This window comes from Dysidea avara, chromosome 6 (genome assembly GCF_963678975.1).
Source record: "Dysidea avara chromosome 6, odDysAvar1.4, whole genome shotgun sequence".
NCBI lineage: Eukaryota > Metazoa > Porifera > Demospongiae > Dictyoceratida > Dysideidae > Dysidea > Dysidea avara.
The window spans coordinates 13,281,163-13,425,341 of NC_089277.1; the positions used below are offsets into that span (position 1 = coordinate 13,281,163).

Consider the following 144,179-nt stretch of genomic DNA (forward strand, 5'->3'; position numbering starts at 1 on the left):
GATACAAGATGCTATACTACATTATGGAGATCTTAACAGAAATCATGAGATCAGCAAGTGGTCATGATATCAAGGCCGCATGAAATTGTGTGTCTCACAAGAGTTGAGACATTTGTTTCTCTCACCCTTTTTCTAAATCACAGGGTTAGTGGACTGAGGTGCAGCTAGGCTTATTCAGGGGATGACATGTCTTAACCATTTTGATGAATGGCACAAATATTGAAATATCAACATAATTAGTGTGTGAAGCAAACTAGCATGCCAATCTCGGGGAGGGGGGTCTATAGGGGCATATGCACCCCCTGAAAATTATTCCCTCTAAGGAGACTGATTTTAACAGTTTATCAGAATACCATATTAATAATTAGCTTGACTGTTGCATTAAAGTGACTGCTCTAAGAGTGTCTTGATCTTAAGACATTTATATTGGATCTATGTAGGGGTCTGCACCCTCGGCCTCCATCTAGAAAATTTAGATTCTTATGATAGTGATTTCAGCAGTCCCCTTTAATATACATATATATATTTTTAAAGAAAGAAGAACCAGCCCTGATGTGGCAAACCCATCTACCACTAAGCTAAGATGTTCTATTAAAAGGGTTTTGCATATGTCTACACCTACAGAACTAAAACAATGGAACCTTCCTTTTGACAGCCCAGTCTTGACAAAAACAATCACAGCAAAAATAGTGTTCCAATACTACCTATTCTAACCCCGTCTTTATTATTGATTGTTGTGCAGACCTCAAAAGAGTATGGTGCACAAAAAAGGGTAAAATTGCTACTGTCAATTACAAAAGAAAAAGAAACTTATATAATTATACAATATTTACTATACACAAGACCATATATACACATCGATAAATTATTAAACAGTTACTAGTCCAGCTAGGCTGCACTTGAATTAGTCAATCTCTGTTAAATCAATCACGTGTTGGGGTAAGGAATTCCAAATATTGATTGCAGAGGGGAAAAAAGAAAATTTATAACAGTCAATTCTAGTCATTGGGGTTAAAAATCTCTTATCATGGCCTCTGGTGTGATGTAGGTTAGGATTAGGAAAAAGGAAATCATCAGCATTAATATCGATTTGGTGAGATATAATTTTAAATAACATTGTAGCCTTCTGTTCATTCCTGCATCTGGCTAAGGTGGGCCAATTAAGGTTAGATAACTTTATTCAGTATTGGAACAACTATTTTTAAAAACTCCCTATAACGAGACAAAATGGACCTCAAATCTATAAATGCTAATGTTATTCACTATTGGGGGGCTGTGGTCTATTTTTGTTTGAGCCAAGGTAGAATTTTTGGACTATTAGTTCCAACACCTAAACGTAGACGGAATAAATATAGTCAGTATTAATTTTGTGTATGAATTATGCTGTGGATATTTAATAACTGTTGTATTGCTCTATTCGAGTATATTGTTCAGTGGAATCGCAGGTAGGCTAGCTACGAATAAACTACTTTTGATGATTGCAAATTATATATGCCTTGTGTATGGTCCATGTGAAGACACAGAACCTGGACCATTTCAATCTTTGTTAAATTTTATCAAATTATGGCTTCACAAACATATTTGTAACACATTAAATTTTGTTGAAGTCGTTGTCCAGCAGACTACTGTATATAGACAGGGTGAGGTTGATTTTAACAACATGTGAAGCCAAAACTTAACTCTGTGAACTGACATTCACATGATCAGAGAATAATACTAGAAAGTGATAAAATCCTACTGACCAACATTCACATAGATATAATGTTGGAAAGCATTAAAAAGGCACGTTCCATTTTTGGCAATAACAGGCTAACTGCATCATTTTATGCAATAGTCCAAAACTGTCTTACAGATTTAAAGTACATTACCTAATCTTTACTTATACCAAGTTGCAAAGTAATTGAAGTATCCAGTGATCAAAAATTTTATTTAAAAAAACAACTTAACAAAAGTTTATTAACAAGCAAAAATCAAAATTCTATCTTACAGATTTGTTGGGGGCATCAGTAACATTGCTCAGTAAATAATTAGTGAGATGCTAATACTCCTTAGTCAAAACTTTTTAAAAAAATGTGAAATTATGACCTTTCTAACAAAATTTTCAAAATTCTGTATAAATGATAGATTTTAATATCTGAAAATTACCAATGCATAGTGAGTGTGCATTTCAAATTTCAAGAGTCTAAGTAGAGCATGTAACATCAAAAAAGTTATGAACCAGGGAAGTCACAACATGATTGCGGGGATTTATGATGTCCCGCACTATATACGTACACATATTGTGGCATGCTGGCTTTTTTTACACCATGACAAGCTACAGGATTACTGTGTCCGTGAGCTAACAAAAGAGTATGGATGAGTATTTACAGCTAGGGTGATATAGCTGCAGATTTTTTAAATGTCCCTTGTCTATTGCATTTATAAACATGGTTGATTTGATAAATGTAATAATTATTATTGTTTCAGTTATCTCCAGCTGGCACAGCCTCTTCCAGTTTCTTAACAAACTTTACTCTTATTTCAGTGGCATCATCACCTTTCAATGTATCTTGTACAAACTTCACTTCAACCTCCAATTGTACCTAATATGGAAGAAACCAAACCTATGGATGTATTTTGAAACATCACCAATCAATACATGTATACACATAACTGCAAGATATACCCACAATCGACTTTTGCATGTTAGGCTATAAAAGAATCCGAGTCAATTGTGAAGCGTCTTTCCAGCTACTAGGTGAGGTGTTGTAGTGGTCTCGGCTGCCAGTACTGCAACCAGTGCATTATAAGCTATACTGCACTCACTGCGGCATTACAACTTATAATGCACTTGCTGCGGTCTGCTGCAGTGCCATATACAAATGGTGCCTTTGAACTGCCCACGCAGAGTCACACACACGCATGCACGCACATACGCACACACTGTGGTATTGCTCAAATGCAACGTTGTCTTGTGAGTGATTAAAAAACTTGCTAATTAAAGAGCATGGTACCCATTTTGAATATTCACAAATGAAACGGGTGCCACACATTTTTATTAGCGAGTTTTACGCACTCTTTGTGAGATGACGTGCATTTGAGCGGTACCGTATAAACCAGATTACTAAGTCCCACAATCAATTGTAATTATCATTCTGAGTGAGCTGACTCATGAGAAGGTTATTAGCGTGTCTACTGTGGTGAATTATGTGTAAGTTGCTTAATTACATTAGAATCAGTTATTTCTGCTTTGACCACTCAGATTATTCAACAACAGTATAATTTCGATGCAACTGTTTTTGCTGATCAATGTCAGGCTCATTGCTTTATGATGACAGCAGCTAGTCTCTCAGATAACTCCATTATTGCCAGCTAATCTTCAGCGGATACCTTGTCTAGTGAGAAAGGAGCTTCGTCCTGGCTTTCCTGTTCCCAACTGAAGGTATGGATTGTTAGTACATTACGCAGTGTGAGTTAATCTAGACATGTGGTACAGTATATGTTACATGAAGCACGTGTATTGCACCTATATGCACCTGATTCTGAAGTCATCGGAAGTGTACTGTTGATAAACCCTTGGCTACATATACATGTATATTACAGTTGTAACATGGGCACGAGTGATATGTATGCCCAAAGCCCGAGGGCTGCGGGAATACATATCAGGCAAATCATGAGTGCCCATGTTACTGCTAATATGTAACACTTCCATTCAGGTTGATACCCTTATGAGTGTAACCACTGGATTCGTTTTATATGCATACCTTAAAGATTTGATTATGGTTAGGCAGCAAGTAACGTTGTAGCTATGATTGTTCAAGTCCTACGGATATCACGGATAAGTTGAGTAGGGAAAATTTTGGGGAATTTACAAGTGTTTGTTTTAATGTTTTTGCATTGTTTAAAGACTAATCACAACTATACTAAAGACCTAAGCTTTGTTATAGAGTGGTTAACTTGTATCGTCTGTAATATGGGCATGTGTGCATTCAAAAACGTGCTGAAACGCTTGTGAATGTACTGTAAGACTAGCTCTCACCTTTAAGTAACATTTCCCAACTTGTAAAATGGCAAGGATACCAAAACTCCTTCATTTGAGTGTTTCTTGTGGCAACAATTCAATTTGTGGTAATCATCTCATGAGCATTAATTTATTCCTACAATCAATTTCGGTCTGAGCTTGTATAAAACAAACAGAGGGAGGTACCACACATCAAGGTCATGCTTACTTTGATGAAAGTGGCTTGCTCTTTTAGAAGTGCAACCGTTTTCCAGGGGTACATTTCAATGTACACTGGTATACATTTAAATGTCTCCCTGTAAAGAGGTATACATGGCAAATGTATCCTCTGGAATTCCTTTGATCTAAAGTGTCAAAGTGGTATTACATATATGAGTTAAAGCACTGCCAAGAGTGCTATATGTCAAATATAGCACGTGAGAGACACATGTAGCACGAGACAAAGCCAAGTGTTATATTTCGTCTTAAGACCACTCTTTGAGTGCTATACGTAACATATTTTACATGTAGCATGAGCTTTAGGCAGTGCTATAATTGGTATAGAGAACCGTCAACTTGTATTAGGCTATACATAACTTACTGGTATCAAAAGAAATGACCATAGCATTGTAGGCCTGTGCGATAATGGTAAAACCTATATCTCGATACTAGGTGACAAATTTATCTCGATAATGATTTTATCTCGATAATATATGTTAATACAATTTGTTCTTAACTGTACATAAAAACTGTTCAAAGTGTATAAAAACTTAATTGTTAATAACTGTACTAAGTGAAGTTCATTTTTATAGGTTGGTCAACTAGTCAAGATTGGCCGCAAGAAAAACAGGAGAGTTTACAGATTCAGGTAATAAACATGACCGTTTTTCATTTACAATGTATCCAGCTACACTAAAAGCCCTCTCTGAGGGGACAGAAGTTGCAGGGATACAGAGATATTTCTTAGCAATGCGAGACAGAATAGGAAAGTGTCGTCCATGGTCTAGCCACCACTGAAGTGGATTTTCAGATGACTTCACTTCGAGGCACAGGTAATTACTTATCTCCTTTTAATATCCTCTTTCTTTTGTGTAGAATCCGAAGCAGTGCTGTCACTGGGGACTGATTGAATGACATCTTCTAGTAAGGACATCAGACCCTTCTTCTTTTTTGCAGGTGGATCAACTAGTGGAGGCTGTACTTCTACATCAGCTTCAGGAGAGGGCTGTGGTGTCATTGCAATCTCCAAAGCCTCTTCTTCAACCATATTAATTATGTTATTTCTCACTACTTGTGGTAAAAAAGATAGTGCCTTGCAATGAGGATCCAACAAACATGCTTTGTTTTGTTTAGTAAATCTTCTTTAGAATCATAGCGATCTTTAAGATCAGTTAACATCACACGTTTCAGTGTTTTGGTAAGAGGCTTATCTGATGGATCGTCAATCAATTCCTTTGATAATAATTTATACAGAAGTGGCCTGATTGTTGAAATGGTAACTGATTTTTCACTGCCTATGGCCTCCGTGATTTCCACAACTGGCTTAAGAACTTCAGTGAATATTTCCATGGTAGATATCTCTGTATCACTTGGCATCAAGTCGGTTCTACGTACCTCAATAAGGGCAGCACATAGTGGCTGTTGCAGCTTAATAATATGTTCAACCATATAGTAGGATGAGTTCCAACGAGTGACAACATCCTGAGATAAACTCAGGTCATCAGAATGCAGATCTTGTTGTTTGTGTTTTAAAACATAAGTCGATTTGCTTGAGTGATGAAAATGGGTAACCAAATTGCGACAACGTCCAAAGCACGTCCAAGTGCTTTGGACACTTGTGCCACCTCCATGACTTTTTAAACCCCCAACTGCAATGTGTGGGCAAAGCATCCAAAATGTTGCCAACTGAGACTTTCTATTGCATTCACAATATTACGAGCATTATCAGAAGTGACTGCTACAAGCTGTTCATCAGAAGATCTTTCAGTAAACTGTCTTGAAGTTCAATAGCAAGATTTACAGCAGAGTGCTCTGTCACGATTTCACATGTGTCTAAGACATGACAACGAAGTTTCCAGTGTTCATCAATGTAATGCACTGTGTGGGTCACATAGCTGTGGTTAGCTCTGGATGTCCAAGCATCTGTTGTGAGTGAAAAATATGTGAGACCTCGTTGCATAGCTTCTGTCATCTTGCTCTTCACCTTCTCATGTATCTCAGGCATGTAATGATGGTAATGGTTTTCCTATCTGGCAACACATATCAAGGCTCAAATGTACGGAGCATTTTCTGGAAGCCAACATTAGACACTGTGCTAAAAGGCATCATATCTTTGGCGATGTAATGGCAAACTGATGTGGTAAGTGTTTTCCACCTCTGTGACAATGGCTGGGTTTTCTCGAAGGAATCCCCTATCATTGGCTGATCCGGATCTTTAGTCTTACCGTTAGTCGAAGCGCTCCGTTGGGTCACTTTAATCTTCAGAAATTCGGCACGGTGGCTGTACTCCAAGTGCACCATCATATTCGTCGTGCTTCCTTGATGGTGTAGTTTCCTTGGGCATAACTTACAATAAACTGTTGTCTGTTTCTTTTTGTCCTTTTCTTTAAATTTGCTATCTTGTGCAGGGAAACCAAAGTGTTTCCAGATGCTGCTATTCGCCTTCTCCAGTGGCAGCAATTCGAAGAGTTCTTTAATCGAGTCTCCACTCTCGCTGTCAATGCAGTCACTAAGAACAGTAGTAATGGACTCAGTATTATCGTCCAATAGGGTAACACTCGCACTAGAACTCGTACTCGAAGAAGCCAACATAATGCAGTGCTGGCATATTTAACCACAATAATCTATCACATGCATGATCACGTGTTAAGCTAAAGTAATCACGTGCACACGTATCGATAGTTCAAAACTTGTTATCGCACTACTGATAGGTAATTTTGTTATCGAGATAATCGTTTTATCGTTTTTATCGGCATGCTCCCTTTCTCCTCAAAGGATATGCTATTTCTGGTAACCTACAAGGCTTGTACTGTTGCTTTTTTGGTCATTAGAACATTTGTACAGCCTATTAGGAAAGCTGTTTACACATACCATATTGAGAAAACAGTGGCACCAGTATTCTGAATTGGCACAAAGCAAATAAGCATACTTGTTTGTAGGTTTGATGCAGAATCTTAGAGTGCCCACACTGCATAAAGCTTTTTTGCTGCACAAGTGTGGGCGTGGACATACATACATACATACATTTCATACATACATACATACATGCATATTACATATAGTTTTTGCCAAACTAATTTCAGGTGACCAGCACACCTACAGTACATCCCAGCTATGGGCACATGCCTAGCTAAAAAGGCTGAATAAATAATAGATTTTCTGAACACAGATAGGCTTACACATGATCTAGCAACAAAAAGTTCAAGCAGTTGATGTAACACTGTTATTCCTTCCCAGTGAACTACTGTGAAGTACTAGAGTCAGTGCAGGCAATTACTGTAATTTGCTATATTTTTGTGCAAATTAAAATATTTATGATAAAAAATTATTGTGTAAAAATATTTTTGCATGATTTACATGAACGACTGCTGTATTGGAGTATCTTAATCTTCTGTAAAAAATTTTCATGTAAGAAATTTCGTATACTTCTTGCATATGAAAATTACTTGACAACCAGAGAGAAAAAGCGAATTAAGGTAGTAACCCACAGGAGAGAAGTAGCGACATGCACATACATACATACATGTAGCACTTTCACACCTCATATCAAAGGAACCGCCCGGGCTACATTTCATATGCAGCCCAGCTAGCCGGGCTACATATGAAATGTAGCCGGGTTACAACTGAGCAATGATTATATAGACGTTACTGCCAAAACCGATTGTGGGAATCGGTTAATACTCACGTGATTAGGATGCATGACTTGGATTTTGCCATGAAAACCACTCAGACAGAGAGCATTATGTTATCCTCGCCATCCTACAAGTTGAAAAACGTTGGGTTAAGGTGATTACAAGTGCTATAGCTTATTCACTCATCGTTTCCGCATGTTTTCGAATACGGACATGCCCCATCACGAAGCTACCACTCTGCATGGAGTAACCACTTTACAAGTGATATCTCTAGGATATGTCCATTCATTGTAAGCGAATGTAACCAGAATGTATTAGCCACTGACCCATAATCAAAAATTTTAGGTATGCATATATAATACATCCAGTGGCTGCACTCATATTGGCTTGGGTGATTAATCGCCCTGTAAAGGCTATCAAACTAATAAGTGTTACATATTAGCTGTAACACGGGGCATTCAGGCTTTGCCTGATATGTATGCTCTCTGCCCTTGGGCATACATATCAGGCAAAGCCCTCATGCCCGTGTTACAACTATTACATAATTATGTACATGCATACACACATTACATACATACAAACATACATACATACATGCACGTATACATACATACATACATATGTACGTACATACATACATACATACATACATGCATGCATACACACATTACATACATACAAACACACACACATACATACATACAAACATACATACATACATACATACATACATGCACGCATACATATACACACATACATACATGCACACATGTATGCATGTAATGTACAGTACATACTGTAAATACATATAGACAAAACTAGTCCAATACCATTTCTAATGCTCCCCTGATCACTCCACACAAGATGTTGGAGTACCACAAGGTTCGATGATCATCTGGCAACTCCACAAAGTCAACAAGAGGATTATGATCAAGATACAAGGAAAACTCTCTGCCAGACACACTCCAGTTATCCACCTTGGGAACTACCCCTAGGTACATCTTGAAGGCCCCCTATAGAATAGTATTAGGAATGACACTTCTCTTATGAAAATTTGCACACATGCACATGCAAACACACACGTATATTTGCATGCAAATGCATGTAATCAAATGCATGTGTGTGCATGTTAGTATTTGGCCCGATTACACACATGCATTTCCAAAGCTGTTGCATGTAAACGCTTGCATGTAAACGCTTGCATGTGTGCTATTGCATGCGTGCAACTTGTGAGCAGTTTAGCAGTTGAGCGACTGCATGCATGCAGCTTGCAAACGTTGGCTATTTATTTCATATTTGTATTTCTTTTAAATTTGTAATTCACATCTACAAGAAATGCATGCAATACAATACAAAACTATAAGTCAGTTACAAGCCACAAACTGTCTGTTTGACCTCACTGCACACAATTTTTTCACAAAGATGATCTTTAGTTGAGCTTTGTCCAAAAGCAATGTAGAAATTGATACAGGTTCAAATACTCTCGATCCCATTTCTTGTCTGCTTTCAATTGTACATTTCTGTAGTCTTTAAATCAAAGGTTAAAAGTTACACTCCCTCACTTTGTTACAGAAAGTAAAGAACCATAATGAACAGTAGCGGTAGTATTTTAGAAATGTTTCTCCACCTGTGACGCACAACTTTCAAGGAGACTCAAGACGCCAACCTCAGCAACTCAAGGCGCCAACCTCAGCTGTACTTGTAATGTCATGTACTGCTACAACAAGTTTTCTTGTAGAACATCACATCCCACTAACAAAGACTACTTGTTTTCTTTGTACAGGTTGTCAATAGTAGCAAACAGTTTGGGCGCAAATTTTAAACATTTGTTTGTTTTCATCTGATTGGCTATTTCATACTGTATACTGCATGTAAGCAGAAAGAGAACAGACTGCATGTGTGTAATTTGTGAGCAAACTAACCCTCTATTACAGCTAAACTTATGAAAGCAAACTGCAAGCATGCAGTATGCAAGCAAAAAGAGCACAATGCATTGCTATTGTATGAGAACAAAATGCACACGTGCAATATACAAGTAAAAGGATAGCATGAATAATGCTATTGTAAGAAAGCAAATTGCATATGTGCAATATGATAGCAAAAGAACTCACTAGGTTATTGCTACTGAACTGTATGCATGCAGAGAATATGCAAAGTTGTGCTATTGTTTTGCAACCATCTTAAGAGCACTGCACGCGTGTAGTTGCAAACCGCATACAAGTTGCACACAAAATTTTCATAAGGGAATTATATTTACATGCCATAATAGTACAGATACAGCTGAAACATTTCTAATAGTACATATGCATATGTACAAACTATCTACCAGCAACTCTAATGCAACACTGACCACAAAGATTCCTTGCATATCCTCAAAGCCTACAAATGAACATAAATAAAAGCGAAGGGCTTTTATTTACTACATATGAGTAGTGTAAACTTCACTGTCAGAAAAGGAAGGGTAAAAAAAAACGACTGCCTCTATGCATAAAAACTATTCATCCTAGAGTATTACTAAAAGAACTAGATGTGTCACCTTGGCAATGACATCAGCTGTCTCTCTGAAATCATGACATTTTCCTTGACCAGATCTGGCCAGGAAATCTTCCACCAGTCTCACACCAATGTTGTAACCCCTAGAGAACAATGGGATATCATACATGTCATGGACATTCGCTTGTACGTAATTATATGCTCACACATACTGTAACTACAACTGTCAAAAGGTCACGGTACCATAGAAACTTTGGTGGACATTAAAAAAAAAAAACTAAGAACGTGCCTACAACTGGCTTGCAGCTGATTATTGGTGCATGCCTGATTTCCTGAAATTGCTTTGTAAAAACATGAGCATGCGCATGGTAACATGTCACTCAGGTGGTAGCAGCCCAGGCCCTGACTGTGTGGTGGGGACCAGGCAGTACTTTTGATCATGAGTTGGCCCTTGTAAGCCAACAACAGGGTTAACACCATGCATGCACTCCATACAATGCATCTAAGAAGAGACTCAGGTCCATCCACCCTCTTTTAGAGTCCATTCATTCATCTGGCCTAAATAAATTGCTTGCAATTAGGTTACCCACCATCACTTGGCTAGATGGGTGGGTGTCTCTCGTGGGGGACTGGATCAAAGAAGAATCTGGGACAGACAGTCAAGTGTGTGCGTGTGTGTGTGTGCACGTGCGTGTGTGTGTGTGATCTCTAATCTGAAGTGGTGTACCTTTCCTGTACAGCTGAATTATCTTTCCTAATTCAGCTGTACATTCAGAATTATATTGCAAATGTACATGTACACCTGTACAACAATTCAAAATGCAATAATATTATGCTAAGCATTGACTATGCCCTATACATCAATATGTATTCAAATACTTTCATGCCTTCAGGTCTGATAAAGTACATGGTATAGCACAGAAATGATTAACTACTCAACATCGATTGATCAAACAACTTATTTCTTAATCCAGACACATATCTAATTGCTATAAAAACTTTGAATACTAATAAGCCTAAAAATGTTCAGTGAAGTAGACAGTACACAAACTCTTTAACATACATCTTGTCCAATTGTTTATTCACTTCATCAGGAGTTTCATAGTCCCTCACTAGTTGAGCTACAGCAGCACCATATGTCAGTGTGAACAGTTCTGCACTCTGTAGGAAAATATCTCAAATGATGTGCCATATAATTGTATAGTGGCCATGTACATGGTGTATAGGCAGACTCTAAATGGTTATAGTAGTCCAAGCTTTAATCCAAAAATTTAAAAAGTTCTGCATGAAATCCTTCATACAATCAAAGCTTGGACTGTTGTTTTAAGAAAAAAGAAAGAAAAACATGGCAGGGCTACATGTAAACCTGCCATGTGGTATACACAATACAATCATATAGTATCCTAGCTACCACTGCATGCAATGTGTTACCCAATAACCAAGCACATACATGTTACTTTCAAAATGTTGATGTAATGATGTTGAAAAGGGTAGGATAAAGGTCTACGCTAGCTACTGTATTAGCCTCTAGTAAGGGAAAATATATACTCTAGTGAGTGCTGCAGTTAAAGCTGCTCTTGGCTCCTTCCCAAACTACTTGTGGTAACACTATACACTGCATCTCCTCCTCCTCCTCTCACATGCATAGGTGAGGTAGTCTGGCAGCACCCGCACCTTCGCATAGAGTAAGGGTCTCGTGACCGTACTTGTGCAACCAGAATGCAAATGTAGTTTCAACTTGTGCCTGAAGTCTATTCAGGCTGTTGTATAAACTAGTGGTGGGACAAATGTCCAAAAATTTGAACATTAGTTTTGTTAAGGAGACACTATTTTGACAAAATGTATTTTAACAACAAACATTCATTACTATGGTTACTATGGTATATAGGTATAGTGACATATTTAGAAAACAAATTTGATCGAGATACAGACACTGCTAAAGACTTATGCTGAGAAATACAGTACTGTATGAAATTTTGTGCTTACTTCACCAAGTTTATACTAGTGCTGGGATGAAAGTGCAAAACATATGAATGCATATTGCACTGAAATATTAGAAACAAACCTTCGAACATTCATTTGTCAAATTTACAGAACCTATGAATGTGTAAAATGCAGAAATGTGCTGTCGTCATTGAGATAGTGTATACACAATATAATCTGAATTCAACTGAGTCCTCGACTGAGTCACACATGGAGAGTATCAGCTACTTTCCAACTATAAATTTGGTCACCATGGTTATTATGTTATTCATGAAACAAACTACGTCACAAATACTTGGATACTGTGATTTGATTGGCTCTACCACTATAGTGGTAGACTGTAGTAGCACAAGTAGTCACCATACCTTCCTCTATAATGTGAAGGGGCAAGTGTTGCCAGACTACATAGATATAGAGTAATCAGCACCATCTATTATTTTATGCAAGTGTCATAGTCGAAAATCATGTCATTAGCCTTTTTGTCCAAGGAAACATAGCAATGATCTCAGAGAATCTATACCACTGAAAAATCTGCAAATCTACTATATAAAGATGAAAAGCTGTCTGTCTGTCCTTGATCCAGCTAACTCCCGAACCATGGCACCGATTGACCCTGGATTTGCTGCATATTAATCATCATCAAGCTGGCACCAAGGAGTTTATTAATAGAAGTTTCTAACATGTCCTGTTTGCTGTACAGCCCCATTGCCGCAATTTCGTAAACAAGTATTTTGAGCACAGCTACTTCCCACTACATGGAATGGCAATTGCAGTCCTAAGCTTGTTGATCTACATTATAATACACATCCTTTGGTGGTAGTTACATGGCAAGTTCTACCACTATGGAATAAAAGTCTTGATCATTTTCTGACACATGCCACGCCCACATTTCGTAGGTAATCAACTTCAAACTCTACAAGCTTACTCTTTACCCCAAATTGTTTATCCTATGGTGGAATTCATGCCTACAACTAATGAACTAACCTTACAATTCAGCAAGAAAGCAAACAGATATGAAAGTCGAAGTATAATATATAGTAATGACATCAGACGTGTGTGATGTGTTGAACAATTCTAAACAATGCGCAATAAAGGAAAGCGAGTTTCTGTGCTGCTGGAATGGACAGCAAAGTAGAAGAGTGACAGTGAGGCAACTCTGTCTGGAATAACGTCCACTTTACAAAATCCATGCCAAATAACAAACTTGCAACTGAAGAGGAGTGATATCTTTGGCCTCCTGGAATATGAACTCTGGAGTATGAACAGCGCAGGCCTGAACTGAATGGATAGGAATACAGCTTTGAGTGAGCCAAAGACAAATGGGAGTGGTCAAGGCTACGAGTGAGCCGAGAAACTGGAGTTGAACAATTCTAAACAATGTGCAATAAAGGAAAGCAAGTTTCTGTGCTTCTTGAATGATAAATAGGCGTATCACAGCAAAGTAGAAGAGTAACAGTGAGGTATCTCAGCCTGGAGTGATGTCTATTTTACAAAATCCAACTCTGGAGTACAAACAGCGCAGGCCTGAACTGAATGGAATAGGAATACAGCTTTGAGTAAGCCAAAGACAAACGGCAGTGGTCAAAGCTACGAGTGAGCTGAGAAATTGGAGTTACTGTGCATAATAAACTTCCAAGTGAGTAGGATGGAATTTATAGTTTGCACTTGGGCACAGCAGATGGATAACAGTGGTAAAGGTTATTTGCAGGCCCGCCTTTAGTCTAGCTTTAATGCCCTGAATCACATGATCAGCTGGCAACTTTAATTCAATTTCACTATGTATTCAACTGATCAATCACATGGATGCACAAACCAACTCCATATGTCACATATGTACACTTGCAGTTTGTTTTAATTGTACAACGTGTGTGTGTGAATGTCAGAAAGATTATACATAAACTTGAATGCCAGCTGCATCAATAATATTATTAGTGTTACAACTGGTGAGCTAAATGGATCACAGACATTTATGTACACTAGAGTGTATTTTGCTTCTGCAGCAATAAATATGGTTAAGTACAAACAATACAATATTCGAAGAGCAGGCACAATATTATATCAATCATTTAGCTCAACCTGCACGAAGGGCAGGTACCGCAGCTAGTCATTTATATTTATGAGATATACATGTATCTGTACATCTAGTAGTGAACTACCATCTACATTTTAGGGGGGTGTAACTACTCACTGGACTGGACTACTGGACTGGAATACTGGACTGACATATTTTTGGTTTTTACACATTCTGAGATTGGTTTTATTGAGTCTTGCTGGTTAAGGGCCTTCAGAAAACTTGCAGTCTGCTACTAAAATGATGAGTGTGAGGAGTGGAGTAAGCAAAAACTTCTCACTACTTGTTATGCTCTACAACATTTATACACTTCTTAGTATTGTGTTTTGGAGATTTCCTAAGACAATCTATTGTAGCTAAATTTGTTCCTACATGCAATATACAAACTCACTGCACAACTGCAGGATTTTTCTACTGTCATGATTAGTTCCTACATGTGCTGGTTGGCATCCTATAATATGTGAACAAATTTATTAGAAGCTTGCTACTATCTCCAAGACGTTATCGTTGGTTAACCATAACTAGAACATTCTCTACAGCATACTGATAAGGAGTATAGGTATATGTACTGTAGAAGAACATAATAAATAGAGGTGAAATCACTAGAAGTCACTCCTCACACTCATCATTTTAGTAGCACACTGCAAGTTTTCTGAAGGCCCTTGGCTAGCAAGACTCAATAAAACCAACCTCAGAATGTGTAAAAATATGTCAGTCCAGTAGTCCAGTCCAGTGATTAGTTACACCCATTTTAGGGTTGCCTTCTTTGGCGTACAATCTCCACATCGCCAAATGTACATTTCGAAGAAAGTTCTATTGTCTTAACAAACATATTCTACACTCCAGACATCTCACACATTGTGCAAACTGGGAACCCAATGAGGTCCCGAGGCCCGAGGTCCGAGGTCCCTTGTACCATAGATATTATATACGCTTGTACAAACTTGCTTATCACAGACTTAAGCTGGCTTAGTAACAATCTTACTGCACATTTATTTTATACAAACAGAACACTTACTACTTTCTTGGTGTCGCTTGTGCGAGCGCTCGGCTGGCGAGACATGATCAGATGATTAACAGTTTTTACAGTATGAAATAATCGATTGTGGTTTTCGTTATATTACCCAGGCAACCTTAGCAACAAACCGGTTGAATATGGTGGCAGTGGTTCAAAGGAAAGCGCGCTAGCGTTTTACGTTTTATATCTTTGCAGGTGGTTTAGCAAGTCTCTTTGAAGTGATTTTGCCAGGTAATTAATTAGTGCAAAGGATGCGCTAGTCTTGGCGCGTTTTTGTCTGACAAGCAAGTCACTCCGCAATGGCCAACCGGCTACCAATGGCCCGCATATAGCTTCAATGCACGTGTAATTTAGATGCATTGGCGTTGTTAAATTGTAAGCAAGCTGCAATCTATGTGTGTTTCTATATTCTTGCAGGATTGATGGATGATAGACATTGGTGGTTTGCTACTAAGCTTCAGGAAACCTTTCACTTTGGTGGCTATGACAGTCCCACTCTTTTAGAAGACTTCCTCTCAGAACCAGATGTGATTAAACAGATTAACAGCTTTCTTGGTCCTGGGGAGCCACTGAAATTGTTTTTCTACTGTGACTTTATTGACCAACAAGTGACCGGTGAATCTCGCAGTCTAAATGTAGTTACTGCTTTAAATAAAGACACTGCTTTTGAGGGTGGAGTGTGCCTTTATGCTTTAAGACGTGAGTTGTTTTTGGAAGTGGAGGCCATACAGTTGGAAAAAGAAGTTTGTTGTGGCGAATTAAAGTACTCTGTGTTGACAAGTTTTAGTATGCTGTTGACAGAAGGATTTGTGCCTTTGTTGAAGTTACAGGTACAGTGGAAAGATGCACCCAAGGAGACAGTGACACAATTTCTTCAGACGTTAGACAAATACACTCAGGTTGTGTTAGAACCAGTTTCACAGGCATACCAACCCCTACTAACCAAACCAACCATACCCATTAAGACGGAAATGATACAGTCAGCAAAGAGTGCCACTTTGCTTGAGTTTCAAGAAGATTGTGAAGAACTAGTTGGTGATTGGATAAGCACTATTGAGACATACCTGCTTGAAGGAATGGATGAAAAGTAAGGCATCCTTTTTAGTTTTGTGTTTAATATTAATAAAGGACACTATGTTCCTTGCAATTTTTTCAAGGGAATTGTGATAATATACTACACTATTTTCCATGAAAAATAAGCTGTTAAGAAAATTTGAACAATGAAGAAATGACTTCACCATTATTGTGCTTCATTAGGAGTATTATCTCTTTATCAAGTATCAGGCCTCACTTTGCACTGTGATAACCATTGTAGGTATTATCACTCGTTATCACTGGAAGCTAAGATGAATACATATGTAAAATATTATCCTGCAACACACTGCAATACCTGAGAATTTTTTATGCTGGAAGCATGAATGTGTAAGCATACATCTTCACCATTGTATGTACTATAGAAGCTATAGTTACAACAACACAGACAATAGCTTATAAGTATCCATGATTATTTCAGTGCACCCCAGAAAATCAGTGCATGCATTCAACTCACATGTGTACAAGGTGACTACTAACACCCATCATTACACTTAAGGGTCATTCCATGTCAAATCAACAAGGAATTTAGGGTCACCTCTCGGATTTTGACGAAACTTGGTGTGTTTGTAGTACCTATGGTGCTTATCACTCATGCAAATTTTTAGCTCCATACATTCCATAGTTTCTGATTTATGACCACAAATATTTTGAATATTTCATGAAAATTTGGTCCATCTCTAGTTACAAAATCAACTGCAACTTTGTACTGTGTAAATATTTTTAAACACACTTTTCAGTGATGGAAGACTGTTGATTGACCTTTCCAGTGATCCCTAAATTATGGGATATCTACTTAATTATGGTTCAAAAGTACTTCATTGAAAACTTTAATCCTTTATATTTTGAAAAATACTGTTTGAAATTTTTCGAATTCTTTTGTGAATAATGATTGAATCATAGTCTATGTTTGATAAACTTTTTGTGGTGGGACCACAATGGGCTCAAGAGATATAATGAATTATGTTGTGGTATGCGGTGGAATTTGCCATCTATTATTGCTGTATTGGAGTGTACACCTCCAATATCCACTCGCAACAAGGCCATGCCAAGTTTGTCTTACAGAGTGAAGGTGTCTAGGTATATTGCAACCTGTATTAGTGACCACCTGTATTGAAAGGCCATCTATGTGCTGCAGTTAAGTTATACTTCTTTAATGTATAGCACCAAAGCATCAACCCTTTCTAGCAAATCCAAAAATGATCCTTATTAGACAGGTTGACTATAAATGAGATTATCATGCGTCCATAAACACATTAATGTTGTACCATCTCTTCAGTTATACCTTATTTATTAAGTAAAATCTTGCCGTAGTGCACTCACATACATATCCCCACTCTACACTATTCAAGTTATGTACATGGCTGCATAGGTACAATAGACCTCCTCAAAAAGGATACCTGGGCACCTTAATAGCCTCATGATCTTACTTTATAATTGTACGTACATTTTGGGCCCAAGACAAGTCTGTGGTTTCTCAAAAATGAACACTTCATCAATGGTCCAGGGAATAGAATAGTTGCACTATATACAGTAGATGCATTACTTGTACCAAGAGTTTTTATATTATTAACACTTGCTTGCACCTCAATGTGTGATTTATAGTACTGTAATTACTAAAGTGGTTTTTCAAAGTATTTTGGGTTGACGCTTTGAAGATCAGTACAGGCAAATGTTAAGTATGTGGTCAGCATGTCATATGTGAGTATGTGCATGAGTTTATGACTTGATCTTCAAAGTGGTCATGAATGTAAAGTAATGTAGTAATTAATTTCACATATTGAGGTACAATTAATCCATGTATGATAAAACCCCTCCATTGCTAGGAACATAATAAAGTGCTCATATTACAGAAGCCACAGAAGTATCTTGGTCTAAATGTATGTGCACCACTAGAGTGGGAGTACAGTGTATAAACAGGTGTCCTGGTTATCAAGATATCCAGGTATCCCTTCTGAGAAGTTCTGTTGTATGTATCTATGTAGCCACATACGCAACTTAAATATGGCTAAGTCCACTACAGTGGTATTCAACTTATTAAAGAAGGTATTTGTGAAGAGATAGTACATTTACATGATGTTCATGGACACATGGTGGTCAGATCTGTAATTTATAGTCAACCTGTATAATTAGGACCATTTTTGGATTTGCTAGAAAGGGTTGATGCTTTGGTGCTATACATTAATGAAGTATAACTTAACTGCAGCACATAGATGGCCTTTCAATACAGGTGGTCATTAATACAGATTGCAATGCACCTAGACACCTTCACTCTGTAAGACAAACTTTGCATGGCCTTGTCGCGAGTGGTTATTGGAGGTGTACACTCCAATACAACAATAATAGATGGCAAATTCCACCGCATACCACAACATAATTCATTATATCTCTTGAGCCCATTGTGGTCCCACCACAAAAATTTTATCAAACATAGACTATGACCCAATCATTATTCACAAAAGAATTCGAAAAATTTCAAACAGCATTTTTCAAAATATATGGGAGTAAAGTTTTCAATGAAGTACTTTTGAACCATAATTAAGTAGATATCCCATAATTTAGGGATCACTGGAAAGGTCAATCAACAGTCTTCCACCACTGAAAATTGTGTTTACAAATATTTACACAGTGCAAGGTTACAATTGATTTTGTAACAAGAGATGGACCAAATTTTCATGAAATATTCAAAATATTTGTGGTCATAAATCAGAAACTATGGAATGTATGGAGCTAAAAATTTGCATGAGTGATAAGCACCATAGGTACTACAAACACACCAAGTTTCGTCAAAATCCGAGAGGTGACCCTAAATTCCTTGTTGATTTGACACGGAATGACCCTTAAGCAATTGAAGCAAACAACCTCACCGCCACTCAAGATCAAACTTCCATTGTGCGATTTAAATCAACTGATTTCTTGCCTGATTATCCATTGTAGTAAAAAGCTAATGACATTAAGAGGAGTCAGCGGCAAAAGGGGACAAGTGCCATTTGAAAAATAAGGTGACCATGTGATGGGCATTAAATAACATTATAATTGAATTGTAATTTTTCAAAGAAATAAATTTGAGACTGCCTTGGACTTTTAAATTCTGTTGTTTACTTAGTAACAACATTATATATTCACCTGCCTTAAATGATCCATTTCATTTTTAAGAGATGAAAAAATCTAAAATGGCATGTGTCCCCCTTTTCCACTGACCCCTTCAATTCCTAATGTGTATGGCTGCATTCTAGTACACAGTGCAATATCATGGTCAACCACCATTATAATTGTTGCTCATTACTACTAGTATATTAAAAATTATTAGTTGAAAAATGAAGAGGGATCCAAGCAGTAAAAAGTAGTGAAACAAAAGATGGATGATGGTATTACAGCATTGCTCGGTGGGAAAATCCCTACATTGGCAAGTTATATCAATGATTTTGTTCACTTCCAAAGTAGGGATTTTCCTGTCGAGCTATACTGTAATCCATCTCTTGTTTTATTGCTTGGATCCCTACTTCATTTCTAATTTAATATACTAGTTTGGGTTTTTTATTATAGCATACAGCAATATATGTGTGACTGTTCTATTAGGGTGACTGCTGTATTAGAGTATCTCAAGTCAGCCTTTCCTACCAGGGTGTGTGTCACTATTTCATTGTGCTAGCATACAGATAGGCCAATAATAACAGGGTGTGTCATCATTAAGAGGTATGGTCTCAACGCTCAATCGTTATTGATCAACCAGATCGTGTTAATTAATTAATTAATAGACGTGGCATTGAACCTATCATGAAGTTACAGGTATCTACTGAGTGTAGGCACTTTGATGAATTTGTGGCATCTAAATAATTATGCTGCTCAAGGAAAGTGTTAATAGGATAAATTCTATATCTATATCTGGCCACCTATTAGTGTTTTCTTGTTTTAATGCTGTGTTTAATGTTAGATGGACTAATATTATTCTAATAAAGGGGATTTTCATTGTGTAAGATGTCTCTAGGCTGATTTTTGAAGGTGGCATTTTAGGTGGCATGTGGCATTTTTAGAGGGGATCCCTACTTGTCTGTATTTTTTGATAGAATATCACGTAATTCATACTTATTGGCGATGCGTACCTTGAGTGATGAGTTGTATATTATTCTGTCTTCTTAAAGTAGAGTTACCTAGTTTTATATAATTGAGTTGTATTTTGAGAACTGGGGCCCTAGTTTTAGATCCCTTAGCCCCAGGGCCCTAGGCAGCTGCCTACCCTTAAGGCTGACCTTGAATGGCTACACCAAGGTACACACTTGGTATAGATCAGCTGCCTCCATACTTTACTTGCTTCCACTATTGTGTTGAGATTCTTTTGTTACTTGCTAATTGACAAGTAGATTCTGAATCTAGTAATTTGATTATTACTGTAAAACTTTACTCTTGGCTTGTGTCTAAGTGTCCATGATTACTGGAATAAGATTGTGCGTGATAGAATATGCATCCTCCAGGCTGTCACATTGTTAACTGTTCTATTACAAATATTTGACTCACTATGATGAGTCCAGAAACACCAAGCCAGAGATTATGGCGCAATATGCGCATGCACATTTAAGGCACGCATCATGGTACCAATTACCAAGGAATAGTAAGAAAAGGATACTTTCAGTAGTTGGTTGATTTAGCTGAGAGTAATGTGTTTACTGTAGTCAGTTCATTTTTGTATGTTGACAGGTGCCTATGTACCATTACTACTTCATATCACACTTCACATTAAATATAGTTAAGAACTCACATACACTGTTACAACTAAGTGATTACATATATAGCTTTGTCAAATGTGCAGGCCTAGTGCTGTGTATTGTGTTATGTACAGCTTAGCTGTATGTACATATACTGTCAGTTTTAGTCTTTCTTTTTTTCATTTCATCTTGGCAGTAAATGCATCCATCAGAGCAGCCTGGAGCTTGTTAGGTAGAACCCTGTTGATTAGTTGATACTTTAAACTGGCATGCATGCATATATGTACAAAACACACAAAAAAAAAACCAAGGATAAAGTCTTCAGCTGTATACATAGTCATGCTTACATATACACCTGTGTGCTACTCAGGTGTTATGAGTAATGCAGGTATACCCCTCGGACTTTGCCACGTTTCACAGGTAAAGGTGTGGGCACTAGCTTGAAGGCTCACCTGTTATGTGACACTTTTGCTTTCCCAGTTAGTACCACTTGCCCATTAATGACAAAACTGAGTGGAGTTAGCACAGGTCCCATTTTTCAGTTGGGTAAGTCTCCTGCCCAAGAAAGCAACAACAGCAATTGGGCATCAGTGAAAATCAAACCAGAAACTTTGTGATTACCAGACCAACCCACTTAGCTGTGATGTATACATACACATGCACTCACCCTTATTAGCACAATACAGGATATTCAATACTGCTTACCAGGTCAAGGGATGGACATAATTCATCACTGGTGGAACAGCAACAAAGCTGTCATTGTTGATGATGGTCTCTATAATAGAGTTAGCAACATGTTTGATGGTCACAATGTTCTTCCATGGGCAGACACAAGCCACTTTGATACCATAGTAGCCCTCCTCATTCAGCTCTGTCCTTAACACCTTGGAGTAACCATACAGGGCAGCCTTTGAAGCACAATAGAGAGATTGTTTGGCCTTGTTGCTGAAGGTCTGTGGTGGTACCACGATCGTGATACAACCATGACGTAGTTCTAACATCATGGGCAGGAATGCCTTGACAGCCTAGAACAGAAAACAACCTAAAATACATGTATGACAAGTTTGTGCTGGTAGCATCATTTGCTAGACTCACAGCACACATTAACATGTCTGCTGCAGGCTCTATTGCTGTTCATACAAGGTAAATACTATGTACGCATAAGGTGATTTGGGAGCCTGGTTAAATGTGTGACACCTCTTTTGTACCTTGATTGTGTTAACTCACCAGTGTGTACACAGTGAGTTCTTGTTGCACAACCTCCAGTAAACAGCTCATGTCTGCAGTGATAATCTTATCTTTAATATCGGTGTTGTCTATAGCATTCACCAGCACTGATACATCCCCAGATTCCAGCTTCATCTGTCCAATGGTGTCTTGAATTGATTCCTTGCTTAAGTCAGGCAGAACGTAGCTGAATACTTCACTGGTACCCTTCAGCTGCTTGATTTCCTTTGTGGCTTTATTCAACCTTATTTCATCCATGTCCCAGATGGTTATACGCTTTGTGTTACGGCTTGCCAGTTGCAGAGCAACTTCTTTCCCGATGCCTCTACCACCACCTATAATAAGGACCCGTTCATTGACAAAATAGTTGGGTTTTGTTTTAGTGGGTTTCTTCATCATTCCATAGCATCTCTCAAAGATAAATAGCACCAGTGTCTTCAATATAATACTTAGAATGGCCAGCAAATCTGTCACTGCTGTGTACATGGTAGTTTCTATACCTACAGCATTAAATAGCTTATAATGAAACTTATCTATGAATTCTTACAGCTTCTCTGTCCCACTTTTAATCTCTCTCCCAAATGCAGAAGCTATCTCTCTAAACTAATAGGTAATCTATGCCAGCAGCTTTATACATAGGGTTGCTTGTGTAGGTGTTAAATTGGGGATAATTTGCACCTTATGGTGTCTTGGATTTATCATAAACATTATTGTCAATAGCTGAAGTAGACTGTAGTTGTTTATTGTAAGTTGCTGTGTTAATCAACATTATTTGTGATAGTTATATTGTTTTGAAGTGGCCATACCTGTTAATGGGCATGTATTAATCTGGTAAAATAATATTTTGATAGTTTCAAAATATCTTTGTACTGCATTTTATATGTGATCGTTCAATACAAAATACTGAAGTAATACATATGCAGGCTCCATTATGATTTTTTATTATGTAATTTGTACTAGTAATAGCATGGGTAGCAGTGAAATTTGGGATAAATATCACGAGTGTTGTATTGGAAATGGGGATAAATTTCACGAGGCGAAGCCGAGTGAAATTTACCATTTCCAATACAACAAGAGTGGTATTTATCCCAAATTTCACTGCTACCCATGCTATTCCCAGTTAATACCATACTCGCTGCATATACGCATGCTGTGCATTAGCGTTGCCATGTACGCAATTTGTCACTATGTACTAAACACGCGTCGACACTAATTGGCGCTACATTGTTAACATAAATTCTAGCCAATGAAATTGCAATTACAACTTTTTCACTGCTGTCAGTGAAATACGGGATAAATTTCACTGCTACTATTGAGACTTTTGTATGGGCAGTGAAACAGGTATGGTATTATACATGCAAATTTCATCATAGGAATAACACTGTAGTTAACAGTTTTAAAATGTTATTTACTTTTACATATAGTAGAATTATATAATTTTACATCATCACTGAGCATTTTTACACAGCAACCTGTTTCTAAATGGACCTCTGTATATTTTCCGGTTTGCAGGTATATTGATCCACACAGTAGCCCACTGTCAGAACTATCAAAATGGCAGCGCAAGCAGTTGGTAATGAATACAATCATTGAACAGCTGAAGGCAAGAGAGTGCAAGAACATCATTACTGCTTTGGTTGTAATAAAATCTAAACTGCTGAAGAAATGGAAAGCAGTTGATGCCCTGTAAGAATTGCATATATGTATTTTGTTGCTTACCTACTATCTGTTCATTCCTGCAGTATCAGTGATGCCTACAATGATGCCAGAGATAAGGTGCGATACCTGGAAGCACTGAGACAGGTGTTTGAACAGCTACAAGCCAACCAAACACCATTGGCTATAGTGTCCAACGTACTACCATCCCTGGCTATTGCTGTTAAGCAAATGATTGGACAATCACGTGTGTATGCCAGGTCAGGTTTCTTGGGTTTTCTTTTCATGAAGGTAAGCATGTGTAGTTATGCTGTACATGCAGCTTGTGTGTGTGTGTGTGTGTGCGTGCGTGCATGCAAAACTCATTTTTGTCATCTAGGTTTCCAACCAGTTGTCTTTGATATGCTATGAGTACCTGGAATCATTTTGTCGGACACCTGATGACCACAAGGACCATTTCTGGTATAAACTATTAAATGACGTTGAGCACCAAATTTCTTCAAATGAAGAAAACTCATTTGTTGTGGCCCTTAAGAATTGTCTCTACCTGCACAAATCTTACCAAGATGTTCTTGGTCAGCTGAAGGATTTGCTGTTAGCTACAAGCTCGATGAACATCACTCCGGGAGCAATGTCTGTGGCCACAAAGAAAACAACACAGAAGGGGCCAAGAAAACCTGAAAAGTCTTCAGCAACGACCAATGGTGCTACTTCTAATTTTGGTTCTGTGCTGTCAATCTCTTTTGATCCGACCAATCATTTTCATGGAATAGCACTGACTCAAATGGAAAAAATAATGGAACATTTTGATCTGTTTCAAGCGAGGATCATTGATGCGTTAGAAATCCGTAAGAGTGTTGACCAACTTCAAAGCCTGCCCAAAGCCTTAGAGGGCCTACCACACATACTTGGTATATGGAATGTTGACTACCTCCTAAAAGAAGACAGGTTTAAGAGCTATGAGCTTAAAGAGACTGATACCACTGCCCTTCTTCCATCAACTCCAGGAGGCTCCCTCCGTGAAACAAGCAGTGGTAGAAAACACACAGATAGTCACCAAAGCCATCACACGCATGGTCACTGGGGTGTTTCGTCTCATCACCGCAAGTCGCCACACAGTCACATCTCTGGTGTTTCCCAACAGAGCCAAAGAAATGACTTATTAACTACTCCAATACCAGTGGGAGAGTCACCAGCTTCTAGATCTAAAAGTCAGAAGCATGCCAATGTATCAAGGGCTAGTCACTTAGATGACGAAAGTGAAGATACAGAACATACCAGTGTGGCCACAATGGTGTTGTTGTTTTTGAAGAAGGCTTTGTTTGATCTCAAGTCATCCTGCGCCAAGGGCTTCACTGTTGTATTTGATATAGACTCTGCCCTAGAAGATGTGTTCCCTGAGGCGTTGGTTGTATTCAGACAAAATGTGGCTGCTATCGAGGGGAATTTAGCAGAATACATAAAGGTGAGAGATCCTTTCAATTGTGAACATATATATATGTGACTGGATTTGTGAATAGGTGCCTTATCACGCATTTTATATGCCAGCAAACAAAATGTTACAACAGTGACTGATTTAGATTCTCTTTGTATCAAATTGTATCCAAATATACTGAATTCCAGACAAGATATAAGTTATGGAAGTCAAGAATGGATCAAATTTTGTAGGTACCTTTTGCTAATCCAATCACATATGCACTTCACTATGCACCACACATAATTGTGTTATAGTTAAAGCATGGCTGTGTGTATGTCACTGTATGCATGGAAAATACAGCACAAGGGGGTGTGTCGACAGAAGCCAAGGGTTGTATTAGCATCCCCCAAGTGCTGTATTTTTCGTACAGGTTTACTAAGTATTCTGTGACTTTAGTAGTTGAATCTTTTAAAATATTTATGGTTTCAGAGGAGTAGCTAACGGCTAGTCTGTATTCCCAGCTATACTTTCAATGGAGATCCCTGGTGGGATAGTTTACAAAACATTCTTGACCGCTCTATTAAAGTATTTAGGTGACTGCTCTATTAGAGTGTTTCGGTTGTTTTAGTGGAGGCTCCTACATCGCAGCATTGTGCCATAAGTTGACATGATAACCTCTATCAAGCATTTTCTGATTGTCATTCCTGTTCCCGTTTTTTGTTCCCATCCTGTTTTCCTAGGATTCTACTAGCTCTACTGTGTTTGCCCAAGTCTCTGTATTTATAACCCAATTATCCACATAACTGTATTGCATTTGCTGACTAACTGTAGTACTGTACTGTATGACTTGACATGCAGTACAATTACACTGTATGGAAGCTACAATACTCATTCCTCCCATGCAAAGTACAATATACATACAGCACACCAAATATGTATTGATCTGCATGCGTTTTTTCTACTGCAGTATATTGTAGAATGGGATATGTCATCTGTTGAACTACTAAACATCATTTCAAAGTATGTGAATATGTAATGTATGTTTGTGAGGCACATGACACTTTTCTATATTCCAGATTTAAGGCTGTGTCACAGAGACCTAATTTGAAACTGCTGATACATGAGTCAACTATGGATATCTTCCGTAAGTACACTGATGAACTGGAGGAAGTTCAGAGCATTTATGAAGCGAACAAGGTGACTAATTTACAGGGGCTGTATGGTGCTAAAGTGTAATGCTTTTAAGAACCAGAAATCTTTATTTGTCATTATAGTTTTCTAAAGAAGATCTGTATGGTGTATTTATATGCATTTGTAATACATACAGTAAACCTCATTAATATAATCATACAGTACGATAGTAACTGTATAGTAGGGACCACAAAGGAGTAGGTGTGGCCCACAGAAAAATATCACCCAATTCAAATTTCCCTGACGATGATGAGGCAGTATTGGTTGGGTAAAACTAAGCCCAAAAAAGCTTTCAGATCAACCCAAAACACTTTCAACAAGTTGCTACGGAATTTTTAAAATAATTTATTTAACGGAATTTTCTATTGACTGACTGACTGACTGACTGATGCCTTCAGACAAGCGTAACTCGATAATGGCTAAGGTTACGTGCTTGATTTTTCACTGTTCAACGTTGCTTCGGCCCGACTGGTGCCTTTTGGCATACCGCAGTACGTACAATGCATTCTTCATGGACTTACCAGTGTCCTCCTTTGTGTCCCATTCATCTTTGCTGACAGCGAAAAGTGTTGATTTGATGTAGCATGTGATGGCTTCCCTTCGTAACTGAAATTGTCCATATTTTTTGTAGTAGCTATTTTGATTGCAGAGGTGCTTTTCGAACAGTTCTTGATTCGTATTGCTGTGTAACGGGTTGAACATAGCAGACAACGAAGCGTAATGGATACTTCACTTTTCAGATGATAATTAATATGACTGGGGTGCGCGGCACCATTTCTTTCTTTTAGTATATGTGTGGATTGCTGAGGTGCTTTTCGAACAGTTCTTGATCCGAAATGCTGTGTAATGGGTTGAACATAACTGACAACGAAGCGTAATGGATACTTCACCTTTTAGACGATAATTGATATTGTTGGGGCGCACGGCGCCATTTCAGATGTGGTATGTGTGGGTTCACCAGTCATAATGATTATTTACAAAAAAAGGTAACAAACAAGTACACAGAAAAATTTGAAATTTTCAACTAGAGTATGGACCATAGCACATCGATAAAAAGTACTGAAACAAGCTGGAGTAGGCACAATATTAAATCACAGTAAACAATAAGAAGTGTTATATCCCTACTGTGCATTCCATTATGGTATCTTGAGCACAGTAGGGATATAACACTTCTTATTGTTTTACTGTGATTTAATATCATGCCTACTCCAACTTGTTTCAGTACTTTTTATCGATGTGCTATGGTCCCTACTCTAGTTGAAAATTCCAAATTTTTCTGTGTATTTGTTACCATTGGTTAAATAATATGGTCTCAATGATGAGGTGGTCATAGTATATGAAATTTTCATTTGCAGGATAATCCTCCTTCATTGAGGAATAAACCATTAGTGGCTACCACTATAGCATGGAGTAGACATCTCACTCACAAGATTGAAGCTCCAATGAAGGTCTTCCGTGACTCTAAGTCCATCATGCAATCAAAGGTTGTAGTATAGTCTTTTATGATACATGTGTAATGCATACGTTCATAACATACATTGGTATACGCACAGCACCATATACCTGACTTTAGTCCCTAGGGGTCAGACCTTGTCTAGTGGAGAACAATTTCAGGGGTCAGACCTTGTCTAGTGCATGTTTATCTAACATATCATTCTTGATAATATTATGGTGTCCAAATCTTAAAATCTGTTATTACTTTGTGCTTAACGTTTCACTGTTGGTTTGTTTCATAGGAGTCTCAGTATTGTATTAAGCTCTACAACAAGCTGGCTCTAGCACTAGCCACATTTGAAAATTTGTACCTGTCACAATGGAGGACCAGTATCAACTCTGCTACTAAAGCATTACAAGCCACTCTGCTGAAGGTATAGTATTATAGTGGTGACCATTTTACATACATACCCGTACGCTGTGTATTAGTGTGTGTTTAGAGGTTCCAGTTGTGATATTGTAATGTGCAAATCTAGGTTTCTGTACATGCGTGTTTGTTCTGTGTGCGAGTATGTGCATGTGTTATGTCTTACGTCTTACTTTTGTCTCCAGCATGATGTTGATCCAGATGGCAATGTTATAGTCAAGGTAACATTGGATGATGTTGTTATTGAAGTGATGGCTGGGGCTAAAGCCTTGCAACAACTTAATGTGGACATACCTGATGCTGCTTTACAAATACTAAAACAAGTATGCAAACTTTCAAGCATACAAGTTATATTTATATTTATACATACATACATATGTACACCTCTATGTACATACCTAGTACCTAAGAATTGGATTTCAGGGACTTTTGTAATGCTTGCAACGTTCTAATCAAATTTCATTATCCTGTGCTTTACAAGCACTTATAGAAATTCTTGGCTTGCACTCTGTGGCGTCATGCTTACTTTTATGTTAGTCTTGATGTAACTACAGGAAGTACAAGTGAAGAAATACAAACAACAGATGGAGGAGACACTGGCTGATTTCTACCAGACACATAGTCAGGTTGATCCAGCTATGAGACCACTACTGAAACAGTATACTGAAGAGGTCATAAAGTGAGTGATAGATTAGTATTAGTAAACTTTAGAGAACATATGTGTAAACTATGGACCCTCAGTTGTCTCACTCTCATTTGTCTGTACCCTTTCTTATCCGAAATTGGATATGACTGCTCTATTAGAGTATTTTTAGTACAGGTGTATGTTCTATTAGAGTATTTAAAGTTCCATTTATGAATGTATTGGCTTCAGTTATCCAAACACTAATTGAACAGTCTTTTAAGGGTTAATTAATTAATTAATTTTTATTTAAGTATATACCCTGTAGCAATGAATAGAATGTCTAGCAATTCTCCTGCTCATTTGCTATTGCAATTGAATCAATTCAGCAATATATAAGTACTATATAATTTATTTCTATTGCAGGTCTTTGTCAGCAGGGTGGACTTCTCTGCACTGGAAGAGCTTGAACATTGATGTATTCTTACACAAGGTTCATGTGGATATCAACCACTTGAAAGCTGCTGTTAACACTATCAACACTACTATGGCCAGTATCAATGACACCCTGGCTACCATTGCTGACTCTAAACTGTTTGACTTGATGATAGCGGTGAATGAAGTGTGGGTATGTTGACCATACATAGCATGTTTCGCTTGTACACATGTGTGTCATATGTTCTGTGTCTGTATGATTAACTGTACATATTTTATGCTGCTGTAGGTCCCTAGTAAATTTTCTGTTGAAATGAAAAACCATGTGGAAATGGTTAGTGAAATTCTGTTGGCTAAGATAGAGAAGATGCAGACCTCCATTATTGATATCATGTCAGTTTCTACCAGTGTTGCGCAGACAATCAAAAACATCTCCGTGTCCATGCTGCACACTTCTAGCTCCACCCACAAGCCTCGTAGCAACCGTAGCAGTGCTACATTGATAGATCAGTCTACTCACCGTCTATCAAGATCTCGGAACAGCAGCCTAGGCAGTACAACTAGTGAATTAGACAGTTCACTTACACCTAATATGATGCCATCACCATCACTTTCTCCAAGAGTGCGAACTGGTAGTACAAAGAAACATAAAATATCTGTCTCATTTAAGCCAGTAGAGAAAAAACCACCAAGTGTTTTTGAGCAGTTTGTGTCAAAGATGCAGGCAGAACACCATGAAACTGAATTGAAAATTCTCCACTATTTTTCTAAATTGTTAGGTGATGCGTTGTTATCTGCAGTCACTGGTTCGCTATCAGCATTTAAAGCGTCAATTATCCCAAGGCAGCAGAACAAATTGGTGTCTACAAGTAATTGTTGTAACAGTGATTTTGAAGATACCATCCAATCATCTACCACCGTCCTTGAGTTCTCTACTAACATCACATTTGTTATTCCAGAGTCACGGTTGATACCAGACTTGAAGGATATCCAATCTGACATGGATAAAGTGTGCTCATCTCTTTGTAGTGTGTTACGTAAGGTGTTGTGGTGGGGTGGTAGTCATGGAGGGTCTACATTGTATGATCAACTAAGTGAGGATCCTAACTTGAAAGAACTACTTACTTTCCTCTCATCTTCAATACTAGGTACGTGCGTATTTAGAATTTAATATGTACAATATATCTACACAGCTGTGAATGTTTTATTATGTTTGATGTTGGTGTGTGTGCATCTATATGCTAGTGTATTTAAATTATTGATTTATAGTACTGCTGTACTGTATATGAAACAGTTTTTAAATGATTTTGTAAATACTTGAGATCTTGTGTTTGTACAATGTAGGGTTGAAGGATGGTGTGGATGTTCATTTGAACGTGTTGAAGACCTATAACTACTTGTGGGAAGAAGAGTTACATGATAACTATGAACAGTTCTCTGAGTCTAAACCATCTATAGACTGCTGCAAGGCTGAGCTAGAGAAACTTCAATCCCTTGAGAAACAGGTTCCACTATAGACACCATGCATTTTGTAGTCACAGGGGTGTATATATATATATATCCTTAACACATTTTATGTGTTGTCTCAATATAGTAGTATAGTTTTTTTTGTTGTACAGATAACATCAATACCTTTTGTGCACAATGTCGGTCCACTCCACCTGAGTACTGAGCCAGTGAAGCACTTTCTGGAAGGGTTAGCCACACGGAGGAAGGTTAAATATGCTTCCTTACTGCATGAGCGGGCTAGGGTGAGTGTATAATAGTTGTGGCTGTCTGATGTTAACATTTATTTCTCTGTGATTGTACTATGAATGCATTGGTGATTTGCTTTATAATGCTATTTTTTCTCTGCTTCTTCTTTATGTATGTGTGAGCTGAAGAATTCTATGTCCAAGGAGTGGCTTACTAAAGTTCCGCTGAGTAGTTTTGAAATTATAGTGCTAGACAGTATGAAGAACAAAAAAAAAGATTTATTCTGCTGGAAATAAACTGCAAGTGGTTAAATTAGCCATACTGTTAACTTTCTTTTACGTTAGCATACAGAGTTGGGATTTGGCTTAAAACATTCACCATGAATTGGAAAATGCAGCTGGAAAATATATTAGACAATTTTTCAGCTTGCTAACTACATTATAGCCCAATCTTGCTGTTTCCTGTCCACTTGCTGTAACACTTAGGCATGGTTTGTACACTATTTGGACTCTCTCAGATGATATGGGCTTGGCTACCCACACTGTCCCTGAGTCTCCACACACTTTGCTGCTGCATTCTAACTATAAACTACAACTCACATGTGCACCCAGTGACTGTTTTATTGGAGTAACTTGAAGGACTAAGGCTTGTAACAAAATATACAAATTAAACAAGTGCATGTGTGCAATTTAATTGTTCTCTTATAGGCATCACTCAATGAAGCAGTTTACAACAGAGAGAAGATTTATCGACAGTTATCATCTGAGGTCACCAACATACGAGAACTGAAACAATCACTGCAAACATTACAAGAATTCTCAGAACTTGAGAATGTCATTGACAGTGCCTACCTGCCAGTGGAACGACTCTATGAGCTACTACAGTTAGTCATTGTGCAGTAGAGTGTAGGTGTAGGTATGGGTGGATGGGAAGATGGTATAAGTATTAAAACTGAGTGTGTTTTATAGTGTTAATATTTAGTTGCATGATTTTTAATTAGGAAGTGTCATCCAAGATTGCCTAGGAGTGAAGTTGAACGAGTTGATAAGTTACGAACTGAATGGAAGAAACTGTCTGAGTTGGTGGATGAGGTGTGTGCTGTGTCTGTGTGTACATCTATGTGTGTATATACAACATGCTGCAAGTATTTAGAAGCATGATAACTCTGCATACTTTAATTCCCAGTGTAAGTATGTGATTGCACATTCTCCAGGTTCGTCATTCTCTACTGGTCACACAACGGTTTATATTTGAACAAGAAGTGGACAAGAAGGCTAAGGCTTTAATGATAGACAGCATACAATTCAGAAATAATTTTGACACTGAGGGACCACTGATGCCTGGTCTGTCCTGCTATGATGCAATGCAGCGACTAGGTATGCTGTGTTTGTATGTCTGTATGTGTGTAGCTATTTTAGTACAATTGTATGATATATTGTAATTCTTTTTTACCCTTTAGATGAATTTATGCTTTACTATGAAGAGTATGCTAGCAATGAACAACTGATACATGATGTCCAGAAGCTACTGGACCTTCCACCAGTACAGTTCCCTGAGCTGATCAGGACACAAGAGGACCTGCAGTATGCACAGACCCTTTATGGGACCTACTCTGATTTCCTGAAGTTTGATGCCGAGTAAGCAAGAGTATATAATACTAGCCAAGAGTATCGAATGGGTGTATTACCCCGTGATTAATGATTACGTAAAGTAACGCAGATATTTCAGTAATTGTTCGTTTATAGTGCCATTAAGGGTTGCTGCATTTAGCCCAATTCAGCCACTAAACCAAGCAAAAACATGATAACGTTAAAGGGAATTGGCTAATGTTAAAGTTCTGGCACTGCCAAGCGGATCAGCAACACACTCATTTGTGCAATCGTCGTTTTAGCAAGCTGGGGTTATCTTGGGTCCTTACTACACTTTCCTTGTACAATAACTGTTGAAATACTTGGTTGAATAATGCAGAAATCTGGCATACAAAGACCCTTTGCCATGTACGCATTTCAAATTACCATTTTGCGTAAGCGAACAACTACTGAAATATCCGTGTTACTTTATGCAATCATTAATCACAGGCTAACTAATACACCGTTCAACACTCTTGGTTTCTACTATGTATTCTTGTGAGTAAGGGATAGCACTAGCCATCATACTGTTGTGGTATAAGTAATTGAAATTTTGTACAAATTAACTGGTACACATTGGAGTAATGTGATGAGGAGGTAGCTAACCTTTCATATACAGTGATTGACATATTGTAGTGTTGAACGCGTTTATGTGCTGGTGTTGTGGTGTAGGTTCAGGGATCAACTATGGGCTGAAGTTAATCTTGAAGTGACAGTGATTAGGGTAAGTATTAGATCTATAGCTATATGTTAGTACAGGGACTCCGTGAGATCCTGTGATAAATATAACAATTTTTGTAAAATAAAATGCATGTAGACTGCAAGTACAAAATACAACGTATATCAGTGTTAAATGTGACAGTATCTTTAGCAACTCATTCCCTAAATGATTCCTGATCCATTTATATATAATTTATGTGTGTGTTGTATTAGAGTATATGATGTGGAATTTCTCAACTGTTAACTTGTATTAGGTGGAGGATTTCTGGGAACAGGTGGAGAAGATGCCTACTAGACAACGTGACTGGGATGCCAGCAGGAAACTACTCTATGAGATAGGCCAGTACAGGGAAGTACTACCAGTACTGAAACGTCTTCACTCCAAGGTGAAATATACTAGATAATAATGTTCTTGGACCTTAAGAATGTATACATATTCTTTAGCCACTGCTTATAGTTTATATTTCTGTGCTATGTATTTACCTTCTATTTCTTGATATGCTCAGGAAATCCGTAATCGCCACTGGCTACAAATAATGACAGTTACAAGTTGTACATTCCAACTGGAGGCCACTGTGTTTAGGATGGCACATATACTGGATGCTCACTTGCCTCAGTAAGTGTGGGAAATGATTGCATACGTGTTTGCATTGTCAATGCTGGTCTAGTTTATTTCATTGCATGTACATAATGTTTAGTAAAAGGCAGATTATCATACTTATGTCCTGAATATAGATATGTAGAGTATAGCTTATTAGAGAAAGAGTTTGATCATGGATGATCTGTGTTTTAATGTACATACGTATGTATGTGTGTACGCGTGTGTGCGCGTGTATGTGTGTGCGTGTTTGTGTAAGCAATTAGACATCTGATTTACTGTATTGTTGTAATTCTCTATATAGACACAGAATTGAGATAGAGGAGATAATTGATTGTGCTTCAAAAGAATTAAATCTTGAGCTGCAGTTGAACAGCATTGAAGAAGAATGGACTGAACAGGTTAATACAAACAGATAATTTCAACACCAGCATACGTACATTAACTACACAAAGATTGGGACACTCTCATAGTTAGACAGGTTTTAATGTACATGGAATTGTAATGTCACTGAGTAGAACTACATATTTAACCCTGGTGGTTATCAAAAAGAAAAATAATAAAGTCTGATCTAGCAGATGAAATACCCCTATTCCTCTAAATGCATGATTATTATAAACACACTACAGCTAGAAGTACGTATTTGTTAGTGGTATTGTCCTTTTAGGTGCTGCAGTTTGAACCATACAAGGGTAGAGGACAGATATTCTTATCAGTGGAGTACACCTCTACACTACTGGAGCAACTGGAGAACTCCCAGACTAATGTGTCCTCCATGTTGATGTTGAGACACATGGCACCACTGAGAAAGGAGGCCTCAGACTGGGTCACTAAACTTGCTAGTATCAACGAGATATTACAGCAGTGGTTGGTGGTACAGAACCTGTGGCATAACCTGGAAGCTGTGTTTAGTAATATGGATTTTGCTAAGGTACTCGCACTTTCTTTATTATCAGAATATACATACTTGTAATTCTAGGACTTTCCTCAAGAGTCAGTGATATTCAACGGTATTGATAAAAGATGGACCTCTTTCATGCGCAAGTCATTTGAGACACAGGGTGTCATCCAGGTACATGTGTTACCACTATATAGCAGCTAACATTGTATGTTATCTTCTTGTAGTGTTGTTTGGAGAGTGATGTTTCAAAGACTGTGCAGTTGGGAAAATTTAGTCAAGAGTTAGAGGAATGTAAAAAGTCACTAGCATCATATCTGCTTAGCAAAAGACAAGTGTGTAACTTTATGTAGTGTGTATATTGTGTGTGTATGTGTACAATTATTGCGTCTCTGTGCGTGCGTGCGTGCGTGTGTGTGTGTGAGCATACATATTTGTTCATGCATGTACTTACAGTACTTACATCAAGTTTTTTTGCTCTAGGCATTCCCCCAGTTCTACTTCATCACTGATCCTACTTTGTTGAGCATCCTCAGTGACTCAACCTCTGCAGTGACCATCAAACCTCACCTCAGGTATTAGCACATACCATAGTCATGAAGACAATTATTCAGTCAAAGTTCAAAGTGATTGCAATGCAGGTGCAGTTCTAAAACTGGTTTCTGGGAATTTAAAATGCCTCTAAAATAATGCTCCCTTTCATTTCCTTTCTGTAAAAAGGCCTTAAATGACAAGATTTAACTGTGAAACAATGTTGTGGGTTATTTTTACTCATAGCTAGCCAGACTTAATATTTATAACCATGCCTCACAGTAGAACCTCTATTGAACCCTTATCTAGATCCGCCACTAGGGTTGATCATGGCTATGACCTTGTATGAGTAAAGCAGTTACTCTAAATACGTACTCTTCCACTTCGGAGTTGTGGGAAACCAACATTCTAGAACTGCCCCTGTTTATTATGATGTAGCTAATCTCATGTTCTTCCACAGGTCATTGTTTGGTAATGTTGCTTCACTGGTGATGTCAGGTAATGACAGTTGTAGCAGTAGCTCGGTTAAGTCAGAAACTCCTGATGTCACCATCATGGGTGTGGAGTCTATAGAGGGAGAAATACTGGAACTGTCTAGTCCAGTGAGTTACATCTTTTGTGATGACATCTACATCTACATAACAGAGTCTTAGTCACTATTTCTTTTCGTGCTGTATGCAATGCAGTGCTCAATTGTTCAAAAGTCTGTTTACAGTAGTAAAGTCAATACAGAACTTTGTATATACGATGAAATTCTTTATTGGGCAGTCACTTTTGCGAGATATTATGTAGGTGTATAGCAACCAAATCAAGTAGCTTATTACGCTCTGTACTTATGTATACAATATTGTATGTTCTCTTTATAAAGAGCTAGGCCACACAGCACAGTGGTATAGTAACATTGTCTGTCTCCTCTCTTTACAGGTCACCATGTCAGAAAACATTGAGAAGTGGCTGTCCTCCCTACTCTACTCCACACAGGAGACCATCAGTAGTTTATTACAGGATGTTGTGATGGAGTGTGGGGCACTGTCTGTGGATGACAGTGCTGCTAAGGTACATATATAATTTGGTGTTAAATCTGCAAGTCTGTTTACTGTGTCTTTGCTACTGTAGTATCCTGCACAAGTTGCCAGTATGGGAGTGTATTTTCAGTGGACTAGGGACTGTGAGAATGCTCTGTCTCAGTGTCGATATGACCGTAGGGCTGTCCCCAACACCAGATCAAAGTTCATCAATTTGGTCATTAATAGGATTTGTACACAACTTACCAGGAACAAGTGGAAACGTACTGACATACTTTTAACTGGTGCTGATCGAGCTAAACTGGAGTCTCTTGCAATGGTAGGGAATACATACATGTGTGTGTGTGTGTTTGTGTGTATATGTATGTGTGTAGTGCTGCATGCACATATGCTCACACTAATATTACTACTATTAATTTTGTTTATGTAGCTCTCTATGTGGCTTCGTGATGTACTTGACTATTTGTGTCATCAGAAACTAAGGGAATTATCTGACTTTGAATGGCAACAATTTCTCAGACTTTACTTACAGGAAGACCCAGGTAATTATGAAGCAATCTTACATGCAGAATTCATAAGTTATTACATTAGATTTTTCTAATCTCTGACTGTTCTATTAGAGTATTTTGTTACAATAGTTGGAGGTTTGTTTACTTATTAACTATCTTTCTAGCTACTAGTCGACACACACTGATATTTCAGTGCCTGGATGTACAGTTATCCTACCAGTGTGAATTTGTTGGTTGTCAATCTCTACCACCCTTCACGCCTCGTGTGGGCAGCTGTATTATTGCACTAACACAGGTATATATCCTATAAAGTAGTTTGTATGTACACATACGCGCACGCACACACGCATGCACACACACACACACACACACACACACACACACACACACACACACACACACACACACACACACACACACACACACACACACTACTTCTGCTTGTCTGGAGATCATCATCTCTGCCCCAGCCCTCCATGGAAGGTACACACTCACCCAGCCAGGGGATGCTGAATAACCTATTTGAAATTCAAGCCAGGTGAGACAACCCCCTGGAAGGTGGATAGGCCATGCAGGGACCTGAGTCAGAGACTTGGTCTGCTTAGTTCAAAGCATGGTGTATGCATAATGTAAAGCCCTCTTGTTAGCTGCAAGGCCAATGCAAAGGAGTCTCCTGACCCTGCCTGGTCTCCACCACATGACAGAGCCAGGGGTGCTGCCATCAGCCACATCACCTACAATTACCATGTTTGCTGTATGGAGGCTGGCACTGTGGATACACGCACGCACGCACGCATGCACACACACACACACACACACACACACACACACACACACACACACACACACACACACACACACACACACACACACACACAAGATGGAACTGCTGTGGATTTTTATATACAGGCTATCAGTAAATATTGTGGTGGGGAATTGATAGGAACTGCAGGTACTGGAAAAACTGAGATCCTAAAGGTATGACAATGCAGTATGTATTTGTAAACTGTTCACATCTTTCTGTAGGGTCTTGGCCTTCTATGTGGCAGAAATGTGTTAGCATATAATTGTTGTGAACTAACTAGTGAACTGGCTATTGCTTCCTTCCTTAAAGGAGCAGCTCAAGTATGTGTACATGTATGTGAATATTTCGTTACAGCATGTGTGTGTCTACATTTTAAAACAATTTACACAACGCTGAATTAAATTGAACACCATACATGCTGTGTGTGCATTATGGTAGATGTATACTTGTATGTGTTCTCATTAGGCTGGTTCATGGGTGGCATTCAGTAATGTACAAGACCTCAGTGGAGCAGTGTTATCCACAATGGCCCAGTTGATGCAGATAATTACTGGAGCATTGCGGGCCAGGACCTCCACATGTGTATTGTTAACTGGAGAGAAGGTCAGTGTATGACTGTATGCATGTATGAAGGACTGTTAGTATTATTGTTCTCATGTGTTTTATCATTATGACTGCATGTGTGTTTTAAATGGATACTACACTGTTTCTACATAGATGCCTGTAGTTAATGGATTTGGACTATTTCTGACTCGCCCTCAGTGCAAGCAGTGGCAGCTACCCAGCACATTGACCTCGATGTTTCGTTCCTTCACACTTACAATTCCTGATTTAGGTGTAATATTGAAGTCTTACTGTTCTGTACTGGGGTACCAGTCTCGTAGGCTGTTAGTGGACAGGCTTGTAGCACTGCGTGACCTTTGCAAGCAACAGCTGTAAGAGCGTTTGCGTGTGTGTGTGTGTGTGTGTGTGTGTGTGTGTGTGTGTGTGTGTGTGTGTGTGTGTGGTGTGGTTTGGGACAGACTGTTCATTGTACAATAATAGTTGAGTATTTTAGAATGCTAAGTTGAATGGTATAAGGTCATTTGCACTTTGCTTAGTATTCTATATCAATACTGTACATTCTATGGATTGTAATGTACTGATAAATTGTGATAATAAAGTGTATTCCTTCAAATCAAACATATTGTGATAGGTGATACAATTTGCACACACATAAAACGTGTTATTAACAGGCAGTTATCGGTGGTTTAGTCAAATAAAGCCATATTACAAGTGTGTGTTAAACGAGAGACAGATAGTGTTCCTGTAAACAAATAGATCACGGTTGAGGAGCAATGAGAAATAATGGAGACATCCATCAATAATACAGTGATTGGTAACAATTCTACTGATGACTTGTACTATGATGTAGCACTGCTTACTACCTGTCTGAAGACGATAATGTTATTGGTGATGATCCCAACCATCATATCCTCAGCCTTACTGGTTATACATGTGATATGGAAGAATGAACAGCTGCACACAAAATACTATCTCTTCGTGGTCAATCTACTAGTCGGTGATGTAGCAGTAACAGGAAGATACGGGCTTGAAGTTATCTTAATGATGTTATATTTATTTGGTTTGCTTTCAGAATATGGATTATTGTATATGTCATTGTCACTATACCACGAGTGGCCTTGCGGTTTGCTTTATAATTTGTCCTGTTGGTCATCGATCGAGTCATCTGTATTGGTTTCCCATATTGTCACAGGAACATTATGACCACTAAGGTATCTTACACTCTCATAACTGTAGTATGGTTGGTAGCAGTTGGGATCGCTTTTACAGTTAGAGCTACATCATTGTTTACATTTTAATCACCTCTTGGAAAATACATAGGAACTCCTAAATCTAGACCTTTTGTCTTCACTGCCATTGTGTTGCCAATGTTTGCAACTGTTGTGGTAACAATATTCATCAATGCTTATCTCTACTACTGCACTGTTCAGTCTAACAAGAAATTGCATGAGATCAATAGGATAAAGAGAATATTGCACAACCTTCGTATGCAAGCTAAACCTACCATATCGGTGTGGTATTGAGTGCATCTCAAATATCTCACAATCTGTTGTACTAGCCTTGGCCCTTAGTCTTGTCTCTGGTACTACAAGGTCATATCTTGGTCTGATCAGTTACTTGTTGGACTGGTGCCTGTTATTGTCTCACTCTTTTGTGTACGGCTTTTACATGAAAGATATTAGAAGGCGGCTGCAGAGGTATGCGTTTTACCAGAGGATCCAAAGACTATGTCCATTAAGACCCAGCCAAGTTGTTGTACTAAATGTAAACCATGGTCAATAATTGATATAATGTATATCATAACTGTTTATTTATCATACTCAACTGTATAGTATGCACTTTACTGTTTAAAAGCTATCATCGTGTACATAGTGTATCATGTGGCCAAGGATATTCAATGCGTTTGGGCATACAACAGATAAGTGTACATTTTACAGGAATCAAGAAAATGAGATTTTCATGCATTCATACCAGTAATGGCTAAACAGACAAGTGTGTATTTTACAGGAATCAATTTTCATATAGCCGTAGCTAAACAGAAATAGTCCATTTTTTTGTATGAAACATCCCTTAGGGTGGGACGCCTTTCATTCCAAATTTGAGCTAAATTGGTATGGCTAGGTCTTGTTGAATTCATCCATATTAGCACTTTTATCAGCTTATTCAAATAAAAGACATAGCTTTATTTATTTGCTGTCGCTTATTTTAATGACAGGCTGCAATATGGCTACTAACTAAATTTGTTGTAGTGGATTCTCTGTATAGGGTGCAAGTTTTGTAAGATGAAGATGTTCATGATGAATTGATCAATTGGGACCACTTTCCGATAAACATTGCCCCCAGGAGTATAGTGGACAATGGCCCAAAAAGGACCATCAATGGTTGATTGATTAGGTGACAAGCATCAAATGCAATGAAGCAACAATTTTAGGGCTGTGCAATAATAACTTGGCATGGGTTTCCACAATCATTTCCTCCCTCTAGGTCTGCAACAGTTACTGTAGCTTCAGTGGAAGAGCTGCAGTTAACATCACCAGTGGTTACTTTGCTATCTTCACATCTAACATTTGATTCGTGATCATCTTTACTTCTAAAGACATATGTTTTGTTCTCTGTACCTTTTCTGCCTTTCAGTAATGTCTTTTATGTAATCTATATCCATACTGATGCCATTAAATTGCAGGATGCAATATATCTTGAGGCCACCTTTTTGTAGATCTCTGCTTGGCCCAGCAACCTTGCATATGTAACAAGGTGATAAGATAGTTCATCATGAGACATGTCCAACAATATATTATCTTCTTTTCACACAGCCATAGCAAAAGAGTCATAGACATTACCTTTCTGCCAATATGGCTTTGTTGAGTCTCCTTAAGGGTTTCAACTGTAAAAGCATCACTGAATTTACACCTTATAAACTTGGTAGCCACGGATATTATGTAAGTTCTATTGCAACAGTCTTAGTATACACGGGACACAATCATGTGATGCTCTCACATATTTTGTAGGTTTCTGCTGGAGGTGATTTTAACTGCTTTGCAGAAAAATCGAACCTCACACAGAAAACCAGCTATATGGTAGATACCATTTGGATTATATTGTATTATATTTAAAAGTAGAGTGTATTTGTAGTATATACACTAAGATGTTGAGTATTGTGTACTTGTAAATTATGTGTATTTCAGATGTATGCAATCTATCAGGTTCCATTTTCTATTATAGTTCCAGGGACATACTGAGCATGCCATTCCTAGCTCACATACTACTGGTAGCTGCCAAGTCCTACCAACAGAGAGTGTCCAGTGCTGGTACAAGAGAGTCATCTCATCCAAGAGAGAATAGTGGGGGTTCACAACGTCTAGGCTCAACCACTCATGTTGCTGGAGCAGGTATGAAACAATAATTTTATGTACTAAAGTAAATCAAAAATGTACTATTCCTCCATTGGTATATATTTGCTGGCAAGCCTCTTCACTCCATCCTATGATTTGTACTATATTGTATATATAATGTTGTTGTGATGTGTGTAGATATTACATACCTATGTGTCTACTTATTTGATTTTTGCAGGTCGAAATGCAGGCCTTGAGTTAAGGAATCAACGTGCATCCACTCCAACTCATTTTGGTGCCAAGATTGACCACACTGTTGTGTTTCAAGCTCTCAAGGAATTACTATCTCCAAGATTTGATGGAACTGTGAGTTGTGTGTGTGTTTTGCAATATGTTGTGTATAAATGCTTGAATAACACCGACTCCATATTTCTAAAAAAATGTTTACATGTTGAAATTTTGCTGCCATTTACATACTTGCATGTATTTCTTTAACCTTTAGGATCTGATCACATTTGAAACTATACTAAATGATGTCTTCTGTGGAGTAACTGAGACAGTGCGCCATTCACCTTCACCACGCAGAAAGAAGCCATCTCAACCACAGGGAAAATCTCCAGGGAAGGCACCACCCACTTCACAAGGACCATTCCTCACACCAGCCAGCAACAAACACACTCCTATCAAACACAGCTTTGTAGAGCCTAGTATTGATGTACAGATAACTAACCAGGCATTAGCCCTGGGGTATGAACCAGGTGGTGCATGGATACAGAAAGTGAAGCAACTTTACACTATCATCCAAGTGAAACATGGTGTGTAGTACACTAGTTGTGTGTGTGTGTGTGTGTGTGTGTGTGTGTGTGTGTGTGTGTGTGTGTGTGTGTGTGTGTGTGTGTGTGTGTGTGTGTGTGTGTGTGTGTGTGTGTGTGTGTGTGTGTGTGTGTGTGTGTGTGTGTGTTTAGTATGAATAAATGAATGTATAAATGTACATATGTATATTATTCTAGCTGTGATACTGGCTGGACACCACACTACTGGCAAGACATCCAGTCTCAGTACTGTCATTTCAGTCTACAATGTCATGCAAAGACGTAGTCAGTTGCTGGTCTCCACACGACTACAACGTATCAACCCAGCAGTGTTTGATAACCTACACACACTGTATGGTCATGTTAATACTAATGGTGACTGGATAGATGGTGTCTTCACTGCTGCCTTGAGAAAAGCACTCAAGGTATGTCAATGCATACATATAGATAGTATACCATGTAAATTTCCCTCTTGGAAATTTATGTGTCTCATAGTATATGTTTAATTGAATGTTTGAATTGATAGCAATATTAAACAACTAAGTTGGCTGTCTGTATCACAACATAGATTGTGTTATTTGATGTTGGTTCTATACTTTTTCAACACTGATTGCATTATTTCAGGCTACACAGGCTAAAATGTGGATTTGTTTTGATGGTCCTTTGCAAGGGAAATGGATTGACCTGTTGGATGGATTGATCAGCAAAAACAAGGTAAACCAATCATTTATGGTTGTATATCTATGCACTAATTGTCTTTTAATGTTGTAGGCACTGAGTTTGCCAACAGGAGAAAGACTCTTTGTAAAGGATGATTATTTTCGACTACTTTTTGAAACAAGTGATTTATCAAATGCCTCCCCAGTAGCTGTAGCACATTGTGTAAGTGATAACATTATGTACATGCGGCAGATACAAGCTTTAGTGTTGATAAGTTTGGCACCTGACTTGTTGGTGTAGTGGTATTAATTCCTGCATTGGGAGTAGGAGGTCATTCCCAGACACGATACTCACATCAAACTTTTGTCAAATATGATACTGGTTATATTTATGTTCTGTTAATAAAAGCACCTGTAATGTTGGTTCTGTAGGGTATTGTATGTCATGGTTCAACAGCACTTACCTGGAATGAACTTGCAAAATCATGGCTTGTGGATAGACGTGTATCTGAAGTACAAGTAAATAATTACCTCTTTTTTGTTACTCACCTGAATTACTACTGTCATTTCAGTGCCTTCACCGACTCTTTAACTCATACATGGATCCAATTGTGGAATTCATCAAAGAAAATGTCAAGTCAGATATAGCTATATATCAATGGCTGTGTATTAAATTTTTTTTATTAGGACTACATTACCAGAAATTGGAATGTTTCAGTCATCATTAGCCTATCTCACATCTCTGTTAAATGTTAGCTTTGTTAGTTTATACTTGCAACTTAGAAGTTCACTGTTGTTTAGGCATATTTTGAAGCAGCTGAAGTGTTTAGCGAACTACATGTGGAACGATTGCTACTGTTTTCTTTGATCTGGGGATTTGGTGGGAATCTAACAGCACAAGATAAGCTAAAATATAGTCAGTTTCTCAAGTCACTGTCCAACAGGTACAGTCTACGTACATGTATGTAATAGATGTACATAATATCATTATACAGTGTACTATACTTTCTATTTGCATAGTGCATGCATTATACATATACGGTACTGCTCAAATGTAATGTCATCTTGTGAGAGTCTGAGCAATTAAAAACTCGCTAATTAAAGGGTTTCGCTTGTGAGTATTCATCCCAAATGCTCGCGAGCAAAATGGGTATCATACCCTTTAATTAGCAAGTTTTTTAATTGCTTGCACTCTCGTGAAACAACGTTACATTTGAGCAGTGATGTATGTATGACAGAAAGTTTTGATTAAAAGTTGATGATTTTGATGAATCAGTTAAATTTGTCAAACTTTTAATTCATCAAACATCCATAAGTGCCTTTAAAAGTATGTGTTTAGATCTATGATCTCTCAAAATTTAATCCGTCAATGCTGACAAAGTGTGGACTCATCAACTACTTCTTCCAACAAAATTTCCTGTTATACAGTTGGAGTAGTCTAATTTGTTACTCGTATGTTTGTGTGCTTAATACTGATTTGTAATTCAATGAATTAACAAGCCTGTATATATTACAGCCTACCAGATGATGACTCAGACCTTCTGGTGTTTGACTATTTTGTGGATGAGTCTGGTGAATGGGACACCTGGCAGTCATGGTATGGTGCATAATACATGTCAGCTTCCAATACGTAATATTTGCAATTGTGTGTAATCTAGTTATAATCGAAAGTATAATCACACAGTCACAATTATAATACACAACTCGTCTCAAGCACACAGTCTTACAACTATCTAGTTATACAAAAGGAAATTGACTATATAACTAGTATTATGTAATTACAGATAATGACGACGTATTACAGTTTGTGATGTAATACAAATATGCATTAACATTATGTATATGTTAAAGCATAGCCACGAGTGCTATATGAAAAATAAAGTACGAGGCGCACAGCTGAGTACTTTATTTTTCATATAGCACAAGCAAGGCTATGCTTTAAATAATTTATGGAACTTTCTACTCGTGTAGCTTCACCATACACTAGGACTTGTGATTAACACGCATTGCACGAACTATTAGCAGCCTGAACACACACAAACCAGTTTAACAAAGTAACTCACGCGTAGTTCACTATAGTTTGGCATGGTAGACGTTCATTGCGTCTTTTGGCAGGCTTTGCTCGCAACCCACAATCGATTCTATTGTGAGTCACATGGTGAAGTATTTCCGTGATATCTCCAGGACTTGTTCGTTTACATTAACAAACGTAACAGCAACGTTACCTTCTCCCACCCATCATCAAAGCATTTAGGTATGTCTATAAAAGCAATCCAGTGGTGGAATTCGTATTGGCTGGGGTGATTGATCACTCAGCGTGGCGAGGCTATCAGCCTTCACCAACTTGGGTGATTAGTTGTACTGGTGCAAGCCCCGTAGGTTATTAGCCTGTACTAAGGCACGTGGGCAACTGTGCTTTATTGCCCACAAAGAGTGCTTTATTGCACCGCAAAGAGTGCTTTATTGCACCGCAAAGAGTGCTTTATTGCACCGCAAAGAGTGCTTTATTCATTCAATAAAGCATTCTTTGCGGTGCAATAAAGCACTCTTTGTGGTCGATGAAGCAGTTGACTGGCTGAGAGTGTACTTTATGAAATTTAAAGTACACTTTTTCCTTTGATCTCGCCCACGTAAAGTTCTATAAAGTCTGTTACACTACAGTAATCACTGTATAATACGTACATGATAATAGAAATGTGTATACAGTAGTATGCTTATTAAGTGTAGGGTAATCAACTGTTGTGTATGTGGGCAATTACTGTAGCTCAGGTGGTTGAGTGCCTACTTTGCGTGCAGGATCTATAAATTTTTTTCTTGTACTTTTATGGAATATAATATGTTTGTGTGTAAAACACTGCATGCATAATATTATAAATACATTAATGAGTAATAATTATGTATCATGCAGTATGGTACATAGTACTGTATAGTGGATAGGCTTTCTTGCCCAAAATTAACCACAGCCTGATAGTATTGGTCAGGCATACCAAAGCCCATAAATGTCTTCAGGGTGACCTCAAACCCTTCCAACAAGTTTCTATGAATTTAAAAAAAATTTTAGCCGACTGACTGTGATTCCTTCAGACAAGTACAGGGTATAACTCAACTATGGTTAAGGAAACAGGCTTAATTTCTTCACTGTTTGATGTTGCTTTGATGCCAACTGTAACAGCTATAATGCATGCGTTATGGACGTACTATACAATTGGCAGTAATGTGTCATGGCTTCAGTGTTTTAATTACCATACTGTGACTGTATTGACACCAGAGGCACTTCCTGTTCTTTGTTTGTATAGCTATAATTATTGCAGATTGTACATAGCTGAAACTGAAGCAGAATGGCTTTCTTTGCATTACAGTAATTGTGACTGGGCCTGCGAAAACAGGGCATGTGGGCACAAACTATACCACGTCACTCTACAGGTCATATCTCAGTGCTGGAACAGCATATTTGTATTTAGTTACTTGCATCATAAAGCCAATTAAATTCTTACTAGATGCTCAAAATTACATTGCCATAGTATACTGGTACAAAAAGGTACAAATGATGAAAGTTTTAAAAAGTAGGCAAAAATCATGTGCCCACATGCCCTATTTTCGCAGGCCCGGTCACAATTTGTATGGTCGGGGTATGCATTCTGTTGTAATTTCCATATTGATTGGATTGATTACAGAGGTGCTTCTTATGCTGTTCTTCATTTTTAAATGGGTAGAACATAAAATGAAACAGAATGGCCACTTAATGTTTCAGTAATTGTGTATGACATTCAGTTACTCAATTACTTTGTCTGGCACCATTATTTTTTTCTTTTTGATGTTGTGTGCGATGATTCACCAGTAATGAATGTAAAAAACATAAACAAGTGAGTGTAAGGGAAATCAGAAAGTTTACATTTTGAGTAGGGATCATAGAAATAAAAAGCAATGAAACAAGGGAGCTGTAGCTACAATGGTGGACATGTAATCCCTATGCTATTGACATGCTGAAGTAGGAATTAAATGTGTACTAGTATTGCTGCAGGTATAGATGACCTCCCTTGTTTCATTTTTTATGATCCCTACTCAAATATATTTCTAATTTTTCATTACGCTTGTGTACATACACACAGTGATTTAACATCCAGTGACATGTATGGCCATTTATATTGTACAGCATTCCAGATAGCGGTGGTCTGCATTTCCTGAACCCAATGGGCTATGTCTTTTTAGAAACACAAACCACTGTGAGTTAACCTAGTCTGTGTATAGAACTGTAATGTGTGTTTTGTGTACACTTATTGATCTGACCAATTGATACTTGCTTTTCTAGTACTCTACTTTTTTTTTCATTATTTCATACGTGTATGTTTGCAAGAACACTTCATAATGGTATTAATATCAGCTACACACATATACACAGGTGTGTGTTGAAAAATTGCTGGAGCTTGCTCACATGTCCATGAAGCATGTGTTGGTCACTGGCCCGAGATTCTGTGGCAAGTCATCGATCATCAATAATTTCTTAACAGGAAGAGGTATGACATCCTATAGAACTGTATACACTGTAACTGCTTCATGATGTACTGTATAGGTGTTAGACATTCAGCTAATGAGACCACTGCTAAACTGGTGCTAACCGGTAACACCCCAGTGAAGAATCTACATTCATTCATACAAGTCAACTTTCACCAAAAGCAAGGTATAGGATTTTCAGTATAGTTCCTACAATTTTAACTAGCTAGAGTTTTATTGCACAAAAATCATTTAATTAATTGTTGCAGGTCCCATATATGGACCACAAAAGGGCAAGATGATGAATTTGTTTGTAGACGATCTTCACTTACCCAGTTGTGAGAATAAAGAGACTGGAATTGGTAGTGTCTCTGAGGTGTGTACATGTGTGCATGTTGAAACTTCATAAAGCATTAGAATTTGGGTTATACACTAATTAAGTATGTATACCTATGTTTTCTATCACAGTTCTTTCGTCTACTGGTAGATGTACAAGGCCTGTACAATCTCAAGAAGGCCAATGAGTGGTGCAGCTTGGAAGATTTTGTGTTCTTTGCTACTGCCAACAGTGACCACCTTCCTTGTGACCGACTAATGGTAAGCGTATTCATTTGCTGCACCTTAAAACCTTACCATACAGTATAGTAGTACTGTGTAGTAGGAACCATGAACAGAAACCAGCCTCACAATACTTCATGGCACCATGAGCAGTATTGGTTTGGTAGAATCAAGCCCAAAAGTGCCTTCAGTGATACGCTGCCACTCAAATGCAACATCTCACAAGAGTGCAAGTGATTAAAAAACTTATTAATTAAAGAATGTGGCACCCATTTCGCCTGTGAGTATTTATCCCAGACAAAACGGGGTTAATGCAGAGGGGTAAGACATGACGTCAAAATAATTGCATGACATGTGCGTACTATATATAATTTTTAGCATAGCTAGGGTTTAGTTCTAGTAAACCGTGAAGTTTAGCACTGAATTTATTATCAGAAGTGGTAATTTACCCCTTTCCTGTTACACCTTATTTGCTATAAGTCATTGTTTAAGTCTGAGTCCTTGTAACTAGGTTAGGTAATCCTAAGGCTGCAGCACAAATTGCTGTCAGACCTTCAGTACTGGTCACTGTAAAGCGTTAATAATAATAGTGTAGAAATCGTTTCACGTGTTGAGCTTTATTGAGCTCCAGCGAATTTACGATGAACTTTGTAATAGAGCGTTATTTAGAATAAATTCTGATCTTGTTTTCAGGTACCTGTGTTATTGTTCACTGTATTCTTAGTCACTAGTAGTAAATGCAATTGACTTCGATGTCTACAATGATGCAAGTAGCTGGTACAGTTAGGTTTTCATCATGTGCAGAAATGGGTGCCACACCCTTTAATTAGCGAATTTTTAAATCACTTGCACTCTTGCAAGATGATGTTGCATTTGAGTGGTACATCGTACCTGAAATGCTTCTGACAGTATGCTGCAAAAAAATTTAAATTGTTGCAAAAATTTAAAACTGCTATAAAGTGGATTTTTACAAATGACTGGCTACAGCTATAAGCCAATCAAATAACTCTTGAGTGATCAGCCCAACAATAACAGATTTATTGTAATCTACACACTGCATTTTTTATTGTAATGTTCATGTTGTTGTTGTTGTTTTTTGTTGTTTTTTTGCTTGAAACAATCATATCAAACTTTACGCTAGTGCGGGCTCACCCTGATAACCAAAGTGAATCTCAATAGCAACACAAAAGGAAAGTGTGCTGGACACAGCTAAAAAAGGAATAATTGTATGTCCCTTATCTCACAAGCACGGCCAATTTTTCTGTGAGTGCATGGGTGCATGTAGAAAAACTGTCTGGTAACATTGCCAAAATTCTGGCAGAGCCAATCAAAGCAGTTCGTGAATAAAATGATGCAACCCCGTTTGGGATAGAACAATTGTTGCTAAGGACACACGACAAGTCTGCCACAAGAAACTGTCACAAAATTGCATTGTGCTTGCCAATGAATGTTGGTGAATGTTACCAGACCTTTTCCTCACACCCATGCAGTCTTGAAAGGTCTGGCTTTTGAGATTATATGTCTCTAGGGCCACTTGTGAAGCCCTTTCCAGGGAAGCATCTGATGACCTACGAAATATGGAACAATGTCCCCGGGTACACATTTTTGCTGACCTCAATAAGGAGAAAGGTGGGGTGCAGCAGAGCTATGTGCTGCTATAGGATAAGGTATTGCATTTAGAAAGGAACTAGCAAGCCGGTGATGGAATGTGATTGCTCCCTTTCCCATGTCCCCAGTTGTTGCAAAAACCAATGGAGTGAAAGATGTCAACTCCACCTCACGGATGTGGTCACTGTAGTAGCTTTGTACATTTGGGTGAAAAGCCCTATATATAAAAAAGGCATCACACTGCTGCCCCCAAAAACCTGCAAGCGTAAATGTTAGCTCTGGCATCAGTTATGTAGAAGTACAGTATCTCTCCCTCAGACATATATATTTTAAATATGCTTTCCAATACCATTTTATCTGGCTTCCCTCTTCCTGATACCACATAACTGCTAGTGAAAGGTTGGATTGGACGTATTCAATTATGGCCTGACAATTGTTGTAGTTGGCCAGTAATTATTGAGTGTCTGATTTGCACTATACTTAGTTACGAAGAGTTGTACGACTTCAAATTATGAAAATTATCTTATCAATAAAAGTCAACCAAAAATTAACCTACAACTGTAAGTGTATACATCGGTCACATCACAGCTATAATGTCAGCAGCTCCTAGGTTTGATTTTCATTTCTACAAAAGCTAGAGATTTCCATGGTCCATTATAGGTAATACCATGGTTGTTCTTGTACTGATGATTAGGAAAAATATGTGAACATCGATTGTACCACCAGCCACCAGCCCTGCCACCTGCATCTTTCACTGCACAATTCTTATCCCATTTATCGTTATCGTTATCCTTAGTTGTAAATTTCATCCCGTTAAGCTGATGTGAACTAAATGGATCTCTTATTGTTCCACCATATCCTGATATTGACAGTTTATACTTTTCTGCAGCTGACCATACTCTAAAGTTATTGTATGACAGATAACCTTTTGTTCCATCAGTGAGTGTAAAGTCAATACGCAGCTGCCATGTTCCTTGACTTGTAAGACAGTTTATGGCACGTAACCCAAACCAAAATTCTCCTCTCAGGTTACCGAATCCATCTTCGTAATCTTTCCAGTTTCTGTCAAAGTCAATGCTTCCATCTTTCCTCCTCTGAATAACAAGCCACCCACCACCTCCTGAAGAAACATCACAATATCCTTTAGCCTTCACATCACAACCCCTGCAAACATTTGTAATATCATACACACCAGATTTAAGTGACTTATATAAGAAGCCAACTGATGATGATTCATCATGGTTAACCTCACAACAACTTCCATTAAGAATTGGTATAGGTATAGATATTGGGCAGCCATCAGCCCAATATCATTCATTCTTTAATATCATATTGGGCAGCCATCAGCCCAATATCATTCCTAACAACATGACAACTATGATCATCATGGCGAGGAATAAAACAGCTTATTATCTTTATAAAATTTTATACCTGTGTATAGGATATGTGCAGGTATACATGCATACACAGTATATATGTACCATGCAGTGCATGAATCCATACATATATTATTTGCATGCATGCATGCACTCAAAACTTAATGCATAGCAACAGTAGGAAAATCAGACACATAACTATATCATCATTGTATGTCCACAGCTATTTTTAAATGATAAAATGTACACTTCATAATAGTTGGTTCTGTACATAAGTTGTGCAAAGGAATGCATCACTATCACCCATCGGAGGGCATCACTAATGATGGTGCAGTATTTCAGTTATTTAAGGACAAATCACCAATTGCTTTTCCAGTCATTACCAGGTATCCAGCTGGATAAACAGAAGCAATGTGATTAAAAAGCTTCCTACTGTGGAATTTAGTGGCAATAATCTTACAGCATTGAACCTGTAATCTTTGTACACACACTATACTCTACACAATATTAATTTGTAACCTGTTTAGTGAAAACTGGTTGTTTTCACATAAATATATGCATGCCACATAAAAATTTTATGCATGTTTTAATCACTTCAGTATATGTACTGAAACAGCTCAAATCAATAAAACCTCAGATTTGTCTGTTCATGGGGAGTAAGAAAATCTTTTTTTCGTGTTTGTGCAACACATATGACACTTGAATTATGGGCACTTACTTCTGATGCAGTACAATTAAGTTTACCATTGTCATTTTATTGTTGGAGTGGCACCCTTCTTTGTCCACATGGAGATACACAAAAAAACACTATGCCTTGATGGATTTTTCAGCTCATGGTGGACAGACTGAGCCAAACCCCGTCTTTGTAGCTTGTTTCAGTTGTGAGTTATGATCAATTAATAAACGCCTGTAATTTATTTACCATATTGTTACTGTATAAATCAAATTTATTCCTGTTCCAACTGTTTAACACTGTAACTCGAAGATTATTCATCACAAAAGACTGAAACATTGGCTGTCCACTCCTTTGTTACTATATATAGCAGAGAAACAATAAAATAGAATTCAAGGAATCTGTGAAAACGGCTGGTTTTTGCTCAGTCGGTCACATTTATATACTACTGTAACACACACATGTGGCAAATATTGTATTGTTTTGTGCCCAGTGTATTGTATGTTTGTGGCTCACAAAGGTGAGCAATGATATGTTTAACAATTTTGGTTTCAAAGTAGTACCAATCATCCCATTATTTGTCCATTAATGGTAATTTTGTGCTACTATTAATATAATAAAAACTCCCTACAATACCACTTGAATCATAGTGTTTATAGAGACCAGTTACGTATTTAGTTTCACTTTGGTTATTGTTGAAACTACTATTCCACCTGTGGGTGAGCTATGTTTACCACAATAAACATTCGATGTGTGGCATGTGATTTATAGCTTGCTTAAATTAATTATCAAGTACAGGAAATCAGACATGGGACCAAGTACATTTGAAAGTACTTAAGTAAAGTACAAGTACATGCTGGAAGTACTCAAGTAAAGTACAAGTACATTTTGCTGTAGCAAAATGTACACTTATTCAGTGTATTGTAGTATGTAAGTGTACCTAGTGGGGTTGGTACTTTCAGGTTTTTGTCAACTATTCACTCTCTTAAACACTTAAAATGCACTAACTTTATCAGCAGCAGCATTGTTTTTTATTTGCCAGAATTCTATGACATCATTAATTGTGGCTACATGATACATAGTAAGGTTAGGGAAGGCACTAGAAGAATTGTACAATGCACCTTCATGCAATTTTGTTATGTACCCACTGTGTACAAACTACGTACAATGTTTGCAGTACTTATAAGAACTTAGCAAAGTACTTGAGTATAAGTACAAGTACACTGGGGAAATCAAGGAAGTATTTAAGTAAAGTACAAGTACTTTCAGATCTGTACTTAAGTGTACTTAAGTATAAGTACTCATGTACTTGGCCCCATGTCTGCAGGAAATGTACAAATTTAAGGGATCAAGTATTGAGATCACCAATATTATAACCATAGATACAAATGGTAGACTACTGATCAAGTATTTATGTTTCCTAATTACTGCTTTTCTTGTTAAGATCACCGGGTTGTGTGTGTTGGTTGTTAAATTGTCCTGCTTACTTTGTAGTTCTTTCACTAAAGCACCCTAGTTAGACTGTTTCATTGCATAGCATGACCCTTTTCAAATTTGACCACTTAATCATGCTCATACTAATTGCGGGGGAGCCCCCAAAATTAACCAAATCTTGCACTTTTCCATAAAACCATGAAACATTCCACATATATAGTACTCCTCATGACATGTATGTTTTTTTGATGTAGTGCCATCAAAGATTTGACCTTTGCACCTTTTTTGCCCAGAAATTTGATCATTTGTGTCTGAGGCATTATAGTTAACTTGCGGTACTAAAGTAAAGGTTTTGTAGAACAAAATAACTTGGTTTTATTAAGTAATTTTTGTTCTAAAGTTACAGATGATCACTTTTATTAGCTGCAATTTTTTGAGTTCACCTGCCCTTGGGGTGTAAATTACCGTGGGGAGGTAAGTTATTTCAAAATTCATAAATGATCATAATTTGTATAGGTAATCACACACATTTGAGTGCAATTTTGGCTGTTACAAGTACAATTATTCGATAATTGCACGAAAATGCGTGTGATTGCCTACTAATCACATAGTGACCACCCTTCGTGGTTTGTAGTACACATCTATCCAGTTCTATGTGGCCATTAACTTCTACCAGGTGATTGTTTGTTGTTACACTTAAAAGGCTTCACATGTCAGCAATTCTGATTGGCTACTCAAAATGTCTACATATGTTGCACTTAAAAGGCTTCTATTGTCAGCTTTATTTGGTTGGTTATTCATTATATCACTTTCTTGAAAGGCTTCTGTTATTCTGCTATTTTATTGGCTACTTTACAGTGCAATTACAGAAACAAAGCCATGTGATTTTCACTCCTACTATTGAGACTAATGTATGGCAAACTAAATCACTATGTGATTATAATTGGAATGAAATCACCTATTAACTTCAAAGTTGTTTCGTTCAACAAATCTTTCCTTTGGTACCATGTTAATTAATTAATCCGGTCAAGTTTCTGTGCAAAAATGGCCATAAAAGTCACCACCAAAGGTCAAATCTGTAATGTCACTATATCAAACAGTACGGTAGTACTGTTTAAGTAGGGTTTGCATCAAGTGACGCGCGCCGTCAAAAATAACGCCTTTATAAACCAGCTTAGAACTTCTTACACGACGAAAATCACCTTTACGGAATATTATTAGTCCATCTAACATCAAATGCAGCGTTAAAACAAGAAAACGCTTAATGGCAGCCGGATATAGAATTTTTTTTAAATCGTCAAAACTCAAAATTTCGTCTCACTCACTCACTTACTGACCGCAGTTACAAGCCTAGAGCCCAAACGAAGCAGCACACGGTCACTATTTTACACCACAACAACAAACTCACCGGTGGGATGTGCCTTTTGGAGTTCCGACGAGTGTATGCCCTGTGCGCCTTGTCTTTTCTTTGATCTTCAATCAGGATGCTTGTCTTCTTCTTCATCCAACGAAACCATATCGAGGCGTTAATTTTCCATATCAACACTTTCTTGTATAATACAGTAGATGCCACAAAATTATTTAAGGCACTTAGACTACGCTACTGTATGGAGTTTGAGGTACTGGTACTCCACGATAGGTCACAAGATCACCCCCATTCTTTACTCTACGTATTATCAATTTATAGATCAAGACCATGATGACCGTCCCTTTTACACTAGCTGTATTTGTGACCACACACCTTCAAGTTGGTAGGCTGATTCTAGATGCACCTGTACTCTAGTCTAATAATCAATCGAAACCATGATGACCACACCCCTTTTGTATCTACACCCGGGCCTGGGCCCTGGTTAATTTGATTTGTGCCCTGGTAAATGCTTTTCACCATCAGTGTTGAATAACCACAAAACATTAGTGATAGTAAAGAATACGCAACGCTGATCCACCTCAAATCAAGCTTTTCTTTCCAGAGGAGAAACGGCAATCTTGAATTGAATGGTTTCGATTGTGGTATTTCCAATGTAAGGCACTTAATAGAAAGAAGATCACATGACTACCAACTGCAGCATCGTGACAAGGACTGAATGATTGTTTCATAGTGTGGTGAATAGCGCCTATTCAAGATTAAGTCAATTTCAAAATTCAGATGTGAACAGACATGAGCAAGTTTTGAGACATGCACCCTGTATGGCTGTGTGATGCCTTGGTAGACGATAGCTAGCTACTGACTAGTCCAAAGGTATGGAGTACTTGTTTAGTTAGTGTTTTCATTTATTCTATTTGTAGATTGACTACTTTAGTCCACAGTTGTCACGTGATCGTATAAGCGCCTGGTGCTTTAAATCCAAGTCTCAAGTATTATGCATTGCTGTATTGTATGTATAAAGAAGACGACAGTAGTCAACATTTGTGTCTAGTGATATTAGCTATTTTGCATGCAGTTAGTGTAGGTATAGCACATAGATAGTGATGCACAACACATTTTAGATGTTATATTGATGTCCAGATGAAGATGGGCATGTGTATGTGGCTGCCCACCCAGTGCCCAGGTGAAGTAAGAAGTCCAGATACACCACTGCTTTTGGTCAAGCACACATGACTCGAGATACTCTCATACAGTAGTCACCCTAATAGAACAGTCACATGTTTATTGCTAACTGTATGCTTTAACTAAAAAAACTAAACAAACTAACATATTAAAATTAGGGATCCAAGCAATAAAAAGTAGTGAAACAAAAGATGAACAATGGTTGCTATTACAGCATAGCTCAGTGGGAAATCCTTACTTTGGCCTACTTTGGCATTGAACACAAAATAATTGTTATACCATGCCAAAGTTATAATAGGCCAAAGTAGGGATTTCCCACTGAGCTATGTTGTAATAGCTACCATTGTTCACCTCTTGTTTCACTACTTTTTATCGTTTGAATCCCTACTTCATTTTTAAATTTATAATTTTTAATATACTAGTCTAACTACATCTCATGAAGAGTGGAAAGTTTCATAGTTTTATGAAAAAGTGTACAATTTTTGTGTTGTGCCGCTATACTACTAGTATAGTATGCCTACAAAACTGGTGAAGAATTATAAAGCAATAAACACCAATCCACTAGTCATGTCCAGTGGTTCAGTCCACTGCCTGTTATTCTAGTGCATATTTTAGTCATATGCAGTAGCCAACTGAAAATGTCCACTAGTAAGTTTAGGCACCTTATATGTAATGCCAGTAAAGACATGTCCCTCCCATGATCCAGATGAGCTTCCACTACCAATAGTGGTCTAGGATTACGGGTATGTACTGTATTAAGAATAGCATTATTTTATTTCTTACTGTATAGAGGAAAGCTTTGGCGGGGGTAATCTTGTTGGCGATTTGTTACAAATTTGCCACCAAACTTTAACCTGTCAATTACTCGTAGTGCCTGAGACAGCATTTTTATAGCTAAAGGTTGAGCTTGAATTCACCAAAGTTTATTTCACCAAATGCAATTTAATTTGCTATTCACCAAAGTCTAGCCCCGCCAAAGTTTCCCTCTATATGGTATACACACTTGTCTGTCACATGTCCATGCCAGTTTCACTTTAGTTGCACAGCAAACTATCTTGTTTGATTAATGTGAGGTATCATACCATGCTGTGGGTACATGTCATTAAGTGCTATTGTTACTTTTGCATAGAGCCACTTTACTGTAATAAGAGTACCCGACTGTTTGCCTGCTGCACTGGAGCACATCATTTCTACACAAGCTGAGGTTGGTACAGTATACACTCCATAATATACAATTACTATTACACTGTTGTTGTTGTAGGCTATCCTACTATCAGCTCCTGTGAAAATATCAAAAGAAATGATTAGTAGAGTAGTAGATGCTTCCAACCAACTCTTCTCTGCTGTTACCATTGTACTGAAAGATTCTGACCTGCCTGGAAGAAACCACTACATGTTCTCCATGGCTGATCTTGTATCACTGTTTCAGGTACACAATGCGCACGCATGCACACACTCACACATGCACACTTACACTTGCATGCACAAACACAGACATTGTGTGTACTATATGTTAACTGTTGTGTGTAAGGACAGTGATAATATCAGCTAGTACTTATGGTAAGCATCTTGAAATCACAGAAATATTTTTGCAATAAAAAATACCTTTATGGAGAGTCTTGCATATCTTCATATTTGAAGCCGAGGAATGTACTAATATTAGGTTTTTAAAATCATCTAAATGCAACATTAATCTACCTGCCCAGCTAGTCTCATCACAAATGAAAGTCTAGAGTTAAGTTGTGTCTAGTAATAGGGATTGAATGCAGTAGTTACACCTACAGTAGTTACACCTACAGCAATTGGCTTTTGTGACAGAAACCGTTAATTACCACATTTTTTTTCCAATTGTCTTGCCAGATGGCATTACTATAAAGGTGTTCAGGTATGTGTAATTAGCACTCATCGAATTTAGTGGTGTGCAATATATCAAAAAAAAAATCAATGTTGCAATGATTTCAGGGGCGGATCCAGCAGCTGGCAAGGGGAGGGGTACAAACAGGCTAAGTTGTAGGTGGGTAGGGTCCCTTAGTATTTTGAAGCAGCAAGTAATCGTCTCTTAGTAGTGTTTCAGTGTTTGTCTTTGCCATTTTGGCCTTTTGCAGATGGTTATGAAGTCTTAAAGCTGTTTAAAAGGCTATGAATGTCTTGGACATCAGCAACACGATAATTACTTTTAGAGGCACTTAGTGCGCACAAAGGTGCTGGGTGACAGTTTACCAGCTGGTTTGAGATGAGTTTGCAATATATGTCAGTAATATGTGCATAATTTTCATGAGTTAGTGATCTTGACCTGTTAAAAGATATAGTATGTCAGTCGAAATAAGCATGGCTCCTCCACAAAGGGGGGTGGTGGGTAGAAAGCATTTGCCCCAAATGCCCTATCCTGGATCCGCCATTGGATTTTTTTATAACATTATCATATTATTGCAATTTTGTATAGTCAATAGTTTGCTATAATTGTTGATATATCCATTTATATTTTGAGAAAACTACAACGTTGCGATGTGTGATTGTCAATCATGCTAGAAACGAAAGTTAGTTTGGTGCAATTTAGCCATTTTAAAGGTCCACTGAAATGGAAAATTCACTTGCCATTTTATTGAATAAATAGGTTGTTTGTATCATACAATGCACAAAAACACCTTTTTAATAATTCAATTATGTTGTTATACTGAGATATTAAGCCACAAAATCTAGTTACGTCACATTGTGACGTAAGATAAAGAACCGGAACTACTGTTATTACACACTTTACATGGGAAAGGTAGATAAACAGTGAACGTCTAATGTACAAGGGGCAATGCCAAGCCCACCTTTTCAACTTCATAGTGTTCCAAGATAACTGGAATGTTCTGCTGGAAAACAATGGTGGAGTTGTTGCCTGTAGCCCGGCCTGTGGTGCTTTGCACTATTGAAGCACGCTTCATTATACTTCTCTGAAGTAAGATTAGTTTGGTTTATTTACAAAGCTGGATTTGCAGTACTATGAAACAAACAATGGTATCACTGTTAAGTTTCTTCTCTGCCTGGCAGGGATAATTATCTTGTGCATGTCTTGCCAGTGGTTCCATCACAATAGTTTTTCCTGACAGTTCTCTACCTCCATCTGCTGTATTGGACCCCTAAACATATTCAAAAACATCCAAGAAATAAACTTAGACTTGCTTCGACCATTGTACCGACCTTGACTACAGAAATAGTACAACGGTTGTATACCACAATGTTGTCAAGTTGGTGCCCATTTGGATGTATAAGATAATATTGGACTTTTAAAAATTCCTTTTCACTATTTCATTATTCCAGTTGTTCATTCCACTGTTTCCATTCATGTACTAAATGGTTGTACAACATAGCTACGTACAGTATGTGGGGAAACTCTATTTTAGCTGTTAGTTGTGATATATTCAATAGGGCTTTACCCATGTATACCTTTTGTTTCACTACCGAACTTTAACTTTTTAAATTACAAGTTTGTTTTTCTACCAAGTGATTTTCTGTGCGTAATTCTCTAGGGGTTGTGCCATTGTGGGACAGAGTTCTGGAAGGACACAGTATCAGCTGGGTACATTTGGTGTAGTGAGGCGCGGAGAGTGTTTGAGAATGGACTGACAAGAATTAGAGATATTGAGTGGCTTCAGGACCAAATGCAAACCATCTCAAAAAAGGTGTGTATGAATTATACAATATGTAGTTATAGTGTGCAAATGTGTGTGTGTGTAGTGTAGTGTAGTGTAGTGTGATGTGTTAAAGAGTGTGGTTTTCTGTGCATACATAGTAATAGAATGTTTATAACATATTGTTTTATTTCACAGTGTTTTCCACCAGACACTGGTACTGGTAATGCTACAACATTCATTGCTCCACTAGCCATGAGTGCTATTCCACTGGAGGTAGAGCATGTGGATGAGCCAGCTGAGGGTGTTTCATTAAACCAGTTACCACAGGTAATATAATCAGTACATATATAGCTACATACAGTATGCATGCAGACACGCATGACACACACATACACACATGTACACATTTTTACCTTTTTTTTTTTTGCTTTTCAGGTTAAATTATATCCCATTAAAAAGTGGCAGGACTTGTTCAACTCAGTTGAGTGCTATTTATTACGTTACTGTGAAGAGTTTGAATTGGATGAGTGTCCCCTTGTGTTATCTGACTTTGTGTTACGCCAATTGATGAGGCTACACAGAGCTGTTAACTTTGCCAGGTATGGAAATACAGAGCTGTGTAGACGTCGTCATTTGATACTAGAAGCATTTCCTGTTCTTTAGTGCAGATTAGGTCCACAACATTGTACTATAGCGTATAAGCAGAACATATTTAACATTTATCACTGCTACCTGCCCTATGCACTGTACTTAGCTGCCATAGTTACACTCCTTCACTATGCCTAACTATAGTGACAGAGAGTTAAGCATTAAACTTTTTACTGATCTAATCTTTGAAGGATGGAAAGGTGCACTTTCAAATGATAAGCCATCCTTCGACCAATAACCTTGCAATCCTGAGTACACACGAGTGTTTGGTAGGTGTCTAATATCTGCCTGTTCAGATTGTATACTATACTGAAACAATGTCTGTTTTGCAGGCTATGTATTAGGCAAAGTACATACATTATTCTATGCTGCTTTATGCTGTATTTCAAGTTATAGTGTATATACATACAGTGAGAGAACAATATATTGCATATAAAAACTGATACCTGTCCTATGCACAGGAATTTATTACCTTAGTTACACTCTTTCACTATGCTTAGCTTTAGTGCCAAATTATTAAGCATAAAACTTTGTTCGGTAGTTACCAACCATAATATAATGTTTAGTATCAATGGCAGCTCTACTGTTAAGAACAATGTCTATTGTGGTGGCTATGGACACAGTTTCCCACATCATGTTTAGCCCATAAAATTATAATCTCATCTATAAGTGATACCTATATTATACACTCCTGCTTTATTTATATAATATATATATGTACGGTACATGTGCTCATATACATGGTTCTGTGTGTACAATTATTGTTAAGGTTAATACAAGCATTCTTAGGTGCATAGTCAGTCACATCCTTGCCATTCTTGGTGGCTGTGGGGCAACTGAGTTGACTTTCTTCATCGTCACAAATCTCTTCCAGCACCCCATTATTGGCTCACGGACTTGTTTAAAGTACAGCCCATATGCGATTGCATTCGTGAAGTGTAACACATAGGTGAGGTTTGGTAGAACGATGTAATCCATGTATTCTAGATACACTTGACTGTCAATAACAAATCTTCCCAAGATGTATACCACGGCAAAGACTATGTTGAGAAATAGGTAACTCCAAACAACAGCAAGTAACGTGATAACCGGCTTCATGTTTCGTCTGATCTTGCACTGCACTTTCTTTAATGCTTTAACCTTCTCAGACTCTGCATCAACTCCTATCTCCCTTACTAGTTGCTTGTGCACTTGATAAGTCTTGAAAGCAAACAGAATATTTAGAACTACCGTTACAATTGGTAATGTAGTTGTTGGGAGCAATAGAAGCAAGATGACTTCAAGGAAAGCATCTCCTATTGCTGTGCAAGCTCCATATTCTGATATCGCAATGTAACCATCTGCATCAGTGAATTTTCCATAAATAATGGGTAGGAGTGCTAACAGCCAAGTGCCAGTCACATCAACAGCTACAACCCGAGGTGTCATTATCTTCCTGTACTTGAAAGGGAAAGTCTTTATATACACTATTGCTATTAGCCTGTCGACTGCTATTGCCACCAATGACATGTTGCTGACAAGAAATAGAACCAATTGTAATTTTACAATGGTACAGTTAATGAAGGGCTCCATTCTAACTGATAACTGATAATCATAGTACCAGCAATTATACAGGCTGATAAGGTGTTTATCATATCAGACGCCAGCAGGTTGATAACAAAGGTATTATGAGGCTTATGTAAACTCCTTGTTGTTTTGATAGTGTAGACCACCCAGCCAGACAGCAGTAAGATGACTGTTGTAGTGACTATCTTGAATACTAAGAAAAGTAGGGAAGGTATTTTGGTAGGTTAGAGCCTTGATCATCTATCTTCTGGTTGGTTCCCAAGCCAGGATAATTCATTCCACTCATGTTTCTACTCTTTAGCAGGATCTTCACACACCAACAAAATCTTGAATTTTAAACAAACAAACTAACTTCTACCAGCGCACTCACATTAGATTGATATATCATCATTGTGTACTGTTATTTTATTACTAGTAGAGGAAGCCTTCTAGCAAGAGTTAATAATAAGAGAGGCTTCTAGTTATAGCACTGATGGTGTGATAGTTAGCACAACTTTATTGTCTACCAAAATGTGACACAAAAAATTTCACATATAGCTTAGCACATTTGTGATCTGAAACTCCACAACCACTCATACTTACATAAACTTGAATGCTTTGTTAGAGTACATTCCTTATAGCAAGCTTTCAGTACTGTAAACACATGATATTTTTTATGAATATTTCTTTTAGTGGTGGACATTGTTTATTGGTGGGATCACTGGGGTCAGAGTTGGTAGCACTTGCCAAGCTATCCCTCTATATTGCCCGGTTTAACTACCACAAGGTGGATTGTAGTAACATGAAAGTGTTTGATGAGAGCATGAGGGGACTGTACAGGCTTAGTGGACTAGAAGGACAGCCAGCTGCAACCGTGTTCACTGTAAGTGTGTGTGTGTGTGTGTGTGCGTGCCTGTGCCTCTATGTGTCCACTTTATATTCTGCTGTGCAGGGTATATATATTTTTTATTCTTTACCTTAGGCTGATGATTTAGAGAACGAGTTAATATTGGAGACATTGAATAGTATACTAGCTATTGGAGATGTGCCAACCTTGTTTAGCAATGATGAAGTGGATGGACTATTAGAAGTATGTACTATGCATGGGTGAGGGACTTCAGGTGGATTTGCTTGCACTGACTCCTAGTACTTGAGTAATGCACAGGTGTCCTGGTGTTTCTGGGTAGGCGACTAGGCAGGACCATGTATGTACATGGTAGCCAAGTATCTGTTTTGTATTTACTTGTGTGTTTAGTTAGTGTGCGTGTGTGTCTGTGCACCTTCTCCAGGCACTAGAGCCATCTATTAAGAGAGACTTCCCAAGCCAGGCAGTTAACCCAATGGACTACCTCACATCTCGTGTCAGAAGAAACCTCCATATCATAATATGTCTAAACTCGACTCATCCCTTGCTAAATAAAGATGCCAAGTATGTGATGTTTTAATAATGTCAATATGTTATGATGATCTTATTACAGTAAATACCCTGGGATATTCCATGGCTGTTGTGTGATTGATACAACCGAGTGGAGCTCAAATTGTCTGCGAGAAACTGCATCCCATTTCTTCAAAAATGATCCGCATCTTTCTCTACCTTCTGATCTTGTGTAAGTAGCAAACGTAGATGTGTAAGTGTACATATATTTAATTACTGTATATTTACAGTTCTACTGTTGGAAAGTGTTCAGCCAATATTCACTCTTATGTACTGAGAGAGGCACACTTGCTCCACAGAGCCGGGCTATACAGCACTCATGATGTTAACGTTCACCTTTGTGGCAAGCCCAAGAGTGCCACAGCAAGACCACTATCTGCTCTACAGCAACAACTACAAGCTGAACCACCACCTATCACCCTGACTTCTCCATCGCAACAGCAGATCAAAGATGGCCCTCTGTCCGTCAACCTTCCATTGAGCTCCCATGATTGTTTAATGGAGACCATTTACTTTCTCTATGGTCCTTCAGCAGCTGTCACTGCCAATATCAGTGACATTGGCTCTCCTTATGTCTGCCCTGAGACCTTCCACAGGTTCCTAATCTGTTTTTCCAGTCTGTTCAAGGAGAAGTTTACAAATGCAATGAAACTAAAGGATAACCTCAGGTACAGTGTAATTTATGCATGTATTATATTTTGTACTTTTCCTTGTTTCCTTCCACCATAGTAAGGCATTGTCAACACTGAGCAGGACCCAAAATGAAGCTGATGCAATAGAGGATACACTGAAGCAAGTTAAAATTCAACAGAAAGAAACCAGTGAAGAAATGTTGAAATTGTTTACATTGCTAACTGTTAAGACCAACCAGTTGGAGAGGATTAAAGCCAACCTTGGCCACCAATCTAGTGTGCTATCAGCTATGAGGGTAATGTGTAGTGTAGTGTAGTGTATTGTGTGTGCATTAATTGTGTTCTAGTGCTGGTACCTATCTGAATCCTACACTCCTTCCCTCCATCATTTCAGGTACTACAAGAAAAGGAGAGGAAGTTACTAGCTGAAGACACTGACGATGAACACTTACTGTCTCTAGTACAGGACAGTACTGGTAGGAGGAACTCTCGATTTGAACATGCTGTACTGAAGGCTCAGGAAGACGTAAGAAATGCTGAACAACAAGAAGCACAAGCCAAAGAAAACCTAGCCAATGCCAAAGAACTGGTCAGTTCATGTTGTAAGAAGTCCTCACAAGTAGCAAAGTAATGGTGTATTAAATTTTATATGCTGCAATTTAACTAAAATTGAAACTGAACAACTGACTGCTTTATTAGGGTGTTTGTAAACATTTATTTTGTTAGAGTAATTCTTTAACCGCAAAGAACTTTTAGGGAGTGTGTGTTCACACAATATGGGCGCACATACTGTATGCATGGCGACATTAAGTTGAGTAACTTAATTCTTATAGCCTAAAACTACACATTGATAAAAAGTCTGTTCGCTGAGAAGGTTATTTGTTATGAAGCAATAAGCAATAACAAGTTGCATCTCCGTATTTCAAAATTCTTGCCATGTGTTTAATTTCAATTGTGGGTTTTACTCAATATGGCCTGATAGAAAATTTAATGGCAAAGCGAATGGAAGTTGTTGTAAGGTGATAGGAGCAACCACCATCGAATTGTGGGTCAGTTTATAAAGGTATGGGTATGTAAAGGGCTTGCGTGTTTCCTTATTGAAAAGTCATTTACATGACTAGTTTTGGCCTTACTGTTTACCATTAGGGTAAAACCCTAGGTATTATTTTAATCCTTCTTACATCACAAATAGAGTGACATGAATTATGTAGCCATAGCACAAGCGCTTTGAAATTTACAGTGCTTCGTACAAGGCACGTGTTTTATTAGGTTTTCTGGACTATGTAGGCTTAAGGGTTAAAAGTAGAAAAAAGCATATTTGTAGACCCACTCTAATATGCTGTATAGTGATATAAAAGTCATGTATGTTTCCTAACAGGCTAGGCAGTCTGAGAACAAGATTGATCGTAATACGATAGACCAAATCAAGTCCCTGATCAACCCTCCAGCCCTAGTTGGGGTGATAATGGAAATGATTTTGACATTGTTACATCATAACAGCTCATTAGGGGGACCCCCCACAGAAGCCAGCTATGATACTTTGAGCACTACGTTGCTTCAGAAAAAGAAAAGTGCCAGCACTTTACAGAGTAGTAAACTTGAACGAGAACAATGGCAAGCAATACAACTAGCTATTGGAGACTCACAGAAATTTCTTGACCTACTGAATGCATTTAAGTGGGAAAATGGATTGGACTCCTACTCAATCAACTTAATAGAATCAATGTTAGTGACTTCACGTGTTGGTAGTGGTACAGTACAGGAGAGCCCCAGTAGCAGCAGCGGTGGTGGAGGTAGTACAGCACTCATTTCGGTCACTACTGCAAGATACGCTTCAGAAGCTGTTGCCATTATGTGTGCCTATACTGTAACTATTGCCGAGTATCACTACCTCATTGCCCCATGTCAGGAAGCTGCAGATAATGTATCACACTTTACTAATACCCTCAGGAAACTGCAGAGTTCTGCCAGGACAGAAAGTGGCATAGCAGATGAAGAATTCATTCCCATCCATCACAGGTTTTTATCCACCTCGGAGAAACTTGATATTCTTGCTGAACTAGAGGAAGATGATTTGAGGCTCGAAATTGATGGTATTGAAAATGAGTATGACAAGTTAGTGATTAAAAAGCATAAATTGGGAGTGGAGTGCACTAAACTGTCAGAGAAGCTGAAACTTGCAAAGCAATTGTTAGGCAGGTAATAGAAAAGTTTGTATACAACCTCTTGCTAAACAGTAATGTATTTAAGTGTTGTACTTTCTTAAGTATGTGTAACTATAGTACAATGGAATATCCGATTTCCTGTTATCCAAACTCTCATTTAATAACTCGCCTAAAAATGAGTGTTCCATTAGGGTTTTGTAAAATGTTTTAAGATGATTTTTGTACACAAATTTAGACTTTTCAGTTATCTGAGTACCAGGTGGTCCTAGGTATTAGATAACTGAGATTTATACTGTACTTATATCTCAAATTTTTGTCTACAATCTCTAGTAATGTATTTCAATTATTTACGTTCCTTTAGTCTGAATCTGAAGAGACAGACATGGGAGGTACAACTAGATCAGTTTGTCACTACAGAAGTCCTCACCAGTAACTGTATCCTGTCTGCAGCCTTCACTGTTTATTGTGCCCCACTGAAGTCACATAGCAGGTCAGTTGGTACTGTAAAGATTTTATTTTAAAAATAACTATGTCCAACCATACATATATATATATATATATTTCCTTGCAAAGCAACATGCAATTTCAAGAACTTTTGGAACTATATACAACTGTTATTTCACTATAGGATAACACTTGGTAAAGCAATATCTCAATTGTGTGTGGTGGATGGGCTACCTCAGCCCACACTAGTCCTGGATGAGCAGAAAGAGAACAGCTATGCCTCCTTCATGATGGGAGAGGTGAGTTAAAACACCAAATCAGATGTCCAAGGTGTAATGCATATCATCATAGTATCCAATCATAACATGTTGAATGTAATGTATCCTACAGCCTAGTGTATATCACCTCAATGTGGAGGGTCTACCTATTGACACTACATGTGAACAGAACATCACTGTCATCTGTCAGAAGCACACAAAATGTTGGTCACTGATTGTGGACCCACTGGACTTGGTACCATTTTGGTTTAAATTTAAGAAGAATGCTGAGATTGTTTCTGTCAAGGTGAAATGATAATGTATACATAAGTTTATACACACATGCATGTGCACATGCACACACAACATACGCGCAAACACATATGCACCTTTTAGCTTTCATACTCTATCCTGCAGGACTCTGTTCAGTTATCTAAAAAGCTGGAAACCTGTCTGTCTACAGGCCAGTGTCTGGTCATCACTGAGGTGTTCACTCAGTCAGTAATGAAGATTAATTCAATAATGGATACCATCAGAAATGCTCATCGGCTCTGTACTATCAAGAGTACCTGCAAGATAATGGTGTGTTTTTGTATATGTCTTACATAATGTTTGACCAGTGTATGTACTATTAGTGGTTTCAAACAGTAGTTTACTTTTAGTATTGTGAAAGCACATATCTTGAGTGCTAAAAAGCTATTGATGAAAATGGGTATCAAATTGTGCTAGCTTTTGTGTCATAACTATACAGCACATAGAACATTCACTTTGTGTTTCAGATTGATGATAAGGAGATTGCTTGTAAACCAGGTTTCAAGTAAGTTGCACAACAATGATCATAACAGGTACCACTAATCTCTTATCAATTACAGACTATTCCTAGTTACATCAGACAATGTCAACAATATACCAGATGTGTTAGTGTCTTTGGTAACTGTGGTGCTGTTCTATCCTGAGAAGAAAGGAATGAAGGATCTTGTTTTGAACATGTTCTTACAGAAGTTCAACCAAAAACACTACTCTGATAGGACGAAACTGAAAGAGGTTAAGTGACCGATATACGATAGATTGTCTGTAACATGTAGTTGCAATTGTTATTCTTTTATAGCTTGTGTTTCTAAAAGGAATAGGTGTATTTTGTAATATGTGTATGTTAGCCCTTGTTCTTAATAAAGAAATAGAGAGTATTTTGATAATAGTAGCAATCTGATATTTACCATTTTGTTATCAATCATTATTGCTATTTTGGTACTGACTGATAACCACTTACACCAATTGTCATCATCATGAATGCTATACTACCAAAACTTGGGGCAGATTGGAAATCGCATTGTGTTCATTATTCTAGCATAAAAGTTATTCTAGCATAAAAGGTGCAATTTCGTTAAACACTGAGTAACTGTAACTTATCACATTTGTCATGAAAAAAAAAAAATTCTAATACAAGTCAGTGTAGGATAGCGCATAGCTAACTTGGATGGTATTTACGGGTACTTTGTTATAAAATACTAGTGTGTAGGAAGCACAAGCAGTGTAATAGTAAGACAAAGCATAAAATTATATGGCAATTATCGGTATCTGTATTGGTGAAATTCTCAGCTGGGTATCAGTATCAGATTGGTACGTATTTTTATTTATTGGTGAAACACTAGTTGATAGGCATTTGTGTGAGTGTGTATGTGTATGTCGTTTCCTTGTAGACCATATATGACCAGTTGGTTAACTTGGATCAACTGGAGACTAACATGTTACAAGTATTGGCTGAGGAGGAGCATCTTGATGAACTTGGTGTGGCTAAAACACTTGGAAACTTGAGTAATGATTTTGATGAGGGAGTTGAGACGTATGTGTGTATGTCCATATGTGCCTTTGTGTTTGTGTGTGTGCGTGTGTGCATGCGTACGCGTGTGTATTTTGATTATATGATATTCTTATACAGATTGGTAAGGTCACGACAACAGCTGGAGTTAGCCAATGAGATCACACTTAGCAGTATCAAGAACCTCATCAAAAGATTGACCACTATACTAAGTGATGTCCTCATCATGGCTAATGTGTCTACACTGTATGCCCATGGCTTCCGCCAGACCACCTCATTACTATTGACTGTTATTGAGCAGATAGGAAGGTAAGAGTCTGGCTATAGTTAGTGTGTTACCAATAGGTAAAGTGTTACAAACTACTCTACTTTTTTTTTTCAAAATTTGTTACAATTTTCTGTGTTAAACTTTTAAGTACTCTATAAGTGATCTATATTTCCTGTGACATGTATGGTCTCATGTAGACAGGTGTGGTGAACCTCTCTATGCGATAATTAATATCATGTGTTGTATTTCCACATTTGATGCAATCACCGATAGGGAAACCTAGCAAAACATCTGTGGTTGTAAACAAAGTGTCAGTTTGCCTATGTGTAATACTATACTGTATACGTAACTGACATATAATTTTCAGCTTTGCGAGGTTTCATTTGTGATGTTTGTCTTGTTGCTTAGTTGGTTCAATGGTGCTAGAGAGGGAGAGCATGTGTTATATTACATACCATTCACAGGTCGTCACAAGGTGAAGATGTAGCTTCTAATCTGACAGTGTTAGCTCATCATCACTTTATCCATGGCTACTTTGAGGATCATAAACTTCTTTTCTCCTTGCTACTGGCCCTTGAGGTATAGTACACAGTATCCCTTAGATCTGTGTGATCTTAGTATTGTATGTAGCTGGAAGCTATTGAGGGAAGGGTTTTTAAGAATGAGCGAGAGTTCTTGATATCGCCATTCCCTGGCTCCAAGTATGCCATTCGGGGTCTGGCACAGCAGCAGAGTATCCCAGACACCACACCAGTGTATAACTTTGGTAAACGTCCATTTGACTGGATGACTGAAGAACAATGGCAAAGCCTATTGGTAAGGCAATAGTTTTAATGCAAGTGCTGTGTGCATGTGTGCGTGTGTGTGTCCATGTGTGTGTGTGCGTGTCCATGTGTGTTACTTCTGTACCCTTGGCTTAGATGTTGGCGTCTCATTTTTCATGGATTCATGACTTGTTGGATAAAATTAATAAAGATAATAAGGAAACATTTTGGAGAACCCTTGGAGAAGGGCTGGCACCTGAAACTCTCTCCATCATAGATTCCCTCAGTGACAAGTATGTATCAATATTTGGCCAGTATATTTACTACTACATATTACATAGGTTAACAGCCTTGCAGAAACTACTGATATTAAGAGCTTTACGTCCAGAAAGAGCCACCCAGTCATCCATGCTATTTATCACCAACGTCTTGGGAAGAAGAAAGAAAAAGTTTACCTATAACACACTAGTTGATTTCAATGCTGTGTTCAAGATTAGCAGAGTGTATTCTCCTATTCTGTTGTTATTTAAAGATGATCCTGACATTGTGGTTCCGATAGTATATCAAGCTGCAGCCAGAAAACATGTCAGTACTATGTACTACCTCAAAATTATGCTGTACTTTGTGATTTTCTATGAGCTTTGTAGTGATTTAGTTGCTGTCACAAGTGATCATACAGTATGTCACTTCCTGTAGGTACATCTTGAGGTGTTGTACTTGACTGATTCTGGCTCCCTGGAACTGAACATGGCTATATCAGCTGTGCAGAATGCAGTGAAGCAGGTAACAACTTCCTTCTGCTCAGTGATACCTGTGTAGTAGTGTGTGTCTTTTACCAGTGAAAGCGGACACTTTATAGCAACTATAGCTTACGTAATTTATTGTAAGAGGTCAGGATTAACAGTCAAATTTGCAAGCTAACGGTTCATGCATGTGAGCACTGTATGTATTATTCAGGAGTTCCTACTTGTCTGTTTGTGCTGTAGACCCTAGTATATACTAACTCAATAAACTAGTGTATAGTCATATCCTGTGTGTAATGGATATATCCTCCACTTAATGGTCACCATTAACACATTATAAAAGTGTTCCAAACAGATGTTTAAATTACAAACAATTTTTTAGCATACTGAACAGGTGGCATAACTCTTTGAGGTATTTCAAATCATTTTCTATTTTTGTATATTTAAATCCGCACAAAATATTGATTTACCGTGCATTACCAATTATAAAGGCATCATTACCCAAATTGTACATTATAACTCACATGGTTGCCATACATACAGGAGTACTGGTTATTGCTCCACAATGTGTCCTACTGTGTCCCATTATTGGAGGAGCTACCGTTCTTATTAATGACCGCCAGTGGCAAACTGTTGGAGGAAACAACATTCAGGTTATGGATATCATCACCTGCTGACAAATGCCTGCCCACCCGACTTCTACACTGTTGCACTAAAATTGTCATTGACTCCCCAATGGTGAGTGTATACAGACATTATTACCTCTTCACAAATTACATGCAAACCTTTTCGTTGTGGATAGCAAATTTTTTTTCTTTCAGTTATTTGCACTTTCCTATTCCAAGAATTTATTACTGACAAATGAATATAATTGTAATAGAACATATTAAAAATTATACATTCATCTTTAACTGGATGAAAGCCTTATTTCCTTAACTAGTTGTTGTTTTCCACTATAAATACACAGGCTTGTTTACCTACAGTGGCGATTGGTTACGGTTTACATTTCTGTTGGTCAAATATGGCAATTTGTTGTTGAATGAAGTTAAGTTTGGTACCACCTGAAACTATAATCAATTAACCAGAAATCTGATAATTAATTGACTTTCAAATACATCCACCCGATCAGAACTATAGTCAAGGTAGTGAGTTTATTTGGTCCCTGAGAACTATGCTTCTAAGAATTTAAGTACATGTATAACTTTCACATTGTGAAATTCATACTTTCACGTACCATTAACCTTCACACTATTTGACTGATGATCCTTAAATGTCAACTGCAAGAGTTTTATACAAATTATTGTATTGTACTTAGCATACCGTCACCTATGAAAAGACTTTTTGTCTGTGTAAATGCCCAATTCATGAAATAGATGTTTTTCCATTGCTAGCTATGTAATGTTTTATTTATATACATGATTATATACTTACAGTTGTATACAGTATGTACAGTTTTGTAAACTATGTACGTATTTTTTCTGCTTCCCTTCACAGTCAATCCACATGAGTGTGATGCACAGTTTGAACTGTATTACAATGGATGTGTTGAGGTCTAGTAACAGAGTGGAGTGGCTACCACTACTACACAGTCTTGCTATGATGCATGCTTCATTACGACTACGTGGACAAGTGTGTCCTTACTCCTGGAACAACAACTATCAATGGAACTATAATCATTTTATGGTGTGTGTGTGTGTGTGTGTGTGTGTGTGTGTGTGTGTGTGTGTGTGTGTGTGTGTGTGTGTGTGTGTGTGTGTGTGTGTACACATTGTGTACCCATGTCTCACATAATGGGTGAGAGACTAAGAATGCCCAAATCTTTGCCAGTAAGGTATGGTACAGCCTGCTGCAGATTCTGCACTGATTCCTAGCATCTGAGTTGTGTACAGGTGTCCCAGTGTTTATAACTGCTTTGCTTTTGACTTTGTGTATGCATACAAGTGTGTGCATGTGTATATACATTATTGATGTATTCCATTACAGGATGCTATACAATTTGCTGGTAAAGACTTCTCAGGGGTAGACATCATGGTACCACATGGTGGATCAGCCCGGCTACCCTCATGGGCTGGAATTAGAAATATGATCACTCAGGTACTATATAATTACTGAAATATTTCTACTAATTACCCAAATACTTGTGACCAAATTTTTAACACAAAGATTCATATGAATCCCACAAGCTGTGTAGCTGTTCTATGCATTCCTGACCATACAGATGGAGCTATAGATCACTTATATGCAGACACAGTGTTTCATCATGTGTTGTCTGCAGGTTTGGTATGGTGGTAAAGTGGTTAATGAAGATGATACAATCTTGTTGACGGCCATTACAGAGCAATGGGTGTATCCAATCATGAGCCGCAAGGACATAGATGTTGTTCGTGGCAGATACCACATGCCATTGATATTCCTGGCACCACACACTCGTCTGTCCACTCTTGTACAAGCAGTGGAATCAATGAGTCCTCCTTTAGTGTTAACTGCTGAAATGTTGGGAATGTTTTACACTTCAAAGGTTTGTTGTATTATAAGAAATCCTTTTTGTTTATGTGTATATTAGTACATCTTTTCCAAGTAGTTTAGATCATGCAGTTGTAAAACACTGATAACTTTCATTTAAATCACCTAATGTTTTCACTTTTTGCTTGGACTATGATGCAATGTGTGTATTTGGGTACTTGTGTGTTTATACAAGGCTGAGTCTGATGCAATACTTTGGGATGTTATTAGTGCCAATGCACTCATACCAACCATGTGCACAGAGCATGCATACAGCATGTGTGTATTATGGCTATAGTATGCATTTGTATTGTACATATAGGCTAAGGATGGAATGTATTTTTATAGATGAAACTGGGCAATGAAGACTTGTTGTTTTCCAAGTTGACTACATTATTCCTGTTGCATACGAAATCTACTTCGCCATCTTCTACTGGGTTTAGTTTACAAGCTGTTCCTGTGGAGTACCTAAGTCAGGCTAGTGGCTCATCAATATCACCTCTACCCAATAAAGTGTCGCAGTTTGCACAGATGCAGACATCAGCAAAATCAGAGCGGACAACTCCCACGGGGCACCCAACCTCCTCACCTCTACCCTCGTTAAACCCTACTAGCTCTCAAATCACATCATCGACCACAAGTATTAGTGTTGCTAGAACTACCAATGAGATTCCCCTCTCATACACTATTGAAAAACTACTAGAGAAATTGCCAGCTGGATGGAAGAAGGTACCTATATACATTTGAAAAGTTTGGTGCAATGAGCATTCAGTTTCTATATGAGCATTGACAACATTGCATGGTTTATTTTAGGAACACTTGAGTGACAAGTTAAAGAAACTTGGTCCCACTACCCCATTTGGTATCTTCATGGCCAGTGAGACATCTCAGATGATGGAGTGTCTAAGACACATCAGATCTTCACTACAGGTAGCTAGCCACAACTCTATTACTGTTTCACATTATCCTGTTAAAGTTCACTCAATTTGATCACCCAAAGCCATTGCAATTTTACACAGACAGGAAATTGTTAAAATATTTACACTTTGCAACAAGGGAATTCTAGAATCCTCTTGAAACAAAACTAATTTTATGTGGTACCTATTTTTACTTTTTACCTTTGTAGGAGTTACAGAGACTATTGATGGATGACTGTCTTGGTGATCAAACCACTCCAGAATTGCTCGAGACAGCTCAAAAGCTGACACTTCAGATGGTGCCTGGTCATTGGGTGACAGCAGTAGGACCATCAGCTCCACCAGAAAACTACCCTCTCCACCTCTGGATTAAAGTACACTACCCATAGCATGCTGGATTTTTAACCTACCATGTTTTCTTATAGACCATAATACAAAGGTATTACTTCATTGAAAAAGTACTGAATTTGGGTAGGGAGAAGCTACCCACATACTGGCTAGGAGCTTTCTTCAATCCACTAGTGCTATTATCTATCTTAAAACAAGTGCGTACAATTTTGTGTATATTGTTGTAATTTTTCTAGCTTCAATATTCGCCGTTAGGATGCAATGTCAAGGAATGTTCAAAAAACAGGCAACTTGGAGCCTTATACATTAAAAGTTGACTTTACTAACAGAGAAAAAGAACACGTAAGTCTTTACAGAGATAAGCTTTTAATGTTTATAATTTTTTACCACATTAGATTCGAGATCCTCCAGCTGAAGGCATTTTTGCATATGGATTATTCATGTGGGGATGTGAATGGGAGAAGAATGCTTCATTAGAACTTCACGATTCCCCACCTAAGCCCCCAATACCTTCACCCTTACCACTAACACATATAACAGCTGTGCCAATATCAGAAGCACCTTCAACCAGCCCTGGAGACCAACCTAAAGGACCGTATCTCTTCTTGTGTCCATGTTATGGTAGTATAAGAGAGAAAGGTCAAATTCTGATGCATGTCACAATCAATAGTATTGAGATAGCATCCAACAGATGGGCGATGCGTGGACTATTCTGTACAATGAGACCATTTTAACCTCCTTCATGTACGGCAACCCCCTCACTTACTATAATGATTTTTATACAGAACATATAATACTATACCGTAACCACTGATATGTCTATACAATAAATATTTTTAATGCTACACATTAAAACTTTTTACTGAGTGCATTGAGTGTATTGTAGTGATCAGTATGTGTGTTTTTGTGACCTGAATATTCAGCCAGGTCCCTTTTTGTTAAGCAATACATACAATTGCAATGAAAGGTCTTACTTATCTCTTTGGTTAATACTTATATCCTGTTTAGAATATACAAACGATCTTGCATTACGTACCATGTAAATATATAACAGTTTTTGGAAAACTGATGTACAGGTAATGAACAAATCACTTTACTGGCAATAGCTGAAATCTTTATTGTTTTTGCAAAATATAAATTTAGGTCTCAGACGCTGAACCAAGAAATTATATGAATTCTTTTAAAGTGTTTAATCAAGGGAAATATTTGTCTTGCAAGCACATATAGTGTGGCATGATGCTGGCCGCCTTTTTTCAATCATTCAACAATGCCAGGCAGGAGTCAGTGCAAGAAGATTGTCCAAAATCAATACCAGCCCCACAGGAGGCTATACCATGCATCAATGAAGCAACCAAAAGTTAATTATGTGATATATGGACAGTTAGCATGTACAGTTGGGTAGACTGGAACAAAGTGAGTAAAGTTTCTTGTCCAAGGAAAACAACAGAAAGTGGGCACATACACACATGCACATTATGCACCCACATGGGTATGCATGCATTGCTCATTGTCTCAATTATTTTCAGGTTTAACTACCTACTGGGTGTCCCCTGCATCTATGACCAAGCCTGTGTATAATTGGGGGATAATCAGGATTGGTAAGGCACCAAAATGGCACCTAGCAGTGGTCACTAAAATTGTAACTTTTCTCTATTTTCATTGACTACTGTTCCAGGTGTTCCAATTGGCTGCTAAGTTTTTCGCTCTGTGTACCTGTACTCATTATTGCTCACTCTTTGGCTAATACAGATTGCATTGACGCTTCTGCAACTATTGAATTTAAATTTTAGCAAATTATTTTAAATATATTGAGTTCATGTTCTGGCTAATATGGTTTTAAGCAGATCAGACATGTCTTGGTAACATATATTGGTTAGGCAAAAAGTTGTTTCTCCCAAGTAATTTATGGCTTGCTACACTGGTCATTATAATGAGGTGGCCTCAATAATTATAGAGGTGGCTGCCAAATGAAGCTTACATTAAATTCTCATAACAATAGTGTGGTCATCCAGTGGTGGACTATTCCCTATAGATGACTGTGGATGAAACCTGCGTTCCTGCATTACCTTTCAGATTTTTTTCACTGTACCTTTTTGGTGCCACATGCATACACATGCAAACTTACACACTTACACGAAGATGCACACAGACACAAAAGAATGCAAACACACACACATGTCCACTCGTCCACAAACGTGCACACAATTACAACCACACATGCACGCACAGACATGTGCTGTATAGCTCAGAAACATGCATGCACACTTGCAAAACACATACACCTTTTACTCCAAGACCCTATTCAGTTATCTAACAAGCTAGAGACTTGTCTGTCCACAGGCCATCACTGAGGTGTTCACTCAGTCAGTAATGAAGATAATGGATACCATCAGACATGGTCATCATCTCTGTACTATCAAGAGTACTTGCAAGATGTAGTGTTGTTATGTGTCTTGCATAATTATACTGACCTTAGGAGATCTAAAGGAATGAAGGAACATATTCCTACAAAAGTTTAACCAAAAATGCTACTCTTACAGGAAGAAACTAAAAGAGGTTGAGTGGTCAACATGCAATAAAACGTCTCAGTGATCATGACCAAATAACAAAAGAAAAATTACAGAAGGCTATAGTTTGTGTGTTGCTTAGCTAGGGGTATTTTGTAATATCACGGTGTAGCTTTGTCACTAAATAAAAAAAAAATAGAAGCATTTTTATGTGTTCTTGATAGGCACATGTGTGTGTGTTTACCTTGTAGATTGTATGACCAGCTGGTTTACTTGGTGCATGTAACAAGTACTGGCTGAGGAGGAGCACTAGTGAACCTGGTGTCGCTAAAATGCTGGTATAGTCATTGAAATGTGTGTTTGATGTGTATGCATACCTGTTGACCCACTGCTTGTGTGTATCTAAGTGTGTTAGCCAATGAGATCACACTTAACAGTATCAAGAACCTCATCACTATACTAAGTGATGTCCTCATTGACAGGTGGCTAATAGAAGTTTGTAAATTTTACCAGGAAATTAGCTATATTTTTTATCTCACTTTTTTTGCTCACTGATGATTGGTATGGCAGAAGCCATGGGTATACATTCTGCAAAACATTTTTGTGATGAATTTTCCAAGCTTTTCCTGTTGCATGGAATATGAATACTGTTACTTGGAATATGAAGTGATGTATATTTCCTGTTACATAGTTATGTAGGAACTCCCTATGTGGTAATGAATATCATGTTTTAAAATTATAATCATATTTCCACACAGAAATATATGTGGTTGTAATAATATAATGAATAACACATCGGTGTTATATTCCTCTACAGGATGACTGAAGAGTGATGGCAAAGTCTATTGGTAAAGGCATATGGTACAGTATGTTTGAGATGATGGCATCTCATTTTTTTTTTTGTTAAATTGAACTAATAAGGATACATTTTGAAAACGCTCAGAGAAGGGTATTTGTATGTGAGCACTACATGTCAGAGGTTCCCACTTGTCATTTATACCTATATAGACATCCTGAAGTACTACTACTGTACCGATATGTACTATATACTAGCTAGTGGTTTTGCCTTTGTATTCTCTGTGTAATGAATAGTATCCCCCACTTCATACACATTAGGTATTACTTATACAAGTCAGATTCGTCAAAACTGATTTTCCCTGTCAAATTATTATGCTGTATGGTATACACTCACCATTGAGAAGTCAACAACAATCTCAGTACAGCAATAATGTAGCAGTCATGTTGGTATGATATACGTTGTATGTCTATTCCTATTTAAATTTCTTTGTGGGTAGTGAATTATTATTCTGTAGTAGTTGTATAGTGATATGCCTTCTATACTTCTCAGGGTGTGTGCCTATTCCAACTGACAGATGAATGTAATTGCAGCAGAGTTACAAAAAGCCAGTAGAAGCCTTATTGCATTAGCTAATAGGATGAAGATCTGATCCAATGTGGGTGGTAGTTTAGGACCTTATAAACACACAGGCTACAGTGATGATTGTTAACAGTGTACATTGTCATTGTTGCACAAAGTGAAATTATGCATAATTATGATCAATTAACCAGAACTCTGGTAATTAATTGACATACAAACACTTGCCACCATCCAAACTATAGTTAGTCAAGATTGTGAGTTTATTTGGTCCTTGAGAATGCAAACAAACCTATGCTTCTAAGAATTATGTAAGTCCTACCCCTGCCGTACCACATGATAAAATTCACTTTCCCATTCCATTAACTTTCACATGTTTCACCAATGATCCTTATCCATTAACTGCAAGTGTTTTATACAAATTAATTATTTGTGCATAACATGTCGGCGTTAAATATCTTACCAATATCATGAAACAGTATGTACATAATTATATAGAAATAATGATAGTTCTGGAACATCAATAGTTGTTGTTCCAGGAGTAAGGACACAGTCTACCTAGTCGTAATGAAGTATGGGTGTATGCAGACTGTGCACACACATCTACCCAACCATATTAGTGGTAAAGACTTCTCAGGGTGGTACCACTTATTGGATCAACCCTGCTACCCTCATGGGCTGGAATTAGAAATACGATCACCCAGGTACTGTATAATCCAACAGTTACTGAATTGCCTCTACTTATCACTCAAATACTCATGAACAAATTTTAACTGAGAATCCCACACACCATGTGGCTATTCTATGTACATTACTGACTTCCTAATGTTAGTATACAGATGGAGCTATAGATCACTTATTATACACAGACATATATAGTATATATTTCATCATCTTTTAATGTGTTGTCTGCAACTTTGGTATGGTGGTCAAACAATCTTACAAACAGTGGAATCAATGAGTCCTCCTTTAGTGTTAGCTGGGAGAAATGATGCACACTTCAAAGGTTTATTATAACTATCCAATGTGTTTCACACTTTCCTATAGTTAGTACATCTTTTATACGAACAAAGTATCACTACCAATTTCTCTAACTTCCCTTTAGTCACCTAATGTTTTCACTGAATTGTGATGTAATTTCTATTTGTGTATTCATACACACACTGTCTGATGCAACATTATGGGCTGATATTGGTGCCAGTTGGTAAACATGTCTAACCAAATATTACACTGTGTTCTGGCAACGCACACACATACATCAACCATGTGCTCAGAGATATCCCATGTGTATACTGTGGCTATACATACAGTATCTACACATAATAGAAGGCTAAGGATTTGTGCATGTAATGCATGTAAATATTTGAAAACTGGGCAACTAAGATCTTCTGTTTTCCAAGCTGACTACATTATTCCTGTTGCTTACAAAATCTACTTCGCCATCTTCTACTGGGTTTAGTTTACAAGCTGTACCTGTGGAATACCTCAGCCAGGCTAGTGGCCCGTCAATATCACCTCAACCCAATAAAGTGTCGCAGTTTGCACATCAGCAAAATCAGAGTGAACAACTCCCACACAGTGACAGGGCACCCAACTTTCTCACCCTTATCTTCAGTATTCACAATAGATTGACAGAGACATTGAAGGTGTCTCATATAAAGCAAATTCATGCTACGTATTAAGTATAGCCCTGAGCACAACTGATGACATGTGTTTATACTAGTTCTCATGGTCGTTTTCTTTGTGGTATGTTATTGGCCACCTAAAACGGTAGGATCTCTGTAATCTGTGAACAAATTTACCCACTACATTAAGAATGTTGATCAAATATCCATTCAATATACAATACCACAAGCACTTCAATTTCTATATTTGACAATACATTGCATGGTGTGTTTTAGGAACACTTGAGTGACAAGTTAAAGAAGCTTGGTCCCACCACCCCATTTGGCATCTTTATGCATGGCCAGTGAGACATTTCAGATGATGGAGTGTCTAAGACACATCAGATCTTCACTACAGGTAGCTAGCCAACTCTAGTACTGTTTTGTATTGGACACATTTCCTGTTAAAGTTCTCTAACCTAAAGCCATTACAATTTTACAGACAGGATATTGTTAAAATATTTATAAGATACTTCTAGCATCCTCTTGAAACAAAACTAACCACATGGTTAGCTACTATTACATAGTTAACTTTGTACCTTTGTAGGAGTTACAGAGACTATTGGTGGATGACTGTCTTGGTGATCAACCACTCCAAATTCCTTGAGACAGCCTGAAGCTGACACTTCAAATGGCACCTGGTCATTGGATGACGGTACTAGGAGCATTGGCTCCACCAGAATACTACCCTCCCAGCTCTGTAAACTACCACTTTCAACATTCTAACTAAACACTCCATTATTGCTAAATCATTACAAATTATTATTCTCTTTATACAGTGCTATTACGGCCAATACTTTTAAATAGCACACACACGAATTTACCCCTTAGTATACTCTCTGTATTACTGAATAGAATGGGTGATCCCTTAGAGGCTTATAACAACTTCATGTTCTTTCTCTCTGTTAGTAAAGCCACCTGGTTTTTTTTAACGTTCCTTGAAATTACACAGAAACACAGACTGTAGCTAGAAAATTACAATGTCCTATAGACACTGCACACACTCATGATTTGTGTTAAAATGGATAATAGCACTAGTGGATTAATTGATGAAAGTTAGCCAATATGTGGATAGTTTCTCAAATGTTGTCAAAAATCAGATATTGCAGCAGGTAGACAGAGTGAGGAAAACCAAAATATTTTTAACAGTATGCTTTTGGGATAGGAAGAGGTAAGTAAGAAAAGTACACTCTGTATGTCTGTGAAAATGTTGAAATTATGAATAATCACTAAAGTTCAATTTTTTTATCACATTAGATACTCTAGCTTAATGGTATGGATTATTCATGAGGGTATGTGAATGGGAGAATGTTTTATTATAACTTCACGATTCGATAATACCTTACCCATTACCACTAGCACATATACCCTTAACAGCTGTACCAAAAAAATATCAGAAGCACCTTTAACCAGCCCTAGAGAGAGACCAACCAAAAGGACAGCAATGCTACAGGAGATCATGTCCATGTGGTATAAGAGAGAAGGGTCAAATTCTGATGTACGTCAAAATTAATAGTATTAAGATCGCACCCAATAGATGGGCCATGCATGGACTATTTTGTACAATCAGACCATTTTAACCTCCTTCATGTACGGCAACTCCCTCACTTACTATAATGATTTTTATACAGAACATATTTGTCTATACAATAAATACTTTTAATGCTACTCGCTATATCATGTTGCCAAAGATCAACACTGTATTTGTATAGACCAAACAAGTTATACAATACATCCAGATCACCATGTTTGAAGCAATACATAATCATAATGAAAACCACATCCAGTTTAGAAAAAAATAATAAATACCACAATTAAGTGAAAACTAGAGTTGATTCAGTTGCTCTGACCTGTCACCTTTAACCTTACATCATGTATGCCATGCAACTAAAAAAAATTGATAACTGACCTCCAGGCAATAAACAGATCACTTTCAATCTACCCATATATAGACGGTGATTTCTGTTACTTGTACCAGTTCTGTATTTATCAAGTCACCACACAAATTATTTTGTCAAAAGTCAGGTCAATTACAACATTTGAACTTTTAAAACACTGAAGCAATCACTATGCACAAATAGTTATTTTCTTGCAGGGAACAGCATGGCACGATGGTGCAGAATTTGCACATATGTGTAGTACATTCTATGTATGTGGCAATATGCCAACTGGGAAAGGAGTGTGTGTCTGTAAGCAAGAAATTTAACAACAGAAATACAAACTGCTACACAGACGAGAATGGCCAAATTCAGAAAAACAAGATGACTATGATCAAATTAGATTTAAAATCCTTACTGTTCTGACATGTATTGGAAAGCATAAGGCATAGTTGCAGCATCATTACATCATCATTGCAAGCCCTTTACAGGTACAGTGTACTGTAACGATTGTTAGCTAGAATTTAGCTTTGCAACATTGTGAAACTATTTCAGTTTTTTTTTTTTTTTTACCGTTAAAGAACCATCGCCAGGTACGTATATCGTAGGAGATAGTCTCTTATGACAATTAGAATGACCATTAGGTAAATCATTGATCTAATCTAATGCTATACAACTTTCATGAGGGTCTTACAGAGGTTTCAACCTCAAGATCAATGGTTTGCTTTGTAAGCCAATCCAATAACAACATAGGTGTATCAACAATAATTATTATAGCTTGATAATACCATATAAAGGCATGTTCATTTAATCAAAATTTATGGGAAGAATTTCTTTTCATCCCAATTCACTGATAAATGTATCCTCTTGAAACAAAACTAACCACATGGTTAGCTACTATTACATAGTTAACTTTGTACCTTTGTAGGAGTTACAGAGACTATTGGTGGATGATTGTCTTGGTGATCAACCACTCCAAATTCCTTGAGACAGCCTGAAGCTGACACTTCAAATGGCACCTGGTCATTGGATGACGGTACTAGGAGCATTGGCTCCACCAGAATACTACCCTCCCAGCTCTGTAAACTACCACTTTCAACATTCTAACTAAACACTCCATTATTGCTAAATCATTACAAATTATTATTCTCTTTATACAGTGCTATTACGGCCAATACTTTTAAATAGCACACACACGAATTTACCCCTTAGTATACTCTCTGTATTACTGAATAGAATGGGTGATCCCTTAGAGGCTTATAACAACTTCATGTTCTTTCTCTCTGTTAGTAAAGTCACCTGGTTTTTTTTAATGTTCCTTGACATTACACAGAAACACAGACTGTAGCTAGAAAATTACAATGTCCTATAGACACTGCACACACTCATGATTTGTGTTAAAATGGATAATAGCACTAGTGGATTAATTGATGAAAGTTAGCCAATATGTGGATAGTTTCTCAAATGTTGTCAAAAATCAGATATTGCAGCAGGTAGACAGAGTGAGGAAAACCAAAATATTTTTAACAGTATGCTTTTGGGATAGGAAGAGGTAAGTAAGAAAAGTACGCTCTGTATGTCTGTGAAAATGTTGAAATTATGAATAATCACTAAAGTTCAATTTTTTTATCACATTAGATACTCTAGCTTAATGGTATGGATTATTCATGAGGGTATGTGAATGGGAGAATGTTTTATTATAACTTCACGATTCGATAATATCTTACCCATTACCACTAGCACATATACCCTTAACAGCTGTACCAAAAAAATATCAGAAGCACCTTTAACCAGCCCTAGAGAGAGACCAACCAAAAGGACAGCAATGCTACAGGAGATCATGTCCATGTGGTATAAGAGAGAAGGGTCAAATTCTGATGTACGTCAAAATTAATAGTATTAAGATCGCACCCAATAGATGGGCCATGCATGGACTATTTTGTACAATCAGACCATTTTAACCTCCTTCATGTACGGCAACTCCCTCACTTACTATAATGATTTTTATACAGAACATATTTGTCTATACAATAAATACTTTTAATGCTACTCGCTATATCATGTTGCCAAAGATCAACACTGTATTTGTATAGACCAAACAAGTTATACAATACATCCAGATCACCATGTTTGAAGCAATACATAATCATAATGAAAACCACATCCAGTTTAGAAAAAAATAATAAATACCACAATTAAGTGAAAACTAGAGTTGATTCAGTTGCTCTGACCTGTCACCTTTAACCTTACATCATGTATGCCATGCAACTAAAAAAATTGATAACTGACCTCCAGGCAATAAACAGATCACTTTCAATCTACCCATATATAGACGGTGATTTCTGTTACTTGTACCAGTTCTGTATTTATCAAGTTACCACACAAATTATTTTGTCAAAAGTCAGGTCAATTACAACATTTGAACTTTTAAACACTGAAGCAATCACTATGCACAAATAGTTATTTTCTTGCAGGGAACAGCATGGCACGATGGTGCAGAATTTGCACATATGTGTAGTACATTCTATGTATGTGGCAATATGCCAACTGGGAAAGGAGTGTGTGTCTGTAAGCAAGAAATTTAACAACAGAAATACAAACAATGCTACACAGACGAGAATGGCCAAATTCAGAAAAACGAGATGACTATGGTCAAATTAGATTTAAAATCCTTACTGTTCTGACATGTATTGGAAAGCATAAGGCATAGTTGCAGCATCATTACATCATCATTGCAAGCCCTTTACAGGTACAGTGTACTGTAACGATTGTTAGCTAGAATTTAGCTTTGCAACATTGTGAAACTATTTCAGTTTTTTTTTTTTTTTTTACCGTTAAAGAACCATCGCCAGGTACGTATATCGTAGGAGATAGTCTCTTATGACAATTAGAATGACCATTAGGTAAATCATTGATCTAATCTAATGCTATACAACTTTCATGAGGGTCTTACAGAGGTTTCAACCTCAAGATCAATGGTTTGCTTTGTAAGCCAATCCAATAACAACATAGGTGTATCAACAATAATTATTATAGCTTGATAATACCATATAAAGGCATGTTCATTTAATCAAAATTTATGGGAAGAATTTCTTTTCATCCCAATTAACTGATAAATGTATTTTGTATTAATTTCATGGGTTGTTGCTATAGCTGATGTTAAACTACCTACAACACAAGTCAGTTACCAAGTATAACACAATGTCAAGGTGGTGAGATCAGCACATAGAAATTTTAAGGTCCTACACAAAAGCAGTATTGAAGCCAGTATTTTGGAAATTCTTTGTAGTACAATCTATCCTCCTTAAGGAAATTACAGTTCCATCTTCCACAAAAAAAAATTCTTAAGAGAGTGAAAAAGTAAATTTAATTATTAACTACATCAAATTTACACAATACACTGAACCAAAAAAGGATGTGGACCAATGGTCATGTACACATTGTGTAAACCAGTACAACTTGTATTACAGGACAATCAAGTAAAACAAGATGTACAGCACCTTTGGTAATTATGTAATAATTATTACCATGTTGTGAATATATTTAAATTCTGCAATAAAAAACTGAATTATTATTTTATCTCCATGATACACATTTTACACAGAGTACAGGGAGTGATAATTTATGGTAATAAAAACAATAAATTATTACGTCTAGTCACAACAACCTTTTTTCTGTCCAGCACTCGGTATGAATCTTGGTCCACCCTCATAAACTCCATTGTTTCTATGGCCACGTTTTGTCGTGCCCCTTTTAACACCGTCCCAACCATCCTGTATTTTAATGGCTCCAGTCTGAACCTTGTTGTAAATGTTCTCGGCCAATAGCACAAAAGCTTGGTCAATGTTAATCATTGCTTTTGCTGATGTCTCAATGTAGTTCATGTCATGGTCGGCAGCAAATGCCATTGCCTCTTGTTTTGTAACTTCTCTATTTTTGTCCTGATCTGCTTTATGTCCCACCAAGATAAACACCAATTTGTGAGGCTCTGCTGATTGGCTGGCATCACTCAACCATGAAGTAAGATTCTCAAACGATTGTTTGTTCGTTATGTCGTACACCAAAAGCCCACCCACAGCGTTGCGATAATAAGACCTCGTTATGGCCCTGAATCTCTCTTGCCCTGCCGTGTCCCATAGTTGTAATTTAACAGGGCTGTCTCCATCGACCTTTACAATCTTGGCGTGGAAGTCTACGCCCACAGTAGGGTCACTGAATTCAAGGTACTTTCCTTCGGTGAATTGTCGTAACAGTGACGACTTACCGACTGTACTGTCGCCGATGATTATTAGACGAAACTGATAGACGTAAGGAACATCAGGAAGAGACGCCATATCTCTCCTTTACAAAATTCACGTGAATTTGGTAAAACTTCGTAGTCTCAGACCATATTCTCCGGATACTCTATTGCAGTTGGGCGCGCAGCCTATAAAAGAATCCGATAGATTACATAACAGTCACTTTTTTTGGTGGGCGTATTGGCGGTGTGTCAAGGTAATTTAAAAATGGCTACGTTTTTAAGTGGCTTGGAAAATGGTCTCGATGAGACCGATTTTGACTTTCATGACGAAGCTCCCTCCTTCTTCTACGGGTTAAAACAGCGCGACAAAGATAAGCGAGCTCAGGCGCTCGAACAAATTCGAAAAACGGTAGAAATCTGGGGCCAACATAAGGACGAGGAAACTGCGAAAAAGTTGCTAACTGTACAGTTACCGACAATACTGCGTCTCTCAGTGGAGTCGCCTTTTGAAGATGTGCGGACTGCTTTTACCAAGATGGTTGCTACGTTAAAAGTGAGTTTCTAATGTTTCTTTTTACAAGGCCCGGGTGGTGCCACATTTCACCTCGCATTTTATTCTTGTATCAGGAGGCCGGTGTAACTGTACCGGACATACTGCATCTGGGACCTTCTTCGTTCATCCGCGAATGCAACAAGGTAAAAGAAATTTAAAAATAAATAGTTTTGTTTACTTCCACCCCCTAGCTATAGAAGCTTAGTTGCATCATTTTTACGGTTATATTATTATTTTTGTTGTTTGCAGAATTTATTTGTGGCTGAAGATCCACTCACCCAGGTTAGTTCTTTATGCACACCTACAATAATATTATATACCAATAATTTTGATAAGCTAATTTGATTTAACAATTGCATAGTTGGCAAGTTTGGCCCTGCCACAAAAGATAAAAAATCTTCCTTTGTTCATTGATGTGATTTTACTATTGTGTTTTAAGGGAAATAGCCTATACCTGTGTTGAAAGTTGTATTAGTGGGATTTGTTTATGAAGCTGTACCACACATCAACAGTAGTTGCATCAGACTGTGTATCTGATATAATATTACTTTTAATAAGTGGATGGACATTAGGCTACTTAATCTCTGTTAAGCTGCTAATGTAGTGTTTACTATTTGTAGATTGAGTGATTTTTATTTGAACGCCCTTTGTATTATATGGGGTCCATGCTAGTGTACCAGTATTATCAACTTTAGCTGTAAATTGTGTTCAGATTGAATGCATACCATCAACCTTGTTTCTAAGTTGTGGTGTATTTTACACTTCTTGTTTGGCTAGTCAAATTACAATAACCTTTTGGGAAAAGTCTCCTATATCATTAAAAAAGAATTATAAGGCTTCAAGTATCTAAAATTCATAAGCTTTGTTTATCAATTTTATTTGTGTTGAGTTTTTTAAGTGTGTGGTCCTAGCTAATATGTCAATTGTATTACTTCCAGTGACCTTGTCAAAACAACTGTGATATGTGTTGTGTATGTAACAAGGATCCTTTACAGTAAGTAGTACATCACTTGTTGTGATTCAATCCACAATATACAGTACTTGTTGATATATACACTTTTTGGTTTCATTTTGTTTCTTTTGTTCTCTGTAGTTGGATGCTTCATCCACTGCTTTGTTTGTGGAGGCATTTATTAACCAGCTGAGGGTGTCACGTCTTATTCAATTATTGGGATATCACCCAAAGTATCTTCAGTGCTTTTTGCGCACTCACAATTTTTTAATGCGAGGCGATGGTCCTCTGTCTTACCCATTCAGACACTACATAGCTATAATGGTAAGTGTATTGTGTTGTGTGTGTATGCAATGTCTGTATGTGTAAATATGTAGAGAATTTACTACTACTGTCTGTATAGGCTCATTATTAGCTGTTATTCCACATGTGTCTGTGGTGTTCACATTCCTGTGGTCTAAGTGTGAGGTGATGCAACTTTTCTTCACACATACCTGCACAACCAGCTTAGCTTGCCTGCTAGCATGATGCAACTCAAGCTAATAAAACTTGTATGACATTTTTAACTAGTATGGTAATGGAATAGGAGCATATAGAACAAGGCAATCCTTTTGCAAATGAATAGTGAATGTTAAATTTATAGATGGGGTATAAATCAGCTGTATTGAAAAGATTACGTCTCCCAAACAAGTTTTAATACAATGACTTTGACTTATGGCTCCACTCACAACAACAACTACAATTTTCTTGAAGGATAACACTTTAAATTCGTAATGTTATCACCTCTGCCATCCTACTTATATTCACTATCACTGGGTTGAGATATCACTATGTTCTTATTGTTGTAATGTTATATGTTTCCCCTTGTAGGCTGCAAGTAGACATCGTTGTTCATATCTGGTAAGTTGGGATTGTATTGTGTAATGTATTTTGTTGAATGTATTTTTGATAATTTCTTAGTAAGAAATGTTAGCAAAAATATTGAATGGATGTGAAACTAAAATTAAAGTTATTGTGAACCATAAAAAGTTGTGTTTGCTTGCTGTCATGGTTACATACAACTTAATGTTTCCCAGGATACTTCCCTTAGGGTCACTGTCACCAATTACATAGCAACTGCGACAATATCGTGTGACATAGTCGGGTGTCATAGTCACCATAGCTAACTAAAGTAATAGCTGGTGTTTGCTTGAAATTGCTCTTTGGGAAACATTGTAAAGCATTGCTCTATTCGTCTTTGTCACGCATTGTGGTAATGAATACTTTGTAATCTTTTTATTTTATTTTTTACTGCTTTGCGTTTACAGTTTAATGCAGTAATGGTTTATAGTTAGTGTGCATAGTGCTACTGGAGAATGTGATGACTTACAACTCAGTATAAGTACTACCCATGGAAGATTTAACACAAAGTTTACATAATTCAATTGTAAATGGAGGTTTTATTGTGTAATACACATAGCTATAGATTTAGCCTTTGAGCCATGTATTCAAATCTGTTTCTATATGCAGACGGACATCATGTGAAGGTATTTAGCTACAGGAAGATCCAGGCTAGTTACAGTAGCTGATAAAATTGCTCGTGACAGTAGCTAGTTGCATGTCTTAAAAGCGATCCCTTCGGATCATGTTGTCAAGCTACTGTTGGTAGTTAATTTTTGTACGTTAAATTTGTAGACGCATCAAACCATTCAGTTTTTAACATCAAAAAATCACGGTATGATTTTTATATGTTTAACAACACACTCCTAATGTTATCAGCTATTACAGTCTACTATATGTAGTCCAGCCATGTGTTCTATTTTTTGCATGTTTATTTCAATGGTACATGTGTATCTCCATTGGGATACGTGTTCTCCATATTCTTGTTATTTGTTCTTTGACCTAATTCTGTCTGCTGACAACATGAGCTAGGTGATTGTAGCTTGTTCCCTGCTTTGGGAAAATTGTAAAGGTTTGTTTTGCCTTTCACTACATGCAGCATTCATAATACGTACAATCTGTTTTATTCTAATTCCTGTGCTGAAGTCAGAAATAATTTGCCTACAAAATTTCTTGAACTACAACATATGTGACTACAAAAACCTGGCATAAGGCCAGACCATCATTTGGGAGGGGGGGGGGCTCAAGCTTTCCTCCCTTAAATCTTAAGCAAATGAAAGTGCATCAGAAGCAAACCAGAAGTAATCCACAATGCAAAATTATTCTGGACCAGCATGTTATACTTTACCTGAAAATGCACCAGAAGCAATCTGATAGACTAGTGGGCATAGCCCCTAGATTTCATGCACATAAAAGTAAGCACTTTCCTTGTATTTCCTTGTCTAAACTACACTAGTAATCTAGTCTGGTTTGCTGATGCTCATAATTCTCATATAGTGTACTGATGTCTTGTACAAACTATACCCAGCTGTTGTGCTATGAATAATGATAGGTTGAAACTTGATCAGCACCACCAGTAGGTATAGGTATAGTACATTTCTATGGTGTACACTGATCAGCTGGTCTGGTATAGTCTATGGGAATCTATTCAAGTAAACTTTTGACCTTAATTTAATCTTTTAATGTTTAAATGTAATTTTGCCATGACATCTGACAGTGTATGGTTCAAATGTCATGAACTGTAGACATATAGACATGGCTTGTTAACATGAATTTTTGCTATGTTGCAAGTATGCAATGAAAAATACGACCACCTGCAGGAATCATGGAATATTTCATGTGTTGCGTGGATGAGTGAATGTCCTACACTATTGTTTTATTGAGAGAATGTATAGAATTCTATGTAGTTTGATGTACCTAGAACTAGTGAACTCAATGAGGTAGAAAGAATGTTAATAGGGCATGACCCCAGTGCACACACGCACGTGCACACACACACACTACACATGTAGCTTGTGTTGATGTGACATAACATGTTATAGTCATGATATCCTCTACATGTGTAACATGTACCTCACATGTAACACATCCTCATCACTTACAACTCTAATAGGTGTTTATTTTGTAGAGTACATTAGATGAAGGTTGATTGTGGATAAAGTGGTGCTAAGAGTGCTTTTATAAACAATTTACATTTCAATGCTTCACTTGCAACAAGTGTGTTTATCCAGTACATAGACTATTATGCAAGTCTAGATCTGACATTTATTAGAATTATGCACTACTTTTTAGTACCTTGGCTTTTACAATGATGCAGGTGTTTATTTGACCCCGGGTGTGTATTTGAGCTCAGCTTTAATACAGTACACTTGTAGGTAGAAACATTGGAAAGCACATGTACCATGCATGAAATATGCAGAATGCTTCCTGCGTATGCTTCACAGCATGAGATATTATGTGGGGTATATATATATATCAGTGATCAAACTTATAATTTGCATGTTTCAATGGTTAAACTACATGCTTGCAAATCACCACCTTGTCAGGTACACTCACAGTCAATTTGCCCATACACAAGTGTGATATCAAAAGGTCACATTAAATAGTTGTGTTAAATATGACCCTTGAGGTTAGAGGTTAACCTTATTTGGCTGGCCACTAATTCAACCACATCAGATCATCTATCATGACCAGATCTGCAATAACTTGTTTTGCAAAGATTTTATTTTGTAATTTTCACCAAAAACCAATGTATCTATCCACAAACTAAGAGCAATGAAACAATGATGATATTGTACACTTCAGTGTAACTACTCTAGTGTTTTTTTTGTTTTGTTGTTTTTTTGTAAATTAATGGAAAAGCAAACCTGAGCTATAGGCATTATGCGTTGTCACCTATGGATAGCTTTGAAAATCTGATGCATCTAATTCTTGTTGAAAGTTACTGTGCAGCACACACTTTAAGTGCACCTAACATAATTGCATAGTTTTATTTGGCATTTCACATGACCCTCAATAGTTGCAATATGAAATAAACAAAGAGACTTTCGTATAATTTATTTTAGCAGTGCTTAAAGCGTGTCCAACCCCCTCTGGTTACTGTGTGCTTACAAGTTAGTGGTACTGATTATCACATGATTACCCTTATGTGGATGTATTAAAAGACACTGAGCCATTTAGGTCTGATCCCCAGGATATTATATTACACAATGAGCAGAATTGAAGGGGCAACACAGTGGTCTTGTAAAGAATAAAATAACCAAATAGTAATTATATGGTTTATGTCACTCAACCTTGGTGCCTCAATTATGATTGTTGATACTAAAGAATAAGTGATGTCAGAAATTGTGAATGAAGCCAGTGAAACTCTTCTATCTTGGTTGCTCCAACAAACCTCATTGGCTCTCCATAGTTTCCTGAATTCATTCTGACAATGGACAATATCTGCAATAGCATTTTTTGACGTCACAAAACAAAATGGCCGTGCTAGGGACTTTGTACAGGGAGGGCGAGACCCTGATAGTATTTATTAATTTGAAGAAGTATCATGTGTTAGTTATGTATTTTTTCTACCTGTGATGATAATATGATACACCTGGGATGATAAGATGTGGAGTTCTGATTAATAGTGGACAGAATTAACTGGCACAAAGCAGCTTTATGTTTGAAGGGTTAAATTTTCGTAGAGCTGTGTTCTTCAAATAATTAGAAAATTAAACTCCTTCAAATATAACCTGTTATATGGCAAATTTCATGACATCAAATTAATATTTTCGTCATTGCGAATTGTGAAGGCTGTTAGTAGGGCCCATTGATCATGGTCAAAGTATGTACAGGAAGTCATGTGGTAAAATGTTAGATAGTGACTGTACACTAAATGTTATTACACTGTTGTAATTTATGTTTACAGGTTTCAATACAAGAAAAAGAATTTTTAGAACAGAAAGGTAACAGAGACTGGCTACAAGGCTTAGATCATATTCCTCAAAAGCTACGCAACTTACTCACTTTGAACAAGCTATTGGCACATCAGCCATGGAAAGTTCAGGCTGACCTTTTTAAGGTGTGTTGTTTAGTGAAATTTTAATAATTGAATTTATTTTCTTTCCAGGACCTCCTGATTGGACCAGAGAGTTTTTCATTAGGAGAACTGGCTCATGCAATTCTCATTATGACTCACTATCATGCACTATCCAGCTTTGCACTTGGGTGTGGTGTTAATCCAGAAATTGATTCACCTCAGGGACATTATTATGGAGATTTGTCACTGCTAATACCCTTCTGTTACCAGGGCAACCCTGCTCTAGGTGTTATCGGAACAACATCAGACTCAGAAGTGACCGACTCTGATGTGGGATTTTCACCACTGAACTCTTCACCTGGCTACCTTGTAAACTCCATTGATAAACATTTTGCTAGTAAGTGAATAAGTTACATGTATGCCCATTTTATTTTTCTATACCTTCAGTGCAACCTGAAAACTTCCAATATGTGTTTACTTTTATTCAGTGGAGTTCTCTGCAAACTGACTAACTGGTGCCTGCTGACAATTGGTTTTAGGCTATATAGCTTGATTTTTCACTGTTAGAGGAGTTGCTTTAGTTTGCCCTTTTGACATACCGCGGTACATGCAATGATACATCATGGACTTGCTTTTGCTCTCCTTTGTGTCCTGTTTCTTTTCACTGACAGTGCACAAATTGTCAAATAGTGGTAGCAAATATTGCTGACTGTCAGTAATCATCCATCATTTGTGTTTTATAGTGACTGGAGAGACATTTCTTGTATTGTACTCCATTTGTAAGGGGTTGAACATAGCTGAAAACAAAAGTGTGATGTCCACTTCACTTTTCGATAATCTAATATGTTTTGGGTTCACCAGTTGTGATTATATTGTAAACAAGCAAGTACAAGAAAAAATTAAGAATTTTTAAAGTTGATTAGGTATCATGAAAGTCACAGGTAATGAAACAAGAGATGTCACTTAATTTCGTTAGCAGATATTTTCCGTTATATGGCTACAGGGTTTACTAGTATATTTGGAAGTGTAGGCTACCTCCCTTGTTTCGTTACTGTTTATTTCTGTATGATCCTTTAAAATTTCTTGTACTTTTTATGTCCATGTACTCTCTTATCCAGTGCCCTTGAACAACACATCGATTAATGGATCATCATTTAACAATGTCTGTAATGGGACAGAGTCTTCACTATTGCACACACTCAAGACTGTCAGTGTTATTAACTTTGATCCTGAACTGGAGACTAAAGAATCAATGGATAGAGAATTCCGAGAATCACAATCTGTTTGTGATTGTAAGTGGTGTATGTTCATTCATGCATGTGTGTGGGGGTCATCGTGTGTGCATGTGTATCCTGACAGCACATTATTCTATTTCATTTTATTTACAGTGGATTTCAAGAAGCCAATTACCCCGGTAGTAACCCCACAGGACCTCATAAAGTATCTTGAAGATCCCAACTACAGTCATGAAGATATTGAGTCAACCAGTCCACTGAAGGATGGTGTAAGTGAACTACCACTACTATAGCTATAACCTGCTCAACTTGTATAGCCAGTATTTGTAATAGAGTGAACACACACTATGTTCTATTATTAGGAGTACTCTTGGGAGGATCACGCCTACCCCTTACTGGACAGACTATACCCAGACAGTGGCTACATCTTGGATGAGAAGTTCACACTAGCCTACAACCTAACCTACCACAAGTGAGTTTTGTTAAGAAAAGTTTGTGACAAAGTCTACCAGATATTGAGCTGCACATGTGGAGAGTACTGCTGAAAGACAGATGAAACATGTGGTATACTGGAATGGAGATAGATGAATCCAAAACTCACCCGTATCCAGACACAAATTGATTAGGTGGTGGGACACTTTTCATATCAGTCCAATCGACCAATGTCTCACGAGATACATGACTTCACATTTTAATATTTGGCATACTGTAGTACATAAAATGCACGCATCACGGACTTACCTTTGTCCTCCTTTGTGTCCCATTTCTTTTTGCTGACAGTCCAAGGTGTTGATTCATGATAGCGTGATTCATGGCTTCCCATTTATGAATGGGAATTGTTTGTATTTTTGTGGTGACTGCATGCCATGGATTGATTGTAGAGATGTCTTCATTTCTAACGTTGTGTAATGGGCTGAAAGTAGGTGAAAGCAAAGTGTAATAGCCACTTCATTTTCAAGTCAGTAATTGATAGTTGGGGCGTGCAATCATCCATATTTTTTGTGGTGGCTGGATTGATAGCAGAGGCACTTCTCCTGCTGATCTTCATTTTGTAGCGCTGTATAACGGGCAATAAGTATAAGGAATTTTAAGTTTTGATTAGGGATCATAGAAAAATAAAGCAGGAACAAGGGTGGTCACCTATATCTGCAGATATACTAGTGAACATTTAATCCCTACTTCAGTCAATATCCATGACTGAATTAGGGATTAAATGTTCACTAGTATATCTGCAGGTGTAGGTGACCTCCCTTGTTTCCCTACTTTTTACTCTATGATAACTTAAATTTTTACTTATACTTGTGTTTAGAGATGTAACAATATTAAACAAGTTATTGAGTAAACAAGTTATGTTTCTTTGTTACAGTGTTGGTGAACACAAGAATGTGGACACAGAAAACTTTCGTCGAGCAGTATGGAACTACATTCAGGCCATCAAGGGGATCAGACATGATGACTACAACTACCGAGAGGTGTGCTACTACCTTATATAACACTTGACTGTTCTAATAGAGTTTGTACTGTTTTGTAGGTCAACTCTGTGTTGGTGAAACGGTTCAAGTCATATATTAGAATGGTATGTGTTAATAATACAGTAAAATCTGTACGGTCCATGTTGTCTCTAGCATATATGGAATAGTTAGAGCACACCAACAAGATTTCTATGTTATTTAGAGACACAAGTGGGTATAAGCAATCCCACATCGTCTGAGTGACTCTGAATTGTGTAGAAGCCTGTTGGCATGTTCTAATTGCTTTAGGGTTGATTGTTTATAAATGAGGAAGTGGTGAGGGAAAAGTTCAACCGTAGAGCTTTACAGTTACCACTTCCAAGTTTAGTGGTAGCATTACATTAGTGTTCCCATTCACCCTAGAACGCACCAACAAAGTTTTGGTAGTATGCGTTTAAACTGAGCGAATTACTATTGAGATGTTACCACATGTAATGGTGGCATCCACATGTACCAGTACACTTGAAATAGAAACAGTGATAAGAGAATAACATGTGTATGTATGGAGTACTACACTAGGGCAATCTACTGGTATCTTCCTCCATATTTGGCCAACACTTCTTTTTATAACTCATCTGCAATATCAAAATTAATTTCCCTATTGTAGCAACTTTTATAACTCTCAATCGTGAAGGTCTAAACTGCAAAACCAAAATTGGCTTGAAATAATTACATGACACACTCTTCCAATCATGGCTCAACAGCTAATGCAGCACAAGTTATCATGTAAAAGTTTAAATTGATAGTAGCATAATTAGTATTTTTGTCAAAAAATATTGTAGTACCTACAGTTGGATGTGTACGTATCCTGATACAGATAGGTGTTTGTCATACAGGTGGCTGTGTAGACAGGTTTACTGATGGTCTTTCTTGCTCATACAGTGGAACCTTTCTATTCCGGACACTTTAGGACCCAGAATCATTTTTTCTGTTTTTCTATTTTGTATTGAGTTTGATGTTGGGACCAAAATATTCATCCTTATTATGGACTTAATTTAGAGTTCCATTAGTTGTAATTTACTGCTACCAAGAGTTAATGGGGGCCCACTACTATATTATGGACTCTTGCTGTTACTTTACAGGTTGCGTGTTATCCTGAACAAATTACAGAATTTGATTTCTCAGGACAAATAGAATCACTAGGCTTGGGATTCTCAGAAAAGGTATAACAACAAAGGAGGTTTGTCATTTGTCGATAGGTCTAATACTTGTGACATTTGACCACCCCCCTCTGTTTGAGTGACCATTCCAGTATTAATTTACAAACACTTTCTTTCCCATTAGATACATGTAAACATGATTGTACTAGAGGCAAGATTACAGGCTGAATTGTTGTATGCTTTCCGAGCACTCATGAAGTACATGAAACAATAACACTATTGGGAAGGATACTGGAGTTACTACAGATATAACTAGTGATAATTATTTGTACACTAAACCCCTCAGTGTAAAATGGAGTAGTCAGTTTTAGTTAGTGTAAATTATTAAAACACTTCATGATATTATTATGTATATATAAACAGATTTTTGTATGCAATAATTTTTAACTGTGCCATGTTCATTCTTTTTCAAACACACTTGTAATGTACTGCGTCAAACAGTGTTATTAACATACATGTATAAGTATAAGTAGATTTCCAGTTGTTTGGAATGCTTTACGTTTGGCCCACTTAATGTGGTATTTGGCTTTGTAATTACTTCACCTGGCTACCTTGTAAAGTATATAAGTAGTGTACCCATTTTATTTGCCATACCTTTTGGTGCAACTTGCAATAGATTGTTACAAAGTTTTAAAATGCTTGTTCAGTGGAATTTTCTGCTAACTGACTAACTGATGCGTCTGAATTTTGCTGTGGTGCATCAACATGTAGTGCAGGAAAGATACAGACTTGTTAACTCTTCTGAAGGTTACCTATGCTCATCCACTGTATGTCATCTGTATTTTTCCTAGTAACTGGAGCGGCATTTCTTGTAGTGTTCTCTCTTGGTAAGGGGCTAAACAAAGTGTATATGATGTTACTGTTTGGTAATCTAAAATATTATGGGTTCAGCAGTTGTGATTATATTTACGAAATATGTAAACAAGCAAGAACAAGAAGGATCATGAAAGGCACAGGTAATGAGATCACCTAGTTTCAGTTGCAGATGCATTAGTAGAAGTGTAGGCAACCTCCCTTGTTTTGTTACTGTTTATTTCTATGATCCCTGCTCAAATGTAAAATTCCTTATACTTTTTACTTTCAATGTACTTGAACAACACATCAATTAATGGATCATCATAACAATGTCTAATGGGACAGAGTCTTCACCAATGCACACACTCAAGACTGTCAGTGTTATTAATTTTGATCCTGAACTGGAGACTAAAGAATCGATGGATAGAGAATTTCGAGAATCACAATCTGTTTGTGATTTTAAGTTGTGTATATGTATGTACAGGTGTGTGTGTTATAACTGCATTTTGCTATTTACATTGGATTTCAAGAAGCCAATTACCCCAGTAGTAATTCCACAGGACCTCATAAAGTACCTTGAAGCTCCCAGCTGCATTCATGAAGACATTGAGTCAACCAGCCCACTAAAGGATGGTGTAAGTGAACTACCTCTAGTATAGTTATAACCTGCTCAACTTGTATAGCCTGTATTTGTAGCAGTGAAAATGTTCTATTATTAGGAGTACTCTTGGGAGGATCATGATGGACAGACTATACTCAGACAGTGGCTACATCTTGGATAAGAAGTTCACACTAGCCTACAACTTAGCCTACCACAAGTGAGTCTTGATAAAAGCTTGTGACAAAGTCTACCAGATATTGAGCTGCACATGTGGAGAGTACTGCTGAAAGACAGACAAAACATGTAGTATACTGGAACAGGGATAGATGAATCCAAAAAAACTAATTAGAAAATTCTCTTGCGGTGGGACACTTTCCAATATCAGCCAAATCAGCCAATGTCTCACGATACATGACTTCACAATTCAATTGTTTAGTAAAAACTTGGTGTTGTGATGTTCTCTAGCAGAGACTGATTTACATTAGTTAAACAATGAAATAGTGTGTCAAGTAAAGGGCAAGTTGTGTTTTGTTGTTACAGTGTTGGTGAACACAAGAATGTGGACACAGAAAACTTTCATCGAGCAATATGGAACTACATTCAGGCCATCAAGGGGATCAGACATGATAACTACAGCTACCGAGAGGTGTGCTACTACCTTATATAACACTTGACTGTTCTAATAGAGTTTGTACTGTTTTGTAGGTCAACTCTGTGTCATTGAAACCGTTCAAGTCATATATTAGAATGGTATGTGTTAATAATACAGTGAAATGTATACAGGTCATGTTGTCTCTAGCATGTATGAAATAATTAGAGCACACCGACAAGGTTTCTGTGTTATTTAGAGACAAGCAATTACACATCATCTGACTCTGAATTATGTAGAAGCCTTTCGGCATGTTTACTGTTTATAGATGAGAGAAAAGTTCAACTGTAGAGCTTTACAGCTTTACCACTTCCAAGTTCAGAGGTAGCATTACATTAGTGTTCCCATCCACCCTACAATGTCCTGTCTTGTACCAGAAAATAAGCTACCATATAATGGGTTAATTTCAAAGGAGAAATTTTTGGAAAGCAACTGGTGAAACTAATTTAATTCTTGAATGTTGTTCATAGTGCCATCAAAAGTTTGGTAGTGTGCATATAATCTGAATGAATTACTGTTGAGGTTATCACACACTGAGTAAATTAAGATAGTGACTACGTTCAATGCTAGACACTGTTTAGTAGTAATAACAATAACGTGTTCATGATTGACTTGCTGTAGCAGTTATAAAAATTGCTACAATAGGGAAATTTTGGTTTAGCGGATTAGTTTTAAAAAAATGAGATTGTTGACCACATGTGGAGGAAGATCTCAAGTACCTTTATGGTGATCCAGTAGCTTAATAGTGATTGGCTTGAAATAATTACACGACACACTTCCAATCATGGCTCAACAGTACAGCACAAGTTATCATGTAAAAGTGTAAATTGATTGCAGCATGATTAGTAATTAAAAAAAAAAAATAGAATTTACAGGTTGCTGTGTAGATGTATCCTGATACAGAGGAGTGTTTGTCATACAAGTGGCTGCGTAGACAGGTTTACTGACAGTCTTTTTGCTCATACAGTGGAACCTTTCTATTACGGGCACTTTGGGACCCATAATATTGACCCATTTTATTCTGGTTTTCTATTTGTATTGAGTTTGATGTTGGGACCAAACTCTTTATCCTTATTGTGGACTTAATTTAGAGTTCCATTAGTTGTAAATTATTGTTTACTTTACAAGTTGCGTGTTATCCTGAAAAAATTACAGAATTTGATTTCTCAGGACAAATAGAATCACTAGGCTTGGGATTCTCAGAAAAGGTATAGCAACAAAGGAGGTTTGTCATTTGTCAATAGGTCTAATACCTGTGATATTTGACCACCCCCCTCTGTTAGAGTGACCACTCCAGTATTAATTTACAAACACTTTCTTTCCCATCAGATACATGTAAACATGATTGTACTAGAGGCGCTGAATTGTTGTATGATTTCCGAGCACTCATAAAGTACATGAAGCTGTGACCATATTACTTGTTCTGGTCAATACCCACTGCCTGTAGAGTTACTCTCAGTGCTTGTACCTAGTGAGTAATCTGCCATCCTTAAAAATAAACAATACAGTAATCAGCAGGTGCATGTCTGACTCTCCAAGGTGATATGCATTTTAATTGCTCATTTGCAAAGATTACTATCTTTTTACCAATTTGGTGCACCTATCACTGACAACAATGAGTGATATCCATCCCAAAACACCTTTAATTTGCTGTAAAAAAGGTGCATCCAAGAAACTATAGTACCTATAAAAAATAGCTCAATTGTAACTTAAAAAGCTGATATCTGGAGCAGCCAAGAAATCAATATGATTACTAAAGTTTTAATCCTAAAACAGGTACGGCACCCATGAAAGTAAAAGTAACTGGCAATTGAAATAGTTGAATGTTGATACACAATTAATTGCAAATTAACAAAAGTTTAACATTGAACATTTATCATTCAGCTGTGTTCTACATTCACTCTTGCTGAATCCTAAATTGATTTCTTTTAACTCTAATTGGCTGGTAATTTGGCCACCTTTTCTTGCTCTATACACTGACTATTAAAAAGGTGGCCAAATTACCAGCCAATTAGAGTTAAAAGAAATCAATATTTAGGATGCAGCAAGAGTGAATGTAGAACAGCTGAATGATAAAGCTAAATTGTTTTCTTAATTGCAATTAGTTGTATATCAACATCCATTCTTGGCCGCTCTAGATATCAGTTGTTTCAATTGTCAGCTACATTTACTTTCATGGGTGCACCTGTTTTACAGCCAAGGTGTTCTTGCATGGACTTTGGTAATTATAATTAGTTGTATTAAGATTGATTCTTGGCCACTCCAGGTATCAGCTTTTGAAGTTACCAGTTACTTTCATGAGGTCTTTCTCTGCAACTGAGCTGTTTTTACATTGGAGTACAGATACGGTTTCTTGGATGCACTTTTTTTTTACAGCGAAGGTGTTTTGGGATGGATTTTATTTACTGCTTTGTGCTGATATTTCAATGCATCACCAGTTTTTAGATAGTGCGCACAGTACTGCTGGAGAACATGATGTCACTTAATATATATGTGAGCTGTCATGAATTGTAGCTTGGAATGAGTTTGTATTGAAAAGTGAAACACATGCCATAAATCCAAAAATAGTTGTTTTGATTTGTAGGTTAAAACTACCCATGGTAGATTTTTACTACTAAGTTTACATAATTCAGTTGTTCACTGCACGTAGCTACAGATTTAGTCTGCATTCAAATCTGTTTCTATATGCAGGCAGACATCATGTAAGGTATGAAGACCCAGCTGCAACGTTTGTTACAGTAGCTAATAAAATTGCTTGTGGCGGTAGTATAGTTACATGTTTTGAAAGCAATCCACATGCTAGGCAGTTATAGTAATACCATGTGATTATAAAGTACTGGTAGTTAAGTTTTGTATTTTAATTTTTTTGTGGATGCATCAAACCATGCAGTTTTAACATCAAAAAAAATTATGGTATGATTAACCCTATAGGTACAGCGTTGTGAAGTGATTTTTATTGGTGCATTTATATGTTTAACAATACACTGCTAATGTGTTATCAGCCATTACAGTGTGCTATGTATGTAACCCAGCCATGTGTTCTATTTTTACATATTAATTTTAATCGTGTATCTCCATTGGGATGCATGTTAAATGTTGTCTCCATGTTCTTGTATTTGGTCTTTGACCTAATTCTGTTTTTCTTATGCTACTGACTTGTCTGTCTGCTTGCTGACAACATGAGTTTGACAATGTTGAGGTCAATACTTTGTAGCTGTGTTCCCTACTTTGGGAAATATTGTGAAGGTTTGTTCTGTATCTCACTACATGCATAGATATTATAGCTTTCTATAATATCTACATTGGGCTATGTATATTATAATAAATAAAGAATTTGGGGGGGGGGGGGGGGGGGGGGAACACTCTTACGCTGGTTTTTGCAGATTCAGCATATGTTGAAATTTATGAATTTTGTAAGTCAACTGACTTGAGCACAGGAATTAAGATAAAACATTTTGAAACAAATTGTATTAGGTGTATTACGAACACTGCATGTAGCAGGCAAAATTTCAGTCTCATATGCCAATAACTTACAGCCCTAAAAAGTATCTATAACAGAAAGGTTGATTTGTACAGCAACTATAGGGAAAATATATTACAGGTGCTTGCAAAAATGGTTGTAATTTACAGGAATAATGATAGATTGAAACTTGATCAACACCACCGGTAGTTATAGTACATTTGATCAGCTGGTCTGTATGGGAATCTCAAGTCATGGCTATAGCATGTACAAGTTGAGCTGGATAGCTAAAAATAAAAAGTGGAGTTGTTTTTTCAAGAAAATTAACATTTCAGCCAGCCAGATTATTAGTGGTGATGGCAAAAGTGTCAACAACAGGACACATGTGGTTTAGCTCCAATACAAGTTTGGGAAAGGATTATAGTGGACAGTCTGGACACTGTAATTTTATGGCTTCCATATAGGAAATGTATGATGAAAATTTTGATAGGCGATAAATATTGTGTTGGGCATTTGAACGAAATAATTTTGAAATATTTTTAGTGGGCCAGGCAGTAAGCCAAATTTCAAGATCATGTGTAATTCCATCCATGAGTTACTAAATGGTTTTGAGGATCCAGCTCAACTCGTACATACAGTGTACTATAATTATGGAACATTGTGTTTCCATACATTTTTGTGTCGTTGGAAGTATATGTGATGAAAACCATATGACCAACTGCAGAATTGTGGAATGTTTACGGATGAGTGAATATCCTACAGTAACATTTGCTATATATATTACAGTTTACTGAGGGGATGTGTACAGTTCTGTGTAGTTTGAACTATAGTGAACTCACAGATAATAGACACCCCTACTATTATCTATGGTGAACTCAATGAGGTGTAAACGATGTTAGTAGGTCATGACCCAAGTAGCTTTTGTAGCAATGTTAAAGAGCTATGAAAACCAGTGACTCAGGCACACGCACGCACGCACACACACACACACACACACACACACACACACACACGTGCATGCATACACGCACATGCACGCGTGCACACACACACACATAGATGACATGTAGCTTGTTGTATACCCATTGTAGCTACATGTACAGTGATACAGTGTGGGTAGTGTTCATGTGACATAACATGTTGTGGTGTTGTACGTAACACATCCTCATCACTTACCACTCTAATAGGTGTTTATTTTGTAGAGTACATTAGATGAAGGTTGATTGTGGATAAAGTGGTGTTAAGAGTGCTTTTATAAACAATCTACATTTTTTTAAATACATGAAATATGCAGAATGTGTATATGCTTCACAGTATGAAATATTGGGTGGGGTATATACATCAGTGATCAAACTTATAATTTGCATGTTTCAATGTTTTAACTACATGTTTGCAAATCACCAAATTCAGTCACCTTGTCAAGTACACTCACAGCCAATTTGTCCGTACACAAGTATGATATCAAAAGGTCACGTTAAATGTTTGTGTTAAATATAACCCTTGAGGTTAGAGGTTAACCTTATTTGGCTGGCCATTAATTCAACCACATCACATCATCTATCATCACCATATTTATAATAACCTGTTTTGCAAAGATTTTGTAACCTGTTTTGCAAAGATTTTGTTATTTTCACCAAAAAACAATGTATATATATCCACAAACTAAGAGCAATGAAACAACGATGATATTGTACACTTCAGTGTAATAACTCTTGTTTTTTTTTTTTTTTTGTTTTTTTTTTGTTTTTTTTTGTAAATGGAAAACAAACCTTTTTAAAATCAAGAGCTATAAGCATTTATGCATTGTCACCTATGGATAGCTTAGAAAATGTGATGAATCTAACTCTTGTTGAGAAAGTTGCTGTGCAGAGGAGGTTACACATGCTTTAAGCGCCACCTAACATATTTGTATAGTTTTATTTAGTATTTCATGTCACCTTCAATAGTTGCAATATGAAATAAACAAAGAGATTTTCATATAGTTCATTTTAGCAGTGCTTAACCCTCTGGTTACTGTGTGCTAACAAGTTAGTGGTAATGATTGTGGTGTGATTATCACCTGATTACCCATATATGGATGTATTGAAATGACACTGAGCCATTTAGTATTGAATGGTCTGATCCCTAGGATATTACACAATGAATAGAATTGAAAGGGTAACACAAAGTGGTCTTGTAAAGATAAAACCAGATAGTAATTATATGGTTTATGTCACTCAACCTTGGTGCCTCAATTATGATTGTTGATACTAAAAATTAAGTGATGTCAGAAATTGTGAATGAAGCCAGTGAAACCCTTCTAATCCTCCCTACCTTGGTTGCTCCAACAAATCTCATTGGTTTTCCATAGCTTCCTGAATTCATTGTGACGATGGACAGTATCTGCAATGACATTTTCTGATGTCAGATGTCACAAAACAAGATGGCCATGCTAGGGACTTTGTACAGGGAGGATGAGATAATGTTTCCCTATGATAGCATCTATAAATTTGAAAAAGGGTGAAGGTGAGGCATATACTGTATAACGGGTTAATTCCAATGGGGAAATGATAAATTTTGAAGGTATAGTGATTGAATGCTCTGTCATCATGCTTAGCGCCACTAAAATTTTTTTTGTAGTATGCGCATTTAATAGATGAATTTCATAATAAGGAATTTTAAACTGTTGCCCCTAGCAACCTAAATTTTACATTATTTTGTAGGTGTAAATGTCAAAAGTAACATCTCCAATTTTTAAAAGGATAGCATATATAGGTGATGAGTTATAACATTTCAAAGTTTGCAGTTTTCCCATGCATTATCTATGGGAGGGGGTAACAGTTGCCCCTTCTGGGCAATCACATGGATAATGTATGGGAAAACCACAAATTTCAAAATGTCATATCTCATGATTTATATGCTCTATCATTTTAAAATTTGGAGAGGTTAATTGTGAGATTCATACCTACAAATAATGTTAAATTGAGAGTTGAATTTGTCATTTTCCCACACATTATTTATGTGATTGCCCAGAAGGGGCAACTGTTGCCCCCTCTCATAGACAATGTATGGAAAAACGACAAACTGTGAAATGTTATATCTCGTGACCTATATATGCTATTCTTTTAAAATTTGGAGATGTTACTATAGACATTTACCCCTACAAATATTGTAAAGCTCAGGTTGCTAGGGGCAACTTTTGTTACTATGAAATTCATCCATTAAGTGAAGATGGTGACCATGTGTAGCGGTACAATTGAAATTGAGACATTCATTAGGTGTTGTAAAATATGGACTGCTCCACTATAGGAAAGGTGGCTTGGCCAATAGGAAACGAGTGATCTTCACCGTCCATTTGTTGTGGGCATGGCCATTGCAACGTCAATTAAAAACAAAAAAACAAACAAACAAAGGTGTTGGTCTGCCAGGTATGGAAAGAGATATCATGTATTCGTTCTGTATTTTTTCTACTTGGGATGATAAGATGTGGAGTTCTGTATAATAGTGGACAGAATTCGGCCAACCTGACACAAAGCAGCTTTATGTTTGAAGGGTTAAATTTTTGTAGAAGCTGTGTTCTTCAAATAATTGGAAAATTAAACTCCTTTGAAAATAACCTGTTATATGGTAGTTTATAATGCAATACAAATAAGCCTATTTAGTGTCTAAATTTTGTCTGCTTTCCTTGTTGGAGTGGGTTTGCATCATCACGGTACGTGTACTATCTTAATCATCTCCTGGTTCATGTGTAAAAAACTACAGACAACATTCATTTCGAACATTATGTGCTAAAGGTTCTGATGCCCCTGCACTAACATGGTCACTTTGTCAATTATGACATCAAATTTTGTCAATGCGGATATTGCCCATTGGGAAGGTTGTTAGTTGGGTCCATTGATGATGGTCAAAGTATGTACAGGACGTCATATGGTAAAATGTTAGATAGTGACTGTACACTAAATGTTATTACACTGTTGTAATTTATGTTTACAGGTTTCAATACAAGAAAAAGAATTTTAGAACAGAAAGGTGACAAAGACTGGCTACAAGGCTTAGATCACATTCCTCAAAAGCTACGCAACTTACTCACTTTGAACAAGCTATTGGCACACCAGCCATGGAAAGTTCTTTTTAAGGTACCTATGTTGTTTAGTGAAATTTTAATAATTGAATTTATTTTCTTTCCAGGACCTCCTGATTGGACCAGAGAGTTTTTCATTAGGAGAACTGGCTCATGCAATTCTCATTATGACTCACTATCATGCACTATCCAGCTTTGCTCTTGGCTGTGGTGTTAATCCAGAAATTGATTCACCTCAGGGACATTATTATGGAGATTTGTCACTGTTAATACCCTTCTGTTACCAGGGCAACCCTGCTCTAGGTGTTATCGGAACAACATCAGACTCAGAAGTGACCGACTCTGATGTGGGATTTTCACCACTGAACTCTTCACCTGGCTACCTTGTAAACTCTACTGATAAACATTTTGATAGTAAGTATATAAATTGTGTACCCATTTTATTTGCCATACCTTCAGTGTAACCTAAAAACTTCCAATACGTGTTTCAAAGTTTGTAAAACTTTTATTCAGTGGAATTTTCTGCCAACTGACTAACTGATGCCTGCTGACAAATGGTTTAGGCTATAGCTTGATTTTTTCACTGTGAGGCATTGCTATAGTTTGACAGGTGTCTTTTGACATACCGCAGTGTGTGCAATGACACGTATTGGGGACTTATCTTTGCTCTCCTTTGTGTCCCCTTTTTTTTTACTGACGCCCATTTTTTTTTCACTGACAGTGTACAAGTTGTCAATAAGTGGTAGCGAATAATGCTGACTGTCAGTTTGTAACAGTTATCATCCATCATCTGTATTTTATAGTGACTGGAGTGACATTTCTCGTACTGTTCTCCGTTTGACATAACTGGAAATGTTATCTAATATGTTTTGGGTTCACCAGTTGTAATTTTATTGTAAACAAGCAAGTACAACAAATTCTAAGTTGATTAGGTATTATGAAAGTCACAGGTAATGAAACAAGAGAGTTCACCTAGTAGACATTTACAGTTATGACAATAGAGTTTAAATGTCCACTAGTGTATCTGGCAGTGTAGGAGGAAACCTCCCTTGTTTCGTTACTTCTGTATCATCCTGCTCAAATGTAAAATTTCTTGTACTTTTTTACTCTCTATATACTCTCTATATACTCTCTTATCCAGTGTCCTTGAACAACACATGAATTAATGGATCATCATTTAACAATGTCTGTAATGGAACAGAGTCTTCACTACTGCACACACTCAAAACCGTCAGTGTTATTAATTTTGATCCTGAACTGGAGACTAAAGAATCAATGGATAGAGAATTCTGAGAATCACAATCTGTTTGCGATTGTAAGTGTGTGTGTGTGGTGTGTGGAGGGGGAGGGGGGTCTGTGCATATGTGTGTGTCCTGACAGCATTATGCTATTTCATTTTATTTACAGTAGATTTCAAGAAGCCAATTACCCCGGCAGTACAGGACCTCATAAAGTACCTTGAAGATCCCAACTATAGTCATGAAGACATTGAGTCAACCAGTCCACTGAAGGATGGTGTAAGTGAACTAACACTAATATAGCTATAACCTGCTCAACTTGTGTAGCCAGTATTTGTAATACACTATATCATAGGCGGTGGAGACGGGGGGGCCAGGGGGGCCATGGCCCCCCCACTTTTTGGGACACTGTTTGCAAGAAAAGATCAAGATACTCTAATAGAACAGTCAGGATCAGGATATTCTAATAGAGTAGTCACAGTATTCAGAGAAGCAGTGTAGCAAATTCCTTAGCTACGTATGTGTAGTTATAAATAAGGAGATGTAATTGGTGGAGAGCAGCTATTGTCAGCAGGCTGTGACCTTTTTTTTTTTTTTTGGTCTTCAACTTACAGCTGGCCTGGCCCCCTCACTTTTTGGCCTGCTCCACCGCCCCTGCACTATATTCTATTATTAGGAGTACTCTTGGGAGGATCATGCCTACTACTTACTGGACAGACTATACCCAGACAGTGGCTACATCTTGGATGAGAAGTTCACACTAGCCTACAACCTAATATAACCTACCACAAGTGAGTCTTGTTAAGAAAAGTTTTGTAATACAGTCTACCAGATATCAAGCTGCACATGTGGAGAGTACTGCTGAAAGGCAGATGAAACATGTAGTATACTGGAACAGAGATAGATGAATCTGAAACTCGCCCATGTCCAGACACAAATTGGTTAGAAGATTCCCTTGCAGTGGGACACTTCCATATCAGTCAAATCAACCAAAGTCTTACGAGATACATGACTTCACATTTTAGTTTTTGGCATACTGCCATACATAAAATGCACGCATCACAGACTTACCACTGTCCTCCTTTGTGTCCCATTTCTTTTTACTGACATTGATTCGTGATAGCATGATGCATGGTTTCCCATTGATAAATGGGAATGGTTTGTATTTCGTGGTGACTGGATTAATTACAGAGGTGTCTTCTTTGTTTGTAACACTGTGTAACCATAGATAATACTATGGTGTAACGGACTGAAATAGGTGAAAGCAAAGTGTAATTGCTACTTTATTTTCAATTCAGTTATTGATAGTTGAGGCATGCAATCGTCCATATTTTCATTGTGGCTGGATTGATAGCAGAAGCGCTTCTCCTGCTGTTCTTCATTTGTAGTGCTGTATAACAGGCTATAAGTATAAGGAAAATTAAGTTTCATTAGGGATCATAGAAAAAAAAAGCAGTGAACTAGCTAGGGTGGTTGCCTGCACCTGCAGATATACTAGTGGACATTTAATCCCTACTTTAGTCTATACTCATGACTGAATTAGGGATTAAATGTTCACTAGTATATAGGTGACTTCCCTTGTTTCCCTACTTTTTATTCTTTGATGCTTAAATTTTTCCTTATACTTTTGTTTAGAGATGAGACAATATTAAAGAATGATACCATATGCTGAGTAAACAAGTTGTGTTTTGTTGTTACAGTGTTGGTGAACACAAGAATGTGGACACAGAAAAATTCCGTCGAGCAATATGGAACTACATTCAGGCCATCAAGGGGATCAGACATGAAGACTACAACTACCGAGAGGTGTGCTACTACCTTATATAACACTTGACTGTTCTAATAGAGTTTGTACTGTTTTGTAGGTCAACTCTGTCTTGGTGAAATGAATCAAGTCATATATGTGACCGGATTTGCAAAAAGGGGTCTTCCACACACATCCAATTCTCTGAACTTGGGAGACCATAACTTAGTCTTCAGTTAACATATAAATCTGAAATTTTCTCCATCTGTTAAGCTATGTCAGTACTCACTACTGACCAAATTTCAAGTCAATATATTTTCCCAATCATAAGTTATTAATCATCAAAGTTGGTAAATTGGATGTGTGTGGAAGACCCCTTTTCGCAAATCCGGTCACATATTAGAATGGTATGCATTAATAATGCAGTGAAATATCTACAGGCCATGTTGTCTCTAGCATGTATGGAATAGTTAGAACACACCAACAAGGTCTGTGTTATTTAGAGACAAGCAATCCCACATCATTTGAGTACTCTGAATTGTGTAGTATCCTGTTGGCATGTTCTAATGTCTTTAGGGTTGATTGTTTATAGATGAGGAAGTGGTGATAGTTCAACTGTAGAGCTTTACAGCTTTACCACTTCCAAGTTCAGTGGTAGCATTACATTAGTGTTCCCATCTACCCTACAACGTCCTGTCTTGTACCAGAAAATAAGCTACCATATAATGGGTTAATTTCAAAGGAGAAGCAACTGGTGAAATTAATTTAATTCTTGAATGTCGTACATAGCACCAACAAAAGTTTGGAAGTGTGCATTTAATATGAGTGAATTACTATTGAGGTGACCATAAACTGAGTGAATTGCTGTTGAGATAGTGACCACGTTCAATGCTGGACACTGTTTAGTAGTATTAACAATAACATGTTCACGATTGATTTCCTGTAGCAGTTGTAAAAGTTGCTACAATAGGGAAATTTTGGTTTTGCAGATGAATTATAAAATGAAGTGAGATTGTTGGCCACATGTGGAGGAAGATCTCGAGTATCTTCATGGTGATCCAGTAGCTTAATAGTGATTGGCTTGAAATAATTACATGACACACTTCCAATCATGGCTCAACAGTACAACACAAGTTCTCATGTAGAAGTGTAAATTGATTGCAGCATTAGTAATGTTTTTCTTTTCAGAATTTACAGGTTGCTGTGTGCTGTGTGGACGTATCCTGATACAGAGTTTGTCATACAAGTGGCTGTGTAGACAGGTTTACTGACAGACTTTTTGCTCATACAGTGGAACCTTTCTACTATGGGACCCAATTTTTCTGTTTTTCTATTTCATATCAAGTTTGATCAAAATCTTTATCCTTATTGTAGACTTAATTTAGAGTTCCATTAGTTGTAATTTATTGTTTACTTTACAAGTTGCGTGTTATCCTGAACAAATTACAGAATTTGATTTCTCAGGACAAATAGAATCACTAGGCTTGGGATTCTCAGAAAAGATATAGCAACAAAGGAGGTTTGTCATTTGTCAATAGGTCTAATACCTGTGACATTTGACCACTCCCCTCTGTTTGAGTGACCATTCCAGTATTAATTTACAAGCACTTTCTTTCCCATCAGATACATGTAAACATGATTGTACTAGAGGCAAGATTACAGGCTGAATTGTTGTACGCTTTCCGAGCACTCATGAAGTACATGAAACAATAACACTATTGGGAAGGATACTGGAGTTACTACAGATATAACTAGTGATAATTATTTGTACACTAAACCCCTCAGTGTAAAATGGAGTAGTCAGTTTTTAGTTAGTGTAAATTATTAAAACACTTCATGATATTATTATGTGTATATAAACAGATTTTTGTATGCAATAATTTTTAACTGTGCCATGTTCATTCTTTTTCAAACACACTTACAAAATAATTTGTGAGACGGAGCTCACAAAATACATGTAATACAATAGCCAAACTATACAGTTACTATAATGTAGCCAGTCAAAGTGATGAGTACAGAGTAGCTATGTATACGTACCTATATATAACTACCACTTCGGAAATTTAAATTTTGAAAATAGATTATCTCCAGACTTTATAACTATAGGCAATTCAAGGTTGAATGTTTCAATCCTTTGTTTTGCTTGATCATGTTTATCTGAAAGTTGCTTTAACAGATCTGTATCTGTTGTTATATCAACTTTAGTAATCTCTAGCTTTTTCTTGACTTTAGTGACATGCTCTCTCTTTTGTGTTAACTTCTTCATCATTTTATCTTTAGATTTCAGTGCGTCTGTTTTAATAGTTTTTAACTTTTCAATGACACTATTTTCACCATATATGGTAAGTTCTTTCATCAAAGTGTCCAGTTGTAGTATCAGCTTGTTGATGGATTTTGTTATGTGAAGTTCAACATCATCAAGTTGTTGATGGATTCCAGGTAGTTCCCCTTCTGCTTGTGTGATGTTCTGTAATAATTGCTCCTGCTCATTTTCTATATTGTGTTTGATACCATCCATTATTTGATAGAGCTCTTGTAGTATTTCACATTTCCTGACATGAAAGCATTCTATTTCAAAAACGTTACTGAACTGTTTAGGCAAAATCTCTTGTAGCTCACTAGTGAACTGTCTAGCAAGCACACTGATCAACACTGTTCACTTTTTGTACATGTTTTCTCTTTGTATCCTTCACAGGTTGACATTTTCGATTGATACTCAATATTACCTTGTAAACTACTACTAAACATCTTTGTCACTTCTTCATTGATAGAAGATAGTTTGTATTTTATTTTGATCACAAGAAGTGAAACACTAGCTGCCAAATCTTGTTCTGTCTTTGCAAGTCTCTGCTTGAGTTCACCTTCAGTTTCTGCTGCAGTTTGTCTAACATTCATCAAATCTCTCTGTCTTTGTTAGCTTTTGCTTGAGTTCGCCTTCAGTTTTTGATGCATTGAGTTTAAACATTTCCAGTTCTTGTTTCACTGTTACTAGGTCATGCTCTGTCTTTGCAGTTTTCTTCTTAAAATCATTCATTTTTTGTCGTGCATCAAGTTTGGTGGTTGCTAGTTCTTTTTGAGCAGCTGCTAAATCATGTTCCATCTTTTGAATTAGTTCAGCCTTCATACTTGTCACATCATGTTGTAGTCTCTCTTCAACAGCCACCAGGTGTTGTCTGGAGTTAATCAGTTCAGATACAGCCAGTGCTAAATGTTCCTCCATGTTTTCCTTGTTGTGTTCCCTTTGGTGTTTACGGACCATCACATCATCACACCCAACACACTGGTATTGACACTGAACTGTCTCAAGAGGACATTCCTTCCTGTGTGTATCCATGTCTTTCCGACTGACTTTTAACTCACTATCACAATTGTTGGGACAAGGTAGGGAAAACTTGGGACATTCTTCCTTGTGTTGGCCTTCAATAAACTGGTGTTCTCCTGTAAGTTGACAATACTGGCAGTTGACTATACGACGTGGACACTTGATCTCCAAATGACAATTTTAAATATTTACGTTGTAATATCTTTCCACACTCGTTGGAACACTCAACTTCTTCAAGAGGACACATCTTCCTATGTTCTGTTATATCTTGTCGAGGAACACTTCCTACATCACATTTGTTAGGACAAGGTAGAGGAAATTTGGGACAGAGATGCTTGTGCTCTCCCTCAATAAGTTGATATTCTCCATCAACACCACAATACTGGCAGGTAACCATACGGAACACCACAATACTGGCAGGACACTACAATACTGGCAGGACACCACAATACTGGCAGGACACCACAATACTGGCAGGACACCACAATACTGGCAGGTAACACCACAATACTGGCAGGACACTCAGCTTCCATGTGACTGACCAGATACTCACGTTGTACTATCTCCCCACATTTACTGGAACACTGGACATCTTCAAAATCACAACCATCACTCCTTCCAAGATGATCACCGATGTAGTACACTTCACCCTGCCATTTACAACCTTTTTCTTTGTTGGTGCAGTAGACGTGAAGATTTCTTACAACTCGGTCAATTTGTTTATTGGGAAATGTCACGAAATCCTCACTACGACACATGGGACAATTGGAGGTAGCAATGGCAGCAGCTTTTTTGGCATTTTCAAGACAAGACTTGCAAAAGAGATGTCCACAACACACAGATAAGTAGGGGTCTATACTTGGTAGCTGACATATCACACATATTGTTAGTGATTCCGGAATTCCGTAAATTTTGCATAAAATTTTCTCCGTGAATCTTCCATTGGAGAGTTGGCACAATCATTTCGCTGCCATACGAGCGATTGATCAAACATTTGGATCGTTTCTAGGGTTTCTGGGGGCAAGGAATACAATGGTGCAGTTAGTTTCCCGCTACAAATATGTTTGTGTGGAGTTTTATGCTAATTATAAGATTATTTTGCAATATAGCCACCACAATGTTATGTTCTTTTTGCAAGAAACGACCCAGCACATGTTAGTTACACCAAGGTGAGCATTTTTGTCCATGTAGTTTTCAATATTACCATGCTAAAAGTCAGCAAATTTGCACCACAAATGGCTCATCTCTTTGATGCACCATTTTGGTAGCTTTCAAGGAGCTGTACATTAAGAGACAAAACAATTTGTTACACTTTTTCAGCTATAAGTCACTAAGTCTAAGTCCTTGAAATTAGGTTAGGTAATCCTAAGGCTGCAGCACATGTTGCTGCAGACCTTCAGTGCTGGTCACTGTAAAGCATTAATACAATACAATACAATCATATAAACAGTTATAAATCAACAGTACAACTCCTTGCTTTGCATGCACATTGTATTTTTGAGTGGAGATGACTGGAACAGAGTGGTTGCACTTCACCATGTGTGTGTTGTTTTGTCATCCGCAAGATGCTAAATGCATGCAACTATTTAGTGGCTTTCTATGGAGGTGACCTTTATTCAGAGGGTCTTACAAGTAAGGTTACACTGTGGTCCATGTAATAAGGTATTTATAACAGAAAACAGAATTTCAAAATGTTATTGCAAAGCTCGGTTATAAGCATTTGTTCAATTGTGCCATTTTTGGGCCTTTTTGCAATGGAAAGATATGGAGAAAATTTTGCCTATTTTAAAGGACAAAATTGCTTATAACTCTACCATCCTATAATGGATTTTTAAAATCTAAGTGTTTATGAGATCCTCAGGGAGTACTACTCAAGGCTATGCTAAATAAAAATTATTTCCATTAATTTTAAAATTCTCCCGGAATCGCTAATATTGTCGTGTCCGGTGGTTCTTTGACGAAGTTGTAGTCGTACCCGCCACTTTTGTTGGGTGTGGCTGCCATCAAGTCAGGATTCTTTTGAGGATTGAGTTAGGATAGTAACACAATATGATTGTCGTTGCGCAGATAATTGAATAGAGTGACTTTCCGCGCAGTAAAATCGGTAACGAAAATAATATTTATTGCTTCAATTCTTTATCACATGTCTGTTCTTCTTACGTAATTTCGAATCACGTGATTGTGAATTCCAAAAAACGTGCACCATTGGTGAACCGGGCTGTGAACGAAGTAATGAGGTTAGTCTGTGAATTGTTAAATGCTTTCAATTACCTTATCCAACCTCAGGGGGGTTGGCTGCTCGTTTGGCACGGATTTGCTTTGCTGCAGACACCGGCTGAGCGAGCGGCTGAGACACCCGGCCGGGCGCCAGAATGTAAGCTTTGTCAATGAGTTGTATAAGTGCTACGTAGCATATATATATATATATATGGTTGTATACCCTTGCCCCCTAGTCCAGACCGCTTTTTGAGTGACGGTTGCAAATGGTCATGCACTACCGAGGGTCCTTCACTTGTAGAAATATCGGCAATGGTGGCAGAAAATTTAATTCAGAAATGAGGAAGTTTAAATCAGAAAATGTGAAAATTTAACTTGAAATTTTCGACACCAGACGATGATTCAATGATCAGCTGAGCCAATAAATCACTAATAAACTAGCTAGGTACATAGCTAAGGTCACTCCAAATAAATTCTCTGTTTCCCGTCCTGGACACTGACATATTCGCATGCGGGCGGGCGGGCGGTCCATTTCCATTTTTCATTATAAGATATAAGATTGGCTAGCCTTTCAAGCCATTATTTGCCTGGAACAGCCAAAAAGGCTGCATAAAAGCATGCTTAAGCTTGTTCCTTCCTTAGTAAGTTGCAAAAATAACACAAACGCGACGTTTGTGCTGACTTGATAACACTGCTGACACGTGAGCTGACACTGTTTCAAGATAGCTTTTACTGAGTCTATCAGTATGCAAGAATAACCGGAAAATAATGGAAGAATACGGAATAATGGAATATTTAGAGCTGGCAGTAACCAGATGCGGGCGCTGGACGGGAAACAGGTGGAATGGCCTAACTGTATCCTTTCCGACTTAGTTCAGTCAAGGTAGTTTCGTGCCCAGACAGTTTTTTTTTCTTTTTGTGTGGGGGCGGAGAAAAAAAGGTTTTTGATTGGTGAAAATATACATTGATCACTTGAATTAGCCTTAAAAACAGCCTTGATTGCTTGATAATTTAGCACATATTTTCATAAATTCTCGTTTTGGTTGTGAGCTAGTTTAATCACCGCTTTCTAGGACGTCTTGAACGCTTGATTCAGTGCTAATTTACCTCCTGATTGCTTGATTTGATTTTGATCCCGGTCACAATTGGTTCTACGGGACTATTGGTAGTGACTACCCCTTGTCAGTTCGTGTGCCAGCAGGTTTGTTACAGACTTAAGTGGAACGGTTTGAAAAAACGACATACCCATGATGACCTGCTGAGCACACCGGGTACTGTGGAGTTATCAAAACTGTTTAAGGCATTTCTACTTTGCAAGCAATTCAACCTAATCAACAAAGCCGCTTTGTTTGCCAGAATCGAAAGGTTGCAAAGGTAGAAAATTGCATGCACAAGAGTTCAAATTTTGAAATTTTATTGATGAGATTTAGAGTGAAGAACCCCTCCATGACTACATCATGCCATTCATTTTCCGCCGACCACTCAAAAAAAAAACAACCAACAAACAAACGATGTCTGGCCAATGGATTGCTCCACTATAGGAAAAGTGGTTTGGCCAATAGGAAACGAGTAATCTTCATCCATTTGTTGTGGGTGTGGCCATTGTAGCAAGAAAGCAAAGATATTCAAAGATATTGGCTTGCCAAGTACAGAAAGAAGTATCATGTATTGGTTCTGTATTTTTACTACCTGGGATGATAAGGTGTGGAGTTCTGTTTGATAATGGACAGAAATTCGGCCAACCTGGCACAAAGCAGCTGTACGTTTGAAGGGTTAAATTTTCGTAGAAGCTAAATAATTAAAAAATTAAACTTCGAAAATAACCTGTTATATAAATAAGCCTATTTAGTGTCTAATGTGTATTTAGTGTAATGTGTATTTAGTGTCTAATGTGAAACACATATTGGAAGTTTTCAGGTTGCACTGAAGGTATAGCAAATAAAATGGGTACACAATTTATATACTTACTATCAAAATGTTTATCAGTAGAGTTTACAAGGTAGCCAGGTGAAGAGTTCACTGGTGAAAATCCCACATCAGAGTCAGTCACTTCTGAGTCTGATGTTGTTCTGATAACACCTAGAGCAGGGTTGCCCTGGTAACAGAAGTGACAAATCTCCATAATAATGTCCCTGAGGTGAATCAATTTCTGGGTTAACACCACAGCCAAGAGCAAAGCTGGATAGTGCATGATAGTGAGTCATAATGAGAATTGCATTAGCTAGTTCTCCTAATGAAAAACTCTCTGGTCCAATCAGGAGGCCCTGGTAAGCAAATAAATAACATTTAGTGTACAGTGACTATCTAACATTTTACTACATGACTTCCTGTACATACTTTGACCACTATCAATGGATCCTACTAACAACCTTCACAATGGGCAATATCCGCAATGATGAAATTTTATGTCATAATTGAGAAAATGACCATGTTAGTGTAGGGGCATCAGAAACTTTGGCATATAGTATTCGAAATGAAATGTTGTCTGTAGTTTTTTTTACACATGAACCAGGAGATGATTAAGGTAGTACACGTACAGTGATGATGTAAACTCACTCCAACAAGGAAAGCAGTTTAATTAATATTAATGTGTTAAATAATGCTGTGTCAATTTTTATTTGCGCATTAATATAAAAGACAAAAGATAAATATATTGATGCTGTTGCTTCTTTCCAGGTCTTACAGTAGATTATCTAGTTTTGACCAGTGGTTGAAACTTGAATCTCCAACAGAAACAGAAAATGAGAGTGAACAGAGGGGGTCTGACATTCAAATGACAGAAATTGATAGTGCAACTAATAGCGATCAAGATGAATATTGCAGTGACATTGATGAAGATGATGAAATATACTTTGATGATATGGAATTAGAAAACACAGCTCCTCTTGTAACACAAGGTTTTTTAATGGTGACAATAAGACAAATGCCTCAACTAGCATCATTTTCTCCAAACAGCAACATAGTAAGCTATCTTTGCCTACTGTTGAAGAAGAAGAACCATATCCTACCACTACATATAATAATGGCTCAGACTTGCAACTTGAGAAGTTACAAGACTACTCTATTGGATTTAAAGGTAGACAAGATACCAATCATGAGTTATTCAAGAAACAAGCCAGCTCATTCAGTTTACCAGAAGCAGGGAATTCTTCTAATCTTGAACTACTTGTGAGAGGAAAACCATCTACAGATAGAACTGAAGCTGGAAGCAAAACACGTTATAAACTACAAAGAAAAAGTACAAGACAGCGATTTTCTCGAACACCTAAAGATTTGTATCTTCAACATCGTACATCACGTTTCCAGAGTAAGTTTCTCAATGGTGATGAATTTCATGTAATCTGGAAACCTGACACACCAAATGTCACAACTGCCAGACTGAGTGATTCAAATGCAAAAGAATCTACTACAGTGCCAAAAATTGATCCTAGTTTACCTAAGTCAACTTCTTAGAGCCAACAATGTGAAACTGTTTCTCCAGCAGCTAATAGCACTACATCCACTCCAAGTACACCAGCAGATTTGTGCTTTAGACAAAAAACGTGTAAATGTAGCTCATGAAGTGTGTAAAGATCAGAACATTAAACTGGTACAGCCAGAAGTTTCTCAAAATGTCAAGCAACGTGCTCTCCGACTTGCTTCAAGATATGTTTCTTTCCGAATTAGTAAGAAACCTCAAGATATGGCTGATGTAGTATTGCAAGCCCAAAAACAATTACTTCTTACTAACTCTGATCAACCACTAAGTCCAAAACAAAAGTGGCAAAGGGCTGTTTTATTATCAGCCAACAAAACGAAAATAATGAAAAATCCATCAGAAACTTCATTAGGTAGTAGTTATTCAGAAATGGGTCTGTCTATGTGTATCATGTCCTTATATTACATCATTATTATGTAATGCTAATATCCTTTTGGTAATAAATGGTAATATAGGCAATATGAGTAATACGGGTAATGTGGGTAATACGGGTATATACAGGTAATATAGGTAATATGGGTAATATGGGTAATATGGGTAATATAGGTAATGTGGGTAATACGGGTAATATGGGTAATATAGGTAATGTGGGTAATACGGGTAATATGGGTAATAGAGGTAATACGGGTAATATAGGTAATATGGGTAATACTGGTAATATAGGTAATATGGGTAATATAGGTAATATGGGTAATATAGGTAATTTAGGTAATACGGGTAATATGGGTAATACTGGTAATATGGGTAATACGGGTAATACTGGTAATATGGGTAATATGGGTAATACGGGTAATATGGGTAATACTGGTAATATGGGTAATACAGGTAATATGGGTAATACGGGTAATATGGGTAATTTAGGTAATACGGGTAATATATGTAATACGGGTAATATGGGTAATACGGGTAATTTAGGTAATATGGGTAATATAGGTAATACTGGTAATAAGGGTAATATAGGTAATACGGGTAATATGGGTAATACGGGTAATTTAGGTAATACGGGTAATATAGGTAATACGGGTAATACTGGTAATACGGGTAATTTAGGTAATACGGGTAATATAGGTAATACTGGTAATATGGGTAATATAGGTAATATGGGTAATATAGGTAATACGGGTAATATGGGTAATATAGGTAATATGGGTAATATAGGTAATACGGGTAATATGGGTAATAGAGGTAATACGGGTAATACAGGTAATATGGGTAATATAGGTAATACTGGTAATATAGGTAATATGGGTAATATAGGTAATATGGGTAATATAGGTAATATGGGTAATATGGGTAATACGGGTAATATAGGTAATGTGGGTAATACGGGTAATATGGGTAATACGGGTAATACAGGTAATATGACCCAGAGCCGGAGCCCAGAAATTTTGAGTGGTCCGGCCATCCATGAACTGCAATGGAGGTCATAGTTATGCACACTACTTTTTATTGATCTTATGTGATTTTAGATTATCTGCTTTCATGTGATACTCAACTGCATAATATGCTAAGCACACAGAGCATGCCAAGCCAGGGGGATCTGGGGGCATGCTACCCCAGGAAAATTTTTGAAAATAGATGCTCTGAAATGGCATCTGGAAGCTATTTTACTTGCAAAGCCTCTTTCTCCTTTTTGTTAACATCAAGGATATATCCTGGTAATTTTGTACTACAGTTTTAGTTTCATATATATCTAATTTCACTTCAGTGAAAGCTTAGTTCTTTACGATACAGAAACCATTGGGATGCATGCATGACATGCATGATCAATATTATTAGCCCAATACAGTGCCATGCATGCAGATACTTTTGAGTGATTTGAGGATAGTCAATTAACATAGATATAATGGCTTAGACTAAGTAGAACAGTGGTTATATTCTATACCGAATGCTCTATTAGAGTATTGCGATGACTGTTCTATTAGAGTATATTATTATGACTGCTCTATTAGAGTATCTCGATCTTTTTACAAATTCAAGTAGCTGAAAAGTGGTCCGGCCAATGCCGGACCGGCCGGACCGTGGGCTCCGGCCCTGTATAATATGGGTAATATAGGTAATACTGGTAATATAGGTAATATGGGTAATATGGGTAATATAGGTAATGTGGGTAATATAGGTAATACGGGTAATATGGGTAATACTGGTAATATGGGTAATATAGGTAATATGGGTAATTTAGGTAATACAGGTAATATAGGTAATATGGGTAATACGGATAATTTAGGTAATATAGGTAATGTGGGTAATACGGGTAATATGGGTAATAGAGGTAATCATACGGGTAATACAGGTAATATGGGTAATATAGGTAATACTGGTAATATAGGTAATATGGGTAATATAGGTAATACGGGTAATACGGGTAATTTAGGTAATACGGGTAATATAGGTAATACGGGTAATACTGGTAATATGGGTAATATGGGTAATATAGGTAATACGGGTAATATGGGTAATACGGGTAATTTAGGTAATACGGGTAATATAGGTAATACGGGTAATATGGGTAATATAGGTAATATGGGTAATATAGGTAATGTGGGTAATACGGGTAATATGGGTAATATGGGTAATACGGGTAATGTGTGTAATTTAGGTAAAATGGGTAATATGGGTAATATGGGTAATTTAGGTAATACGGGTAATATAGGTAATATGGGTAATATGGGTAATACGGGTAATATAGGTAATATAGGTAATACTGGTAATATAGGTAATATGGGTAATATAGGTAATACTGGTAATATGGGTAATATAGGTAATATGGGTAATATAGGTAATACGGGTAATATAGGTAATATGGGTAATATAGGTAATATGGGTAATATGGGTAATACGGGTAATATAGGTAATATGGGTAATACCGGTAATATGGGTAATACTGGTAATATGGGTAATACTGGTAATATGGGTAATACGGGTAATACAGGTAATATGGGTAATATAGGTAATATGGGTAATACGGGTAATATAGGTAATATGGGTAATACCGGTAATACGGGTAATATGGGTAATACTGGTAATATGGGTAATACTGGTAATATGGGTAATATAGGTAATATGGGTAATTTAGGTAATACGGGTAATATAGGTAATATGGGTAATATGGGTAATACGGGTAATATAGGTAATATGGGTAATACCGGTAATATGGGTAATACTGGTAATATGGGTAATACTGGTAATATGGGTAATACGGGTAATACAGGTAATATGGGTAATATAGGTAATATGGGTAATACGGGTAATATAGGTAATATGGGTAATACCGGTAATACGGGTAATATGGGTAATACTGGTAATATGGGTAATACGGGTAATACAGGTAATATGGGTAATATAGGTAATATGGGTAATACGGGTAATATGGGTAATACCGGTAATACGGGTAATATGGGTAATACTGGTAATATGGGTAATACGGGTAATACAGGTAATATGGGTAATACAGGTAATATGGGTAATACTGGTAATATGGGTAATGTAGGTAATATGGGTAATGTATTATGGGTAATGTAGGTAATATGGGTAATACGGGTAATGTGTGTAATTTAGGTAAAATGGGTAATATGGGTAATACTGGTAATATGGGTAATGTAGGTAATATGGGTAATGTAGGTAATATGGGTAATACGGGTAATGTGTGTAATTTAGGTAAAATGGGTAATATGGGTAATACTGGTAATATGGGTAATGTAGGTAATTTGGGTAATATGCCATGTAGGTACTATGGGTAATGCGGGTAATACTGGTAACATGTGTAATGGAAGTAATACTGATAATATGGGTAATATAGGTATTGTAGGTAATAATTATGAGTAATACTAGGTAATACGGGTAATATGGATAGTACTGGTAATGTATTGGTTATGCATGCAGGTAATATGTGTAATATGGATCTGGTAGTGTGAGAAATACGGATAATATGGGGGTAAATAATAGTTATACGGATGCACTATCGGGTCTATGAAATTTATATACCCATGCAAAGGTCTGAATCTGTAGCGCATGATCAAAGCGAAGGAGCTATTACATGCTATAAGGGCCTAAGGGTTTATAAGTTTTATAGACTACCATATTATATATAAATAACTGCTTTAGACTGTATTTTACATTACACTCAGATTACTTCCTTGTCAATGAATGGCTGTTTCTGCTGTAGATGGTCGAAAGTGGCTGGTTTTCTGCTGGCAAATGGCGACCCATTACACTTCGTTTTCAGCTATGCTCCACCCTTAACACAGCAATACAAATGAAGAACAGTATGAGAAGCATTTCTGCAATCAATTTAGTTGAAATGGAAAATAAACGTGATAAGTATGCTAGCTTTCAGAGCAGGGGCTAAAAATGGGGCTAGTTGTGGCCAAAAAGCTACTTGTAAATGACTGGATAATGTTGTCACTAAGGAAATGACAGAATTTAAAATTTCAAGGCAGTCTCAAATAAATTTTTAGCAAATATCACAATAATTTAATTATGTCCCAAATACCTGTTTAATGCCCACCTTGTGGTCATCTGAATTTGTCGTGTCGGGGTGATACGGTTCGCTCCTGGTAGCAACTGCTCGTGATTGATCGACCACACACGGATCCCACTACTAACATCCTAACTTGCCTTCAAAATGCATGCGACAGTACACGTGATACAGCATTACATAATACATTACAAACAATAACAATTAGTCAATTCTCGACATCCTCCGGGGCCAGGCGAAGTACATTTGCCCACTCAGAGATTCTCTCCAGTGCCCTTGTTGCAGCTCTTCTAGATGGTCTGCCGGTTGAAGGCATCTCAGCTGTTGCTTCTTGAGTAGTTTCATCACAATCAGATCTTGACTGAGGAATTCGAAATTGTTCAGCATCACTACTTGAAATCTCCAACGGATATAATTTCACAATGGGTCTAGTTGTCTTGTAATTACTCATTCTAATGTGAGCAGCTCGAACAAGGCCATCGTTCCCTTCAATGAAGTCTTCCACAACTGCGAGCCTCCAGTGAAGCCTGGATTTGTCATCATGCACAATTACTATGTCTCCCTTCTTGATAACTCTTTCATTACTTCCTGATGCCTTGTGAAATTCTCGCAATGAAGTTAGATATTCACACTTCCATCTTTGCCAGAACTGTTGAATCAGCCTTGTTTGTCTGTTAACTGATCGTCTGAGTGTAGTATCATTCACTGTAAAGTCAGGATCATTCAAGTCAACTGGGTCATCAAGTGGACATGGAAATGGCCGTATCCTTCTACCATAAAGCAGATGGGATGGATAGTGAACAGGTGTAGTAAAGGTATTGTCGACACGTTCAATGAATCCACGACGTTCTTGCTCTTGAATGATGTTGTGATACAGATTGAGCAATTCAGGAGTTAGCATCAGTTTGGTGAGAAGAGTCTTAGTTCTACGCTGACAGATGTTGAAGTTTGATGGCAAATAAGGTTTGTCATCCTTCCATGGGAACTTAGCACAGTATGTACCATTTGGTAATTGGGAAATGCTAGAAGCTTGGTACGTAATGAGGAATGAAGAACTGGATTGTTGAGGACATGTTCCAATGGCTTCTACTGACCACAGTTGTTCTAAGTTGGGTTCCTGGTTGTGATCTGTGATGGTCGTCAGCTGTAACAATATTAAAGTTGATAATTGAGTGGCAACTTGTGGCATTGGGCCAGAGAGTAGGTATCCCAGTTTAGACTGCTGGGCAGTGGGACCATCTCCTCGGATAATCCAATCTTGTACAAATGACCAGTAATGATCAGTGCCAATGAGGATAGAAATGGTGAATTCTTTATTGATAGTAATAGGAGTCGCAAGTTTCAAACCTTTCAAATGTGGTAAAGTGTTCAGAGCTAGATGATAAGAGTTGGAAATAGGTGTAGCAATTGTCGGTACAATTAAAACTGAAATTGGTATCAGTTCACCCACTAGTGTTTCTACCTGGACAGTGGCAGCATCAAGAGTTTGAAGGGATTGTGATTCTGCTCCAAAGGATGATAAAGCTACTTGCGTACTAGAGGTTGGCTTGACTTGTAGTTCAGTGGCTAATTGTATGGACATAAAAGAGCGCTGGGCTCCCTCATCAAATAGAATATTGGCATTCATTCTCATGTGACCATTAACAACTGGGGCTACAGCAGTCTTCAACAAACATATAGGGGAAACCTTTGGAGTGTTATGTGAAGCCGGAATTACAAATGATGATACTGGAGTAGCACTAGGTACAGACATAGCAGGTTGAAGTTGTGTGGTTGTTAGCTGTGTACTCTGAGGATTGCTCATTGGTACAGTAGTAGTATGATCTTGACCTCCATTGCACAGACTTGTGTGGTGTTTGCGTTTACAATGTCTAGACGTCTCTGCTGGTCAGTTATGACAGTACATTGGTGTGTGGCATGAGGCCCTTTACAGAAAATACATGATGGCGGCCCTTTATCTTGTTTTTTGTGAATATGATTGGGTTTAGAGCCAATTAGGAATGCAGCTGTAGATTGGGATGAACCCAAAGGTGAATTGTGGGTCCCACACTCTAATATCCGAACCTCTTTAAGGACAGCTGACATTAACTGAGGTAATGACCATTCTGGGGTGGTCTTCGATCTAGCTATGTTCAATTTGACCTCTTTAGGAAGCTTTTCACGAATAACAGTGACTAGTAGGTCTCCATATGTCTCTCCAGATTTCCCAAGGGAAGATAAGCCACGAGTATGACTTTCCACAGTGTCGTGAAAGTTGCATAAACTGTACAGTGAGTTTGTGGACCTCGGCAGTTCCAACAGAGCTCGCATGTGTGTATCAATTAACTGTTCAGTTTGGCCAAAACGTTCTTGTAGAATAGCCACTGCATGTAGGTAATTGTGATCACTGAGAGGAAACCCTGCAATAACCTTAGCTGCATCCCCTTGCAGTTGGGCCTTCAAATAATTGAATTTCTGCACACCACTTAGATTGGGATTGGAGTGGATGGCAGCTCGGAAGGAATCCCAAAAAGTTAGCCATTCTAAGGGGTGTCCAGAAAACATCGGTAGAGTTAACTTAGGTAACCTGCTCGCAGCAAACTGCGGAGTATGATTGGGAACTTCTGGTGCGGTAGTAATAGGTGTTATCATCAGGGGTTCAATACTTCTAGTACTCACTATGGGGAGTCTGCTGGAGGGTTGACTAGTGTCCAGGTTGAGATGAGACAATGTCGGTAAAGCTGACGGTATAGAATATAAGGGAGCTAGTGGATGGGGGCTAACTGCTTCAGTGCTTCTTGGAAGTAATGGAGGAGGCCCCAAACTGTGGACATAGCTCACTGATGGGTAAGAAATTGATGAAACAGAAACTGAGGTTGAATTGAGCATTGAAAATGTAAGTGTTGAAGAGATGTTACTGGTTGGAGGGCTACCACACACTTTTGGTAATTCAATATCAACATTTGAAACTGATTGGTTATCAACACTTGTGACTGAAGATTCATTAACAACATTACTGTCATGCATACTTGTTGATTGGGAGCTAGCTACACTACTCACAATGTCCTGGTGTGATTCCTGGGTTGCATCATTGTTATCTTCAATTGTCTCTTGTTGGGATGATGGTGTAGCAGGACGAGGCTGCTTTGAAAAAAGCTCCACTTGCTTCTTCAGCTTATTGATGTTCTCAATAATAAGATCTTGCCCCTCCTCAGAGTCCATGATTGCCTCTTCTAGCTCGCCTGGATCCTGAATCAGTTCTGCGATCTGTTCATCCAGCTTGGTAATCTGTTCATGCTTCTTTTCTAGTTGCGAGACGGCAGTGGTAAGGTAGGTAAGGGCTAGTTCATCGATCTCCTTGTCGAGGGTTTCATCTACCTTGTTGAGGATTCGCGTGACGTGCGAACGATACGCTCTACGAGAAGTCTGTAGGCGAGTCAGCTGCTCCATCGCTGGTAGTGCACTGAAAAAAAATGCAACGGCAAACAACTGTTTATGTTCCGTTGGTGCTTGCCTCTCCGGGTACCGTTCAGAGTAGAATCTACAGCTTGCCACGGTACCACAGCGTTTACGCCTGGGGTTGCGAAGTTTCAGCGGCTACAAGGTGAAAATCCTGGTCACAGCACCAAAATGTCGTGTCGGGGTGATACGGTTCGCTCCTGGTAGCAACTGCTCGTGATTGATCGACCACGCACGGATCCCACTACTAACATCCTAACTTGCCTTCAAAACGCATGCGACAGTACACGTGATACAGCATTACATAATACATTACAAACAATAACAGTTAGTCAATTCTCGACAGAATTTTCAAATGGCACTTGTCCTCTTTGCCGCTGGTCCCTTCAATGTACTAGAGGAATTTGACTAAAAGTACCACAAGATCCACTCTTGAGATAGTCATTTTCAAAACTTTTCTGGTCTACACTTTGAATTGCCTTAAAATCCAAGTAGTTTTAAGTTTCTTTCTTACAGTCCACTATAAAATTTTAAAAAATTCTAATAAAACAAGGCTTGCATGTACACAATTCTTATTCTTAAATTTTAGTCCCTCCAGCTTGCTTTTTATTAAAATACTTCCAGATCTCAATCATTTCTCTAAAATTGCTTCCAAATTCAACGTTGCCACACTCACCTATGTTTCAAAAATTCCCTCCTCAAGACCCCACTACAGTCCCTACAGTTCTCCTCTTTACTTGCACTTTGTCACACAAGCCCTCTCTTTCTTTACTTTAACTGTTTGGGCAATCATGGCAATACCACTCCCCTGGTCTCAGATTAGCTACAGCTGGCTAGTTGTAAAAATAGTAAAAATAGTTTTTAGCCACTGTAGCGAGGGAATCTGCATTACACTATCATGAATCAACACCTTCAGTACTTTTGTTGTAAAGCCTTAATAAATGAACTTGGTTCCATTTGGGGTTGAAGGCAATAGGACAAATACATGTGAAGTTATGATCAGTCAAACAAAGGAATATAAGACCTTTTTTACAGATTTTATCACATACACACTTTATGTACTCATGAGGTGTACCTTGATGATACACATGTGATACATTTTCATGTACTCATGAGGTACATCTTAATGACACCAAGAGTCTAAAATAGAGACGAAAGTGTCTAATACAGCATTTGTCCATCAATAATGGGTCTATTAAGTTAAAAGTATTTATTGTTCCTGTATGACCACATCCTTGTTAAGAAGGGAGGAGGGTTTACAAGGCTTCTGTCAAAACTCACTAGGCTTCTTTGAAATGAATATAGATAAAATGTGGTCATACAGGACAGAGTAGACATTCTCTTTTCTTTCATGGACTTTTGATGAATACACATGTGATACACACTTGATTTGTACCTTAATGATACACATGTGATACACACTTCGTATACCCATGATGTGCACCTTAATGATACACCTATGATGCACTCATGATGTGCACCTTAATGATATACATGTGATGCACACTTCATATGCTCATGATATGTGCACCGTAATGATACACCTATGATGTACTCACGATGTGCACCTTAATGATACACATGTGATACATACTTCATGGCCTCATGATGTGCACCTTAATGATACACATATGACACACACTTCATGTGCTCATGATGTGCACCTTAATGATACACATGTGATACACACTTCATGTACTCATGATGTGCACATGTGATACACACATCATGTACTCATGATGTGCACCTTAATGATGCACTTGTGATACACACTTCATGTACTCATGATGTGCACCTTAATGATGATACACCTATGATGTACTCATGATGTGCACCTTACTGATACACATGTGATACACATTTCATGTGCTCATGATGTGCACCTTAATGATACACCTATGATGTATTCATGATGTGCACCTTAATGATATACATATGATATATACACACTTCATGTGCTCGCGATGTGCACCATAATGATACACATATGATACATACTTTATGTACTCATGATGTGCACCTTAATAATACACATGTGATACACACTTCATGTACTCATGATGTGTACATGTGCTACATACTTCATGTACTCGTGATGTACACCTTAATGATGCACATGTGATACACACTTCATGTGCTCATGATGTGCACCTTAATGATACACCTATGAAGTACTCATGATGTGTACCTTAATGATACACATGTGATACATACTTCATGGCCTCATGATGTGCACCTTAATGATACACATGTGATGTACTCATGAGCTTAATGCTACAGATATTATGTGATACACACTTCATGTACTCATGAGGTATGCTGTAATGACACCAAGAGTCTACAATTGAGTAGAAAGTGTCTAATACAGCATTTGTCCATCAATAATTAGAAGTGTTGATTGTTCCTGTATGACCACATTTTATTTATGCTCTTTTCAAAGAAGCTTTGTTATGAAGGGAGGAAGGGTTTAAAGGGCTTCTGTCAAAACTCACTAGGCTTCTTTGAAATGAATAAGATAAAATGTGGTCATACAGGACAGAGTAGACATTCTCTTTTCTTTCATGGACTTTTGATGAATACACATGTGATACACACTTGATTTGTACCTTAATGATACACATGTGATACACACTTCATATACCCATGATGTGCACCTTAATGATACACCTATGATGTACTTACGATGTGCACCTTAATGATGCACATATGATACACACTTCATGTGCTCATGATGTGCACCTTAATGATGCACCTATGATGTACCCATGATGTGCAGCTTAATGATACATGTATGATGTACTCATAATGTGCACCTTAATGGTGCACTTGTGATACACACTTCATGTACTCATGATGTGCACCTTAATGATACACCTATGATGTACAAATGATGTGCAGCTTAATGATACATCTATGATGTACTCATAATGTGCACCTTAATGATGCACTTGTGATACACACTTCATGTACTCATGATGTGCACCTTAATGATACACCTATGATGTACCCATGATGTGCAGCTTAGTGATACATCTATGATGTACTCATAATGTGCACCTTAATGATGCACTTGTGATACACACTTCATGTACTCATGATGTGCACCTTAATGATACACTTGTGATACACACTTCATATACTCATGATGTGCACTTTAATGATACACTTGTGATACACACTTCATGTACTCATGATGTGCACTTTAATGATACACTTGTGATACACACTTCATGTACTCATTTTATGCACTTTAATGATACACTTGTGATACACACTTCATGTACTCATGATGTGCGCCTTACTGATACACTTGTGATACACACTTCATGTACTCATGATGTGCACCTTAATGATACACCTATGATGTACAAATGATGTGCAGCTTAATGATACATCTATGATGTACTCATAATGTGCACCTTAATGATGCACTTGTGATACACACTTCATGTACTCATGATGTGCACCTTAATGATACACCTATGATGTACAAATGATGTGCAGCTTAATGATACATCTATGATGTACTCATAATGTGCACCTTAATGATGCACTTGTGATACACACTTCATGTACTCATGATGTGCACCTTAATGATACACTTGTGATACACACTTCATGTACTCATGATGTGTACCTTAATGATACACTTGTGATACACACTTCATGTACTCATGATGTGCACCTTAATGATACACTTGTGATACACACTTCATGTACTCATGATGTGCACTTTAATGATACACTTGTGATACACACTTCATGTACTCATGATGTGCACTTTAATAATACGCATGTGATACACACTTCATGTACTCATGATGTGCACCTTACTGATACACTTGTGATACACACATCATGTACTCATGATGTGCACCTTAATGATACACATGTGATACACACATCATGTACTCATGATGTGCACCTTAATGATACACTTGTGATACACACTTCATGTACTCATGATGTGCACCTTAATGATACACTTGTGATACACATTTCATGTGCTCATGATGTGCACTTTAATGATACACTTGTGATACACACTTCATGTACTCATGATGTGCACCTTAATGATACACTTGTGATACACACTTCATGTACTCATGATGTGCACCTTACTGATACACATGTGATACACATTTCATGTGCTCATGATGTGCACCTTAATAATACACATGTGATACACACTTCATGTACTCATGATGTGCACCTTAATGATACACCTATGATGTACTCATGATGTGCACCTTACTGATACACATGTGATACACATTTCATGTGCTCATGATGTGCACCTTAATAATACACATGTGATACACACTTCATGTACTCACGATGTGCACCTTAATGATACACTTGTGATACACACTTCATGTGCTCATGATGTGCACTTTAATGATACACCTATGATGTACTCATGATGTGCACCTTAATGATACCCATGTGATACACACTTCATGTACTCATGAGGTATACCTTACTGATACACATGTGATGTACTCATGAAATGTGCTTTAATCATTATACATGAATGGATTTATAAAAAGTAACCACTAACTAGTGTAAGAAATAATTTAAAAAATTATAACATGGGCCGGAATACTGAGAGATTGCTGAAAAAGTAAAGAAACAGGAGTCAAACAAGCCAGTATGTTAAACACTCAGAGATCTCTATTTGAATTCAATTAAACATTTATACATTATCAGTACTTATCTCACCTGATTTAAGGAGAAACTACTATTTTTCATTAGTTTCTACCATATATATATAGCTATATACATTGAGTCCAAAATTAATAGAGATCTCCGTGTGTTTACATGCTGGTTTCTTTGACCCTTGTTTCTTTACTTTATTTAGCAATCTCTATTCTTATGTTTTAAAATTATTACACTAGTAAGTATGCATGTGGTGCAACCTACATGTATGAGATACAAACCATACATCATGTCACTGACTTATAAGGTACACAATACATATAGAGGACAAGTTTAGTACTAATGTTTGCATGTCAAATCAAATTTTTGCATGCATGACTTTACATATTTCAGTAAAACAAACTTGCTGTTCTTCACAACTACTATACACCGATTTTCATGTCCGTTATCCTGCTGATCGAAACACATGTGTGTAGCACAAACATTTTGAATGTGCGCACTAACAGCAGCTGCTAAATCTCAGCTGCTAAATCACAGACATTGTGTCACATGTGCATGCATGAATTTGAACAGGACAACGAACTTCAAAACTGGTGTACTGGCAGGGCAGTTTACATTAATTTTATAGACTTGTACTATATTCATGGTCATTACTGTAGTGCATTCATTGTTTTATCTCCTAGCAACTTAAGTAAGGTCAATTATTGTTAGTAATCAACCAAATTAGCACACTACAACCCATAGGGTTCCATTTTGATTTGACAACAGTAATCTGTCATACCAAAATGCCATTATCCTAACAAATCCTGGATGACTGCCCATTAGCTACAATCATCTCTGAAGAAATGTACATAAACTCATAGGTATTTAAAATATATGAGAATGCAAAATAAATGTGTACAATGAAATACACACCACAAGCATGTACACGGCATTAGGTACATACTACATGTAATGTTGAAGTACATGTACATGTGCCGTAACTTTTGTATTAAAGAGAGACACTACTAAGTTTGCTTCACACACAAAGTGTTAGTGATGGTTGTTTTCTGCTTCCACAGTTTTTGGTTTAGATGTGTTTGTGGTTGCTATACAGTGCTTACATAAAACTGTCTTTAGGAGTGGTTCTGATCTATCAGTTAATTTAGATATGTTTGAGAAAATTGCAATCTCTACAATTTTGTAACTATTTTTTTAAATTTTTGTCCTACAACTTTGCAATCTGCTATGTAATACATCAAAAATATGGTCAGAGTATATGTGACTGGGCCTGCGAAAATAGGGCATGTGGGCACATGATTTTTGCCTACTTTTTCAAAGTTCCATCACTCATACCTTTTTGTACCATTATGCTATGGCAATGTAATTTTCAGCTCTTAATCAGGCTTTAATTGGCTTTATGATGCAATTTACAGAATGTAAATACTCTGTTCCAATACTGAGATATGACCTTTAGTGTGACGGAGTGTAGTTTGTGCCCACATGCCCTGTTTTCACAGGCCCGGTCACATATTTTCTTCAAATAAAATCATACTAACTGGCTCAGTGGCCACTGATCTGTACTTACCATTAGGTTGAATAAAAGCAACCTACCTAGGGCTTCAGTAAAGGGGCCCAGAATCATAAGTTCATAAGTTAGAAATACTACAAAGCCAATTGTCTTTCTACACAGCTACATATAGCTACTGTGTGTTATGACAACCAATTGTAAGTATTTGCAGACCACAGTAATACAGCTATGAATAGTTTTCATACAGCACTGACAGTGTAGCTGCGGTAATATGGACGGTCTTCTACCAAGCAATGTCTCTGTATGAAGTAATAAGCAATAAGCATTGCATGGTTGCTCATGGCCCCCCTAAATCTTGTTCACCTAGGGCTCCAAGGATAAGATACAAGACCAGCCCAATATCTTTATCATATTACCATTAGTACCAGTATATCCCAGATTACTCATATTAGTAGCATTACCAATGTCACCATGCAGTATTACACATGTTGCCAGGATTTTACCTATATTACCCATATCATCATTATTACCCGTATTACCAGTATGCATGGGTTCACCAGCCATAATTACAATGCAAAAAGTTAACAAACAAGTATAAGGAAAACATTAGTTGGATTAGGGATCAAAAAAGTTGTGAAACAAATGAATCACAAAAAGTTGTGAAACAAGAGAGGTTGCCTATACCTGCAGACATACTAGTGGACATTAATCCCTGATTCTATCATGGTTATAATAGACTGAATTAGGGATTAAATGTCCACTAGTATATATCTCTGCAGGTATAAGTGTAATTGTATGGTTTGGTTTGTTCACTTTGGATTGAGCAGCAGTTTTCAGATAGGTCTCACTGGCATCCTGAATAGAAGCTAATCGTATTACTTGAGATAAAGGCCCATGTAAGTCTAGAAGTTTCTTTGACACTCATTTGAACTAGTGATGAAGAGTCATGAGATACAGCAATAAACACACTTGATGACAACTACATAATTCAATTTTTTCAATATTTTTGTATAGTAGAATGTCTTGATGTGAATTTTGAAGAGAATAATTTATTCTGAAATTACAAACCCTTCAAAAATAACCCACTATATGGTATACTGGTAATCCTAGCATCACTGTACAAGTAGAAGGAAAAATTAAAATAGAAGTAGTGAAACAAGCGAACATATAGTGAGGTTGCCTACGGTCTAGATTTGCTTTAGCTTATGGAAATAAGGAATGATTCATCATTTTACAAAACAGCATTGTGTGTCAGGAATCCCAGGAGGTTCAGTCAGCACATGAAAGTCCAAATATAAAGTAATATGCATCAAAAGCAAAATGTTGGATAGTTTGAACCCAATGGAACTCCAGTGGTATGATGTTCAAGGGATAATTAATGAATAGATAGCAAACTTCTAACTAACTGTTTCCAAAAAGTGTTACTAGATGATGTTGTGTCTCTGTTTGTACTAGTGTCCCAGTTCTAGACTCACTACTTTTCTTTATTTACATAAACAATTTGCCAGATGTTGTTAAACATAGTACTATGCGACTATTGGCAAATGGTTGTATTATTTCCAGACAAATGTGAACAAGACTCTTACCTATTCCAAGAAGATGTAAATGCAATTGCCAAATAGGCCTCCATGTGGCTCATGAAATTTATTGTATCTAAAAGTTGTTTTCTACAATGTACTGAAGCTAAACTGTACCAAGTGGATACAACATACCATGTACCCACTAATATCTGCAGACCACTGCAAGTACTTAGGGGTTACTCTACAATCAATCTTATCTTAAATTGGATAAGCACATCAGAGAGAAAGTGATAAATGCCAATTCTACTTTAGATTTGATACATAAGAATATTAAAGTTTCTTCAACTCACGTAAGCAAAGTTGCCTAAAAAGCTCTGGTGAGAGCCAAATTAGAGTACGCATCTACTGTGAAGTCACCATGGCAAATGGCAAAATTATCTTATCAATGATTTTGAAAACGTTCAGCGTCACTCAGCTCATTATGTATGCAATGACTATGACTATACCTCTGGTGTAAGTGAAATGATTGATGCCCTAAAATGGGAAACCTTAGAAGACCAATGTGTAAAAGCCAGTTTACTTATGTTCTATTAAATCTTTCACAAACTTGGCAAGAATCCCATTTAACCAGTATGTTCAACTATCTACTGTAACCACTACACAGCACAGTAAGTTTTACAAGTTGATACCAATGTCTAGTAGAAAACATTCTACCAAGCATTCAGTTTTATCTAGAACTATCCCTGTGTAGGATCAGTTTCTTGAAGAAATAGTTCAACTGACTCCTTTAAATGTATACTAGATAACTTTAAATCATTATCGTAATTGAGCAAATTTTCTCTTTCTGTGCACAGTCTTTGGTGAGCGAATAATAATAATGGTTCATAATATACCATCGGAAAGACGAGGTCAGCCATTCTTACTAGGTGCGGATGAACTGGATGAACAAGTGAAGTGCTATGCCAGGGATGTCAGCTGGAAAGAAAGATGCATAGACACTTATTGCTTGTGCAGAAGCCATGGTCAAAAGTGTTGCATGGTGCACGTGGACTGATTGATCTCTCAGAGAGCTGGTCCAAGTCTCTCCTTGGGTGTATACGTATTGGGTATGTTAAACAAAAGTCAACTCATTAAATTCTCAGAGCTAGAGCCTGTCATTTCAAGGAACTTAAAACAGCAATACTATCTTGACAGAAGGACTGCAGTACAGATAGCACATCCTTTGAATACTGCCTTGGGACAGTAACTCAGCATACTGATATGGCACACAATTAGATTTACATTTTCTGCAGTACATGTTCTATGTACCATGTGGGTTCCACTCATCACTGTCACAAAAGTCTGTATGATTAGTATATAGTTTCTGGATAATCTATTATTATCTTAATAAATATGATAGCCTCATACTACATCATTAATTGAAAACGCTATCCAACTCAATACCATCATGAATCCTGGAGGTCACTCACAGTGGTAGCATATGACAGCAAACACAATCACTTGATGGTGATCCATCGTATCAAGTGCCATTGGGGTTTAGGCATTCCAGTATCCGAGCTTTGTAACAGGAAAAATTTTCTGTAGATTCCCCAATAGCACTCTGGCACAAAATAACAAAGTGCATTTAACCTGTGATTGCGACCTGAAACATTGTATAGGGTTTCTGATCATTGTGAAAACCATAGGTCTTGTGTGTGCAAGCTCATTACTTTCTTTGTGTCGTATTAAACACTTTTACAGTTTTGTAGTGTATGTAGATAGAAGACTACAAAAAATGTGCAGTCAGACTGAAGTACTGACTAATGATCAATTCAAGTGGGTAGTTGTTTTGTTCAGGCTGGCAATTTTCATTCAGGTAGGTAGTTGCTCTTTACAGGCTGGCAATTTTCAAGTACACCCACATTACTTATATTGCGCACCTGCATTACCGATATTACCTGTATTACCCATATTACCGATATTACCTGACAGTGTATTACCGATATTACCAGTATTACCCACATTACCCATATTACCCGTATTAGTCATATTACCTGTATTACCCATATTACCCGTATTACCCATATTACCAGTATTACTCATATTACCCATATTACCAGTATTACCCATATTACCCGTATTACCCATATTACCAGTATTACCCATATTACCCGTATTACCCATATTACCAGTATTACCCATATTACCCGTATTACCCATATTACCAGTATTACCCACATTACCCGTATTACTCATATTACCTGTATTACCCATATTACCCATATTACCCGTATTACCCATATTACCAGTATTACTCATATTACCCATATTACCAGTATTACCCATATTACCCGTATTACCTATATTACCAGTATTACCCATACTACCCGTATTACCCATATTACCAGTATTACCCATATTACCCGTATTACCCATATTACCCGTATTACCCATATTACCATTATTACCCATATTACTCCTATTACCCGTATTACCCATATTACCCGTATTACCCATATTACCAGTATTACCTATATTACCCGTATTACCCATATTACCAGTATTACCCGTATTACCCATGTTACCCATATTACCAGTATTACCCATATTACCCGTATTACCCATATTACCCATATTACCAGTATTACCCGTATTACCCATATTACCAGTATTACCGGTATTACCCATATTACCCGTATTACCCATATTACCCCTATTACCCGTATTACCCATATTACCAGTATTACCCATATTACCCGTATTACCCATATTACCAGTATTACCCCTTTACCCGTATTACCCATATTACCCCTATTACCCACATTACCCATATTACCCGTATTAGTCATATTACCTGTATTACCCATATTACCCGTATTACCCATATTACCAGTATTACTCATATTACCCATATTACCAGTATTACCCATATTACCCATGTTACCCATATTACCAGTATTACCCATATTACCCGTATTACCCATATTACCCATATTACCAGTATTACCCGTATTACCCATATTACCAGTATTACCGGTATTACCCATATTACCCGTATTACCCATATTACCAGTATTACCCCTATTACCCGTATTACCCATATTACCAGTATTACCCATATTACCCGTATTACCCATATTACCAGTATTACCCCTTTACCCGTATTACCCATATTACCCGTATTACCCATATTACCCTTATTACCCATATTACCCGTATTACCCATATTACCAGTATTACCCATATTACCCGTATTACCCATATTACCCGTATTACCCATATTACCCGTATTACCCATATTACCAGTATTACCCATATTACCCGTATTACCCATATTACCCGTATTACCAATATTACCCGTATTACCAATATTACCAGTATTACCCGTATTACCCATATTACCCGTATTACCCATATTACCAGTATTACCCATATTACCAGTATTACCCATATTACCAGTATTACCCATATTACCAGTATTACCCATATTACCCTTATTACCCGTATTACCCATATTACTAGTATTACCCATATTACCCATATTACCCGTATTACCCATATTACCAGTATTACCCATATTACCAGTATTACTCATATTACCCGTACTACCCATATTACCCATATTACCAGTATTACCCATATTACCCGTATTACCCATATTACCAGTATTACCCATATTACTCCTATTACCCGTATTACCCATATTACCCGTATTACCCATATTACCAGTATTACCCATATTACAAGTATTACCCATATTACCAGTATTACCCATATTACCCGTATTACCCATATTACTAGTATTACCCATATTACCAGTATTACCCATATTACCGGTATTACCCTTATTACCCGTATTACCCATATTACCGGTATTACCCATATTACCCATATCACCCGTATTACCCATATTACCCATATTACCAGTATTACCCGTATTACCCATATTACCCATATTACCAGTATTACCCGCATTACCCATATTACCCGTATTACCCGTATTACCCATATTACCAATATTACCCATATTACCCGTATTACCCATATTACCAGTATTACCCATATTACCCGTATTACCCATATTACCAGTATTACCCATATTACCAGTATTACCCATATTACCCGTATTACCCATATTACCCGTATTACCCATATTACCAGTATTACCCATATTACCCGTATTACCCATATTACCAGTATTACCCATATTACCCGTTTTACCCATATTACCCGTATTACCCATATTACCAATATTACCCATATTACCAGTATTACCCATATTACCCGTATTACCCATATTACCAGTATTACCCATATTACCCGTATTACCCATATTACCCGTATTACCCATATTACCCGTATTACCCATATTACCAGTATTACCCATATTACCCGTATTACCCATATTACCAGTATTACCCATATTACCCGTATTATCCATATTACCAGTATTACCCATATTACCCCGTATTACCCATATTACCAGTATTACCCATATTACCGGTATTACCCATATTACTCATATTACCGGTATTACCCATATTACCCGTATTACCCATATTACCAGTATTACCCGTATTACCCATATTACCAGTATTACCCGTATTACCCGTATTACCCATATTACCCATATTACCAGTATTACCCGTATTACCCATATTACCAGTATTACCCATATTACCCGTATTACCCATATTACCAGTATTACCCATATTACCCATATTACCCGTATTACCCATATTACCTGTATTACCCATATTACCCGTATTACCCATATTACCAGTATTACCCATATTACCCGTATTACCAGTATTACCCATATTACCAGTATTACCCATATTACCAATATAATACCATTTATTACCATAGGGTATTAGTATTACATCATAATGATGTAATATAAGGACATGATACACATAGACAGACCCTCAGAAATACAGCCCATCAGTATCCATACAATTGGTCAAAGAATGAGCAGGATGAGCAAAAGCCCATATCACAGTGAATTTCCAATGTCACAGTCAGATTATACTCTGTCATCAAAGTCAAAGGATTCTTCAAGCACAAAGAAAAGTGCACTAAAAACTTGTGCTAGTTGTACATTAATGAACACTAAACCCCTACTAGAAGACGCTACTGAACTGGAAAATGATTGTTTTGAAACAACAGCTAACTTTTCCACTGCATGCAGCTAATTCATCTGTTGAGAATAAGAATTCCACCAATATACTGGAAGTAACAGATGGCTCTTCTAGATCTGCAGCATCACCTGATGATAATGATTGCAAGGATATATCAGAAGCTGATAAAAAATTTGCTGCAGTACATAAACCAGCACTGGCTACAGCAAGAGTATTTCAATGACTGGCTTTGTGACTAAAGTGGTCAAACATATTATTGAGCTGCTCAATACTATAGCTATAATTTTTAATGTGTGTGTGTGTGCGTGTGTTCATAAAATTTCATGATATGGTTAAAAAAATAATAAATAGCTAATCAAATAAACTGATAATAGAAACCTCTAAGTGTTACTAACAAGTGTTTATTTTGGGAGTAGCTATTCAAAATTGTTGACATGAAGCCTTTTAAGTACATCAACTAGAGTGGTCAATTATTATGGTCAGACACAGTTGGATAGATGTGCACTACAAGGTGGTCTCTATATGTGATTAGTAGGCGATTGCTAGTTGGAGTACAAAATGCTGGTACGTAATGAGTACAATTATTCCCTGCACTCAAATGTGTGCGATAAGTTACCTACAAATTGACTTAATTATTTTACTGAGTAATGTTGTAGCTATACCTGTTAGTAGTAAACATGTATGAATTAGCATAAAATTTTTGAAATGTCTGAGCTAGCTAATATCCCACACACTAGTTACATTAGTGGAGAAGAAGCTTAAGGTAGAGGAACAAACACTATATCATTGCCTTGATAACTGAAGCTAAGTGAATAGCTCTATATACCATCCACTGGGACAACCATCTCTTGCGGTGACATTATGTTGATAATTTTCCTCTGCATCCTAAGCAAACAATTGTTTCACATACAATACCTCCATTACTGGTCATCAATTCGAATTGAAAGTACCCCAACTTGTCACCAGTTTCAGGATAATTGATATAGATGATCTCACAAGGTAATACATTATGGTCAATAATTATTCACCACACACAAATGCATCTGTGATGTTACATAAGAGCATTGTTAGATATCTGACACTTGAGGATGCATTCTTAGTGTTAAATTTCTGATTCTCTTTTTCAGTATCCTTGCAGGTACTGGTACTGAGTTCTAGATTAAGGAGGTAATCCAGATTATAATATATCTACAACAGTACTAATGCAACTCTTCATGACTTTGTTTAGCTTTCTAACTGCAAAGATAGAGACCTATACATCATGTATACAACAGTGCTAGAATTTATTTTGACAAATTTTTGCAACATCTAAAATGATTCAATTACTGCAACACAAAACGATGGAATTCAGACAAGTAAGGGCCTATGACTCAAAATATAGTGATATAGCTATGTATAATTAAAACCCATATTCATGTGGATCAACATATGGTACATTGTGCAAAAGGATAATGTACAGTATAATACTGGTAATTAATTTACAATTAATACAACACATTTACATACATTATATTACATAAAAATATATACAACTTTTACATGCCTGATATATAACTTTGTGTTTAATTGTTATACTTTATCTGCTTATATGTATGTTGCAAAGGCTTTATTTCATATAGCTCTAGCTACAGTACATGCACAATAGCCTCTTTGATACCCTGATCATTGGTTCACGGACTTGTTTGAAATACAAGCCATACACAAATGGGTCAAGAAGAAGTGTCGTATAAGTGACATTGGGAATAATGATGTAGTCCATAATGTTGTGATAAGTTGTGGGGTTTATCAGTACTTCTCCTGGAATATACAATGTTAGGAAGAGCACATCAATAGAATAATTCCTAAATAAAATAACCAGTAATGTCTTAATACTTTTAATAGGTTTAATGTGGTGCTTGAGTTTGTGCTGCTTTCGTTTTAAAGCTTCAACTTGACTGGTAGAACCTGATAATCTGGTTTCCTTTTGGATTTGTTTGTGAACTTGATAAGCTTTAATGGCTAGGTAGACATTGAGGGACATTGTTATAATTGTTTCCATAAAGACTGGTGTTGCATAAGTTGTTATAGTTTCAATGAAAGCATTGCCATAAGTGCAGGTACCATACTCAGGCACTTCAACATAATCATCACTGTTAAAAAGCAGATGAGCCATTGATAAAGGCCATAAAATGACACATATGCTTAGAGTGACAGAGGTTGTCATAATTCTTTTGTGCTTGAAAGGAAATCTGAAAGCAATTACTTTGTCAACTGATATCATCAACGTTGTAAAATGAAGTGCAACTATCGGATGAAAGTACGCATTACAACTGATAAAATCTCCTGCCCTAATAGCATAGCCAATAGTCATAATAGCAGACATTGCACAAAACAGCACTGCTACTATCATATCAGTTATCATCAAATTAGCCACAAAGATGTTATGAGGCCTGTGTAACCTTCTTGTAGTATTGATGGTGAATAAGACCAAACTAGCCATTAGAAAAATGATCAGTGTAGCCATCACCTTGAATCCCAAGGACATGCAGGTAGGTAGAACACTCTGGAAGATTGTCTACATCTTATGATAGAAACAGTCCTGAATGTTTTGCTAGCAAGTGCCCGATTGATGTTCGTATATAAAATGGTGGTGGTCAGTGTATTCAGTGGAACACAACAGGTATTGTTTGTCATAGTAAAATGCATACCGTATAGGGCAAGAAATTTTCGTGGTATTAAATTTTCGTGGATTGCTAAAATATGTAATTTTCATGGAATAAACTTTTGTGGTTTAAACATCAATCTCCATACAACTAGTACAGGAGCTAATGTTTAATTTTCACAGATAAGACATCTGCAAAACCCATGAAAATTTGTATCCCACAAAAATTTCTTACCCTACGGTAACAAGATCTTTATATATATAGATTGTTCAAATATGAACTTTGGTTAGAGGTTGCCTTGTGAAAGAAATAGTGCTGAATGTTTCTCTGAGAAATATCCAGTTGATAATCATAACCAGATGCTGTGGATGGCATCTGTTCTAGCTTCACCCACTCCACAACCAACGTACACTGTTTTAAATGTTAAAAAGTACCAAAGTGTTGGAAATTCTGTAAGTGATTTATTATTTCTTATAGTGTTTTTATAAGTGCTTGATTGTAGAGAACAGGTGGAGTTGCTGCAGTTGTTTTCCATTTATTAGCCATTGTTGCTACGTATGTTGGCTATCAGTTTCATTTTGTAAATGAAAAATTGTAGAAGTGACACATATTTTTTTCCCTTTGTGTGAATTTACGTTGCTAGCTAGCTAAATGTACAAGTGTATATGTATAAATTTTTTATTTAGAAATAATTTCATTTTCAGATCATTTCAATTACCATACTATTAACACTAAGCTAAAATCTTGACTGCCATGCTAACGTTAAACACTTTTGTACCCAACTAGCTCGCATACCCCTGCAGGCTGCTCTTTTCCTTTTGCATGTGATTCCCACAAGAAAGTCTGCACTTCAGTTGTTTAAGCTATGTACCAGTGTACTGTGCTCAGCTATTTTATAATGGAAGCTGGCAATGTACATCAGCTTGAAATGGTGTAACATTAAGCTGACCGTTTTATTACAAACAATGCAAGGGTTACTGCAATGTTAAGTAAGTTAATCTCCCATCTTTATCACAAGGAAGAGATAACATGAAACTTGTAACCTTTTATAAAATTGTCAATTAATTGTTTCAGATATCCAACAATGAATTAATCCCTCCATCCATACCACAACTAAAGCCATGCATCCTTACCACTATATGAGACCCCATCAAAAATTGACTCATCAGCAATAAAGTTATGGAAGTAATGGAAAAATAACAACCTACCTCCTGATGAATGCAGCAGGAACAATACATTTAAACAGTTGATAAATGTTATAATCATCCCATCTACGTATATTGTAATTTTTCTGTTCCTTATACTCCCTGCATGGTGGAGGGAAAGTTTGTATTCAATGTTTATGCAGCCCACTATGCAGACTTCAAAACAGGTTCACAGATAACTACTATGGAGTTTAACAATTCCTCTCCCACAATCCTCGTGCAAGATAATGCCTCCTATTCTTTGCATGGATTGCTGATGTAGTTAAACAGAAAGTTCAGAAACTATACTTAGCTATTATAGAATTGGTTTGAACTTCAAGCATATCAATATTATACAGGACAGTGTGGCTTTACTTCTTGTGTAAATACATATGCATCAGATTGGGAACTCATCCATAGATTTTTGCCTGGTTCTATCATGCAGAATTATAGAGATCGTAAGTGTAGCTCTCAATATATGTAGATGTGTAGTATAGCTATTTCTATCATATAATTCCTTGTATTTTATTATAAAAGCTACTTGTTGCTTGCTGCTTGCTGTTACTGCTGCAGTTTGCTGCTGCTCAGCCAAGGCTCTGAAAGATAAATATCACTAGAACGTTGTAGCTGCCATGGAGGACTATTCTGCCCTTTGGTTGTGGAGACTTTTGGAATTATGGACTGAACTCGCTGTCAGTGTAGAAATGCTGCATGCAAGACATACTAGGATTTCCTAGGAAAGTGCTTGATTTTGTTGTTTCTGAAGATTTTCACACAGATGTACCTTTACGATAAAGCAAACAAGTGCTAATTTGTTATTGGAATGTTTGCAGCAGTTGCTATCAACACAATTTTAACATATGTAAATATCCAAAAAGTGGTCACGTGGCCAAATATCCCTTCATGTAAGATTTCCACTACAAAATAAGATGATGCTCAGTCTTTTTCATTATTTCTGATGATTTTCATACAGGCTACCTTAGATAACACAAATAAGTGCTAATATATTATTAAATTGTTCAATATCAGTGCAGTTTTAACTGTACACAAGTTAAAGGTAAAATTAGAAATTTTACGTTTGATTAGGGATCATAGAAAAAAAGTAGGGAAACAAGAGAGGTTGCCTACACCTCCAGATATACTAGGGAACATTTAATCCCTAATCCAGTCTAGACCCAAGACCAAGACTGAATTAGGGATTAAATGTTCACTATAGTATATCGGGAGGTGTAGGCAACCTCCCTTGTTTTCCTACTTTTTTTCTATGATTCCTAATCGAATGGAAAATACAGACGATTCCTGTTTATAAACATACCGTAGGGAAGCCATGCATTGTACTTCTGCGAATCTGCACCTTTTGGCTGTCAGCAAAACGAAATGGGACACAAAGGAGGACAAAGTCCATGATACGTGAATTGTACGTACGGCAGTATGTCAAAAGGCACATCTCAGGACGAAGCGACATTGAACAGTGAAAAAATCAAATCCATAGCCTTAGCTGTTATCACGTTACACTTGCTTGAAGGCAGGCAGGCAGGCAGGCAGGCAGGCAGGCAGGCAGGCAGGCAGGCAGGCAGGCAGGCAGGCAGGCAGGCAGGCAGGCAGGCAGGCAGGCAGGCAGGCAGGCAGGCAGGCAGGCAGGCAGGCAGGCAGGCAGGCAGGCAGGCAGGCAGGCAGGCAGGCAGGCAGGCAGGCAGGCAGGCAGGCAGGCAGGCAGGCAGGCAGGCAGGCAGGCAGGCAGGCAGGCAGGCAGGCAGGCAGGCAGGCAGGCAGGCAGGCAGGCAGGCAGGCAGGCAGGCAGGCAGGCAGGCAGGCAGGCAGGCAGGCAGGCAGGCAGGCAGGCAGGCAGGCAGGCAGGCAGGCAGTCAGTAGAATATATATATTTTAAAATTTGTAACAATTTATTAAAAGCCTTTAGGAT

General features: G+C 37.4%; 7 protein-coding genes and 1 pseudogene across 8 annotated transcripts; 3 read left to right on the plus strand and 5 right to left on the minus strand.

Moving 5' to 3' along the window:
- Positions 1-2,350: 2,350 nt before the first annotated feature.
- On the minus strand, positions 2,351-15,490 carry LOC136257427 (trafficking protein particle complex subunit 3-like). The gene is made up of 5 exons (XM_066050628.1): positions 15,396-15,490; positions 11,387-11,484; positions 10,367-10,466; positions 8,661-8,843; positions 2,351-2,582 (listed from the first exon to the last, which is right to left on the minus strand). Exons 1-5 carry the CDS (start codon positions 15,438-15,440, stop codon positions 2,463-2,465), a joined length of 546 nt encoding a protein of 181 aa, XP_065906700.1. The 5' UTR covers positions 15,441-15,490; the 3' UTR covers positions 2,351-2,462.
- Positions 15,491-15,499: 9 nt separating this feature from the next.
- On the plus strand, positions 15,500-75,041 carry LOC136257428 (dynein axonemal heavy chain 5-like). Its single transcript, XM_066050629.1, has 88 exons — positions 15,500-15,626; positions 15,813-16,482; positions 23,930-24,103; positions 24,160-24,364; positions 24,453-25,538; positions 26,458-26,510; positions 26,567-26,687; positions 28,037-28,165; positions 28,418-28,549; positions 28,728-28,865; positions 29,097-29,221; positions 29,591-29,792; positions 29,889-30,747; positions 30,944-31,104; positions 31,219-31,350; positions 32,002-32,177; positions 32,295-32,385; positions 32,508-32,670; positions 32,754-32,931; positions 33,595-33,646; positions 33,897-34,028; positions 34,149-34,258; positions 34,545-34,641; positions 34,908-35,171; positions 35,220-35,312; positions 35,366-35,473; positions 35,622-35,713; positions 36,130-36,271; positions 36,594-36,725; positions 36,786-37,013; positions 37,125-37,236; positions 37,368-37,498; positions 38,113-38,181; positions 38,230-38,328; positions 38,474-38,611; positions 38,726-38,943; positions 41,795-41,961; positions 42,143-42,270; positions 42,407-42,719; positions 42,915-43,141; positions 43,341-43,430; positions 43,488-43,598; positions 43,808-43,894; positions 43,948-44,012; positions 44,063-44,126; positions 44,177-44,319; positions 44,892-44,972; positions 47,529-47,598; positions 47,775-47,889; positions 47,946-48,053; positions 48,136-48,242; positions 48,335-48,463; positions 57,193-57,267; positions 57,325-57,492; positions 59,579-59,731; positions 59,879-60,010; positions 60,119-60,282; positions 62,570-62,759; positions 62,859-62,966; positions 63,166-63,305; positions 63,355-63,483; positions 63,542-63,979; positions 64,041-64,239; positions 64,338-64,532; positions 65,322-66,142; positions 66,470-66,598; positions 66,737-66,851; positions 66,943-67,116; positions 67,227-67,391; positions 67,589-67,626; positions 67,682-67,853; positions 68,510-68,652; positions 68,749-68,937; positions 69,361-69,475; positions 69,527-69,712; positions 69,817-69,953; positions 70,002-70,245; positions 70,357-70,443; positions 70,947-71,141; positions 71,898-72,086; positions 72,387-72,497; positions 72,679-72,921; positions 73,254-73,634; positions 73,719-73,835; positions 74,032-74,196; positions 74,248-74,367; positions 74,426-74,512; positions 74,566-75,041. The coding sequence occupies exons 2-88, from the start codon at positions 15,818-15,820 to the stop codon at positions 74,902-74,904; spliced, it is 15,765 nt and encodes a 5,254-aa protein (XP_065906701.1). The 5' UTR covers positions 15,500-15,626; positions 15,813-15,817; the 3' UTR covers positions 74,905-75,041.
- A 10,100-nt stretch (positions 75,042-85,141) lies between these two features.
- LOC136259483 (ras-related protein Rab-39B-like) lies at positions 85,142-85,993 on the minus strand. Its single transcript, XM_066052970.1, has one exon. The coding sequence runs from the start codon at positions 85,925-85,927 to the stop codon at positions 85,247-85,249; it is 681 nt and encodes a 226-aa protein (XP_065909042.1). The 5' UTR covers positions 85,928-85,993; the 3' UTR covers positions 85,142-85,246.
- Positions 85,994-86,051: 58 nt separating this feature from the next.
- On the plus strand, positions 86,052-96,582 carry LOC136259482 (sestrin-1-like). The gene is made up of 14 exons (XM_066052969.1): positions 86,052-86,386; positions 86,461-86,529; positions 86,636-86,668; positions 87,480-87,662; positions 88,209-88,238; positions 92,128-92,280; positions 92,329-92,635; positions 93,357-93,530; positions 93,627-93,742; positions 93,836-93,945; positions 94,840-94,945; positions 95,005-95,049; positions 96,067-96,147; positions 96,269-96,582. Exons 1-14 carry the CDS (start codon positions 86,099-86,101, stop codon positions 96,356-96,358), a joined length of 1,785 nt encoding a protein of 594 aa, XP_065909041.1. The 5' UTR covers positions 86,052-86,098; the 3' UTR covers positions 96,359-96,582.
- Positions 96,583-96,817: 235 nt separating this feature from the next.
- Positions 96,818-110,789, plus strand: LOC136259263 (sestrin-1-like; annotated as a pseudogene).
- Positions 110,790-111,575: 786 nt separating this feature from the next.
- LOC136259264 (TNF receptor-associated factor 4-like) lies at positions 111,576-116,352 on the minus strand. The gene is made up of 5 exons (XM_066052751.1): positions 116,199-116,352; positions 114,295-114,416; positions 112,496-112,825; positions 112,206-112,437; positions 111,576-112,129 (listed from the first exon to the last, which is right to left on the minus strand). The coding sequence occupies exons 1-5, from the start codon at positions 116,350-116,352 to the stop codon at positions 111,576-111,578; spliced, it is 1,392 nt and encodes a 463-aa protein (XP_065908823.1).
- A 5,496-nt stretch (positions 116,353-121,848) lies between these two features.
- LOC136258013 (uncharacterized) lies at positions 121,849-125,882 on the minus strand. Of its 2 annotated transcripts, none has more exons than XM_066051310.1 (2): positions 122,216-125,882; positions 121,849-121,945 (listed from the first exon to the last, which is right to left on the minus strand). In XM_066051310.1, exon 1 carries the CDS (start codon positions 125,612-125,614, stop codon positions 123,986-123,988), a length of 1,629 nt encoding a protein of 542 aa, XP_065907382.1. In that variant the 5' UTR covers positions 125,615-125,882; the 3' UTR covers positions 121,849-121,945; positions 122,216-123,985. Both variants share the same exon structure in this region, with proteins under 2 accessions (XP_065907382.1, XP_065907384.1).
- Positions 125,883-139,236: 13,354 nt separating this feature from the next.
- On the minus strand, positions 139,237-140,911 carry LOC136259265 (galanin receptor 2b-like). Its single transcript, XM_066052752.1, has 2 exons — positions 140,090-140,911; positions 139,237-139,317 (listed from the first exon to the last, which is right to left on the minus strand). Exons 1-2 carry the CDS (start codon positions 140,909-140,911, stop codon positions 139,237-139,239), a joined length of 903 nt encoding a protein of 300 aa, XP_065908824.1.
- Positions 140,912-144,179: the final 3,268 nt, after the last annotated feature.

What these genes read in the sequence shown, in the direction of transcription:
- LOC136259483 (XM_066052970.1), bottom strand. Translation starts at nt 85,927, where the DNA reads ATGGCGTCTCTTCCTGATGTTCCTTACGTCTATCAGTTTCGTCTAATA.
- LOC136259264 (XM_066052751.1), bottom strand. Translation starts at nt 116,352, where the DNA reads ATGGAGATTTGTCACTTCTGTTACCAGGGCAACCCTGCTCTAGGTGTT. An exon ending in TACTGATAAACATTTTGATA is followed by an intron (nt 114,417 to 116,198) that starts GTAAGTATATAA and finishes TATGCTACGTAG; the next exon opens with CACTTATACAACTCATTGAC. An exon ending in GAGCAGCCAACCCCCCTGAG is followed by an intron (nt 112,826 to 114,294) that starts GTTGGATAAGGT and finishes CTCTTTTGCAAG; the next exon opens with TCTTGTCTTGAAAATGCCAA.
- LOC136259482 (XM_066052969.1), top strand. Translation starts at nt 86,099, where the DNA reads ATGGCTACGTTTTTAAGTGGCTTGGAAAATGGTCTCGATGAGACCGAT. An exon ending in GACACTACATAGCTATAATG is followed by an intron (nt 87,663 to 88,208) that starts GTAAGTGTATTG and finishes TTCCCCTTGTAG; the next exon opens with GCTGCAAGTAGACATCGTTG. An exon ending in ATGACTACAACTACCGAGAG is followed by an intron (nt 94,946 to 95,004) that starts GTGTGCTACTAC and finishes ACTGTTTTGTAG; the next exon opens with GTCAACTCTGTGTTGGTGAA.
- LOC136259265 (XM_066052752.1), bottom strand. Translation starts at nt 140,911, where the DNA reads ATGGCTAGTTTGGTCTTATTCACCATCAATACTACAAGAAGGTTACAC. An exon ending in TCCGTGAACCAATGATCAGG is followed by an intron (nt 139,318 to 140,089) that starts GTATCAAAGAGG and finishes TTGTTTGCTTAG; the next exon opens with GATGCAGAGGAAAATTATCA.
- LOC136258013 (XM_066051310.1), bottom strand. Translation starts at nt 125,614, where the DNA reads ATGGAGCAGCTGACTCGCCTACAGACTTCTCGTAGAGCGTATCGTTCG.
- LOC136257427 (XM_066050628.1), bottom strand. Translation starts at nt 15,440, where the DNA reads ATGTCTCGCCAGCCGAGCGCTCGCACAAGCGACACCAAGAAAGTA. An exon ending in AATAAACAATTGGACAAGAT is followed by an intron (nt 10,467 to 11,386) that starts GTATGTTAAAGA and finishes ATTGTTCTCTAG; the next exon opens with GGGTTACAACATTGGTGTGA. An exon ending in TCAGGGGAGCATTAGAAATG is followed by an intron (nt 2,583 to 8,660) that starts GTATTGGACTAG and finishes CTTCCATATTAG; the next exon opens with GTACAATTGGAGGTTGAAGT.
- LOC136257428 (XM_066050629.1), top strand. Translation starts at nt 15,818, where the DNA reads ATGGATGATAGACATTGGTGGTTTGCTACTAAGCTTCAGGAAACCTTT. An exon ending in TATTGTTAACTGGAGAGAAG is followed by an intron (nt 38,612 to 38,725) that starts GTCAGTGTATGA and finishes GTTTCTACATAG; the next exon opens with ATGCCTGTAGTTAATGGATT. An exon ending in GAATTGGTAGTGTCTCTGAG is followed by an intron (nt 48,243 to 48,334) that starts GTGTGTACATGT and finishes TTTCTATCACAG; the next exon opens with TTCTTTCGTCTACTGGTAGA.